The following is a 144,179-nucleotide window of genomic DNA, read 5'->3' as shown; positions in this document are numbered from 1 at the left end:
GGTCTATGCTTCTACTAAAACAATTTAATATCAGGACGGACTTTCCCTTTAATAGGTCTATGATTATTATATAGATTTGTACATAATTCGAATGATATGTGAGTAATATCAAAAAGTAAAATTAAGTATCAGTTAATAGAAACATTGCAGTTTCTAAGAAGAAAGAACTTGCGCAGGATCAAAAGTGTTCTGCGATATTTTATGGCAGCTTGAGCATTTCAAAACAAAAACTGGGAACAAATATTACGGGAAAATGTTCCAATTAATCTAATGTGTGTATAGATAGAATGACATACTATACCAACGATCCTGATACACGTTACAGTATACTTGCTCTACACTTCGTGATTTATATCTTTCAGGAAAAAAATTACGTTAATGCTAAGGCGATTTAAAATAGGCATGATAACCAATAAGATGAGTTACTGGAAGTTTACTTGACTTGATATATATATATATATTTTAAATTTACAGCTACTTTTCATTTTTCAAAAAAAATCAGATTAAGAGTATGAAACGTTCGACATTAGCCACATTCAATAAATAAATATTAAATTACGATATAGCACCAGTATAAAAATAAGTTTTCATCTACCCCTACACAATAAAAAAAAGTATACAAAATTGCAAACATTGGATCGCCTGATTGCAAAGCATTTGGATGTTCAGCTAAGTTGGTCCAGTTCCAGGTTCATTTCTGGGTTCATTTCCGGGTTCATTTCCGGGTTCATTTCCGGGTTCATTTCCGGGACCTCGTCGTATTTTCCATTACCCGTTACGACGTCATTATATGATGGGGGCGGGACGATGTCGTTCTCTTGGGAGGTTGGATTGACCACGCCCATATCACTGTCAGTCGATGGTTGTGCAGGGTAAGGGGCCGTGTAGTTTACCGGAAACGTGGCTCCCGGTTTGGAGTAGGGAATTGATGACGCGGCTGGTGGGTTGTTAGCGGATAGCATAGAGGGAGGACACCACGGTGCGCTTAGTAAGCTTTTAAAGAACAAAGAAAGAAAGTAAAATACACTTTTCTGTTCACACATAATTAGTTCTTAAAAGGAATTTATAAAAAACATGTTCAAAATTATATTCATAACAATGTAATTTTGATCGAGTCATTGGGTTTATAATAGAATTACTAGACACTTTGTGTTTCAGTAATAAAATCAGAGGTAGCTAAGGGTACGGTTCTGTCAAAGCAACTCAAAAGCCTTCCCCTCCACTATCAACATGTGTCAATTTCCATGAATATATGTAGCTTACCTATTTTTTTCATCACAAAGTGTTAAAAGAGCACGCTTAAAGATAAAACGTACGTCTATTATATACATTCAAAATGATAAAATATTACCGTGCCCCGGTAAACGACTATAATCCAATGTCACCCCCCCCCCCCCCCCCCCCCCCATCCCCTCCCTTCTTTCCAAAGTTCGTCACAAATCGTGCCCATTTTTTTTGTTTATCATTTATTTAAAGTTCCTATCAATTAGTATGTTTTTACTTCAAAAGACATTGGTAATTATGAGGACTCAGAAAGAGCAGACTTACTTCCGTGCAGCTATAGAATAAAGCTGGGTGGGATCTTCAGGATACCCTGGCTGTGTTCCTATGGCAACTACTCCAGACTGCATCGCACGTATCCAATTGCCGGGTGTCATCTCATAAGGTTGTGAAGATGTTATGCTTCTTCCTTCTAAAGTCACAGTGGATGCTGGTAAATTTAGGTTCATGTTCGCTGCCTCTACCCATCCCTCCGGCACCGAAGGTAATTCCGGCTGCTTGTGACTCCAGCGGATGACGGCGATGATGACGACGATGACGACGATGAAAATGATGATGAGAAAAACAATGCCCGCAATACCAACGGCACTAGCTGACCCCATTCCGGCGACGGCCATCATTATCCCCGCCAGAAAAACGACAAAGAGTAGAAAGGCGAGACATTTGGGTCTACCGTGCTCCGACCTAAAAGAAAAAATTCGGGAGTGGATCAATGACAGTTTAGGGGAGAATCAAATGAAGAATACAAAAGAGTACAATGGTGATTATCAGAGATGTGATTGAGCAAAAAGAAATTCGGAAATCTGCAAATCAGAAAATTTACCTGGATAGGTTACCACTGATTATGCACTCACATTTTTCATATTTGTATAGATTACTTTATAGTGGAGACATGTATTCTATTCTTTCACCGTAATATCAAGAGGATTAATGTCGTTAAATCTCATTATGAAATAAAATAAAATAACAATAAAAATAAATAAATCAAATTAGTGGAGTGCCGTTGACGAAGAAATGATTTTCTCTTAACGAGCCAAAGGGCTTTTGATCAATTACGCCTACAACTTAATAGTTATTATTTAAACTAGAAATGCAATCGTGTCACAACGATGTGCGTGCAATGACGCCATGTTTCTACGTGTCAAACGAAAGAGCTTCTCTCGCCCTATCCAGAGCAATTTGTACGAAGTCTGTAGCTTCTGTGATATTGGAGATAGGTAGGGCGAAAGAAAGGCCTCAGCAGTGACCTTGATGGGATGGTAGTGACTATGCCTACGAAGTTTGAAAGAAATTGGGATAGGGGAAAGGACGTAGAAAGGGCTCGCAAGCACTGCGTGCAAAAACCAATGGGATTTGGTGCATGTTCGTCATTGCAATACAGATCGTTCTGGGGGTCAAAAGCGTGAACCCGATATGCCCCCATAGACTATGCGTGTAATGCATGAGCGGAAAACGTACAGGATCTGTATTATGACCGGAGTTAAATTGTTTTTTCTCTCTCTATTTGGTATCATTAGAAAGAGAATTTCATGATTGTTATTGTAAACCACACTCTTTTTTCTATGATAATCCTATCGAAACACGTGATGTATATAGGACAAAATGGCGTCTTAAATGGCCCCATTGACCAATTTTAAAAATCCGGCCATGAGGTGCCCTGCGTATTGGAACTCGGCATGTCACTGCAATTTTTCAAGGAAAAATAGGACGTTTAAGGGGCAAAAAGCAGTCTGAAAAAATGACGTCATAGCCGATACGTGTTAGATTCGGTCGGAAAATCGGCGGAATTCGTGTAGTGACCTTTGTTCAAATGCGATTTATTCACAATTTTCTGTGTGAACATGTACTAAACTTGGTATCATTCGAGGGCACTTCATTGCGGTCAGTTTGACACCATTGTTATGTTCGCGCAATGTATTGCACGCATTAAACGCGCTATTACGTAATGCATAGTAAATTCATCATTTTGGCGATAACTTTGCGCTGACACGTTTGAATTTTACCAAACTTGGCAGACAGTTGTCACGTATATGGATACTTAATAAGTTTCATTGATGTAGGTATAAAGATCGCCAATTTAGAGCAAGTTGAAGTTATTTCTCAATTTTCTTGAAAATGGCAAATTTGGAGGGCATTTTTCGCAAAGTCGGTCAGTGTTAGGGTATATAATTTTGTGTATGACTGGAAAGGGCATATGTTCAAGTATCTAAATCCATAAAAGGGTACGGGTCTGCCAAGCCATGATGGAGATACGGCCACAGAAAGAAAGCCAATTCCCAGAACTTTAATGGGGCAGAATGTGAACGAAAACAAGGCAATGACGAAGGTCGTCATTGCAATTATAGCTCTATCACATCAGTTACGCTTACAACTTAACTTTTTGCCTTATTCTACCACTTCCTATTATCTTCAAACCAACTTGATATCCCTCTGAGCTTCCTCTTTAAATTTGTCTTGAAGTGAGGAGAAATTGGGGTTCCGAAACAGCAGCCTGCCTTTAACAGTCTAAAGCTGCTTTATGTACAAGAGAGGAACACTTTTCTCATGATAATTAAAGATAAAGTTGAGTTCTGGTCATGCGATTGCATTGTAAAAGCAAAGGTGTGGAATGGATCAGAAAAAAAGTTGATCGTGTAGCATGTAAGTATTGGTGTGTACTTTAAGGTTCTGGATTCATCAAAATCATAATAAATTTGTCCCAGTCTTGGTAAAGTAACAAGCAGTGTACACAGAAAGATGTATACGGGACTACACAAATGGTGTCGAGCCTATACTTACCTTGATTTCCTCATCTTTCTATGCTCATTACTCAGCCAGTATACATTTTCTACCAAAATTGTTTGGCAAATGACATTTATTTGTAATCTTTAACATTCAGTGTACGTTTCGTTTGATTTTGTGAAAATTCATTTTCCTATTTTTTTAACCCAAACTCAAGTTTATCTTAAAGCTTGCCACGGTATACGTGTGGGACTTGATTCGAGAACAGATTAGATTATATAGCTTTGCAATTGTTAACCTGATATAACCTTGCACATAATTATTGTTTAATTTTCTCACGATATGATTCTCGAAAACTAATATTATAGCAAACAGCTACGATGTTGTTGTATTACATAAATATAAAAGTCATTGTGTTGTAAGTGATATGCGTGTATAAATAAAGTTATCATAAAACATGTACAAGAGACTTTTGAGCAATGTCTTCAGGATGTCTGAAAGCAGACAGTCCTATCTGTATTTCAGACTTTTTATAAATTCCACATCAAGAACATGAAATCACCTTGATAATAAAAGATATGAATAATTTGAATCAACAATTTATGACTGTTAAAAATAAGTTTTACAAAGTATTTTCAAGGATGTTAATGGCTTCCCATAGTCCAAATTAGAGATAAGGTCAACTTAGGATCTTTGTGAAACACCCCAGGAGTCATGTACGTAATCAACTCGTCAGTGCAAAATACCAATGCGTGTACATGTATATTATACTATACATGTTTATAAGATGATGACGTGAATCCTGATCAAATGATTGGATGGTAGCGCACACGTGACCAGGCATTTATTTAAGCTCACACGTAATTTTAATAATGACCGGTCATTAGTAAAATAATGTTATAAAACATCACAAATAATACACAGCAGTGAGGGCATTAGGAAGAATTGCCCACACAAGGTACCTTTGGAACCGTCTAACACGCCCGAGGCGACAGCCGAGGGTGTTTGGACTGTTTTGAAGGTACCGCCGAGTGTGGATAATTTTACTAATACCCTCACTGCTGTGTATTATTTGTATATTATACAGCGACACTTGAATAGTAACAACTCGATATACGGACTTACATACTATATGTTCCAAATACAGCTACTGATCTAGGTAATCTGACAACACGTTACCTAATCCATGATACAGGCGAGCTATCAGTTCAATATAACCCCTTTCACCAGTGACACATTGATATCTGATATTGTACTGATACTATATTATTATATACTGCATTTTAATCTTTACTGTAGATGGTGCCCGAGCACACATATCCTTGACTTTGTTTTTCGAACACATGCATGCACATTTCCTGGTATTATGCAGGTCCGGGTATAGGGTCTATTGTATGGCAATGATTCCGTTACGCATTGCTGTCCAGCGCGCGTCATCACACCACAAACCCCTCTGCTGGAGGGAGCCAGGATTTCCGGCAAAAGTTTGAACATCCCCAAGAGAACAATTAACAACAACAAACAAAAGAAGACGATTAGCACATTTCCCCAGTCATATGTAGGTCACCTACGATTAAAGCCCTCTTAATGTGTTCGGAGCCCCAACAATTTGATGGCAACATTTCACTTAATTTGTATCATAACGTGAAAGAGGATGTCATTTAAAGCTTATCTGCACTAGTTTATAGGAGGATTTAGACTACCCTGCAAGGTAACTGGACAGCTGGTTATCTCATCAACTCAGCACTCAATTAACATAAGAAATAGAGGATCATGGGGGACCAATGGTCACCGATTAAACATTGTTTTCTACATAGAGGGAGCAAGTAGCCACAAGTAGGACAGTGTGACTTTAAGACACATTTCTGCAAGGATTTTCAAAACAAACGTGTTTGAAGTCGAATATTAAATGAAAGAACACAAACTTTAGGTTTTCTGCGCACAACAGAAAACCCACATTATGTATTCTTTTAATCAATATATCAAATTTGTCTTCAAATTTATTGGGGGATCTGTGCAGATTTGTGTCTTCAATGACATCCTCTTTCACATGATGATACAATTTAAGTGAAATTTTGCCATCAAATGTTTGGCGAATTTGGGGCACCCAATACTTTAGAGGGGCTACATTACCCCACTAATAAGGTTAATCTACATGAACGTCCAACACATAGGGTTAGAGTCGGTAATAGAGTTAGGGTTAGGGTTACCTAGGAAACTTGAGTCTTTAGAGTTAGCTTCATTGGGGAAGCGTTGGTTAGCCTACAAACGTGCGGTCAATTGTTTGGGTGGGGTATTTTAAAGTTGCTCCACGAACGATTTTCTGATTTTAAAAAAAGGTTCTTAATAATTATGGTAAGGTGGGTGTGGGGGGGGGGGGGTCGGGGATCTGTCTTCACACGCTAATGTGGCCAGTCCGTAGCTGTTTCTTAGGATGACTAATTTCAAAATAAAGTTGTTAAACAAAAACTTGTAAAAAGCATTCTTTTGTGAGACTGACGGCCTCGGGCAACCGACAATCCACCAGACCAATATTGCCGGTCTCAAAGGCCTTTAGCCACACTAGCCGACAGTCGAAAAGATCGACATTTGTCCACATCCCGGCCTTAAAGGTAATGCAAAGTTTTGGGAAATTTTGAAAATTGAATAGATAGCGATTCTTTAAAATGATGATATATTTGGATGCCCCTGTGGATGTATTATAAGCAATACAAATATTAGCCCCTAAGACAATTCTGCTTTCGAGAAATTGAATAATCAAAAATTTACCGGTGTTCCCGATAAATTTCAAACATTTCAAATAGATTACCAGTGCCTTGTCGGCATTTCACTTCTCTACATAAATGATTGAAAGATTCAAGGGGTGTCAGTTTCTGCTAGATCATTTTGATCTGAGGAAAACATGTGCCGTTGATTTCAAATGAGTTTTACATTTATTGTAGGTTTTTGTTGAAGTGATTCGCCTATCTTACTATGTATGTAGCAGTTGGTGTTGTGGTCAAGATACAGACGATGACAATGACCATTTATTCTCGTACACGCGCACATGAACACGCGCGTCTATTATTACGTAATAAAACAGTATAATATATATATATATATATATATATCGTGCCATACCCTCGATCTTTGCCTCCATTAGATCCTTCTTATTATTATTTCATTCTCTCTCTTTCTGTGCGCTATTTGTGCGTTTGTGTAAATCCTCTCTTCACTTAGGTCTCTCTCTCCCTCTCTTTCGTTTTTTACCATCTCCCTCTCTTTCTCTTTCTATCTCAGGCTCTCTCTTTCCTCTTTCGACCCGCCTACTTTCTCTAACTTCACCATTATCATCTCTCTCTCTCTCTCACACTTTCTCTCTCACTCACTCTCTCTCTCTCTCTCTCTCTCTCTTTTCTCTCTCTCTCTCTGTCTAACTTGTCAGTTTCACTTCACGCGCATCTCTTGTTTCTTTCTAGCTCAGTCTCTATCCTTTTTTTGTATTGAACTGTGGGATTTCCGCTTCATAGTCTCCCACAATCTCCTATTTTGTCTTTTGAATAGCAATCGTCCTTAGTCGTAAACAATCACTTCTACAACGTTCTTCTATTTTGTCTTTTTAATAGAAATCGTCCTTAGTCGTAAACAATCACTTCTACAACGTTCATCTATTTTGTCTTTTGAATAGCAATCGTCCTTAGTCGTAAACAATGACTTCTGCAACGTTCTTCTATTTTGTCTTTTGAATAGCAATCGTCCTTAGTCGTAAACAATCACTTCTACAACGTTCATCTATTTTGTCTTTTGAATAGCAATCGTCCTTAGTCGTAAACAATCACTTCTACAACGTTCATCTATTTTGTCTTTTGAATAGCAATCGTCCTTAGTCGTAAACAATCACTTCTACAACGTTCTTCTATTTTGTCTTTTTAATAGCAATCGTCCTTAGTCGTAAACAATGACTTCTACAACGTTCTTCTATTTTGTCTTTGAATAGCAATCGTCCTTAGTCGTAAACAATCACTTCTACAACGTTCTTCTATTTTGTCTTGTTAATAGCAATCGTCCTTAGTCGTAAACAATGACTTCTACAACGTTCTTCTATTTTGTCTTTTTAATAGCAATCGTCCTTAGTCGTAAACAATGACTTCTACAACGTTCTTCTATTTTGTCTTTTTAATAGCAATCGTCCTTAGTCGTAAACAATCACTTCTACAACGTTCTTCTATTTTGTCTTTTGAATAGCAATCGTCCTTAGTCGTAAACAATCACTTCTACAACGTTCTCCTATTTTGTCTTTTGAATAGCAATCGTCCTTAGTCGTAAACAATCACTTCTACAACGTTCTTCTATTTTTTCCAAAAGCTGAATTTATTGAATTTTAGAAAACATAAAGAGTGCATGGCCAGAATAATCCGTTGGTGCATGTTAATTAAAATGTTAATACTCTTCTGCAATTATCTACTTTCTTTATATTCTGTTTTTATATCATTAGTGTTGTTATCATTAATATTATTATTATTGATTATAATCACCATTTTTATATTTATTATCATTATTATAATTATTATTATTATTATTATTATTATTATTATTATTATAATCCTCATAATAATTATTATTAATATTATTATCATTATTATTATTATTATCATTATTATTATTATTAAAATCCTCAATTTAATTATCCTCATCATCTAATTCTACTATTATTACCAATATCATTTTTCATTATCATTATTTTTATTGTTATTATCATTATCATCATAATTATTGTTATCAAGGAGGAGTAACTTTTAATTACGTTTACACTCTTCCTGTAAAAATTAATTATATTATTTCCTCAAATAAATGGTTATTTTCTTGATGAACGGAATGCCTGTGCATGAAAGTATATTTGTTTTGACATAAAATTAGTATCTTGCATATAATATCCTGTTGTCGATATTTTTTCTAATAAAATCAAATTGTCATGATAACAATAATTATAAATCGTCTATAATCATACAGGCTATATACATGCTTAAAGCTTATATAAAACATTTTTACTGAATATTTCCAATCCTAAAACGCATAAATGAGTGTAAATTTATTATTTTCATAATTAATTCATATTCTAGTTTCATTCTTATTTAGCAATATCGCATCTTATATTACAAGCTTTCTACTTGATAAAGCGCGTTATTTGATCAGATTGTACAAATTATCATTGTTAAAACATGAACACAAATGTACAATAATCGGCAATCACGTCAAACGATAATAATTTATTGCATCATCTTTAGATATTGTAACACACTATTCCACACAATCGTCAATACGTAGTTGCATATTAAATATTAAAAGAAGGTATTTAAACTCTATATTATACAAAATAAACTTTTCACATATGGTATTAACCTGTCGACTCCCTCTCTCTATATGTCTCTACCTCCCTCTATCTAATATTAGTACATGTTCATGACTATTTTGGACGGAAAAAGCATTCATCTTGTGTACGAAATTAGAATTTACAAATCCTCGTATGCCTCAGTCACATCATCAAACCTACTCAAAACCGACAGATTTTGGGCCGTAACAGGTGTTTCTTACATCCTTTTGAAATTAACATAACATTTTGTCATTAGTAGGATAGTTTAAGTGATTATTTTATTCGTTTGTGCGATGATTTTGCTTGATGTTTGCCTTATTATTACGAGAACTTGCAATCACATTAACTTACTCAAGTTAAATGTGAATACAATTGTAATATAGGCCTACATTGCATTCTCTAGATGCTTAACTTAGAAGTTACAGCTAAAATTAATATATGAAATATTGAAACTTGTTGCAACAACGAAAACGTAGGTAAACAGCTTAATACACAACTCAAATGAAAGTGTGTTTTTCCATAATATAATACTCTAGAGCAAATGATTTCCCTTTCGATTTTGACATATTCTATAAGAACTGTTAAGACACAATTATTAAAGAACATATACATTGTAGGTGCATGATATTAGTCTGGTACAGTGCAGTCATATTTACAGATTGATTAGCAAAAACAAAACAGGTCTTGAATTTTCAAATACATTTATACAAGTTGTCATGGACTGTGTTCAAAGAATGCACATCGTCTTATTTCAAAGTCTAAATACAATGTTTGCAAGTATCAAGTTGTTTGGGGGGATGTTGTAAATGACACCTTGGAAATGATAAGACAAACCGCTATTCTCCAACATACGCCTACAGTATATGAAAAGAATCGTATTTTATTATCTTCTTGATTTATTGTGATACTTGCTTGAATCACATTAAGGCATTGACCAAGATTTCATCACACATTCAAATGCACACGATAAAACCTGTTATCAGAAACTATTCCTCTCAAACATATTTATAGATTGAAGAAAAAACAGGAGGCACACTGATTCAGTTGCTTTTCCCCTCCAAGTCACAGATGACGCCAAATATACCCTGTAGTAGTAGTAGTAGTAGTAGCAGTAAGTAGTAGTAGTAGTAGTAGTAGTAGCAGTAGAAGCAGTAGTAGTAGTAGTAGTAGTAGTAGTAGTAGTAGTAGTAGTATAGTAGTAGTAATAATAATAATGATAATAATAATAATTACACTAATAATAATAATAGTATTAATAATATTATAAGAATAATAATTATAATAATAATAACAGATCCCTACACTAAAATAATAAAGAAACCTACCCTTACCCCACCCCCTCATAAAAACGCAATCTCACATAACACAAACAATATACCCCAGTTTGGTTAGCGAATGTGAACAAAACGTTCTCTTTTTTTTCTCCCTTTCTTTTCTTGTCTAAGTTGTGATTTTGCATCCAGCCTTACCCCCCCCCCCCCCCCCCCCCCCCCCCCCCCCCCCTCGTCGGAGATTTACGGGAACATACACTCACTACGTCAAAAGGCAACGTCTCCAGACGAAGGACAATGTGTACATATAATGACCATTTAATTTAACTTTGTAGGGCCTCACATTTAAGATATTGATGAATCTATCTCCATTTCTTTTCCCTTACTTGTGTGAATGCCAATAAAAAAATCCTGCTGTCTGACAATTTTCAAGATCTGAGGACTGAGGGCGCTCTAACATTTGTTAGTTTAAATGTAATGAGCATCGAATTTTCATTTACAGTTTTTCTATTGTTGGATCTACATGTCTACATGATATTTGATGCTAGAACCCCTCCCTCCCCCCCCCCTCCCCATCCCCTGCAGAATAAAAACACACTCCAGTATAAGGCCTACCCCTCCAAATTTACCAGAAAATGATTTTGGTTTCACCCCCGCCCCCCCTCCCCTCGCCTATCCGATACCTGCATTCAAGCTGTTCCCACTACGCCTCCGCCTCTGTGGCTTCACCCCATGGTTGGGATGGACATCGATACCGCCATCGCGGACATTACAACGTAGAGTAGTTTGGTGGTTGACCAGCCGTCGATGACCAGCCCTGCCACCAGGGCATTGCTGCCGTTGTGATTAAAGGCCCGGTCTCACCGCCAGAACTTTGCTGGAGCGTTCCTGGAGCGGTGAAAAAAATTCATCACCGCTCGTAACCGTTCACCACCGTTTAAAAGAAGTTGGCCCCCTTTAAGGCAACGCCGTATACGCTCGGCCACCGCTGATGGTCCCTCCTACCGCTCCGAAAGTTTTGAGCTGCACAAAATATTGCGAGCGGTGAGGAGCGGGCAATTTTCCGCTCCGGCAAAGTTCACCACCGCTCTAACAACGCCCAGTCAAAGTTTGGCACCGCTAGACGCAAGTTCGTGGACGCTTTGGTCCGCTAGGCCAACGCAGAAATCTTGAACGCTAGACCACCGCTGCTTCGCCAGCTTTGCCCGGGCGGTGATTAAACGTTGCACAAACTTTGGTGGAGCGGTTGTAAGCGTTTTACGAGCGGACACGGGATTGCTGGAACGGTGTCGGGCGTTGAAGCAGCGATCCATTGCGGTGATGAAATTTGGTTTGGCGTTGGTATGGAGGTGTCGGAGCGGGACCAACGCTCGCTACCGTTAACCAACGGTAAAGCAACGCCGGCTTCAGCGGTGCACCGCTAAGGCAACGCCCGTGTTTTAGATTTGTTTCCCATTTTGTGCGCGGTGACGAGCGTTGTCGAAATTCGGCCCCCTCTCCCTACCGTTCAAGGAACGCTCCAGCAAAGTTCTAGCGGTGAGACCGGGCCTTAAAGTCGTTGCAGCTGTTGCCGACACAGCACCATTCACAGGCACGCTTGGATGCGGCCTCGTTGCATCGGAAATCCATTGGGTCAGCGAGGTCCGATGGACAGGCGTCAGTCATGTTACATAACCGTGAGATCGCTGTGATGTTTTTGTCCTTTCCAGCATTGACTTTGTACACCTGTAGGCATATAAACACAGAAACATACACTGTCGCTCATAAAGGTGGAATATTTTAGTTTTACCCCAATTTATGGATTATTAAAAAAATTATTTAAAAATAATAGATCTAGAAAATAGGATACATTCTCAGATTTTATTGAATAATAATTTGCCAATGTGTGTTTTGCGGAACTGCTAAAGCATGTATATGCTACTATGCTTATTAAATAGGGGACCTACGCCCTCAAGTCATAAATGACAGTAATGAGGATTAATGCCCCACAAAAGGGCACTAATATAGCACATCGACCCGGTTTTGATCCTGGGGCCTCACAGTTACGAGGCCATTGCTTTGTCACTGAACCATGAATGTACGCAGCGGGGGCTAGGGTAGGGGCAGTTTCCATAAATAAAATAAAAAACAGAAAATGCAATAAATTTTCAATAATTTATTGCATTTTACCCTGGTCCCCAACATAAAAAAATCCTCTGGACTTCCATGCATTATGGCTCGAGGCATAGGCAAACAGAAGATTGTTTTATCCCGGGAAAAATGCAATAAATTATTGAAAAAAAAGTCGTTCGCTTTATGAAACACCCCCAGGTATGTTTGGAGGACCTGTACAAGATATACACTTTTTCTTCAGAGTTATTACCTTAAAAATTGCAAAAAAAAACTATTTCCAGTCGAGCCAGAACTTGATTTGTCAGAAGTGGAATTGCCAGAAGTGGAAACGCTATCTGTCATTATGCATGGTCGTCCAGAGGATTTGTTTATGTTGGGGGCCTGGGCAAAATGCAATAAATTATTGAAAATTTATTGCATTTTCTGTTGTTTTTTTAATTTATGGAAACTGCCCCCTACCCTAGCCCCCGCTGCGTACAGTCATGGTTCAGTGACAAAGCAATGGCCTCGTAACTGTGAGGCCTCAGGATCAACACCGTGTCGATGTGCTATATTAGTGCCCTTTTGTGGGGCATTAATCCTCATTACTGTCATTTATGATTTAAGGGCATAGGTCCCCTAGTTGATAAGCATAGTAGCATATACATGCTTTAGCAGTCACGCAAAACACACATCGGCAAATTATTATTCAATAAAATCTGAGAATGTTTACTATTATCTAGATCTATTATTTTTAAATTATTTTTTAAATAATTCCATAAATTGGGTTAAAAAAAAATATTCCACCTTTATGAATGACAGTGTATTTCGGCATCAGCTAACATTAGATTCATTATTATTATTAAATTATCATTATTTGCTAGGCTTCATTCAATCAAAGAGGAGACAATGAGAGGGGGAGAAAGAATTGCAGAGATCGAATGACGGCAACAAAAGAGAGAGAGGGAGAGAGAGAGAGAGAGATGGAAAGAGGCAGACAGACATATCATAGACATATTACAGATCACTGAGATGACAGAGTATAGTATGGTGCAATTTACATGAATTAGGTACTGATAAAACATTGGTACCCTGCCCATTCCTCGCTCCCCCTCCCCCTCTTTCTTTCTCTCTCTCTCTCTCTCTCTCTCTCTCTCTCTCTCTCTCTCTTCATCTCTTCCTTTCCTTATAAACTATTTACATCTATTTCTTACAAAATACAAAAAACACTTGCGATACAGACCATTCGTTTTCACTTGTACATATATATTTCTCCAATAACAATTGACACGGCTGTCTAATTAGAATGTTTTTAATCTCATCCATAGCAAAATATGAGCATTTTTTCATTATAGTGGAACTGAATGCATACAGTCCGATGCCGTAAAAAAAATTATTTCAAATTTGTCGTTTTGTGTTTTACATTTTGTTTTAGATCTTGTGACAAATGAACTATATGAAAGTGCGTAATGCTTATTCTTTTCACGTTATTAACATAACGTAAGTTAAGTGTTTATGCAACCATTAAGACAGACAATATCAACCCTAAATGCAATACATTAAATCATTAATACAACTTTTCTTAATTACTCCTGCAAATATCAAATATAAATCAATATGTTAAAGGGGAAGTTCACTCTGGTATTCAATTGGTTTTTATGGAAGCAGAATTTCAATTTTTCTCTGTAAATAAAACCTTAATATTTCATAAACTTTCATTTTGTGCACATGCACACACATAAACACACACACACATGAACACACGCACACACAATATATATATATATATATATATATATATATATATATATACACTTGCACAACACACTCACCAACTCATACACAAAGATCGTTTGAACACTTTTTCATTTTAAGTTTTACCTTAAGATTTTTGTTATGTTCTTGTTTTTTTTTTTAGGCCGCCATCCTTGTCAAGCTTTGCTTATGATTGCGGTCTCCTGCACTTTTCCAACAGAATAGTTCGGATAATAATTTAAATTTATGATAATATGTTATGGAAATAATAAGTTTCGTTATTATATGTACATATATTATGTAAAAAAACATTTTGACATGAAGAAATTATTGTTTGTTTATGTTGTATTATACCTTACATGTATGTTATGTTCTTTGTTATTCAGTTATATTTTATTTGGAAAAAATGCAGAAATAAAAATCAAATCAAATCATTTAAGCAAATGGGAGGAGAGCTTCCAAGATACGTCACATGGTTGCCAATTCGTGTTCGATTGATCGCAACTACAAATATTCATAACTTTCTTGTTTTTAATCGGCATTTTTCTCAAACGTTCACTGACTTCTTCCTCTAAGGTCTATGCTTCTACTAAAACAATTTAATATCAGGACGGACTTTCCCTTTAATAGGTCTATGAGTATTATAAAGATTTGTACATAATTCGAATGATATGTGAGTAATATCAAAAAGTAAAATTAAGTATCAGTTAATAGAAACATTGCAGTTTCTAAGAAGAAAGAACTTGCGCTGGATGAAGAGTGTTCTGCGATATTTGATGGCAGCTTCAGCATTTCAAAACAAAAATTGGGAACAAATATTACTGGAATATGTTACAATTAATCTACTGTGTGTATAGTTAGAATGACATAATACCAATGATCCTGATACACGTTACAGTACTTACTCTACACTTCGTGATCTATATCTTTCAGGAAAACATTTACGTTAACGCTAAGGCGATTTAAATTAGGCATGATAACCAATAAGACGAGTCAGTGGAAGTTTACTTGACTTGATATATATATATCTTTTTTTAAATTACAGCTACTTTTCATTTATTTTCTATTAAAGGATATCCAAAAGGTATCCAAAATAATGTTAAAAAGGTACAATAAATAGGAGCTGGGCAAGACGTACAAATATACATTTATAAAGGTACAAATTATTGAAAACAAATAGACGCAAAAAATAGTTTCTGGTTTAGGTTTCTGCGAAAAAAGTTTTCAGATTAAGAGTATGAAACGTTCGACATTAGCCACATTCAAAAAATAAATATTAAAATACGATATGGCACCAGTATAAAAATAAGTTTTCATTTACCCCTACACAATAAAAAAAAGTATACAAAATGGCAAACATTGGATCGCCTGATTGCAAAGCATTAGGATGTTCAGCTAAGTTGGTCCCGTTCCGGGTTCATTTTCTGGACCTCGTCGTATTTTACATTACCCGTCATGACGTCATTATACGACGGGGGCGGGACGATGTCGTTCTCTTGGGAGGTTGGATTGACCACGCCCACATCACTGTCAGTCGATAGTTGTACAGGGTAAGGAGTCGTGTAGTTTACCGGCAACGTGGCTCCCGGTTGGGAGTAGGGAATTGATGTCGCGTCTGGTGGGTTAGTAGCGGATAGCATAAAGGGAGGATACCACGGTGCGCCTAGTAAGCTTTTAAAGAACAAAGAAAGAAACTAAAATACACTTTTCTGTTCACACATAATTAGTTCTTAAAAGGAATTATAAAAAAACATGTTCAAAATTATATTCATAACAATGTTGGTCGAGTCATTGGGTTTGTAATAGAATTACTAGACAGTTTGTGTTTCAGAAATATAATCCGAGGGAGCTAAGGGTACGGTTCTGTCAAAGCAACCCCAAAACCTTTCCGCTCCACTATCAACATTTGTCAGTTTTCATGAATACATGTAGCTTATCTATAATTTTTCATCACGAAGTGTTAAAAGAGCACGCTTAAAGCTAAAACTTACGTCTATTATATACATTTCAAAATGATAAAATATTACCGTGCCCGGTAGACGACTATAATCCAGTGTCAACCCCCCCCCCCCACCCCCCCCCCCCCACCCCCCCCCCCTTCTTTCCAAAGTTCGTCACAAATCGTCCCCACTTTTTTTGTTTATCATTTATTTAAAGTTCCTATCAATTAGTATGTTTTTACTTCAAAAGACATTGGCTAAGTATGAGGACTCAGAAAGAGCAGACTTACTTCCGTGCAACTAGAGAATAAGGCGGGGCGGGGTCTTCAGGATACCCTGGCTGTGTTCCCATGGCAACTCCTCCAGACTGCAGCGCACGTTCTAAATTGACAGAGGATGTCATTTCATAAGCTTGCAAAGCTGTTGTGCTTCTTCCTTCTAAAGTCACAGTGGATACTGTCGTATGTGGGTTCGTATTCCCTGCCTCTACCCCTCCCGCTGGCTGCGAAGATAATTTCTGTTTTTGACACCGGCGGATGACGGCGACGATGACGACGATGACGAGGATGAAAGTGATGATGAGAATAGCAATGCCCCCAATACCAACGGCACTAGCTGACCACTTTCCGAGGATGGCCATTGTCACCCCCACCGTAAAACCGACAGCGAGTAGATAGATGACGCAGATGAGACATGGGAGTCTACCGTGCTCCGCCCTAAAAGAAAAAATTCGGAGTGGATCAATGACAGTTTAGGGGGGAATCAAATGAAGAATACAAAAGAGTACAATGGTGATTATCAGAGATGTGATTGAGCAAAAAGAAATTCGGAAATCTGCAAATCAGAAAATTTACCTGGATAGGTTACCACTGATTCACTCACATTTTTCATATTTGTATAGATTACTTTATAGTGGATACATGTATTTACCAACACCCTTCATCAAATAGATCTATTCTTTCACCATAATATCAAGAGGATTAATGTCGTTAAATCTCATTATGCAATGAAATAAAATAACAATAAAAATAAAAATAAATAAATCAAATTAGTGGAGTGCCGTTGACGAGGAAATGATTTTCTCTTAACGAGCCAAAGGGCTTTTGATTAATTACGCCTACAACTTAATATTTATTCTTTAACTTATAGCTCTATCACATCAGTTATGCTCACAACTTAACTTTTTGCCTTATTCTACCACTTTCTATTATCTTCAAACCAACTTGATATCCCTCTGAGCTTCCTCTTTAAATTTGTCTTGAAGTGAGGAGAAAATGGGGTTCCGAAACAGCAGCCTGCCTTTAACACTCTAAAGCTGCTTTATGTACAAGAGAGGAACGCTTTTCTCATGATAATTAAAGATAAAGTTGAGTTCTGGTCATGCGATTGCATTGTAAAAGCAAAGGTGTGAAATGGATCAGAAAAAAGTTGATCGTGTAGCATGTAAGTATTGGTGTGTACTGTAAGGTTCTGGAGTCATCAAAATCATAATAAATTTGTCCCAGTCTTGGTAAAGTAACAAGCAGTGTACACAGAAAGATGTATACGGGACTACACAAATGGTGTCGAGCCTATACTTACCTTGATTTCCTCATCTGTCTATGCTCATTACTCAGCCAGTGTACATTTTCTACCAAAATTGTTGGCAAATGACATTTATTTGTAATCTTTAACATTCAGTGTAAGTTTCGTTTGATTCTGTGAGAATTCATTTTCTTTTTTTTAACCAGAACTCAAGTTTATCTTTTAGCTTGCCACGGTATACGTGTGGGACTTGATTCGAGAACAGAGGCATTTGAAATCATCGCTTGCATAATTATGAAGTTATTTTTGTCCTGGCTTGACAACTTTTTAGTTCATTAGATTATATAGCTTTGCAATTGTTAACCAGGGCCCTGTCTTACAAAGAGTTGATATCAATCGCAACTTATTTGCGATCGATATCAATCGCAAATATGTACATAAGAGATAGGAGACTGGAAACTTGAGATTGATTGGAGGACTTGCGATTGATTTGGATCAATCGTAACTCTTTGTAAGACGGGGCCCTGATATAGCCTTGCACATATTGTTTAATTTTCTCACGATATGATTCTCGAAAACTAATATTATAGCAAACAGCTACGATGTTGTTGTATTACATAAATATAAAAGTCATTGTGTTGTAAGAGATATGCGTGTATAAATAAAGTTATCATAAAACATGTAAAAGAGACTTTTGAGCAATGTCTTCAGGATGTCTGAAAGCAGACAGTCCTATCTGTATTTCACACTTTTTATAAATTCCACATCAAGAACATGAAATCTCCTTGATAATAGAAGATATGAATAATTTGAATCAAAATTTTATGACTGTTAAAAATAAGTTTTACAAAGTATTTTCAAGGATGTTAATGGCTTCCCATGGTCCACATTAGAGATAAGGTCAACTTAGGATCTTTGTGAAACACCCCAGGAGTCATGTACGTAATCTACTCGTCAAAGCAAAATACCAATGCGTGTACATGTATATTATATTCCACATACTAATAATCTTGCTCTACGATTGGTCAAAAGTAAATCACGTGATGAAAGATAGTTCGTTACACTGTGTAGATAGTACTACTATCTACACAGTGCAACGCACTTTCACTGAAGATAGAGGTACTATCAACACAGGGCAACGCACTTTCACTGAAGATTATCCAAAAGCGCACTAAAACAGGCGTAATTAAGCGCGCATTACCAATGAGCGCAATTAAGGCAAACACATGCGCGCACCGTACCCTTAAGGGGTTGGGTTCAACTTTTAACTTTTTTGGTGTGAATTTGGGCCTGGTGTCTTTCATGTAGATGCATACACGTACTTTTTTGTTGTAGTTAAATTGTTTTAGATGTGGAATATAAAGCAAATAATCACCTGTTGGCTTCAGGCGATGGCAAACTAGCACTTCCTCGTCGATCAGAATGTATACGCTATCTTTCCTCAGCTTCGCTTCGGAAAGATAGCTACATCCAGATCGCCTCGGAAGTGATAGTTTGTCCCATCACCTTCACCAACGGTAGTTATTTGCTTACTATACATGTTTATAAGATGATAACGTGAATCCTGATCAAATGATTGGTTGGTAGCGCACACGTGACCAGGCATTTATTTAAGCTCACACGTATTTTTGATAATGACCGGTCATTATCAAATGCTAATGACCGGTCATTAGTAAAATAATGTTATAAAACATCGTTTTATAAAACAAATAATACACAGCAGTGAGGGCATTAGGAAGAATTGCCCACACAAGGTACCTTTGTAACCGTCTAACACGCCCGAGGCGACAGCCGAGGGTGTTTGGGCCGTTTTAAAGGTACCGCCGAGTGTGGATAATTTTACAAATACCCTCACTGCTGTGTATTATTTGTATAATATACAGCGACACTTGAATAGTATACAACTCGATATACGGACTTACATACTATGTGTTCCAAATACAGCTGCTGATCTAGGTAATCTGATAACACGTTACTTCATCCATGATACAGGCGAGCTATCAGTTCAATATAGCTCCTTTCACCAGTGACACATTGATATCTGATATTATACTGATACTATATTATATACTGCATTTTAATCTATACTGTAGATGGTGCCCCAGCACACATATCCTTGACTTTGTTTTTCGAATACATGCATGCACATTTCCTGGTATTATGCAGGTCCGGGTATTGATTTGATATATAACCCAAACACGTTATATATGACCATATAGGGTCTATTGTATGGCAATGATTCCGTTACGCATTGCTGTCCAGCGCGCGTCATCACACCACACACTTCTCTGCTGGAGGGAGCCAGGATTTCCGGCAAAAGTTTGAACATCCCCAAGAGAACAATTAACAACAACAAACAAAAGAAGACGATTAGCACATTTCCCCCAGTCATATTAAGGTCGCCTCCGAGGCTTAAAGCCCCTCTAAAGTGTTGGGAGTCCTAACAATTTGACGGCTACATTTCACTTAAATTGTATCATAACGTGAAAGAGGATGTCATTTGAGACACATTTCTGCAAGGATTTTCAAAACAAACGTGTTTGAAGTCGAATATTGATGAAGGAAACAAAGTTTAGGATTTCTGCGTACAACAGAAAACCCACATTATGTATTTTTTTAATCAATATATCAAATTTATCTTCAAATTTATTGGGGGATCTGTGCAGATTTGTGTCTTCAATGACATCCTTTTTCACATTATGATACAATTCATGTGAAATTCTGCCTTCAATTTTTTTGGCGAATTTGGGGCACCCAACACTTTAGAGGGGCTACATTACCCCCACAAATAAGGTTAATATTCATGAACGTCCAACACCTATGGTTAGAGTTGGTAATAGGGTTAGGGTTAGGGTTACCTAGGAAACTTGAGTCTTTAGAGTTAGCTTCATTGGTGAAGCGTTGGTTTAATAGCCTACAAACGTGCGATCAATTTTCGGGGTGGGGTATTTTAAAGTTGCTCCACGAACGATTTTCTGATTTAAAAAAAAAGGTTCTTAATAATCATGGTAAGGTGGGGGCGTTTGGGATCGGGTCTTCACACGCTAATGTGACCAGTCCGTAGCTGTTACTTAGGATGACTAATTTCAAAATAAAGTTGTTAAAGATAAAGACCAGTTATGGTCATGCGATTGCATTGTGAAAGAAACGTCGTGGAATCGATCAGAAAAGGTTAATCATCTGTCATATAAGTATAGGTGTGTACTGCAAGGTTCTGGAATCATCAAAATGATAAGAAATTAGGCCCAGTCTTCGTAACGTTACAAGCACTGTACACAGAAAGATGTATATGTGACTACGCACCCGTGCGCGACACGTGCGTTTATCTCTCACACACCAATAGATAAACTAATTTACCAAATATATCAATTAGAAGGCGGTTTCCCGGCAAAATTGTTATCATTATGTATTAGTCGAAACATATACTCTTTCACATAATTGGCAATAAGAACTTCCGTTTCTCTTTTTTGAAATTGGGGAGTTTCCAATACTGGTCTTTACCTTTAAAAAAAACTTTTAAAAAGCATTCTTTTGTGAGACTGACGGCCTCGGGCAACCGACAATCCACCAGACCAACATTGCCGGTCTCAAAGGCCTTTAGCCACACAAGCCGACAGGCGAAAAGATCGACATTTGCCCACATCCCGGCCTTAAAGGTAATGCAAAGTTTTGGGAAATTTTGAAAATTGAATAGATAGCGATTCTTTAAAATGTTGATATATTTGGATGCCCCTGTGGATGTATTATAAGCAATACAAATATTAGCCCCTAAGACAATTCTGCTTTCGAAAAATTGAATAATCAAAAATTTACCGGTGTTCCCGGTAAATTTCAAACATTTCAAATAGATTACCAGTGCCTTGTCGGCATTTCACTTCTCTACATAAATGATTGAAAGATTCAAGGGTGTCAGTTTCTGCTAGATCATTTTGATCTGAGGAAAACATGTGCCGTTGATTTCAAATGAGTTTTACATTTATTGTAGGTTTTTGTTGAAGTGATTCGCCTATCTTACTATGTATGTAGCAGTTGGTGTTGTAGTCAAGATACAGACGATGACAATGACCATTTATTCAAATGAACACGCGCGTCTATTATTACGTAATAAAACAGTATAATATATATATCGTGCCATACCCTCGATCTTTGCCTCGATTAGATCCTTCTTATTATTATTTGATTCTCTCTCTTTCTGTGCGCTATTTGTGCGTTTGTGTAAATCCTCTCTTCACTTAGGTCTCTCTCTCCCTCTCTTTCGTTTTTTACCACCTCCCTCTCTTTCTCTTTCTATCTCAGGCTCTCTCTTTCCTCTTTCGACCCGCCTACTTTCTCTAACTTCACCATTATCATCTCTCTCTCTCTCTCTCACACACTTTCTCTCTCACTCTCTCTCTCTCTCTCTCTCTCTCTCTCTCTTTTCTCTCTCTCTCTCTGTCTAACTTGTCAGTTTCACTTCACGCGCATCTCTTGTTTCTTTCTAGCTCAGTCTCTATCCTTTTTTCTGTATTGAACTGTGGGATTTCCGCTTTATAGTCTCCCTCAATCTCCTATTTTGTCTTTTTAATAGCAATCGTCCTTAGTCGTAAACAAGACTTCTACAACTTTCTTCTATTTTTTCCAAAAGCTGAATTTATTGAATTTTAGAAAACATAAAGAGTGCATGGCCAGAATAATCCGTTGGTGCATGTTAATTAAAATGTTAATACTCTTCTGCAATTATCTACTTTCTTTATATTCTGTTTTTATATCATTAGTGTTGTTATCATTAATATTATTATTATTGATTATAATCACCAGTGTTATTTTTATTATCATTATCATAATTATTATTATTATTGTTATTATTAATATTATTATCATTATTATTATTATCATTATTATAATCCTCATTATAATTATTATTAATATTATTATCATTATTATTATTATTATTATTATTAAAATCCTCAATTTAATTATCCTCATCATCTAATTCTACTATTATTACCAATATCATTTTTCATTATCATTATTGTTATTGTTATTATCATTATCATCATAATTATTGTTATCAAGGAGGAGTAACTTTTAATTACGTTTACACTCTTCCTGTAAAAATTAATTATATTATTTCCTCAAATAAATGGTTATTTTCTTGATGAACGGAATGTGCATGAAAGTATATTTGTTTTGACATAAAATTAGTATCTTCCATATAATATCCTGTTGTCGATATTTTTTCTTATAAAATCAAATTGTCATGATAACAATAATTATAAATCGTCTATAATCATACAGGCTATATACATGCTTAAAGCTTATTTAAAACATTTTTACTGAATCTTTCCAATCCTAAAACGCATAAATGAGTGTAAATTTATTATTTTCATAATTAATTCATATTCTAGTTTAATTCTTATTTAGCGATATTACATCTTATATTACAAGCTTTCTACTTGATAAAGTGCGTTATTTGATCAGATTGTACAAATTATCATTGTTAAAACATGAACACAAATGTACAATAATCGGCAATCACGTCAAACGATAATAATTTATTGCATCATCTTTAGATATTGTAACACACTATTCCACACAATCGTCAAGACGTATATAAACAGCAGTTGCATAAATATTAAAAGAAGATAAACAAAATAAATTTTTCACATATGGTATTAACCTGTCGACTCCCTCTCTCTATATGTCTCTACCTCCCTCTATCTAATATTAGTACATGTTCATGACTATTTTGGACGGAAAAAGCATTCATCTTGTGTACGAAATTAGAATTTACAAATCGTCGTATACCTCAGTCACATCATCAAACCTACTCAAAACCGACAGATTTTGGGCCGTAACAGGTGTTTCTTACATCCTTTTGAAATTAACATAACATTTTGTCATTAGTAGGATAGTTTAAGTGATTATTTTATTCGTTTCTGCGATGATTTTGCTTGATGTTTGCCTTATTATTACGAGAACTTGCAATCACATTAACTTACTCAAGTTAAATGTGAATACAATTGTAATATAGGCCTACATTGCATTCTCTAGATGCTTAACTTAGAAGTTACAGCTAACATTAATATATGAAATATTGAAACTTGTTGCAACAACGAAAACGTAGGTAAACAGCTTAATACACAACTCAAATGAAAGTGTGTTTTTCCATAATATAATACTCTAGAGCAAATGATTTCCCTTTCGATTTTGACATATTCTATAAGAACTGTTAAGACACAATTATTAAAGAACATATACATTGTAGGTGCATGATATTAGTCTGGTACAGTGCAGTCATATTTACAGATTGATTAGCAAAAACAAAACAGGTCTTGAATTTTCAAATACATTTATACAAGTTGTCATGGACTGTGTTCAAAGAATGCACATCGTCTTATTTCAAAGTCTAAATACAATGTTTGCAAGTATCAAGTTGTTTGGGGGGATGTTGTAAATGACACCTTGGAAATGATAAGACAAACCGCTATTCTCCAACATACGCCTACAGTATATGAAAAGAATCGTATTTTATTATCTTCTTGATTTATTGTGATACTTGCTTAAATCACATTAAGGCATTGACCAAGATTTCATCACACATTCAAATGCACACGATAAAACCTGTTATCAGAAACTATTCCTCTCAAACATATTTATAGATTGAAGAAAAAACAGGAGGCACACTGATTCAGTTGCTTTTCCCCTCCAAGTCACAGATGACGCCAAATATACCCTGTAGTAGTAGTAGTAGTAGTAGCAGTAAGTAGTAGTAGTAGTAGTAGTAGCAGTAGAAGCAGTAGTAGTAGTAGTAGTAGTAGTAGTAGTAGTAGTATAGTAGTAGTAATAATAATAATGATAATAATAATAATTACACTAATAATAATAATAGTATTAATAATATTATAAGAATAATAATTATAATAATAATAACAGATCCCTACACTAAAATAATAAAGAAACCTACCCTTACCCCACCCCCTCATAAAAACGCAATCTCACATAACACAAACAATATACCCCAGTTTGGTTAGCGAATGTGAACAAAACGTTCTCTTTTTTTTCTCCCTTTCTTTTCTTGTCTAAGTTGTGATTTTGCACCCAGCCTTACCCCCCCCCCACCCCCCCCCCCCCCCCCCCTCGTCGGAGATTTACGGGAACATACACTCACTACGTCAAAAGGCAACGTCTCCAGACGAAGGACAATGTGTACATATAATGACCATTTAATTTAACTTTGTAGGGCCTCACATTTAAGATATTGATGAATCTATCTCCATTTCTTTTCCCTTACTTGTGTGAATGCCAATAAAAAAATCCTGCTGTCTGACAATTTTCAAGATCTGAGGACTGAGGGCGCTCTAACATTTGTTACTTTAAATGTAATGAGCATCGAATTTTCATTTACAGTTTTTCTATTGTTGGATCTACATGTCTACATGATATTTGATGCTAGAACCCCTCCCTCCCCCCCCCTCCCCATCCCCTGCAGAATAAAAACACACTCCAGTATAAGGCCTACCCCTCCAAATTTACCAGAAAATGATTTTGGTTTCACCCCCCCCCCCTCCCCTCGCCTATCCGATACCTGCATTCAAGCTGTTCCCACTACGCCTCCGCCTCTGTGGCTTCACCCCATGGTTGGGATGGACATCGATACCGCCATCGCGGACATTACAACGTAGAGTAGTTTGGTGGTTGACCAGCCGTCGATGACCAGCCCTGCCACCAGGGCATTGCTGCCGTTGTGATTAAAGGCCCGGTCTCACCGCCAGAACTTTGCTGGAGCGTTCCTGGAGCGGTGAAAAAAATTCATCACCGCTCGTAACCGTTCACCACCGTTTAAAAGAAGTTGGCCCCCTTTAAGGCAACGCCGTATACGCTCGGCCACCGCTGATGGTCCCTCCTACCGCTCCGAAAGTTTTGAGCTGCACAAAATATTGCGAGCGGTGAGGAGCGGGCAATTTTCCGCTCCGGCAAAGTTCACCACCGCTCTAACAACGCCCAGTCAAAGTTTGGCACCGCTAGACGCAAGTTCGTGGACGCTTTGGTCCGCTAGGCCAACGCAGAAATCTTGAACGCTAGACCACCGCTGCTTCGCCAGCTTTGCCCGGGCGGTGATTAAACGTTGCACAAACTTTGGTGAAGCGGTTGTAAGCGTTTTACGAGCGGACACGGGATTGCTGGAACGGTGTCGGGCGTTGAAGCAGCGATCCATTGCGGTGATGAACTTTGGTTTGGCGTTGGTATGGAGGTGTCGGAGCGGGACCAACGCTCGCTACCGTTAACCAACGGTAAAGCAACGCCGGCTTCAGCGGTGCACCGCTAAGGCAACGCCCGTGTTTTAGATTTGTTTCCCATTTTGTGCGCGGTGACGAGCGTTGTCGAAATTCGGCCCCCTCTCCCTACCGTTCAAGGAACGCTCCAGCAAAGTTCTAGCGGTGAGACCGGGCCTTAAAGTCGTTGCAGCTGTTGCCGACACAGCACCATTCACAGGCACGCTTGGATGCGGCCTCGTTGCATCGGAAATCCATTGGGTCAGCGAGGTCCGATGGACAGGCGTCAGTCATGTTACATAACCGTGAGATCGCTGTGATGTTTTTGTCCTTTCCAGCATCGACTTTGTACACCTGTAGGCACATAAACACAGAAACATACACTGTCGCTCATAAAGGTGGAATATTTTAGTTTTACCCCAATTTATGGATTATTTTAAAAATTATTTAAAAATAATAGATCTAGAAAATAGGATACATTCTCAGATTGTATTGAATAATAATTTGCCAATGTGTGTTTTGCGGGACTGCTAAAGCATGTATATGCTACTATGCTTATTAAATAGGGGACCTACGCCCTCAAGTCATAAATGACAGTAATGAGGATTAATGCCCCACAAAAGGGCACTAATATAGCACATCGACCCGGTTTTGATCCTGGGGCCTCACAGTTACGAGGCCATTGCTTTGTCACTGAACCATGATTGTACGCAGCGGGGGCTAGGGTAGGGGGCAGTTTCCATAAATAAAATAAAAAACAGAAAATGCAATAAATTTTCAATAATTTATTGCATTTTACCCTGGTCCCCAACATAAACAAATCCTCTGGACTTCCATGCATTATGGCTCGAGGCATAGGCACACAGAAGATTGTTTTATCCCGGGAAAAATGCAATAAATTATTGAAAAAAAAGTCGTTCGCTTTATGAAACACCCCCAGGTATGTTTGGAGGACCTGTACAAGATATACACTTTTTCTTCAGAGTTATTACCTTAAAAATTGCAAAATTATGCATGGTCGTCCAGAGGATTTTTTTATGTTGGGGACCAGGGTAAAATGCAATAAATTATTGAAAATTTATTGCATTTTCTGTTGTTTTTTTAATTTATGGAAACTGCCCCTACCCTAGCCCCCGCTGCGTACAGTCATGGTTCAGTGACAAAGCAATGGCCTCGTAACTGTGAGGCCTCAGGATCAACACCGTGTCGATGTGCTATATTAGTGCCCTTTTGTGGGGCATTAATCCTCATTACTGTCATTTATGATTTAAGGGCATAGGTCCCCTAGTTGATAAGCATAGTAGCATATACATGCTTTAGCAGTCACGCAAAACACACATCGGCAAATTATTATTCAATAAAATCTGAGAATGTTTACTATTATCTAGATCTATTATTTTTAAATTATTTTTTAAATAATTCCATAAATTGGGTTAAAAAAAATATTCCACCATTATGAACGACAGTGTATTTCGGCATCAGCTAACATTAGATTCATTATTATTATTAAATTATCATTATTTGCTAGGCTTCATTCAATCAAAGAGGAGACAATGAGAGGGGGAGAAAGAATTGCAGAGATCGAATGACGGCAAAAAAAGAGAGAGAGGGAGAGAGAGAGAGAGATAGAAAGACGCAGACAGACATATCATAGACATATTACAGATCACTGAGATGACAGAGTATAGTATGGTGCAATTTACATGAATTAGGTACTGATAAAACATTGGTACCCTGCCCATTCCTCGCTCCCCCTCCCCCTCTTTCTTTCTCTCTCCCCCTCTCTCTTTCTCTCTCTCTCTCTCTCTTCATCTCTTCCTTTCCTTATTTTACATCTATTTCTTACAAAATACAAAAAACACTTGCGATACAGACCATTCGTTTTCACTTGTACATATATATTTCTCCAATAACAATTGACACGGCTGTCTAATTAGAATGTTTTTAATCTCATCCATAGCAAAATATGAGCATTTTTTCATTATAGTGGAACTGAATGCATACAGTCCGATGCCGTAAAAAAAATTATTTCAAATTTGTCGTTTTGTGTTTTACATTTTGTTTTAGATCTTGTGACAAATGAACTATATGAAAGTGCATAATGCTTATTCTTTTCACGTTATTAACATAACGTAAATTAAGTGTTTATGCAACCATTAAGACAGACAATATCAACCCTAAATGCAATACATTAAATCATTAATACAACTTTTCTTAATTACTCCTGCAAATATCAAATATAAATCAATATGTTAAAGGGGAAGTTCACTCTGGTATTCAATTGGCTTTTATGGAAGCAGAATTTTCAATTCTTCTCTGTACATAAAACCTTAATATTTCATAAACTTTCATTTTGTGCACATGCACACACATACACACACACACACATGAACACACGCACACACAATATATATATATATATATATATATATATATATATATATATATGTATATACACTTGCACAACACACTCACCAACTCATACACAAAGATCGTTTGAACACTTTTTCATTTTAAGTTTTACCTTAAGATTTTTTTTATGTTCTTGTTTTTTTTTTTAGGCCGCCATCCTTGTCAAGCTTTGCTTATGATTGCGGTCTCCTGCACTTTTCCAACAGAATAGTTCGGATAATAATTTAAATTTATGATAATATGTTATGAAAATAATAAGTTTCGTTATTATATGTACATATATTATGTAAAAAAACATTTTGACATGAAGAAATTATTGTTTGTTTATGTTGTATTATACCTTACATGTATATTATGTTCTTTGTTATTCAGTTATATTTTATTTGGAAAAAATGCAGAAATAAAAATCAAATCAAATCATTTAAGCAAATGGGAGGAGAGCTTGCAAGATACGTCACATGGTTGCCAATTCGTGTTCGATTGATCGCAACTACAAATATTCATAACTTTCTTGTTTTTAATCGGCATTTTTCTCAAACGTTCACTGACCTCTTCCTCTAAGGTCTATGCTTCTACTAAAACAATTTAATATCAGGACGGACTTTCCCTTTAATAGGCCTATGAGTATTATAAAGATTTGTACATAATTCGAATGATATGTGAGTAATATCAGAAAGTAAAACTAAGTATCAGTTAAAGGCAGGCTTTACTACTTCAGCCAGAAGGGATTAGACCACACAGCGTGCCAGCGAGGTCACCGTGACAGGTGGCTATCTCATTAACTCAGCTCTCATTTAACATAAGAAAAAGAGGATCATGGGGGACCAACAGGCACCGATTTGGGAAGTTTTCTATATAGAGGGAGCAAGTAGCTACAAGTAGTACAGTGTGGCTTTAATAGAAACATTGCAGTTTCTAAGAAGAAAGAACTTGCGCTGGATGAAGAGTGTTCTGCGATATTTGATGGCAGCTTCAGCATTTCAAAACAAAAATTGGGAACAAATATTACTGGAATATGTTACAATTAATCTACTGTGTGTATAGTTAGAATGACATAATACCAATGATCCTGATACACGTTACAGTACTTACTCTACACTTCGTGATCTATATCTTTCAGGAAAACATTTACGTTAACGCTAAGGCGTTTTAAATTAGGCACGATAACCAATAAGACGAGTCAGTGATAGTTTACTTGACTTGATATATATATCTTTTTTAAATTACAGCTACTTTTCATTTATTCTCTATTAAAGGATATCCAAAAGGTATCCAAAATAATGTTAAAAAGGTACAATAAATAGGAGCTGGGCAAGACGTACAAATATACATTTATAAAGGTACAAATTATTGAAAACAAATAGACGCAAAAAATAGTTTCTGGTTTAGGTTTCTGCGAAAAAAGTTTTCAGATTAAGAGTATGAAACGTTCGACATTAGCCACATTCAAAAAATAAATATTAAAATACGATATGGCACCAGTATAAAAAATAAGTTTTCATTTACCCCTACACAATACAAAAAAGTATACAAAATGGCAAACATTGGATCGCCTGATTGCAAAGCATTAGGATGTTCAGCTAAGTTGGTCCCGTTCCGGGTTCATTTCCTGGACCTCGTCGTATTTTACATTACCCGTCATGACGTCATTATACGACGGGGGCGGGACGATGTCGTTCTCTTGGGAGGTTGGATTGGCAACGGCCACGTCACTGTCAGTCGATAGTTGTGCAGGGTAAGGGGCCGTGTAGTTTACCGGCGACGCGGCTCCTGGTTGGGAGTAGGGAATTGATGCCGCGGCTGGTGGGTTGTTAGCGGATAGCATAACGGGAGGACACCATGGTGCGCTTAGTAAGCTTTTAAAGAACAAATAAAGAAAGTAAAATACACTTTTTTGTTCACACATAATTAGTTCTTAAAAGGAATTATAAAAAAACATATTCAAAATTATATTCATAACAATGTAATTTTGATCGAGTCATTGGGTTTATAATAGAATTACTAGACACTTTGTGTTTCAGTAATAAAATCAGAGGTAGCTAAGGGTACGGTTCTGTCAAAGCAACTCAAAAGCCTTCCCCTCAAGTATCAACATGTGTCAATTTTCATGAATATACGTAGCTCACCTATTTTTTTCATCACAAAGTGTTAAAAGAGCACGCTTAAAGATAAAACTTACGTCTATTATATACATTTCAAAATGATAAAATATTACCGTGCCCCGGTAAACGACTATAATCCAATGTCACCCCCCCCCCCCTCCCCATCCCCTCCCTTCTTTCCAAAGTTCGTCACAAATCTTGCCCACTTGTTTTGTTTATCATTTATTTAAAGTTCCTATCAATTAGTATGTTTTTACTTCAAAAGACATTGGTAAGTATGAGGACTCAGAAAGAGCAGACTTACTTCGGTGCAGCTAGAGAATAAAACTGGATGGGGTCTTCGGGATACCCTGGCTGTGTTCCTATGGCAACTACTCCATACTGCATCGCACGTATCCAATTGCAGAGTGTTATCTCATAAGGTTGTGGAGCTGTTGTGCTTCTTCCTTCTAAAGTGTCTTCGGGATACCCTGGTTGTGTTCCTATGACAACTACTCCATACTGCATCGCACGTATCCAATTGCAGAATGTTATTTCATAAGGTTGTGAAGATGTTGTGCTTCTTCCTTCTAAAGTGTCTTCGGGATACCCTGGTTGTGTTCCTATGGCAACTACTCCAGACTGCATCGCACGTATTCTATCGCAGAGTGTCATCTCATAAGGTTGTGGAGCGGTTGTGCTTCTTTCTTCTAAAGTCACAGTGGATATTGGCATATTTAGGTTCATGTTCTCTGCCTCCACCTCTACCACTGGCTGTGGAGACAATTGCAGCATGTGACTCCCGCGGATGACGGCGATGATGACGACGATGACGACGATGAAAATGATGATGAGAATAGCAATGCCCGCAATACCAACGGCAATCTCTGACGAGAATCCGATGACGGCCATTGTCATCCCCGCCGGAAAACCAAAAACGAGTAGAAAGAAGAAACATTTGAGTCTACAGTGCTCCGCCCTAAAAGAAAAAAAATTCGGGAGTGGATCAATGACAGTTTAGGGGGGAATCAAATGAAGAATACAAAAGAGTACAATGGTGATTATCAGAGATGTGATTGAGCAAAAAGACATTCGGAAATCTGCAAATCAGAAAATTTACTTGGATAGGTTACCACTGATTCACTCACATTTTTCATATTTGTATAGATTACTTTATAGTGGATACATGTATTTACCAACACCCTTCATCAAAATAGATCTATTCTTTCATCATAAGTCGTTAAATCTCATTATGAAAATAAAATAAAATAACAATAAAAAATAAAAATAAATAAATCAAATTAGTGGAGTGCCGTTGACGAAAAAAAATGATTTCCTCTTAACGAGCCAAAGGGCTTTTGATCAATTACGCCTACAACTTAATAGTAATTCTTTAAATTATAGCTCTATCACATCAGTTACGCCTACAACTTAACTTTTTGCCTTATTCTACCACTTTCTATTATTTTCAAACCAACTTGATATCCCTCTGAGCTTCCTCTTTAAATTTGTCTTGAAGTGAGGAGAAAATGGGGTTCCGAAACAGCAGCCTGCCTTTAACAGTCTAAAGCTGCTTCATGTACAAGAGAGGAACACTTTTATCATGATAATTAAAGATAAAGTTGAGTTCTTGTCATGCGATTGCATTGTAAAAGCAAAGGTGTGGAATGGATCAGATAAAAGTTGATCGTGTAGCATGTAAGTATTGGTGTGTACTGTAAGGTTCTGGAGTCATCAACATCATAATACATTTGTCCCAGTCTTGGTAAAGTAACAAGCAGTGTACACAGAAAGATGTATACGGGACTACACAAATGGTGTCGAGCCTATACTTACCTTGATTTCCTTATCTTTCTATGCTCATTACTCAGCCTGTATACATTTTCTATTAAAATTGTTTGGCAAATGACATTTATTTGTAATCTTGAACATTCAGTGTAAGTTTCGTTTGATTCTGTGGGAATTCATTTTCTATTTTTTAACCAGAACTCAAGTTTATCTTTAAGCTTGCCACGGTATACGTGTGGGACTTGATTCGAGAACAGAGGTATTTGAAATCATCGCTTGCATAATTATGAAGTTGTTTTTTTCCTGGCTTGACAACTTTTTAGTTCATTAGATTATAATAGCTTTGCAATTGTTTACTTGATATAGCCTTGCACATATTGTTTAATTTTCTCACGATATGATTCTCGAAAACTAATATTATAGCAAACAGCTACGATGTTGTTGTATTACATAAATATAAAAGTCATTGTGTTGTAAGTGATATGCGTGTTTAAATAAAGTTATCATAAAACATGTAAAAGAGACTTTTGAGCAATGTCTTCAGGATGTCTGAAAGCAGACAGTCCTATCTGTATTTCAGACTTGTTATAAATTCCACATCAGGAACATGAAATCTCCTTGATAATAGAAGATATGAATAATTTGAATCAACATTTTATGACTGTTAAAAATAAGTTTTACAAAGTATTTTCAAGGATGTTAATGGCTTCCCATAGTCCAAATTAGAGGTAAGGTCAACTTAGGATCTTTGTGTAACACCCCAGGAGTCATGTACGTAATCTACTCGTCAGTGCAAAATACCAATGCGTGTACATGTATATTATATTCCACATACTAATAATCTTGCTCTACGATTGGTCAAAAGTAAATCACGTGATGAAAGATAGTTCATTACACTTTGTAGATAGTACTACTATCTACACAGTGCTACGCACTTTCACTGAAGATAGAGGTACTATCTACACAGGGCAACGCACTTTCACTGAAGATTATCCAAAAGCGCACTAAAACAGGCGTCATTAAGCGCGCATTACCAATGAGCCCAATTAAAGCAAACACATGCGCGCACCGTACCCATAAGGGGTTGGGTTCAACTTTTAACTTTTTTGGTGTGAATTTGGGCCTGGTGTCTTTCATGTAGATGCATACACGTACTTTTTTTTGTAGTTAAATTGTTTTAGATGTGGAATATAAAGCAAATAATCACCTTTTGGTTTCAGGCGATGGCAAACTAGCACTTCCTCGTCGATCAGAATGTATACGCTATCTTTCCTCAGCTTCGCTTCGGAAAGAAAGCTACATCCAGATCGCCTCGGAAGTGATAGTTTGTCCCATCACCTTCACCAACGGTAGTTATTTGCTTACTATACATGTTTATAAGATGATGACGTGAATCCTGATCAAATGATTGGTTGGTAGCGCACACGTGACCAGGCATTTATTTAAGCTCACACGTATTTTTGATAATGACCGGTCATTATCAAATGCTAATGACCGGTCATTAGTAAAATAATGTTATAAAACATCATTTTATAAAACAAATAATACACGGCAGTGAGGGCATTAGGAAGAATTGCCCACACAAGGTACCTTTGTAACCGTCTTTGGACTGTTTTGAAGGTACCGCCGAGTGTGGATAATTTTACTAATACCCTCACTGCTGTGTATTATTTGTATAATATACAGCGACACTTGAATAGTATACAACTCGATATACGGACTTACATACTATGTGTTCCAAATATAGCTGCTGATCTAGGTAATCTGATAACACGTTACTTCATCCATGATACAGGCGAGCTATCAGTTCAATTTAGCCCCTTTCACCAGTGACACATTGATATCTGATATTATACTGATACTATATTATTATATACTGCATTTTAATCTATACTGTAGATGGTACCCCAGCACACATATCCTTGACTTTGTCATCACACCACAAACCCCTCTGCTGGAGGAAGCCAGGATTTCCGGCAAAAGTTTGAACATCCCCAAGAGAACAATTAACAATAACAAACAAAAGAAGACGATTAGCACATTTCCCCAGTCATATTTAGGTCACCTACGATTAAAGCCCTCTAATGTGTTGGGAGCCCCAACAATTTGATGGCAACATGGTATCATAACGTGAAAGAGGATGTCATTTAAAGCTTATCTGCACTAGTTTATAGGAGGAATTAGACTACCCTGCAAGGTCACTGGACAGCTGGTTATCTCATCAACTCAGCACTCAATTAACATAAGAAATAGAGGATCATGGGGGATCAATGGTCACCGATTAAACATTGTTTTCTACATAGAGGGAGCAAGTAGCCACAAGTAGGACAGTGTGACTTTAAGACACATTTCTGCAAGGATTTTCAAAACAAACGTGTTTGAAGTCGAATATTAAATGAAAGAACACAAACTTTAGGTTTTCTGCGCACAACAGAAAACCCACATTATGTATTCTTTTAAATAATATATCAAATTTGTCTTCAAATTTATTGGGGGATCTGTGCAGATTTGTGTCTTCAATGACATCCTCTTTCACATTATGATACAATTTAAGTGAAATTTTGCCATCAAATTTTTGGCGAATTTGGTGCACCCAATACTTTAAAGGGGCTACATTACCCCACTAATAGAATAAATCTACATGAACATCCAACACCTAGGATTAGAGTCGGTAATAGGGTTAGGGTTAGTGTTCCCTAAGAATCTTGAGTTTTTAGAGTTAGCTTCATAGGTGAAGCGTTGGTTAGCCTACAAACGTGCGGTCAATTTGTGTGGTGGGGTATTTTAAAGTTGCTCCACGAACGATTTTCTGATTTAAAAAAAAAGGTTCTTAATAATTATGGTAAGGTGGGGGCGTTCGGGGATCGTGTCTTCATACGCTAATGCGACCAGTCCGTAGCTATTACTTAGGATGACTAATTTCAAAATAAAGTTGTTAAAAAAAACTTTAAAAAATTATTCTATTTTTAGACTGACGGCCTCGGGCAACCGACAACCCACCAGACCAACATTGCCGGTCTCAAAGGCCTTTAGCCACACTAGCCGACAGGCAAAAAGATCGACATTTGTCCATATCCCGGCCTTAAAGGTAATGCAAAGTTTTGGGAAATTTTGAAAATTGGATAGATAGCAATTCTTTAAAATGTTGATATACTTGGATGCCCCTGTGGATGTATTATAAGCAATACAAATATTAGCCCCTAAGACACTTCTGATTTCGAGAAATTAAATAATCACAAATTTACCGGTGTTCCCGCTAAATTTCAAACATTCAAAATAGATTACCAGTGCCTTGTCGGTATTTCACTTCTCTACATAAATAATTGAAAGATTCAAGGGGTGTCAGTTTCTGCTAGATCATTTTGATCTAAGGAAAACATGTGCCGTTGATTTTAAATGAGTTTTACATTTTGTGTAGGTTTTTATTGAAGTGATTCGCCTATCTAACTATGTATGTATGTAGCAGTTGGTGTTTTAGACGATGTCAATGACAATGACAATGACAATGAAAATGACAATGACAATTTATTCTCGTATACACACGCACATGAACACGTGCATCTATTATTACGTAATAAAACAATTTATACAACACCTACGTGGATCCTTGTCATTTGAGTGGAGGATTGTTGGTCACATGATATTCAATATATGTTATATTGCACGGGCGTGCATTTTTGGTTATATGCAGACTGCGTACCTCTCTGCCGTGCGCGTATCCCTGTGTGTATCTGACGCGAAGGTAATCTGAATGTACATGTATGTAATCGAGAAGGCTCGACTCCAACTTTAATCAATATAAGGAGTAAAGCATAATATGTTGATTAACGTTCTATTAGATCTTCGTTGATGTTGTATAAAACAAATAATGAATGTTTTTCATTCGTTCAATAGTGCAAATATTTTCATTCGTTGAAAGATTAACGTTAATTCTATTCAACTCGGCTGACGCCTCTTTGAATAGAATGTTAATCTTTCAACTCATGAAAATATTCGCACTATTGAACTCATAACCATTCATTATTTGTATAATATTATATATAACGTGCCATACCCTCGATCTTTACCTCGATTAGATCCTTCTTCTTATTATTCATTCTCTCTCTTTCTGTGCGCTATTTGTGCGTTTGTGTAAATCCTCTCTTCACTTAGGTCTCTCTCTCCCTCTCTTTCGTTTTTTTCACCACCTCCCTCTCTCTCTTTCTATCTCAGGCTCTCTCTCTCTCTTCCCTTTCGACCCGCCTACTTTCTCTAACTTCACCACTATCATCTATCTCTCTCTCTTTTTCTCTCTCACTTTCTCTTTCTTTCTTTCTTTCTCTCTCTCTCTCTCTCTCTCTGTCTAACTTGTCAGTTTCACTTCACGCGTATCTCTTGTTTCTCTTTAGCTCAGTCTCCATCCTTTTTTCTGTATTAAACTGTGGGATTCCGCTTTAAAGTCTCCCTCAATCTCACATTTTGTCTTTTGAATAGCAATCGTCCCTAGTTGTAAACAATGACTTCTACAACGTTCTTCTATTTTTTCAAAAAGCTAAATTTATTGAATTTTAGAAAACATAAAGAGTGCATGGCCAGAATAATCCGTTGGTGCATGTTAATTAAAATGTTAATACTCTTCTGCAATTATCTACTTTCGTTATATTCTGTTTTTATATCATTAGTGTTGTTATCATTAGTATCATTATTATTGATTATAATCACCATTGTTATATTTATTATTATTATTATAATTATTATTATTAGTATTATTATTATTATTATTATTATTATTATTATTATTATTATTATTATTATTATAATCCTCATAATAAGTATTATTAATATTATTATCATTATCATTATTATTATTATTATTATGATCCCCATTATAATTATCCTCATCATCTAATTCTACTATTATTACCAATATAATTTTTCATTATCATTATTATTATTATTATTATTATTATTATGATCCTCATTATAATTATCCTCATCATCTAATTCTACTATTATTACAAATATCATTTTTCATTATCATTATTATTATTGTTATTATCATTATCATCATAATTATTATTATCAAGGAGGAGTAACTTTAATTACGTTTACACTCTTCTTGTAAAAATTAATTATATTATATCCTCAAATAAATGGTTATTTTCTTGATGAACGGAATGTGCACGAAAGTATATTTGTTTTGACATAAAATTAGTATCTTGCATATAATATCCTGTTGTCGATATTTGTTCTAATAAAATCAAATTGTCATGATAACAATAATTATAAATCGTCTATAATCATACAGGCAATATACATGCTTAAAGCTTATTTAAAACATTTTTACTGAATATTTCCAATCCTAAAACGCATAAATGAGTGTAAATTTATTATTTTCATAATTAATTCATATTCTAGTTTAATTCTTATTTAGCGATATTGCATCTTATATTACAAGCTTTCTACTTGATAAAGTGCGTTATTTGATCAGATTGTACAAATTATCATTGTTAAAACATGAACACAAATGTACAATAATCGGCAATCACGTCAAACGATAATAATTTATTGCATCATCTTTAGATATTGTAACACACTATTCCACACAATCGTCAAGACGTATATAAACAGCAGTTGCATAAATATTAAAAGAAGATAAACAAAATAAATTTTTCACATATGGTATTAACCTGTCGACTCCCTCTCTCTATATGTCTCTACCTCCCTCTATCTAATATTAGTACATGTTCATGACTATTTTGGACGGAAAAGCATTCATCTTGTGTACGAATTATAGTTTATAAATCGTCGTATACCTCAGTCTCATCATCAAACCTATTCAAAACCTGACCAACCGATTTTGGGCCGTAACCTCTGTTTCTTACATCCTTCTGAAATTACCATAACATTCTGTCATGAGTTGGAAAGTGTAAATGATTATTTTGTTAGTTTCTGTGATAATTTTGTTCGATATTTGTTGTTTGCCTTATTCTGAGAATTTGCAATCACATTAACATACTCAAGTTAAATGTGAATACAAATGCAATCTATAGGCCTACATTGCATTTTCCAGATGCTTAACTTAGAAGTTACAGCTAAAATTGATATATGAATTATTGAAAATTGTTGCAACAACGGAAATGTACGTAACCAGCTTAATACACAACCCAAATGAAAGTATTTTTTTTATTATAATAATCTAGAGCAATTTAATTTCCCTTCGATTCTGACAAATTCTATGAGAATTCTAAAGACAAAATTATCAAGAACATAAAGGTGCATGATATTAGTCAGAAACGTACAGTGCAGTCATATTTACAAAATGATTAGCAAAAGAAAACAGGTCTTGAATTTTCAAAGATATTTATACGATTTGTCATGGACTGTGTTCAAAGAATGCACATCGTCTTATTTCAAAGTCTAAATACAATGTGTGCAAGTATCGAATTGTTGGGGGAGGGGTGAAATGTTGCCGACGACACCTTAGAAATGATAAGACAATCCCCTATTCTCCAACACACGCTTACAGTATATGCAACGAATCGTACTTTATAATAATAATAATAACGTTTTATTTACCCAAGGTAGCCATTTCAATTATGAACTGCTCTTCCAGCAGGCCCTGCAGAACATAATATGTTATTACTACCCTTCTCCAATCTAATAATGCTGAGCGTCTAGCTGAGTGTCCCCGAATGGAATCATCATGAGGAAACAAGAAACTCACCCGATGTGAAAACTTTTAAAATCAAATTGGACTCATTAGACATTAAAAACCTTGTAGCTGAAGCACACTTCAATATTTAGGCGTGTTTAGCGTTTTGACCCAAACCCAACATACGCGACAACCAGATGCTGGTGATTGTACGTCACGGACAGATGCAGAAGGTCCCATTGCTATGTGTCTTTCGTATGACTCGGCCGGGGTTCGAACCCACGACCTCCTGTTCATGAGGCGGCGGGCGCTCTAACCACTGAGCCACCATGCCACTTTATTATCTTCTTGATTTATTGTGATACTTGCTTAAATCACATTAAGGCATTGACCAAGATTTCATCATACATTCAAATACACACAATAAAACCTGTTATCAGAAACAATTCCTCTCAAACATATTTATAAATTGAAGAAAAAAGGGGGGCACAGGGATTCAGTTTATTTTCCCCACCAAGCCACAGATGACGCCAAATATGCCCAGTAGTAGTGGTAGTGGTAGTAGTAGTAGTAGTAGTAGTAGTAGTAGTAGTAGTAGTAGTGGTGGGAATATAGTAGTAGTAATAATAATAATAGTGACAATAATAATAATAATAATAATAATATCATAAGAATAATAATTATAGTAATAATAATAAATCCCTACACTAAAATATCCTTTCTTGTGATTCTAAAAATCCCCCCTAGATATCAGTGGCGGATTTAGGAGGGAAACTAACCCTTGCCCCACCCCCTTATTAAAAACGCAATCTCACATAACACAAACAATATACCTCAGTTTGGTTATCACACCCCTTAATATTTTATGATTCGAAAGGCACTGCGCATGTGAAAACATGTTTCTCTTTTTTATCTCTTTATTTTCTTGTCTAAGTTGTGATATTGCATCCAGTCTTACCCCTCCCCCCCCCCCCCAATCCCTTGGCAGAGATTTACGGGAACATACACTCACTACGTCAAAGGCAACGTCTCCAGTCGAAGGTGTGCTGTTAGAAGGACGATGTTTACATAATTAATGATCATTTAATCGACCTCGTAGGGCCTTACGTTTTAAGTATTGATGAATCTATCTCCATTGTCAAGATCTGTGGGCGCTCTAATTGTCTGTTACAAAATAAAGAGCGTTGAATTTTTTTGTTTTTCTATGGATGGATCGATATCAGAAACTTGATTTGTCTACATGATATTTTGCTGTGGTAAGAACCCCCACCCCCTGCAGAATAAAAATACACTCCAGTAAAGGCCTACCCCTCCAAATTTACCAGAAAATGATTTTGGTTTCACCCCCCCCCCCCCCCCCTCGCCTATCCGATACCTCCATTCGAACCGTTCCCACTACGCCTCAGCCTCTGTGGCTTTACCCCATGGTTGGGATGGACATCGATACCGCCATCGCGGACATGACAACGTAGAGTAGTTTGTTGGTTGACCAGCCGTCGATGACCAGCCCTGCCACCAGGGCGTTGCCGCCGTTGCGATTAAAGTTGTTGCAGCTGTTACCGACACAGCACCATTCACAGGCACGGATGGAGGCGGCCTCGTTGCATCGGAAATCCATTGGGTCAGCGAGGTCCGATGGACAGGCGTCAGTCATGTTACATAGCCGTGAGATCGCTGTGATGTTTGTGTCCTTTCCACCATCAACTTTGTTCACCTGTAGTCATATAAACACAGAAACATATATTAAAAAATAAAAAAAAAACAGGTGAGGAGAGTTTATGAACAGATGAATATTCCTCTTGAGCTAACTGACCTATACACTTAAAATGGTTTATATGTGCAGGGTAGGATATGCTGATCGAGAGATAATACAAATCTAGATAATACAAAAAACAAGCTCATACATTTTAAATAATACGACAAAAAATTACAGAATAGAAACAATTTAGCATTAAATACCTCAAACTCCCTCTCAACTTCAATACCCCTTTTCTCCCCCTAAAAAATCTCCCCTCTCCATAAAACCCCCTCCCTACCCCCTCCCCCCCCCAAAAAAAAACCTTATGTATATTTTGTTTGGTTCTTAATAAAAAATTATTTAAATCTCATTAAACAATTCCGTTCAGAACAAACAAAAAAGCAAAAATCTAGCACACGCACACACACACACACACGCACACACACACACACACGCGCGCGCGTGCGGACAAAAGCACGTGTATACTTACCCTGCAAGATCGGCATGTATCCACCCTTACGATACCGGTCATAGAGCTGACAGGTTCATCACTGTTACAGGTACTATCCATGTCTCCTGTACAAACCAGGCATTGCACATTCTGACAACAACAACATGAATAATAACAAGAATTAATTTGGAAGTTCACCCCGGTATTAAGTGAGGAATAAATGTTTTCAAAATTCTTTTTAAGGTAAGGACCAGTTTTGGAAATGCCCCCCCCCCCCCTCAAAAAATGAAATGGAAGCTCTTATTACCAATCATGTGAAAGAAATGTTTTTACAAATACGTGATGATACAAAATTTGCCAAGAAACCGCCTACTAATATATATATTTGGTAAATTATTAAATCTATATGGACCGGATAGATATCGCGCACGTGTCACGTAGTCAGGCCTACATCTTGTGTACAGTGCTTGTAACTTTACCAATACTGGGCCAAATTTCTTATCATTTTGATGATTCCAGAACCTTTCAGTACACACCAATACTTATATGCTAGATGATCAACTTTCTCTGATCGATTCCACAACGTTTCTTTCACAATGCAATCGCATGACCAGAACGGGTCTTTATCTTCAATATGATTGAGCTCAAAATTTCATTGATCTTATTTTCTCATTATTCCGTTTTTTTCTTCAAAAACCGGAATTCTCTTTTGTTGATCGTTAGCCCCGCAAAATCGATATCTGTATTACAGAGAACTAAATTTGAACGTATCCTCCAGAATCATAATTTCAAGATATGTGCATGAATTTTCCCTATGAAATTACCGATGAACGTCTATTCAATCGAATGGCACTACAAACAAGTTGATGATATTTTACGCTGGAGTGAGCACTGGATTTTTTTCGAAAACCTCGCGGAAAATGATTTGCACAAAAAATGATGCTTTCTAGCCTTAGAACAAAGTGCAAATCAAGCAATTTTCGTGTGTGTCCTGTTAACTATCAATAATTTATCAAATTATTTGATCTTAAACCATATAGCTATGTATTACCCCAGTGGAATATACAGAAATTGATAAAGGAGGAGTGGCGGAATAAAATTTCTGAGTCGTAGCGTGGTTGGTTGTAGGTGTTAAATGATGGTGTAAGTCGTAGCGTGGTTGGTTGTAGGTGTTACACGATGGTGTAAGTCGTAGCGTGGTTGGTTGTAGGTGTTACATGATGGTGAAAGTCGTAGCGTGGTTGGTTGTAGGTGTTACATGATGGTGAAAGTCGTAGCGTGGTTGGTTGTTGGTGTTACACGATGGTGTAAGTCGTAGCGTGGTTGGTTGTAGGTGTAACAATTAGATTATTGTCAGCATAGAGTCAGGAGGGCGTTAACTAATATCGTTTAACGTAGAGTTAACATTCTTTTTGTTTTCGCTCTCAACAGCTTATAATCATTTAATAACAATTTTCATCTATATGTTTCTGCAGCTTACCCCTCCACCACTGGTAATCCCTGCAGCTTCAGTTACCATGCTGGTTGTCACTGGAATCAAACAATGGAAGAGTAAGAGACAGACAAAGAGGGGGATTCAAGAAGAAAAAAAGTATGTACAATGTATATTTTATTTGATGTTTAAAAGAAGTTGGGTTTTATGTTCCCATCTTCCGAATCCCATTTTTCAAAATTTCCCAACAACTTTTGCACTTTGTGGGATGGAATCAATCAAGAAATATTTTTTTCTTCTTCTAAGCACTCTTAATCCAAAACATTTCGTAGTGTACAATTCGTAATGAATGAAAATTTCCTCCCCAATCTCAATTTGATAATAAATTTATTCCATGTTTTAAGTTGACAAGCACAATGGTTTAGAATTTCAACCATCTATTTTCGTATCGTTTCCCATTTGCACATAAAGTCATTTAAATTTGTGTTTGTTTTCTGTATAAACCGATTAATGATTCAATTAAATAAACATAATCACATGCATTGTTATTGGGGTTTTTTCTCAAAAGAAATCATATTATCTGATTCATGAATGAACAAAGTGGTTATAAGTGCCGTACTTATAGCATCGAATATAACATGCAGAGGCATATCCAAAAAGCATGACCCATGTGACAACCACCCCCAACCGCCGAAAAAAAAATCTTTAGTTACCCTGGGGGTGTTTCATAATGCTGTTCGTAAAGTAACGCATGACTTTACGAACGACTCGTATATGAAAAGCCAAATGGGATGCTCAATCATTATTAAATACATCAACTAAAGTAAAACTGAGCAGATGTAGATTAACATTCTCATGATAGCTAACATTTTTAATGCAAAGTATATTTTTTGCCATAATTTAATTGAGGTTATTGAAAATATCAGAAAAACCTTTGGGCATCCTATCTGGCACTTCATATACAAGTCGTTCGCTTTATGAAACACCCCCAGGTATGTTTGGAGGACCTGTACAAGATATACATTTTTTCTTCAGAGTTATTACCTTACAAATTGCAAAAAAAAACTTACTATTTCCAGTCGAGCCAGAACTTGAATTGCCAGAAGTGGAATGGCCAGAAGTGGAAACGCCATCTGTCGTCATTTCTGGAAATATATCACGTAATCATAATGTGGGTTTTAAAGAGATGTTTTTTTTTTTAATTTCTCATACGGATGCAAAAAGAATTTTTGAGCTTTCTCATTTTGTTTTGTATCAGTTTGGAAAAAATTTATAGAAGAAATTTCCCCCAAAAATGAAATACTCTGCAATTGCACGAAAACTACCCACAACGTTTGAAACAAACGTCCATGGTGAATGCTTGTGTTTATTTGATTTTTAGGAAGTAATTAAAAGAAAGTAAAATCCTCAGCAGCTGCAGAATTAAAGTCGTCATCGTTATTGTCATTATCATCAACATCATCATCATATTCACCACAATCAAAGTCGTCATCATCATTACTATCACCATCAACATCATCGACATCATCGACATCATCAAGGTCGCTTTCAGTAACACTTCAACCATCACCTTCGTCATCTCCATCATCATTATATTTATCATCGTAATCAATTTTTGTCATCTTCATCATCTTTACTATCATCATCATGATCATCCCTACCATTATCATTATCATTATCATCATCCTCATCATCATCATCATCATCGCCATCATCATCATCATCATCACCATCATCATCATCATCATCATCCTCACAACCAACGTCTTCAACGACTGTGCAGTTCCTCATTCATCAATACTAGACGCATGCGAGGCGTCAGTTTGCTGACGTAGGAATGCGTTATTACATGCGTCAATTAGTGCGTACGTACGCTGGTGATTCAAGGCATTTTTTACCCTCGCTTTTCGTAAGATGTCAACGGTGCGTCAAAGACCAAGCCAGTGTCTGACGCAGTTCTCCGCAGTGAATGGCGCTTTACATACAACGGGATAAAATAAGCCTACCTGTGTCCACCAATAAGTGAAAAATATAATATTATAATGTAAACATAAATACATTGTTATTTGCAAACGTATAAGTTGTTGCTATTCTTTATTCTCAGTTTTTGTCATCTTACAACAAATATTGATCGACCTAATAATGTCAATGATGGTTGGTAATAATAAATTCAAATTCAATTTCGAATTCAATTCAAATGTCATACCTGTTGCGATAGTTGGAGCTGGCGTGGGGGTGGTTGCTTCTCCGTCGGCTTTGACAAGGAATGCTCCTCCTGGACATTTCATGAAGAAATTAATGTCATAATTACGTATTTCCAATGCGTCATGAAGAGTTCATATTGAATGGACTATGCAAGAATCGTTTCAGGAAATTTACCCTTAAGACAATCACCCCCGGAAAATTAACCCCAAGGACAATACCCCCCCCCCCCCAAACAAACAAAAACTCCCCCCCCCCCCACCTCCGAGGACAATAACATCCCGGAATATTACCCCCTAAGATAATTCCCCCTTTAAAAATTGCCAAAGGACGAGATATCATTTACAACTCCATCCTCCCCCACCCACACACACACACACACACACACACACACGGGGGGGGGGGGGGTTCGGCGTAGAGGGTATTTTCCGGAGGGTAATTTTTCTCCGGGGGTAATTGTCCTACGGGGTTATCTACCGGGGGTAATTGTCCTATGGGGTAATTTACTCGGTGCAACTGTCCATGGGGGTAATTTCCTGAGGGTTATTGTCCTCGGAGGCTAGTTGATATGGGGGGGGGGGGGGTTATTATCCAGGGTCAATTGAAAAACTAATTGAGCGAACATAAGCCAATGTGTAATGCGAGGAGTAAGAGGACAGAAAAGGTTTTATTTGAAATAGTTTCACGAAAGAAAGGTTGCAATCATTCTCGATTTGAATAATAATCAAATATACATTGTCTTGACTTAGTTCTGTTAGCAACTATGTACAAGAGGTGACTCCAATAGTACCATTTGAGTCACCGAAGCCCATTCTTGTAACCAGCACCTCGAAAGGAAGGCAGGGTATATTTGTTTTATATCAAATGATAAACATAAAACTTGAAATATATATTTCTCATAAATATTTTTTTTGACAAATTGCCCAGCCGTAAATTGTTCTTTTAGTTTAGGTACTATTTACGGCTTGGGTAAATAGTTGGTTTATTTTTGATCATGTGACACGCTTTTAACCAATAAAAAAAAAAATATTTTTGATGCAGGATAAAATAAGTAAAACTGTTATTTTATTTGATATTTGAATGTCTGTTTCCATTACTTAGTATTATTATACAAGGGTTTGGGAACAAATAAGACGTAGACTCATTGTTATTGTAATTATTGTTAGAATTGAAATTATCATTGTTATTATTAATATTATTATTATTAATATTATTATTACCATTATTATTATTGATATCTTCATCATCATTACATCATTATTATTATTTCTAATTGTATTATAGTGTCTTCCTTTTGTACTGAACCATCGTCTGCAAATTAAAAAACCTTATTTCCTATTTTCTTTTGCTTCGGGGATGAAGGGGGTGTGATTTCTAACTGTCGCAGGTTAATGTGATTGAACCCCCCCCCCCCCCCCCCAAAAAAAAAAAAAAAAAAAAAAAATCCTTCTCTCTCTCTCTCTCTCTCTCTCTCTCTCTTTCTCTCTCTCTCTCTCTCTCTTCCCCATCTCACGACGGTTCTCCTCCAGTGTTTTATTATGTACTCACCCAACACACAGAAAAGTGTTACAGCCAGGTAGAACATGTTGGCCCCCATTCTGATTTATTGCTGACCTAGGAATGAAAGAAACAAAAATTGAGACAGTTTTAGCAGTTGTAGTATAGGGCGATTAGTTTTTTTTTAGCCGAAGAATAACTGGAAGAAAAAAGCCGAGGCCATCAGCATTTGATTTGTTATGTCTTTTTAATATTTTACGCTCTTACTTTAAATGTGAAAAACTCATTTGACAAAAACATGTTGCTAGGATAGCGAATTATTATCATCACCATTATTTGTATCATTATTATCATAATTAGTATCATTATTACCATTCTGATGGCATATAGTATAGAAATTGCAATTTATGCCTCGTTATTTCCACGTCCACCTTGTCGGCACTAATTAACACGGCGCGTCATCCCATTGCAGACTAAACTGAAGTTAAGATAATTGCCTTGTCGTAATTCTATCATTAGGTGAGATTAAAACTACGAACCTTTCCTTGGGGATAAATTAAAAGTGAACACTTGACATTTACTTTATGGTATTGTCATAGTAACTGATGATACACAAACATTGTTACACAGCGTTGATATTTTGACCGAAATTCAATTCCATCGTCCCGTGAAATTTGCTGTAAAAGAGGGAAAGGGCTCCTTTTTTTTTTTGGGGGGGGGGGAGGATCACTGAATCATTTTCGCAGAGAGGGATGGTACTTCACTATCTCGGAGGTCGGATGTAGGAACGCTCCCAATCATGAAATACTTGTCAGAAGCCGTTAAAAAAGGTCTAATATGGTCCGTTGGTCCTGTAGAGCCTACGAAGGTTAAATTAATCCACCACAAAATAATGTCCAATTAATAAACAATAACAGATAATCGCCCCCGGAAAAGATAAAATCACCACAAATGTACCAACATTGCAACCATAAATGCAAAAAACAAAATTCGCCTACAAATCTTTTTAACAAAAAAAATTAAAACATATCAACCAAAAAAGTAAAATCTCAATGCTTGCAAAGAACATGAAATGTCAAACCTTCCCAAACACAGAAAAATAGCAAATTAGAAGAAATTTGTAGAATTTCGTAAGAGAATGGGCTTATGTTGTGTGCTATTCTTAAATGTAATTCAAATTTTAGGTAATATTTCAAAAGGATTGGATTATGATTTAAAGATTGGGCTCTAAAACGCCAAGGATTTCGAGAAATTAAAGTATCAAATTTATCGGTGCCCAGATAAATTTCGAATAGCGCCTATACGGCAATACAATGGTAGCTGCGACCATGAAAATCTCGGAATATGCACTTCTGGGGGTGTTTCATGAAACAATTAGTCGGTGGTTTTCACCGACTTATATCATTTTCATGGGCCATTTTATTGTCACCGACTATATTACAGGCCTCTGATTAGTCAAATTTAGTCAGTGCTGGCAGTTGTTGGCAGGCAAATGTTGATGAAAAGCCCCCAAGATAATTTCCAAATCGGTCGATTTTAGTCAAGAAACATTGTTTTGAAGCTAAAGTAATATCATTCTTGAGAGGGAGCTATACAAGATAAAGAGTTTATTATTCACGATTTAGACTCGACTTCAACCACGACAATGGTCTTTGAATATTGTATTAAAGATCGCATATGCTTCCAATAAGTTTAATTCGTGACCCCAAACCAAAACTTTGTATCACCTTTAAGAATATGATCACATGCCATGCGTTCATAAATAGGATTGGTAATTCTTCATATTCTTTACCTTCTCCTCTACCTACTTTACTTCACTAATTTTCGTGAAGCAACTTTATTAAAATAAAAGGATTCGCCTATTTTTACATTTGCATTGATTCATATTCTGATCATTCTATTTCATAAAAATCAAAGATAATGTGTGACTTCTCACCCTAAAACATATCATCGTTTTCATATTTGGTAACAGTTGTAGGCCTATCCCATCAGTCTTTCAGACATTTAATTTGTCTCGAATATTTTGTGCAAGTTGAAATAAATTTTCTTCGACTCCATGTATGAGCCTTCCTTGTTATTCTTGTGACAAAAATGATATTTGTCAGTTTGTAAGGTACTATGTCCCAATTGCAGGCGAACAAAATGAAAAGATTCAATTATGACGGCATTTGAAAGATAATGCTAATTTAGAACTTCACTCAAAACAAAAGGGCTTGAAAATGTCTTTTAGGGTAAAAAGACCGACCGCTAATTGTTGTATTGAATTTAGCGATCGCGGTCGTTTAATTAAATATTCTGATTTTCAGACCCTTGTACCGAATGATCGTACATTTTGTGCTACGCTAAGATTCAATCAGTTTAATATTATGTTTTTCATGTAAACAAATGCTCATGGACCCTTTACAGCTCATTTTATGTATGTTATTACCAAAGAAAAAAAAATAAGTCAGACAGTCACTCAATAGTGTCTGACAATGAAGTCTAAAAAGTAAACGTGACATATTCATAATTCCTGCAAAGTTCTACAGAATTTGAAGTTGGCTGCAAAGGTGATACACTACCTTTAAAGGTAATACAAAGTTTTGGGAAATTTGAAAATTGGGTGGAAAGTGATTCTTTACAATTTTGATATATTTGGATGCCCCTGTAGATGTTTTATAAGCACAAGAAAAATTGAATATAAAAATTCATGACCCCATCCCAAAACTTTGTATTACCTTTAAGTAAGTTTATCATCAGAAATTGCGTCGTTTTCTTTTATCAATGACTCTTTCACACATACAAAGGTATATAAACTTCTAAACAAAAAGTTAAACAACCCAAGTTTTAGCGTTGATATCTCTCTTGTAGTATATTATCATACCAGACGTTGGTATCATTGAGAGGCCTGTTTCTTTCCCTTTAAAAATGAGGACCCATTTGTAACGATTATGTAATCATGGACTATGCAGTACATTTGCACCTGAATATGAGGCAAAGTCAAGAAGAAATGTTGCAAAATGCGTCGTTATATTTTCCAAAACACAATTCATCCTCCAAACAAATTACAAATTCACTATTGACGATAACAATGCATTTTGCAACATTTTTCTTTTGACTAGGCCCCATGTTTAGGGGTTCTGCACATGATTACATAATCATTCCAAATGGGGCATTATTGTAAATGAAGACCAACGTCAAGCTAAATAATTTACTAACGAGACTATATCAAAGCTAGAACTTGAATTGCATAACTTTTTATGAGGGGTTAATCTTCCTTGACAAAGCTTACAGCCGAAAATTCGTACATCATCTTTCTCTCAAAGTTATTTATTGCCTTCTTCTTAAATTTCTATCACCCGACCTAGGATTATTTGTATTCATTTTTTTAGATAATCACATTCTTGAAGTTTTGAATAATCAAAATATTTGTTTAGTAATGTAACTTATTGACTCCTTCACTGTCCTTATGAAAATAAATGATAACATTCTTGACAAAATAGCAGATGAGCTAAACACTTACTTAGTCTTGGAATGGTGAAAAATGAATATCCAAAGATTAAATCAATTTCGTGAAGATCCGCCACAGTATTATTAGAGTCCTGAAAAAGTGTACAGGGGTGTCTACAAATGATAACGGATGAATGAAATGGCTCGGCGTTTGCGCGCTCTCTTTGCGAGTGATAAAAACTTTGGGGGTGGCGTCGTGACAGGAATGCGCATGCGTAGCATTGTTTCCTATGTTGCCAAGCAACTCAGCCAAGGAATATATTGCTGTAGCCAAAGTGCTGACAGAGTTTAGATTGGGCTTTGTCATAATATTAATCATTATATGCTTTTTTGTATTCATGTTGTTAGCAACGGACTAAGAAGATTATCACTGGGTTCTCCCAGGAGTATTATCATGATGACATTTTGCTATATTGTGCATCTCGCGTTCGATCGTTCCTTTTCATCGTCCCATTTAATTAATAAGTTGATTTTGTCACTATGACTACCATAGCCAAATACCATTCCATATTTTATTCCAACCTCAATTGAAAAGTGCTCTGCCATATTACTAGTCTCTCGGTTTTCCCGCTTATCTAATAAACTAATAACTGACAAAATATCTTTGAATCCATTCTGTATTGCACTTACAGGGAAATTCCCTATCTCTCTCCACAGGTAATATTAATATGTGTGTCTCATTTGTATCTCAAATTTACAACTTCCTGTTCTGTTTCATCCTCTCTGTCTTTTCCATTTAATTCTCTCTCTCTCTCTCTCTCTCTACCTACCTCTCTCTCTCTCTCTCTCTCTCTCTCTTTCTATCTCTCTTTTTTTCATATCTCTCGTTCTACCTCTCTCACTCTCTCTTTTCCTTTCTCTTTCTCTCTCTCTCTCTCTCTCTCTACCTCTCTCTCTCTCTTTCTATCTCTCTTTTTTCATATCTCTCGTTCTACCTCTCTCACTCTCTCTTTTCCTTTCTCTTTCTCTCTCTCTCTCTCTCTCTGTCTCGCTTTCTCTCTCTCTTTCTCTCTTTTCCTTCTATTCTATATCTGTTTCTTTAAAAAAAAAAAACACTTGCGATATATTGACCATTTGTTTTCATCGTTTACATAATGTCTCCTATAAAAATGTGCACGGCTGACTAATTAAAATGTTTTAAGATCATCATAGCAAAATATGGGCGTTTTATCATTATAGTCGAACTCAATGCATATAGCCCGGTGCCGAAAAAAACTCCTTTTAAATGTTTCAGTTTATGTTTCACTTTTTGTTTTAAATCTCGTGACAAAATAATGAAAGTGCGTGATACTTATTCTTTTCATTTTATCAACACAACCTAAGTGAAGTGTTTATGCAATTATTAAGACGGACAATATCGACCCTAAATGCAATACATTATATCATTAATACAATCATAAAGAGCGCCACTGTTAACAATACACGTCACTATAACCTAACATGGACACGCAATGCACGATAATTATTAATAGTCACCCATGTTTTATTGAATAACACTTATTCTCGTCTTTACATTTCTGATAAATGCAGTTCTGTATAGAGTATATCTGCGAGTTAGAAGCATAATGTTGATCCAATTATTCCGATAGTAAAACTATAGTACTCTTTGCATCGTTCACATTTAGTGAATTACACTGCCTTCAAAGGAAATTTGAAATAATTATATATACAAAAATTAGATAAAGCATTAAAATAGTCAATATAATCTTATTAAATTTTCTACTAATAATATTTACAGAGTAGTTTATCATCTCATCAAAAATTCTTTGATTGTTATGATGGAACAAACTGCGACAAGATTAAATCTACAATTCCTCGAGTATCGGATTCATGACAATTTCTACATCACATCACTATATACATCAACAAATCGCCAGCAATTGTGTCGATAACTCTAACTATAGTTCATCAATTAACCAAAAAAATAATAGAGCATTACTATTCTATTAATACACCTTACATCATCAATATTACTGGAAGTACTATGAGTTATTGACATTAATGAGTTAGCATTCTTTAAATGAAATATTTCAAATCGTTGGAAAATAGTTGAAAATCTTGGCTTTGCAATTGAACGTGTTAATGAAATGTACAAGTAATCAGATACATTTCACATCAAAATATGTACGAAGGATCAAAAGAAAAAAAAAATACAAAACAGTATATCACATGAGCATAATGACTTCCTGGCTTTAAACTAGATTCCCTGGAACAGACGCCGCAATTTTGAACAGTACACATCGTCAGTGCCCATTTGTATTGCATCATAATTTGCTGACACCAGATTTGATTGAATTGCCAATAAATGTGTCTGTGTGTGCAAAGGTCTCTCAAGTAGCGAACCCATCATCCCATCAAGAAATACTCCAACTTGTCTTCATATCTCAAAGATGAGGGAGATTTGATATTACAATGAGAATTCCTTTAGCAGTAGACTATGGCACAGTACATTACACAAGACATGTCATTAGTAAAATTCTACTCACGGAGACTGACAACACGTAAGCTTGTTATTGGGTTAACACCCGAATAGTGTCAAATTCCCCATGAAAACCCATTGTTATAAGCCTTTAAATTTAGTTTTGACAGGAGAATTGCTATTCAAGACATGAAGACCTTAATTTAACCAAAACATAGCACAAAAAACACCTCGAAATTTATTGGATTTCCTTGCCTCCGGTTTTCATATTTCATTGCTACTTACTCAATTGTTGTCAGATTTTATTGCATTATGTACAATTTCGTTTGATTCTGTGAAAGTGCTTATATTCTTTCATTACAAACAAACAGCTAAAGGTTACATCCCTCCTTCCCTGTCTCCCTCTCCCTCTCTCCCTCAGTAGTACATGTATGGCCCTATACGAATAACGTATAATCTTTACGACTAATACACTCAAAGGGTTTTACACAAAATTAATCGTTGTTGTCAGTAGACCATGATGAAAATTAATCACCTTCCAATCGACTACAATAGAAGTAATAATAGTATTTCTATCCAGACGGATGTACAAGTATATAGAGACCGTACCAGCCGGTTCACTCTCCCACACAGAAGACTAATCAAAATTAATATCATTTACATTATAAATACATATACCAATTTGTTTGTGTTGATATTATAGACTCTTTCTTCTGAGTATATGATGACAACTTCGTCTTTTCTTTATTTATCTTTTGTCCCCGTTAATAACCTAACCGTCTCTCCCACTTAGAAATAAACACCCTAAGGTTATTTCTTCGTTGTATTCAAACATAATATTATAGTTTGGGGTATTTCTTAAATTCATTTTTGTTCACTATACGACACAAATTCAATGATCAAATTATATTGTCACCAATGAAAAAAAAATCACTGGTGCATATTTTCTTTAAAGATGTAATAAGAATATTATGGATTTTCTTGTTAACATTACATTCAAGATTATTCTAAAAATTAAAAAGAAAGGAGTTACACATGAAAAAGGCAAACCAAAGCCGCTCCATTACCAAGTTACAACAGCAATTAGATATCACAGAATAACATGACATAATTAGCTTTTATCAGCAATGATATAGATTATCAATAAGTACAAGACAGATTGAGTAAATGATTATTCTTTTATCTCAAAATATGACATTGCAGACAAGTATACGGTAGAATTTAGTCTCCCATTGCACCTTGACTTCCAGGCAATTATACATTTATTTAGCGCTTACATCAATTATGAAGATTGGATTGCTTCTCAATTTGACGGGATACTTATTAATACAATGTCACTGATTAGGTGATGATAATTATACAGAAGCCTAATGGATCATCGGAGCTTCCCTTACACTAGATTCATCCATCCGAACAGCTAAAGGATGTAAAGATAGTCCCTTTGTCTGTCCTTGATGAGTTTTATAATGAATGACCTTCGCGAGCTTTTATCATCCATACTTTATTGCATTCATACAAACAACGACACTGGCAAGGGTTAACCCCTTCCATGCCATGGGAAGTCTTTCCTCTTCTCCAAGGGCATCATCCAGAACTGTTAAGACTGCTTACTCCTTGGTAATACGGATGAACAGTCATCTGCAGCCATCCTTGAGGATTCAAAACCGGGATGTATTCACGTAGACGGAATCAAGTTCTGCATATCGGAGCAAGGACGGACCCGACCGACTCCTCCCTATTGCTTCCTTGGCTTTCTGCGATTCCTGACCTGAGGTCAACACTGGTTTCTTGGGAGCTACCTTTGGAGGTCTTCCCGTCGTCGTCGAACGAGAGTCTTTAACTTCTACGAAATCGTAGACCTCTTCGTCTTCATGGGGCTGGACGGGAAGGGACAGTTTTCTACTGTTGTTCGGAAGCGATGCTGTCGAGCGCCTCTGGTTTTCGTAGTAACTGTCTTGATCCATACTATCTTGACGAGGCTCGGCATAACCGCGTTTCGTGATAACGGGTTTCAGCATCTTTCTCCTGTTCTCTGGCGTAACAACAACATCGTATGGATTACTAAGTTCGTTTGCTGAATCACGTGCCATGTCGTGGTTGCTACCTACAGGGCCATAACTGTCACTGAATAGAGGGGAGCGTGGAGCAAGTCCAGGCACGTCATCTCCTAGTACGTATGTACATGTCATTTTTTCATCGGCCACACTCTGTAACTTCTTGGTAATTGCAGGGGATAGGTCTCCCGGGAGAACATACATACCCTGTGTAGCAAATGCATGCTTTGCCTCACTTCCCCGTCTTGATGTTGGCTCTGATCTGGTCTCACCAACATGGTCATACAAATTTGAATTACCACTTGAGAGTCCAGACAAATTAGATCGGAAATCTACAGTGCAATCCTCGATGGATGATTTGGGACTTTCTTCCAGTGAAGGGAACTTTTTAATAGGTTTCCTTGGTGACGCACCTTCCCTCTCACAGATGCGTCGATCAACATTAGTCGGTGGGGAGGTCTGTCCCTTGGACATGTCAAGGTATTGTGCCGTTACCGCAGGAGGTGCGACCAGATGATTGGCCGCAGAGGGCGGTGCGCATGTGTTTGATGAACCCTCGACAGGCTGCGGATTTCTCCTGGTTTTTGGAAAAGGTTTAGGCTTAGGAAGGGGTTTCCTTTGTCCAACCATAGATTCACCCATCCGATGATTATTATTGTCCTTCGAAACTGTTTTCTTTTGGGATGGTTCGGGTGAAGTTCGGGGCTCGTCTGCAAAAGCGGTATACTCGTTTTCGGTGACAGCGGCTGGTCCAATTGGGCGTCGGCCTTTTACAGGACTAGTTTGAAGATGTTTCGCCGATGAGGGCATTAGATCCGACATATTGACGCATTCAAATCCTTTAGCATCCTTTTGAAATTTGTGAGGTTTCAGTGGACCTGCCTCAGGGTCGATAGCTTCGTAGGAACTCTCCTGCGTAGTGTCTGCAAGGTCCATGATGTCATAGCCAGGATTTGAAGTGGCTGTCAGTTTTCCCTTGTGACCTTTGACCTTCTGTTTGATTTTTGGTCGATCTCCATGACCTACAGCTCCGTTGGGCACTGTTCCGTTCGTTTGGATACCTGCTATACAAAAAGATAGAGAGAGGGGGAGAAATAGCGAGTGAGCTGAGCTGATATTGGACAAAAAGGAAGAATAATGAGAAAATAAGAGAGAACAAAGCGTGACCGGTAATGATAGGTAAATAGATAGAAGGAGTAGGTGTAGTATTAGTAATAGTAGTGGTGGTAGTAGTAGTAGTAGTAGTAGTCAGGCGCGTACGCAGGGGGGGGGGGGGGGGGCTTTGGTATTTGTTATGTGTGTATTTTGGAGGAAACCCCTCCCCCCTTTGGTAAATAAAAGTGTCCTTTTACCCCCCCCCCCCGCTTATTCAGCGGCTGGCTGAGTCGTTGCGAAATTTTCGGCCCGATTTAAAAATGTTAACCCCCCCCCCCTTTGAAAAAATCCTGCGTACGCGCCTGGTAGTAGTAGTAGTATATAGTACTAATATTATTAGCAGTGTTAGCATTATTATTAGTAGTAGAAGTAGCAGTGATAGTAGTGGTAGAAGTTGTAGCAGTGATAATGCGGAGGGGGAGGAGGAGGAAGAAAAGTAACAGGAGCAGGAGGAGCAGGAGGAGAAGAACAATAGTTTACGGTATATGATGTAGTTACACACACACTTACTTTTGTTAAAGTCATAATTATTTAAAGTGTTCATTATGGTTGAAGGGAAGTAATGATTGTCAAACAAAAATATCCTGTCTGTATTTACCTTCACTATCCCTCCTTGTTGGTGACTCATTTTCCATCCTGTAAAAATATAATAAAAAATGAATGGATTATAAAATACACTCTATATGTTAACTACGATTCTAAGACACCTACCCCTGGAGAACCACCTCTAGGATAACCATCCTCTAGGACGACTACCCCCTACGACAACTACCCCGGATAACTACCCATTACGACAACTAACCCCAGGCAACTACCCCCTACGACAGCCTTACTCTAGGACAACTATCCTAGGGCCTAGTTGTCATGGGGTTAGTTGTCAACGTGTGAACTCGCAACATAACCCATGGAACCAATTCAATTAAAAAACTTCAATGTGTGTTCTTTAAATATTTGTTAGATTTCCTCATACGAAGATAAGAAAACATGGTTGCTTCCGTGGGCAGTTCCTGCCTTTCACTTCTCTGTAGTCATTCCTCAACTCACTTTGTCTAAATGAAAAGTGATTGTATATTCAGATATGAAAAATAATGTGCAAATTATGTGTAGTAAGGGAAGGACCTAAGACCGAAAGACGTAAAGAAGACTCTATAGACCTATATAGAGACATGATCGAATCGAAAGTTGGACATCGTTAACAAGGCGAGTGAAATTAGTCGTACATAGGACCTAAAAGAAGACCCTGATCGCACCCAATTTATGACAATCAATATTATTCTAGGTCACTAATTTCGTCACTTTGGCAGTTTAATGACGTAAGCACTTGTAACTGCCTTCCTGTTCACGAAGAGCCATTGTATAACTAGGATTCGTATCGAATAGTTATCATTAATTGCAGATGATAAACTATACCCGTGCTTACAGCGAAAGTATGGTCTCAATTAAAAAGGTTTTGCCTAATATTGGGGAAAAACAATGAAAGCGCAAAGCAGTATACGAGAAATTAAAAGTGAAACGCAAATAAACAAAGAATACACGGGTTTACCGAAAATGATTGAATTCGGGTAAAAAATAGTGTGATGGTGTTAGCTCAGTTATTTTGAAAGATTCACATAATTTTTTTCAAAATCTTTCATGAAAAAAGATAATATCTCTTTAAAAGAATATTTTCTGTAATATCATTATTATTCCAATCACCATACATAACGTAAAAGATACCGATGTTTACAGCTTTGATTGAATCAATATACCTCTAATTATTTCGAAAATCAACGGCAGCTCTATAAAAAAAAAGAATTTAACTCATTTTAACACAGCAAGCTAGAATTAATTCAGTGCAATATAAAAACAAACAATACCCCATTTGTCATACTTCCTCAATTTATCCACCCTCAATAGTATTCAATAACAAGGTTGTTCCGTTGAAAAGTGGGAATATGCATAAAATGTTCACCAATGTGTTCCTGTTTGACGGATCACTTTATCACGTGAATTCAATAAATTAAAAGTGAAATTTTCCAAAATGTAGAAGAGGATGTGATTCAGGGACGGGTTCAAGATTGTCAGAGGGGAAGGGAAGCAAATCAAACTGACTTGAAAATTATATCAGCGAATAGTAGTTTAGTCCTCCTATACCTGCTTGGTTAGGGGTCGAGGGAGAAATAAAAAAAATCCAAAGTGAACATTTTTATTCTACTTTAATCAGGAACAAAGGAATACGTTAAGCCCAAAAGATGATATTGAAAACTGTCTTTCAAGTACCGCAGACAGTACTTTGGTAAGCAAAAAACATCTAAATTGCAAACAAAATGAAAATGATTGACTAAAGGAAGGGGTACTTTTCACGCAACAAATTCGGGCTCGTAAAACACACAAAATCGGCCCGTATTGACTTTACTCACCGGACTTAGGGGGGGGGGGGGGTGCTTTTGAATGGAGGGAACATGCACACCCGTACCCTAAAGAACACTGAGTGGAGGGGGGGGGGGCTAGGCTTTCGGACGAGAATCCGATCGACCGAATACTGGACTATTATGAATCATTCTAATCATAAAGGGTATCAGTTTATGATGAATTTTAAAAAATCATGGAAATACTAGAACATAATCATTGCTTGGACAATTTGGAGATATAAAATGATGCAATCTCACCTTCCGACTGGCTTCTTCTTCGGACAGAATTTCCTGACGCCGCAGACGACCCCACCGATCGACATCGCCAAGAACACGACCACGGCGACCGCGGATATGCCCATCATCATCGGCCGACTCGACAGCAAGCTGGCCGATTTCCCTTGCCCACCGATGTAAACAGGCGAGGTTTCGATGTGGTTGTCCGGCGAGGCGGTGGTTGAGGTTCGGGTACGAGAGTGACGCTGAGTGTCACCGTTGTTGTTGCTGTTATGACTACTTGTAAATCGAGATGTTGTTGATGGTGATGTTGTCGTTGTTGTAGCGGTGGTGGGGATTTTCGTTGTGGTTGGCCGGGCAGTCGTTGTTACAGCTTCCGTTGTTGGTGCTATTAGTGATCAATGATGAAGCATGGTAAATATGAAATGAAATAAAATATATACAAAATATCAATTTATCAAACTAGAGAGACAGTGAAAATTCTATTCAAACTATGGGTTGAATATGATCTAAGATAATGTATGGGGTTGTGTTGTCATGAAAAAGTCTGGATATTTCTCGGCTGCGCGGATAAGTAAAGGGTTCAAGGGAAATTTTCTTTTTCTGTTTGTTTGTTCATTTTTAATAGTTTTCGTTTTTTTTTAAATATTTGTTTAAGTGGCTGATGTAATTCCTGGCAATTATAACTAGAAAATAGCCTTGCAAAAGAAATAAGGCCGTTTTTATTGGATGATGTTAAAAAATCCTCTGGTATTAAATCCAGAATTTTCAAAATGGGACGGGAGTTTCCCAACATAATTTCCCCATGGAACATGTCTTTCGTCTCAAATCGGTGTTAGTGCATTCACCCAAAAGGATTCACACTTACTTTAGAAGCATAATACAGACAAAAAGGTAAATTGTTCAAAATTCTTACGTTGAGTTGGTAAACAATTCGTTCCTTCTGTTATCCACCCTGGACAGCACTCATAGTCCGACACATAGCCGATCCTGCTGGGTCTCCTAGAACCAACTGAGTACACCGTCCTATTCATAAAACAAACACAAACGAGATCGTTATATTACATTAATTAAATAAGGTTTAGGTGAAAAACAAAAATAATACAGTCATAGAGCTAGTAATCCAGATTTCTGGTTCCCATATAACATACCTTGAACTGATCTTTTTAATTCAATAATTCCTATAAAAGCGCTTTGAAAGTTCTGGAGCACCAGCTGATGATTAGTTCTCCGTGTTGTTAGCTTCACTGACAATTCAAGACTGTTTCACCAAATAATCATTCTACCTCACTTGTTTTTAATTCTTTATAATCAGTCGTAATGGAAAAACTTTGAATTCAAGGGCGATGATGATTGAATTCTAAACCAGTGTCAATTAATTGCCATAATGCATACTAATAGAATAAACACCTGTGTAATTAAACCTTGCCCTACTGCCCGACATTCTTTAAAACAATCAATAAAATCCCCAATATTATTTCATGCCTAGAATTTCGCTGAATCCTACCTATTTGATGAGGAAATCGATGAAAGTTTGAGGTGAAATAAGTAGTAATAATAATAACATCGGAAATCTGTTTCTTCAACATATGAATTACTCATTATGCGTCACAGACATTTCAGCCATCGATTTGCAGAAAAAGAAAACGTCATCCACCTACATAGCACATCTTTGTTATCATTACAATCATAATTACTGGTCATATATTTATGTAGTGTGTAGCCAGTCACGGATGGGAGGTGGGGGGGGGGGGGGACTGGTCATGGTCTGTGCAAGTAAGCAGTGGGTGGGTGGGGGGGGGGGGGGGGGTTAGGGGGGGGGGAGGAGGGGGGGGACTGGTCATGGTCTGTGCAAGTAAGCAGTGGGTGGGGGGGGGGGGTTATATTCCAATTATTCTCCTTTCTCTTTCATGCTCCCTCTTTATGTCCTTCACATTTGTTTTTAATTTTTCTTTTCTTTTCTTTTTTCTTTATTTTATTCGATATTAAGCCATTGCTCCCCCAAAAAAGGATAACGAACTGTGCAAAAAAACAGGGAAGACCTAAGTTCAAAGAAGGCACCACTATGCGTGAGACATCCATCCTTTGGAGTGCCAAATATTATTTTTCATTGAGTTATAAAGCAAAATTAACTGTAATCATTTACTCAGTGGTTTTATTTCAACCATCCTAATATATATATATATTAAACAAAATAGTACAGAATTTGCTAAATGAATAAACTGATATAGTATAATAAAATATTAATTGACTGCATTATCTGAAACGTATGATGATAAAACTATTTCCTCCTTTTACTTTGTATCATTATTTTTATTTGTACGGGTTAGGGGATTTTTTTAAATTTCAAACTTGTAAACATGTTTGACCTAAATATGGTAATATTTCAGTTTAACCTGTCGAGTCATGATTCCCATCCGCACTATTTCCGATATGCCCTATGGCTTTTATTCTCTCTTTCATTTTCAAACATTTGCTTTTATTTTTTTTTTTTTTTTTTATTTCGGGGATTCTTCTGGGTGTTTTGTTTTTGCACTCACTTACGTATTTTCCTTATTTTCAAGGATAATGATGATAAGGAAATTATATCGTATAGAAAGTGTATTGATTATATTAATATACTTTTTTATTTTTAATATTTATTTGTATTGATTGAATGACTGATTGCATGATGGGTTAACAAGTTGATTGATTGATTTGATTGGGATTGGTTTTACATTGATGGTTTAGTTGGTTAATTGACTAATTTCTCAAATGGGTGATCGACTGGCTGAACAATATGATGAATTAATTGCTTAATACAACAATTATTGATTGATTGATTGGTTGGTTGGTTGGTTAACTTGGTTGGTTTTGATTGACCTGAATCAGTTGATGCATTGACTAACTGGTTCATTGTAGAATTGATTACTTAATTAATTGATTAATTGTTTATGTAAACATTTATCGTTGACTACAATACTGATAAATATTTTATGTGCATTAACTTCTCTGACTGAGTAACCGATTTAACCAGCTGTATAGCTTGTTGCGTGTAATCCCAAGTGAATTTAATGTGTAAATCATAAAGGGCCTAATTTTGGTCTGACAGGTCGATCGATGAATAATTGTTTCAGTAGGAGGACAGTGTGGGTGGATAATTTATAATCAATAGATCTATCTGTGTGACACAGGGAATTCTGTTTGATTAAGTGATTGGCTATACGTGGGAGATCAATCTTTGTTTGATAATGCAGGTGATTCATCAGTTTTTCTTAAGTAAAAGGGGTTGGACTAGACTCTGATGTCTGATATAATTCTTCACAGTCAGATATGCGATCAATCAGTGAATACGTAGGTGTGGAATGAATATGGCTATGACGCATTTAAACACAGTGACACAAAGTATATCAATAATCTGTACACGTTGGGCATGTTTTTCATTGTCTGAATGATTAATGGTTCGAACTTGCGACCGTCTGGCCAAACGCCCCCTGTACACGAAGCGTCAATTATCATGCGTCACTACCTGCGCTAATCCCGCACATCAATGAGCGATTGCGACAATAAATCCAAACGCAACGTTTGCAGTGTTCGTTTTGCATTCAATCGTTTTATATAATGATGAATGATTTCATGTCTTTCAGTGATAAATAACTTGTATTTTGGGGTTGATTGGTGCCCTTTTAATGTTGGGTCAGGTGTGGCAAGCGTAGATCAATGTCTTGTCAAAGGGCGTTAGAGGTGTGGAATTTGTTATAATAATAATAATAATAAAAATAATAATAATAATAATAATAATAGCCTAATAGTCTACTCCAAATTTTATTAAACCGAAACGGAAATTCTTTTTGCCCAATTGATCGTGAGCCCGGCAGCCACTGAGCAGCGCCAGATCGACGTTGCTCTATCCCTTATTGTTGAACGCCAAACAAGGTAGCAACAACTACCATCTTTTAACGTCTTTTGGTATGACGCGGCCGGGGTTCGAACCCACGACCTCCCGGTTGTGAGGCGTACGCTCTACTGACTGAGCCAACACTCCCATTTGTTGGATGATAAAGCCGAGATGATTTTAATCATAACCATTATTGAGGGGAATAATCGGCCAAACGTGGACATCAGTATTGAGGGGAATAATCGTCCAAACGGGGACATCAGTATTGAAGGGAATAATCATCCAAACGGGGACATCAGTATTGAAGGGAATAATCATCCAAACGGGGACATCAGTATTGAAGGGAATAATCATCCAAACGGGGACATCAGTATTGAAGGGAATAATCATCCAAATGGGGACATCAGTATTGAAGGGAATAATCGTCCAAACGGGGACATCAGTATTGATAACTTACCTGTAACGGGTACACCTTGCAAGGTAAAAAAAGCCACATTTCTCGTAGTATACTTCCCTTGATGATTTTGTGAATGTCTCCGTGTAAAAGACAACACGACTAAAGAGAGAGAGAGAGAAACAAAATAAGACGATTAAAAGTTTCTAACTATTTAGTTTTGACCATCTTAATATGTATTAGCAGTAGTAGTCGTACAGTCGTAGTAGTAGTTGTAGCATCAGCAACTGCAGCAGCAGCAGTAGAAGTAAGGCCACATAACAAAAATGAAGTGTTTCCCGTCTCCGCCCGCCTTCTCTCCTTTTTCTTTTTCTTTTTTACTGTTTACTATTTACTATTAAGAAGCAAAAAAAAAAAAGCCAGAAAAAAAGCCTGTGATATACAGTTTGTTTAAATAGCTTCTAAAGTGATAAAAATTATTTGTTTTGTCATACATTACATCACTGTACTCACCAAGCACAATATATGTGAATAAATAGGCTTGCGGCCAGCTAACATTAGCATGGCAGCCATCTTGGAAAAAATGCAGAAAATTGCAAAATAGTCAAAAGTATTGCCCTGCCTCCTCCCTTTTTAAAAGTCCGGATGAGAAACACGTTATTTTTGTTTTTGGGCCTAAGAAGTAGTACACGTAGTAGCCATTGTGGTAGTAATAGCAGTAGTAGTGATAGCAGTAGTAGAAGTAGTAGTAGTAGTAGTAGTAGTAGTAGTAGTAGTAGTGGTGGTAGTGATAGTAGTAGTAGTAGTAGTAGTAGCAATTGTGGTAGTAGTAGTGGTAGCAGTAGTAGAAGTAGTAATAGTAGAAGTAGAAGCAGTTGTATAGCAATAACCTTTTTCTAAAATGTATGTAATACTGAGAACTTAAGATACAGAGGTACCGCTATAATGTATCCTTCAGGGCTTGTGTTGAATGGAATTACTTTGTTTTTACACAGAGATATGAACATTGACACTCAGTGTAACTTTATACCATGGAGTTAATAGCTACACAAACTTTTTACACAGAGATATGAACATTGACACTCAGTGTAACTTTATACCATGGAGTTAATAGCTACACAAACCTTTCTTTTTACTGTAAATGTATGTATTTCGTTGACTATAGGGCCCCGCTTAGAAGCTTAGCTTCTAAAGGGGTCCTAAAACCATTCAGTTTATGATGTTATTAAGTTAGAAAATGTTGGTTGATGTACTATTACCAGTCTCTTTTTTATGTAACAGATTATATCATGCTTTGTGTGGTTTTGAATAAAATAAACTGAACTGAATTCATCGATTAATATCAATCTATTTCAAAAAGAAATTGTATTCACATTGGCATTCCAAAAATTATTTCACAGCATATATACCAGTGTTTATCTTCATGGGGTAGTAATCTTAAGATAGCACATCAATATGTACCCGACTTGTTTAAATAATAAAAAGATCATTTATTTTCAAATTGGCAATCTTTATTGCTGATATAAACAATTAGAGGAAGGAAACAAGAGACATTCTTGACCGCCATTTTGTCGTCTGATTGTATTTATGGGGAAATGAGACACAGCTAATGCTTCCCGCTCAATTTCGGAAATTCTAAAATCCTAGAACAACAAAGTTATGTCGTTGTCTGATCGTCATCAAACGTTACGCATGATGAAATGCACGTGGACCATTTCCCCCTATATAATGATGGCCATTTTATCTTCATAACATCCAATTGATTAAGAGATATCTTTTGGGCCTATGCGACTGTATAACCTTCGCGTTTATGCTAATTTTATGTTTGATGAGGACATACAGTACAAGAGACCTTTCTGGCACTTAACGCATCGTTATTATCTTTGATTTTCCTCGATTGACCAACATTTATAGAACCATACATTATACCCAAAACGTAAAAGTGCCACACTCAAAGCCAATTTTAGACATTTCCTGTATTTGGTGTTTACATTGATCAACGAGAGGCTTCATGTGAGTGATGTTTCCTAGGGGATATACTATGCACTTCAATATCTCCTTCAACTTATAAACAAGTGATTTTATTATGACATTAGTAAGAGAATAAGAATGAAAAAATGTCAACATCGTCAAAGGTATACTCGAAATCCTTGAAATTATATCCGAGTCCGGATGTTCTCAACCTCAACATAAGCAGCATGAGTACAACTGGTTCATATTCGTCTAGTACTTAAAGTCCTCCATCTAGGCTTTTGATTCTATAGTATTTCGAAAGATATTCATATGATAAAACTACACTTGATTTATAAAGCACTCAATGCCATACACCATCTTTAAGAACAAAATGTGATTATCCCGGTAATCGGATAAAATACTCCCTAGGGAGTATTTCTATCTTTTGGTACTTTTGTACCATGTTAAAGTTTGTCTTCTTTTAACTGTTGTTGTTGTTTTTATTGCTCTACTATACCTTACTTGCTTCCTGATATATTGTTTTTGACAATTCCAATTGTCAAGTCTTTGTCAAGTGCCATTTTACAAATTATTTCATTCTCCTATTACAGATAACATAAATTATTGCTAAGTAAGACAAGCCATAATTTTTTCTATTTAATTTTTAGTTAAATATTTTGCCACATTATTTTTGAATAGGTTTTGTAAAAATTTGCTTTAAAAATATCGGCCTCCAGATTCAGAATGTTTAAACACAATCCCTTTATAAAAATATTGCATATCTATCCCAAGAAATTATTATATAAGGCGACTACAAAGTTCGATCATTAACCTAGTTTTATTCCAGCTGCCATAAGGCACTCAAAGCTTCCAAGAAATGAATTTCTACCAGGTACCCATTTACTATACACCTGGGCGGAGAGAGGTAAACGTGGATTAATGCCTAGCCAAAGGCCATTATTGCCGTGAAGCATACGATCCATAGTCCGGTGACATGTCCACTAGACTTATCAATCAAGTAAAGTCTAAACGTTTATTTCTTATTTTCAATCTTATTTTCGATGCAACGTGTTAACCCCCTGTCCTTAGAAACTGTGTCACACAAAACAAATACGATTCCTAGACTCACTGTCACTGCCACATCCACCGAAAGAAACCTTGAAGGTTATTACTCAAATTTCTTTTTCTTTAAAACACAACTTTAAATTGGTCTTCAAATGACTCACACCTTGGAAACATGGTGCTTGGGAAGGCTCTGTCATATGGTTTAATATTCAATGTATGCCCAAATCTTGAGTTATTTTCCCACGATATGACTTACTAGCGGGTGTCTGATTATGTTTACGGAAGAAACGTGGAACAGAAGCGGTAAGCGCCAGGAAAATCGGAAAAATCACGGTGCCAATAATCTTGTGGCATAATGTGATAACATTGCACAATATAGGACGAAACGCAGAAAAACCGAACAAAGTGTGAGAAGTAAAAGTAGGAGTAGTGGTAGCAGTAGTATAAGAATAAGAAGTAGCAGCAGCAGCAGTAGTAGTAGTAGTAGTAGTAGTAGTAGTAGTAGTAGTAGTAGTAAAAGTAGTATTAGTAGTAGAAGTAGTGGTAGTTGTAGCAGTTATTGATGTTTTTGTAGTTATCATCAGTGGAAATAAAGCAGTATGCTTCCAAAATACAACAATAATAGTGATCATCATAATATAATAATGATGAGGAGGATGAGGATAGTTATAATGAAAATAATAATAATAGTAATAATAATAATAATAATAATAATAATAATAATAATAATAATAATAATAATAATAATAATAATAATAATAATAATAATAATAATAACGATCATAATACTAACACCACCACTACTACTACTACTACTATTACTTCTACTACTACTACTACTACTACTACTACTACTACTCTACTTATGATAATAATAATTTTAATAACAATTACAAAGATAATAATAATAATGACAATTATATATTTTAACAATAATCTACTTTTAAGCGCTAGCAGGATTATTAAGGCTTCTCTTACTGCACTTTTGCAAGGTATATATCATATTACATGAGGTGTGGTCTTACCTGACTTTCTTTGTACATCTTCCATCTTGTGCTATGCTTGATGCCAGACTACTCAAACAGACCAACAGCAAGAGGTTCAGCGACCAAGAATCCATCCTAAGAAAAATAAAAAAAGAGACAAGATTTAACCGATATCTTGGAAATAAAGTGGAGTACTGGTTATTTGTTGGCGATCGCCTTGTGACAGAAACTGCATGGAAGCAAGTTGGGAAGGTTCATAATGAATTACATAATAATTGATGTATACTGTGAGGTTTTTTATCATTAAGATGCTAATAAATCGACCGTCTATCTTGCTATAAATAACATGCACTGTACATATAAATTGGTATATGGGACTACACATACATGTGGCGTAAACTGACGAGTTGGTCCAGACTTTTCAGTTTTTCTCATCATATAATTATGACGAATTTGAGGGCATGTGAGGACCAAACAACTCTTCGAATAGAACTGAATGCCGTAATTTCCCTTTACAGATCCAAATGTAGGTCATGGTAAAATGAATATGTGCAGTCGTCATCATTAATGAATTCAATGATGTACTATTTATGTGGTTTAACGAAAATCGAACTACTCATCAACTTCTCTTTAGCTGACAAATTAGTGGTTTTAAAAGTCATTGCCATATCAAAAGAAAACGTTTTGGGCGTAATTAGTTAAGTGCAGTCAAAACAGGATTATATCCTATTTGCTTTGATCATTGCCATACAGAAATAGAACGTTTAAAGGGGCACCAACTATTCTTCATTCAAATGGTTCAACTCACACTTGGAATAATGTATGTGTTAAACAAAGAAATAAAAATATTCCCTGAAATCATTCTTATTGTAGAAATCAAAAATCAATTCAGCGACACATATCATTCATCAAATTGGCAACGATATTCAGTCCATTTATTTTCAAATATATTTCGAATGTACACTGTTAAAAAAAACAGTAGATTTTACAGAGAAAAAAATACAGAACCATTCTTTAAAGTGTTGTAACAGCAAATTTTCTGTAATTTAACAGGACAAATGTCTAGAAAAAATGAAGATTTTGTTTTTTTACAGGCAATTTGCGTGATTTCAGATCCCATATACAGATTTTTTACAATTCTACGGAATGTTCTTTTTTTATTAAGAAAACTTCATTTTTTAACGGATAATAAAAAAGAAATTACAGAAAACAAAAATACAGAACCATTCTGTAAATTGATGTAACTGGAATTTTCTGCAATTTAACAGGACAGATTTCTATAAGAAGGGGAGATGTTTTTTTTTAATAGGAATTCTGTATGCTTTCAGATCCAATATGCAGATTTATTATGATTCTACAGAGCGTTTTTTTTTTCAAAGTAAACCTCATGTTTTAATGAATAAAAAGAAAGAATCTACAGAAATTAAAATACAGATTCATTCTGTAAAAATGTAAACTAGAAACTTTCTGCAATTTAACAGATCTCTAAAAAGAAGATCCCATGTAAATAAATGGAGTGTCTTTTTATTCAAAGTAAACCTCATGTTTTAATGAATAAAAAAAATACAGGAAACAATAGTACAAAAACCACTCTGATAATTAATGTTACTTGACATTTTCTGCTGTGAAAAGGACGGATCTCTCTCCCTCTCTAAAAAAAGGATTGTTTTTTTCTTTATGGAAATTCGTAGGCCTATGTTTTTAAGCAGATTTTGCTTTTAATTCTACAAAGTGTCGATTTATTCAAAGCAATCTCATTTAGTTTAATGAATAAAAAAGACAGAATTTATAGAGGAAAATACCGTAAACAATTCTGTAAAATTAATAGCTGAATTTCACTGCAATTTGACAGAAATCTAAAAAAGAAGTTGATGAGGGTTTTTTTTCAAGGACATTCAGATCCCCTATAGATATTTAATGTTCTACAAAATACCCTTTTCAATTTAAAAAAAAAAAGACCTTAACTGCCTTTTAATGCCTTAAACTCAACAACGTAAAATAATTTGCGGTAAAAATACAAAACCTTTCTGTTAATTGACTCAAGCTGCCGAATTCGGGCACATTTAAAAGGGAAAGAAGATTTCGTTTTTACCGGAAATTAGTCTGCTTTTATCAGAGGTTATGCTTTATATAGGCCTAAATTTTAGTAGGCTAGGCATAATTATATATATACTTCAAAGTTCATGTAGACCTCTCAGAAATCTTTTTTTTTTTATGCCATAAAAACAACACGAACTCCCACGAACTGAAACTGTAACTATACCGGTACCGTAATTTTTCTGCATCTTCTTAATCTTCTTCTTTTTCTTCTTTTCTATTCTTTTTTTCTTTTTTCTAACAGGAAGTTTTAATAGTGCTTTCATATCTTATTCAGATTTCTGTTTTTTTATTTTATTTTTTCTTTCTTTTCTTTTTTCTTGCCGCCAACTTTTTTGTTACCGTTAGCGATAGCGTGTAACATGCATGCGTGCACTTCGTTCGCGCCCATATATGCATGCATGGCGATCGATCAGATCAGAACGAACCGGCCGGGCGCGCCGGGCCAGCGCCAGCTATAGCTTGCTAGCTGCTTGCACTCGCACGCGCGCGCCATGCATTAATTGTGCATGTTTACCATGATGTGTACGTACGTACATGTACAGTGCAGCATAGAAGTTATCTAGTTAGCACTATGAACATGACAGACAATGAAAGCGGACAAAATATACAGTTCCTCAGGAAAACAAAGGAACATCCCTTCACTGCTATTATGTAAAAATGTGTAGAACAGGTGAATATGCATGTGACACCTGTTCTACACATTTTTACATAATAGCAGTGAAGGGCTGTCCCTTTGTCTACCTGAGGAACTGTATATTTTGTCCGCTTTTATTGTCTGTCATGTTCATAGTGTAGTCTGATCTATGTACATAATGCATGCAGTACATACCTGCGAAGTTCGTTCGTGAGCTGAGCCTGGGCCTGCCTGTGATTTGAATTGGATTGGGTAAGTCGATTGTCAATTAAAGTCTCTTTTTCGTTAGGTATTATAACAAGAATTTCAATGTAGTGTTTATAGTATTAAGAATTGAGTTTGTTGGTGATCACCACGATGAGATTTAAGTCGGATAGAACTCGAGAATTTATGCTTAAACTCTAGTAAAGTAAGCTAGACCGATTAAATCTGTCTCTGTTTGGGGTAGACCGAAGGCTCCGGCCGTGTGTGTCGCTCTCAGTCATTAACATACGGACATTCTCTTTTTACCCTCTGAGTGGAGAGAGGGTAAAAAGAGAATGTCCGTATGTTAATGACTGAGAGCGACACACACGGCCGGAGCCTTCGGTCTATGTTTGGGGGACCTAGTATTTACAGTACGGTCATTAACGGGGAGGGCCGCCCGATTAATGACCGTACTGTAAATACTAGGCCCCCCAAAACAGAGACAGATTTAATCGGTCTAAAACTCTAGTAGTAGGGTGTCTGATCGCGCACCCGATGTTGTGTGCTAAAATTCTTCCCATAGAGATTACACGCATCCCTATGCAGCCTACGTGCATTGCGCGACCATGCAAAAAAAGTCAATTTTTTTTTTTCAAATCGAGATTCAAACCTTTATCTGTTGTGATCCTGAAGGTGATAATCAATGAATGAGGTGTCATATGAAAGAGCAGGTGAATTCCAATATTTCCAAAGGGGCGTAGCCCCCGAAATTTTAAAAATATCTTGGTCAAAACAGCAATTTAAACATTGTGTCCTGGCTAACTCTGAGGTTTGTCACTTTTGAGATATGACGCCCCGATCGATAAGTAGTCCCAGTCCTAAGGAACAATTCTATGTGATTATATTTTCGCTAGCCCCCAGGGATCACAACTGATAACAGTTTAAAAATACCCTTCTCGCTATTTGGTGGATCAGCTAATTAGGGGGCGTGCGCTCCGCTCAGTCCAAACCATGGTTACATCGCGTAACATCTCCGCGCACGAACGAAACCAGTGACTGAAATTATGGTTGGCAATTCCCTCGATAAACCCGGAAGTGAATACACGTTATAGTCAATGGCAATATCGCGGAGACATCTCTGCGATATTGCCATTGACTATAACGTGCATTCACTTCCGGGTTTATTGTGCGACGAACGCCAACCATACTAGTCAATGGCACATGTCGCGGAGACAGCGTAGCTCAAGCTGCAAGTCGCGGATTGGCTTAGCAGCTGGTATTTGTTTTTTTTGTTTTGGCAAGAAGAGGTGTTTTAATCACCAGCTTATGGTTAGAGCACTACTTGTGTTTTGATTTCATACAGATTATTGCAAGTTGCTAGCTTAGTATCAGTCCATAACGGAATTGGAAACAAAATCGCTCCTCACATCATTTCATTTTCAGCCATATCCAACCAATAAAACAAACATAAGCAGAAACAGACCCCCCCCCCCCCCTGCAGGAATCCCGCAAGCAGCTTTTTATTGCCAATCCTCATATTTTATCATAGTCAAAACGATGGGGAATGTGGGAAAGCCACTATAAAAAGATGCATTTATAGCAGGATTCCTGCTATAAGACAAGGTACAGACTTTTGACAAGTTGTTTAAGTCATTATTTTCCAAGTCGACATATTTTCTTTCGTTTCAATATTCAAATTTCGAGAAGTTAAGCGTAGTTAGAAGTATGAAGATTAATTTGCAAGATAACATCTCTGTTTGTATGTATTTTCAGGGAACTCATTGGCATCAGTCCTGGGGGTCCAGTAAAGAGTGGAGGAAAGAAGAAGAAGAAATCGGCCGTGTCTCCAAAGATAATTGCCCTCCTTCGTGGAATCGTAGAGTTCGAATCTGACTGGAAAACAGAGTAGCAGACATCCAGCTCTCATTTTTTATGCTTCTGTCAATTTGTTTTGAGATGTGCTTTATTATGCACGATTTTTATTGTGACGAATACATGGATGAGACAATGTGATGTAAGAAACCTGTAAATTTCTATTATTTGTGCCTCATCTTGAAAGCCTTTTCTCAACATCCCCAACATAATGCAAATAAAATATATATAAGTATTAGTATAGTATAGGATGTATGCATCCAGATGTGAAAGGCTTTGATTTTTGGAAAGAGCCAAGATAGTCCTTGCCAAGGAACAAAGTGAGTTTTTTAGATTTTGTTGGTAATGTAAGAAAACCTCAGCAGGTCCTATTTATAATTTTATACCTATATAATTTGTATATTTGTTCTTTTGAAGGTTGTTTATAGTGTTTTCTTGATGATATATGCTACAGTATGCAAACATTATACCATGTTGGTGTTTACCCTGGTCAACTTTATATACAGGGTGTCCCATGAACAATGCCTGACACACTTCTGATAGCACACAGATCAACTTATTAATACCATTGGTAAGAGCAACATTTCCTTAAGGCCCTGTCACATTAGGCTTGCATGTGACTTGCAAGGAAATTTGTTTTGCTACCCAGGGGTCTGCGATACTGCGATACAACAATATTACATTTTGAAATAGTTGAGAAGAGGATCGGTTGAAAAATACAAATTTTTGAGGTGCTGAGTATGTACTAATTTGTGTTTTCAAAGGTTGGCAGCTATGCTATGTACATCATCTTCATCTTTTATTGGAAACATGTACATATTTTTCATTGAGGCAAGTGGGTATTTTGAGAACAAAAATAGACATTTGTATGCTGTTTAGGAAAATAATGTACATTATGCCATCTTCAATCATGAGAACTGATGGCCATATTAATTTGATATTCTTGGCCCGAACTCACAAAGGAGGCTTAAAGGAGAATAAAAGTTAGACAGTCACATGATTTCAGTGAATGGAGAAGAACAACAAGACTTAACAGTAAAAGTTTGAGCAAATTTGGATAATCCGTTTTCGAGTTATGTATTTTTGAAGTTTTAGAAAATCCTTATTATGGACTTCCTTAAGTTGGCAACTTCGCCAGAATTTGTGATGTCATTGTGCTCAACTCTCCATTGGTTATGTACAGAGAGTTTCACTTTTTTCTAATTTTCATCAAAAATAATATTTCCGCCAGTGTATTTTGTTTTTGTATGACATGGCTACATCAATTCTGCAGTATGTCTGAAAGAATCAATACAATTGCCCTTTTAATATTTTATAAAAATAAAATGTTGTGAAACTCTCTGTACATAACCAATGGAGAGTTGAGCACAATGACATCACAAATTCTAGCGGAATTGCCAACTTAAGGAAGTCCATAATAAGGATTTTTTAAAACTTCAAAAATCCATAACCCAAAAAAGGATTATCCAAATTTGCTCAAACTTTTACTGTTAAGTCTCATTGGTATTCTCCATTCACTGAAATCATGTAAATGTCTGACTTTCATTCTCCTTTAAACTCTGTGGGGGGTTAAATCATGGTCTATGTAGATTTTGTGTATAATTTGCGCTTAATTTAGCGTGTATGCTGAGAAAGGTCCAATATGAAGGCACGCTGTATGGCAAAGGGCGCTCAATTCATGCTTGTTGCTATGATTTTAAACCATAGCTTTAAACCATGGCAAAAATCATGAATTTCTAGTACTTTGCCAAAAGCGTGCATTTATACTGGATCTTTGTCAGCTAATCATACACAAAATCTGCATAAACCATGGTCTAAACTTAAACTTCCTTTGTGAATTCCGACCATTGAGTGTGTGACCCTCAAATCGAGCAGAATTGCATCAAAATATCATCAGGTTAGATTTAGTGTGCATTTTGTTTACATTTTCTATGTTACAATGGACATGTTTGAAATAGACCCCCCCCCCCCCCCGGCACAGTTTTAGCATTGTTATAGCACATCTGAAAGAGCACCTCAAAGTGGTCTTAGGGATCCCGTTAGAATTTGGTTTAGATGGTTGATTGGAAGGCTTCTCTTCTACCCAACCAGAAGAGCGACATGTTATGATCCTTGGACTGTGATTTGTATTTTTCTGCACTTCACACTATTTGCAATATGATATCTGATCATGCCAATCATTTATTTTTTTAGAAATGTGTTAAATTATGTTTTGTATGTGTTTAAATATGCCAATCACATACAAGTCATGTGTTGCAGTAGGTTCTATGCCTCCAGATTTTAAAGGTTTTCATTATTGGTTTGAGCCAAAATAATCTTTGTAAAGGAATGAAGAATGCAGGTGCCCTTTTCTTTAGGCATCTATACAGGGTGAGTCAGAAAAAAAAAAGTCCACTTTCAAAAATCTATATAATCTCTAATGTATGTTATTCTTCAAAGACTGTGGTATGTCCTAAAAGAGTATCTTCCTCTTTTATTTGGTATAAATTTTATCAGGTTTATAGCATGAATGTCATGCTTGTCTATACAGGAGGCCCTTTTTTTTTTGAGAGAGAGAGGAAATAAAATTTCACCTGCGCCAGAAGTGGTGGCATGTCGATCATGAATTAGCAATAAATGATATACCTCGGTTAAACATGACTCTTTACGATTTCATATCATGGGGGGGGGGCACCCCGTAGGCTATATAGTTTTTTGTTACATTTTATATCTTTGTTACTCACTGAAGTTTGCTTTTATTGTTTTCTTGTTGATTAAGCTCCTTGCAGATCAGTATTTACATGTTTGTAATTGGTAATGATAAATGAACCCTTTTAAAACTACAAAATGTTGCAGTTGTTTGTTAGGCCATATAGTTTTTGTTACATTTGATATATTTGCTACTTACTGAAGTTTGCTTTTATTGTTTTACTGTTGATTAAGCTCCTTGCAGATCAGTATTTACATGTTTGTAATTGGTAATGATAAATAAACCCTTGAAAAACTACAAAATGTTGCAGTTGTTTGTTTGACTGACTTGTGTATCTGTAAAATTAAAGCAGGTGCCTGCAGCAGTCACAAGATTTATTTTTTTAGTGTGTGTTTTGATGGTAACTTGTACATACACACTCTAGCATTAAGGTCTTACAGATTTTTCATGAACATGTTTGTAGGATTTCTATAGGATATAATTTAAATAATTTCATGAGAAATTTCATTTATTACACACAAATGTTATAAAACAGATTGGCTGTAAATTATGAATCATGCTATAAAATTACAGAATTTCTCGAGACTTCTGCAAGCACCCTGCCCTTTTTATTATTTTTTCATTCCGTTATAATTTTTCTATTTTTTATTTTTGTTTATTTTTTATTCATTTTTTTTTTACATGCCGATTTTCTGTTTCAAAACAGATGGACTGTAGATTTTGAAGAGAAATATGTAGTCAAATTAAAGCACTCCTGTAAACCTTGATTCAGGCACTCCTCTGTCTTTATTTTAAAGATAAATTTCATGTATCACAGATGGCTTGTTATTAAAAAGATGAGCTGTAAATTTTGATAGTAGATCTGCTGCAAAATTACAGGAGTTCCTTGTAGTTCGGCAAGTTATCTTTCTGTTTTTTTAAGAATAAATTTCATTTATCATATGCAGATTTGCGGCTAAAAAACAGATGAATTGTAAATTGTGAAAAGAAAAATGTGGCAAAGCTAAAGGATTCCTGTAAACCCTGAATCAGACACTTTTCTGTCTTTTTTTTTTACAAAAATGAAATGTTATAATCACTTACAGATTGTATGTTATTAAACAGATCAGCTTTAAATTATGGTTACAAATATGGTGTAAAAAAAACTGGAGTTCTCTAGAGTTCTGGAAAAATATATATATAAAAAACAGAAAATTTGTATTTATCACCTCCATATTTGCTGTTAAAAAACTGATGACTTGTGAATTGTGATAACAAAGTTCTGTAAAATTACAGGAGTTCTCGAGACTCTGCTGCAGGCACTTTTCTGTATTTTTATGGAGAATTTTTTTAACAGTGTAGCTTTCACAGTATACCGGGTTCAGTTGCCGTGTTCTCTCAATTGAATCAAGCCATGATGAATTAGAAAAGGGGGGACCACTGTCTCATCCAGTATTACAAATTCCGATTGTATAATCAATGCGTTACCCTATATAACTATAATTATTATGCTGATTGAAAATCTGATAGTCAATCACTAAAAACGTAAAAGCCTAGAAGGGAATTTATCTTTTTGTGTTCGTGTATAGCTTACTTTTTGTTATCCTTAAAAAAAGAACGTATTAATTTCTATTTCAGGCTTTGATTATAAACTTATTTCATACCATTGAAAAAAAAACACTGTCATGCCGTGTTTATTTTGCCCTTAATCAGCTAATGGATATTTTCATTTGAAGAGCAGCATATCAATGGTATGAAATAAGTTTATAACAAAGCCTGAAATAGAAATCAGCATGATAATTATAGTTGTATAGGGTAACGCATTGGTTATAAAATCGGAATTTGTAATACTGGATGAGACAGTGGTCCCCTTTTTTCAATTTATCATGGCTTGATTCAATTGAGAGGACACGGCAATGTTTTAGCCTAATTATATTGGATGAAGTTGAGGTGATAAAAAAACGATTGCATGGTTACCATCAATACTTTATTAACCCGTTGATTACTGAATGTTCTCATTGTCATATGTTTAATACAGGGGCCACCATGTTCCAGTAGGCAATATAGAAAGGTGTTTGAAATTTATCTGAACCGACGGAAAAGTGCAACCACTTTTATTTTTTACCCAGGAAAAGCACATTGATATGCTGCTCTTTAAATGAAAATATCCATCAGCTGATTAAGGGGAAAATTAACACGGTATGACATTGTGCTTTTCCTGGGTAAAAAAAAATAATAGTGGTTGCACTTTTCCGTCGGTTCAAATAAATTTCAAACACCTTTTTGTTTTCTTTATACAATAAAATAGTTCAAGGATACTTTGTTACTATCATCGATAAACATTGGTTTGACTAATCCATTGCCTACTGCAACCTGGTGGCACTGTATTAAACCCATGAGAATGAGAGATTCTAGAAGTCAACGAGTTAATAATTAATGGTGACCATGCAACCGTTTTTATCATCCCAACTTCACCCAAACCAATTAGGCTAACACTGACAAAAATATGCTAATGTCATGTTGGTGATGACGGGAAACTAGTTGAAAAACAGAACTTTCTCTTGATTGCCTTATATATACTAATATCTAAATATATTTTTCTGAGAAATTGGTCGTCGTTATACTGCATTTTCATGGACAAAATTCATTTGCGTAGATGGTTGTTTCACTGACACTGGTGTAATAGCTGAAGTACTAATATCATTTAAACATGTAGCCTCGTTGTTTCTAACCTTGCTTTAACAACATAACATGATGTTTCACGGCTATGTATATGGGGTGATTGGCACATTGCCCATCCCCTATCATATTTAGTCTCATGTTGGCAAAACAGAAATGTTTTTTATATCATGTTTACGGTTTGTCAGGTAAATTGTCTATTACACTCTCCCTGATTGCACCAATAATATGTAACATGAACGGAAATATTTATAAAAAAATCAACCTCAGCCATTTCAATAGGATTGTGCACCATCATGTGCTTCACCTTTAGAAATGTTCAAACATAACAAAGATATATTGCGTAATCAGAACAAGAGTTCTATAGGAAATACGTCGGTATTGATATTGTATTTGGGTTGAATTCTCGAAGGTCTTTGCAAAAATTTTTGGAAATGCAAGTCCACATAGAGCAAATGGAAATAAGTTAGGTTTCAATTGTAAGTTCATATTGCTGACGTGAGTCAGAGAGGTGTTAATTAGGTTATAATTAACACCTCTTTGGATCTCAACAGGACTAGGGTGATAATCTGTGCATGCTCTTATTATCATGTCTGTATCTTTTGTATGTACTGCTAAGGGTTATATGTATATATTTCATTGTTTCAAATACATTTGTTGTACTTCTTGTATCAGCACTCTGATCAGTATTTTGTAAAAGTGCTTAATCATTATCGTCAATTATTATTATTATGATGTAGTTTTCATGTGGAAGCATTGTGCGAGTATGGAACGTCACATGTTCTGATTTGTTTCCAAAAGTTGAAATAAATCAACTATCACTCCTCCCCCCCCCCCCCATCGAATAATCTGAAAGTATTCCTGTCGCTGATGGTACTTTTAGCGATTGATACAAGCACCTCCCCCCCCCCCCTCCCCTGTTAACGCGATACTGAAGTATTCAACGAAAGTTTTCATATGAGTCAAAACTATCAAGCCCAATGCGAAGTGCTGCATCAATAAAACAATTGATACGAGTTATGTACGAACAAAGAGTTTGATAATACGAAATCTCAACTGTTTGTGGTGGAATGGTTTCTCAAAAAATGAAATTTAATGTAGCATTTACAAATTACATTTATTTCCGTCTGCATAAATGCATATGTGTATATGATAATCGGTTTGCGTAACGCTTTTCATTACTTTCTTTCAACCATTTCATTAGTTTAATTTTAATAGTCACCTTTAACGCGCTTTAAAGTTAGCCTACAAAATATCCACGTATCGAGATCTAAAGTACTGAAGGAAATCATGGTTTTCAGGAGGAAAGATCACATGTTCAGAGGCATGATCATCATTTTCGACCAACCTAGGGAAGTCTTCAAAATCCTGGCCCGGGATCTAAACATGCTCGAAACTGTGTTTACCAGTATTAGATTGGCACGGGTCGCTTGGTATAAAACATAAGTCTCTGTTTGTCATACGCCGACTAATTTTCATTCTAAATTTATTTGCTAAATCATGCATGAACGATAGTTTTGTGTTTCGAACCTTTTTTGTAAATAAGACCAACAAGCGCTGGATTAAAAGTAATTTCAATGCACTTTAATATCGAATAATAAGATTTGTGAATGAAATATTCAAATCTCGACATCACATGAGAGTACTCCATAAGTAAAATCAGCGTATTATTATAACAAAAAAATTGATGCATTAGTGAATTAGATTTCTCATGACACTTGTACAACTCGAGAAGTGAAAAGTTTCATATTTTGGAGATTATTGTTATTCTTTTCCTTTTCTTAATATCTTGAAACACTACATAAGGTTTGTGCTTGCGCACTGTCTTGCAGGGAAATGATAAAACAGCAAATCTTCGACTTACCCAATCTGAACCAATGGCTAATCCAATGTAAAAACGTTCGATTTCAAGAGCACAAGAAATGTAGATATCCGAATTGCGTCCATACACTGTCTCTGCTCATCACAATGAACTGTCAATTGTCAAACTGATAGTCTAATCATGGACCTATGGTCTAATCCAACTTATCGAAGAGATATCTCCGTAAAAAACAACAAGTCACCTGCGTAGCGGAAGCTCGCCCAATACTTTCCAGTCGTTGTATTGTTGAAAACTCTTCTGAGGGCGGAAACTTCTAACAGTTGCGAATGTGGTATAGGATATGCCAAGAAAAATTGGGATAGGATTGGAGGGAAAGTTTTGATATGAGTAAGTTGGATTTGTATGTAGACCTATTTTAAGAGCCGGGCCTTGTCCTATAAAGAGTTGCGATAGACCAGTTTTGTTTGCATGTTCTTTACCTATATACCGCAAACGTTCAACTCCTGTTTAGTACAGAGTTGCAATTGGTTTAAACTAATCGCAACTGCTCCTAGGCCGAAAAAACACAGAACTGCAATTTATGTGTACGACTGTGACATTATGAAATTTTACCAACCCAAAGACCCAACTCGACATCGAAACCTGGTCCTTCATGGGAAGACTATAGACCTGACTACTAGACCAACTCGGATCTTCTGTATCATGCTTCGGTTCATTTGTATCGCCTTTTATTGCTGTAAAGGGTGATCTATCATTTTGAAATCTGTTTCTGTTTCTGTTTCATTAACATCTTAGTGTATATTCCCATGTTTGGGTAGCCTAAAAGACTAAAGTTCTCGTCTCTTATATTTTCCTTTCTATTTTCCTGTCCCATTTCCTTTTGTTTGTTTATTTTTCAGTATATGGACGCTTTCTTTACTCACTTATGAAATTGCAATCCGTACATTAGACTGTCATTTATCGTTTTCCACTATCTCTTACCAATATCTCCCACCTTTATATCTTTTTACCTTTATCTATCTTATTTATCTCTTACCTTCATTTATCTTCATACTATTTCCTTGCTCTCTAAAATGTGTTCCTCTTTTCCGTCTTCCATCTTCCCTCTCTCTCTCTCTCTCTCTCTCTCTCTCTCTCTCTCTCTCTCTTTATTTCACTCTCTCTTCTCATTCTTTCTCTCATTCGTTCGCATAGTACGTTTTTTTTTTTTTTTTTTTGTAGAAAGCGATAAATATGGCATTATCCTCTTCCCATGCACGGCCTATATACTCTACATGTATGAGGCGTAAACATTACAAGTAGAATCATCACGGTTTTGTGCGTTGTGTGTGGGTTTATATACAAAAAAATGATGCTCGCATGTGTTAGATGTTTCAATCCTTGTAGATTATTCTTTAAAATTTTGGAAGAAACGTCGACTATGATATTAAAGTATGTTTTGATAGAATTGGGGCAACATCTTATTTTTCTTCTTTTCAACTTCCCCAGTCGGAATCAATTGTCGAATCAATAGCTGATACAATTGATAAAGAAATATTAATGAAAATAACAAAATTCAATACTCTTACTTTTCTCGGGCAATGCGTACCGGGATTAGGTAATATATAGTCCCTGCCATAATAAAGTCATTCTACACACTTCCCCACCACAATGGACTTTCGAGACTTTCATCCTCTCGTATTTATGAATACATATATTCAAGGTGTACTGGTATCACGAGAACCCATCTACTTTCCATATAGATTACAATGCAATAACTGGTGGGCTACGAAGCATTATGATCATAAAAATTAAAACTTTGGCACAAACCTGTCATATTCTGCCGTTTAATAATCAACGAGAAAAGGTCAGGCGGTTGTATTGTTAGACTGACCGAGGTCATTTGTAACAGCTAAGTGCATTGACATAATTATTTTTTTCCGAAGAAGCCATGCTATCGAAATTCATATCAAAGTGCATTGGTGATGGGTACCACACTACTTGACATGTATCTTGTAGCCCCTGTTAATATTATATGCATTTTAAAAGTTGAATATGTGATGATTTAATATAAGTAACCTTGTACTAGATCTCCAGGGGAATGGTTTATCAATATATAAGGGATACGACTTTCTGAAAATGATAGGTACTTTCTTTTTTTCAGCGAATGTCCATTTTGAAATGTTGATGACTTTCCAATGTTTATAAGTAAGACTTCAAGCGTAATTCATTATCTTTTATCATAAGGCCCTATTCCGAAAAAAGCGAATTGACACTCGTTACAGTAAAATGGTGTAAGATAAATTATTATCATGATCATAGAAGTAGTGGCAATTTCATATTTTCTTAAACACAGTCAATACAACATATCAACCCCTTCTCCTATCTTCCTCTCTCTCTTTCTCTCTTTCTTGCTCTCCCTCATTCCTCCTCTCTCTTTCCCGTCAACACTTAAAGGTAATACAAAGTTTTGGGAAATTTTGAAAATTGGGTGGATAGTGATTCTTTACAATTTTGATATATTTGGATGCCCCTGCGGATTTTTTATAAGCACTAGAAAATTTAGTCCCTAAAACACTTCTGCTTTCGAGAAATATTGACTATAACAATTTCAAATAGCGCCTACGGCCGTACAATGGTAGCTGCGACCATGAAAATCTCACAATATGTAGTTGTGTTATAAAATTTCCAACGTGAATAGCTAAACGGTAGATTTTAGTGAAGAAGCATTGTTTTATAGCTTAATTAATATCTTGACCTTGAGAGGGAGCTAATCAACATAAAGTTTATTATTTACCATGTCATAACTTTAGACTCGATTTCAACTGCGACAACGATCACTGAATAGAGTAGGATCGCATATGCTTCCAATATGTTCTTTTGAACCAAATTCATGACCCCATACCAAAACTTTATAATACCTTTAACAACGGTATGCATGGTATTGGTAAGGGGAGTCTTCTCCCCGCCAAAATATCTTCGCTGTCTGTATAAATTTTAATGTAATTGATGGATATGGAATACTAATCATGGTAATTGATACTGCCATTATTACTTTTTGTATAAGATAAGAGGGTGCAGTTGATTATGCCTGCGGGAAATTCAACGCATTGTCTACCTAATTACTTAGATCAGCACGGCATCAAATTTATAAATTGGCATCCTAATATTAATAGAGAGAGGTGCAAAATAATAATTGGTATCATCAAGATCGTGATAAAACGTAAGCATCGAATATTTCTACACGTTATATCATATTGACATATGGATATGATAATTTTCAGATATCTTTCGGCATTTTGTTTCATCATTGATCGATCATTCTTTAGGACGACACTTTGTAAACCATCCCCTAAAATGCGCATATACATTGGATCTGAATTTATTATCTCTTATACGCAGTTCCTCGACAGGTGTAGGTTATATCTTTTGTTCTCATTTGATGGTTTGTGTTTTGCAATTTTTACTTCATTGTTGTTGTTGTCTTGTCTTGTTTTGTCCTGTCTTGTCTTGTCTTGTGTTTGTTTACCAACCTTGGCTATATTTGGGAAATCACTGTTGAAAAACCTGACTATGACCCAGGGGTCAAAGTCAATGCTGTAATACCGAAGAACTGACCGCTAGACCTTAACTCACATCTGCTTATCAAACATGTCATTGACCGTTCATGCATGCATAAAAATTACCCTACACTATGAACTCATAGAATTCTGGTCTGTAAATAAAAGGTTCTTACAGATATGACGCGGTGAATCGTCGCAAAAAGCAGCCGCGGATTTGTGTTTTGTAAGTGTAAATGAATGAACCAGCTTCATAGGCATGTTGTGCACACGAGGCGTCGTTTGTCTGACGTAGGACTGCGGCAGCGACTGGCGCGGCCTTTAAAGCACCATGTATGAGTGGTAACGTAAAACCAAGTGAATCCGAAATGAACAGTGCAAACATCACATGCATTTGCATCAATAGCCTTCACGGGCTTTATTAGCGTAGGTAATGACGCAAGAAAAATGACGTCACATGTGCAGTATGGGTAAATGTAACAGAGGTCCAACTTTGCCCCGAACTGTACACAACCCAAAACCTATATTTGAACCTCAAAGAGTGCAAATTAGAACCTTAGACGAAATATTTTTGTCATAGGAGGGTTGAACTCTCAAGAGGTGCGACATGAGCACCTACAGGGGCGTGGTGCTTCTGTCGTACCGTGTCGATGTATTGTGGTGTATAGTGGTTCATTCACTTGACTCTCACTCCCAGGGTAAATGGTTCGAATCCCAGCCTGGCACTAAACATGTCCTATTTGGCAAGTCATTTAATCACATGTGCCACTCTCGTCCAGGCGTTAAGAGGGAACACGAAAGAATGCAACATTTATTTTAGTTTGTTCACTATTGAGAGCGACTGTAAAATGGCGCTAGGTGGGAATGCTCCACATGGAGCGGAAAATGTGTGCGGGCAAGTCTGAACACGCTGACCGGGTAAATCATATATCTGTAAAGCGATTATAGAATCATGGTCGATGTATAAACCCAGAATATTATTATTACCGATTATCGGATGGTAAAAAAAAAGTATTTGGGTAACATCGCTAATCATTGAAGAAAAAAAACTCGGCTGTTCTGTGTACTTTTAATGCAAATTTAACGTTTGTAGACAATTACCTACCATCAATGTTAACCCAATTGAATCAGCAGGAAACGTGGTTTCACGTGCTTAACAAACTTTTGAACATTTACATGACTTGTTATGTCACCGGATAACATAAAAAAGGGATATGCGGAAAAGATTATATTGACCTTTCACAAAACGAAATTCAGATTTAAAGGACGTAAAATCATCTGGAAAACAAATGAATATCATTAATTATAGTATTTCATAATGAATGCGATTCTATCTTTGAAAGCAATGTGAACATTAAATTTTACAACTCAGTTGTTCACAACTGCGCTTCAAAAACAGCGATTCCCTTGATGATCGTGCTTTTGTTAGGCCTATATTTTATTGCTATGATTATATGAGCCAGGCCCCTTAATCCCAGATATTTTGTTGTTGACATTCGTAGTCTAAATTATAGTTACCCTTCTGAATATGCAATGCGCAAACTTGATTGATCATTCTGTATATTAGTATATGTCCCTACCATCGCTGGTCACGATTTTGCAATTTAAACCTCCTCTTGTTATACAATGCCCAGTAAAAAATACACTTTTTAATTCTACAAGCTTAAATCCATCATGTCTGTTATGTCTATTGTGTATGGCTAGTACAGGGATACATATGATACATTGGTGGATTACCATTAAACACAGGAAAGGAGGGACTAGGGATGAACTTTCTGTCCCGGCAACCCTTTCCTATTTATCATCTTTTATTGGCAGCTTTCAGGCAGAGAAACCGCCGAGTTGTGACCATGATTCGGAAACAGGTGACCTGTTACTTCCACTTTGATGTCATTTGGGTTTCACGCGGTGACGTGGAGCTAGAGTGTGTCCATACCAAATTCAATGATCGCCGTCCATACGTGTAAGATCTCTCGGAACGTTGAACATTCCATCGGGATACTTTTTATCGTATATACAGCTCCATCTTATACCATTGGAAATGTCCATACATCTCTACGTGCTGAGAAATCCAGAGTAATGTCCACCCTGTATTGATTAAGCCAGAACGAATCAACAGATCAGGGTATAACACAAACTGGTATAGACACACCCTAATCAATTGCCCTACCAGTAGTGACAACGTCTGTACATGTAGAGTAAACGCATGATCGAGTCTCAGTCTGGTTTAATGTTGGTTTTCCGACCCATTGTTTTCTAATATGTATCATGTTATTCTTTCTTCCTCTCCTTTTTTGTAAATCCATGCATTTTGGAGACATGCCATAAGAATGAGTCACGAGATATAAATTTCATTTTCCACTTACGCCTACGATAATACTGATTTTCCACAGTTTATCAATACATGGTATTTATATGGCACTGTATACAGATCGACCGTTGTAACTTTTAGTCTAATTGACAAAGTATTTTAAAGATACTATGTCCCTTTTGCAGCCAACATCAAATTTTGTAGAACTTTGCAGGAATGACGAATATGTCATGTGTGTCCTATCTGTAAAATTTAAACGTTAGCAGTGTACTAATATTCAAATTATGCAAGGATAACCGTTTACTTGATAGACTTCACTGTCAGACACTATTGAGTGACTAACTGGCTTTTTCTTCTTTCGTAGTATACATAAAATGAGCTGTAAATGGTATATAAGCATTTGTCTACATCAATAGAAACTAACTTATTGTAATGGCCAAAACTAAACTGATTGAATATTTGCGCATCATAAAACGTACGACCATTCGGTACAATCGTCTGAATATCAGACTATTACTTACTGGCTCTATAGCTCTTAAGTCGATTCGACAACTAATAGTCGTTACTGTCCCACTTAAAGACATTTTCAAGCCCTCCTTTTTCGGGAAGTTCTAAACTAGTATTATCTTTCAAATGCCGTTGGAATGACACCTTTTCATTTATTTGGCCTGCAATCGGGACATAGTACCTTTACCCGATGAATAAATCAATCAATTAATCGTTCAGACAATGTATTCAACCATGCGGGTAGTCAAGCCAACAAATTACTCAGCCACCACCATACCACCTTTTATGAAGAGGCACGTCAAGTAAAGTGCTTATTAATAACATGTTTTCTATCCACACTTGAAAATATGATACGAATAGAATTGTATGGGATTAACTATAAAGCATGCTTTCATTTCAGCTAAATCATGGAAGGCAATTTCTGGGAACCGTATACCACTAAATGAATGGGATTTTTTTTAAGGGGGGGGGGGGTCTGTTTGCTCGGTTTCATTTTTTAAATTAAAAACAGCATTGCAAAGGGGGTGCTTATGCTGTATTATTAAGAAAAGTACAAATAAATGTTTTGGTTCGGAAACACTTTTTTGGCAAAGAGTTATGTCATCATATATAGTCACAGACCATATTGTGCGTGGTGGTAGGCAGTGCCGATCACCGCACCGACATCCTTCCCGAGTACCGTCATCAGGCCATGACCGTCATCAAGCCATGACCGTCATCATACACAATGGGTCTAGGTCGTCAATCGCTAAACCAAATATTCTCGCTCCCAAATGACTTCGAAACTTCGAAATTACTCTAATGGCAAATATCAATTCAAATTTACATGACTTTCATATTCACGATTTCTGAAATATATTCATAATCATCATTATCCTCATCACCCTCATCACCATAGACATGATCATCATCATATTCTTTATCAACATCCGCATCGTCATCATCATCATCATTTTCTTCATCATAATTATCATTTTCTTCATCAGTAGCATTATTATTGTCAACATGGGTGTATATGGGAGACGACCGTATATAAGACAAGAATAAATTGAATTCTCGCTCATACGGCTTCATCAGAAATTGATGAATTTATTCAATTTATTCAATCAACAGCATCATAGAAATCCAGTGCGCCAAATGCAAAGCCGCAGCGTTAAAAAGCAACGAGCTTAGTAAATTTTAAGCACGAAACGCAAAAGTGCAAAAAAAAGAAGAAGAGAGTGGGAGAGAGAGAGAGTTAATGAGAGACAGAGAGGATACAGGCGCGTAGCCAGGGGGTGGTGGGGGCGGTCGCCCCCCATAATTTTTTTAAAAGACGCCGAGAGAGAGAAAGTGAAAAGGAAGAGGACGTATAGGAAGAAAAAGGATTAAGAGTCGAGAACGGTACAACGAATCGTCTTCTTTCTCTAATAATTTAATGAAACGTCAAAGCTTCCACGCTTCGCGCGGGAAGGGGGGGGGGGGGGGAACTGAATTCAGACAAGGATTAAGAGTCGAGAATGGTACAACGAATCGTCTTCTTTTTTAAATAATTTAATAAAACGTCAGAGCGGGAAGGGGAAGGGGGAACTGAATTCATAACAAGGATTAAGAGTCGAGAATGGAACAATTAATCGTCTTCTTTCTCTAATAATTTAAGGAAACATCAAAGCTTCCGCGCTTCGCGCGGGAGGGGGAGGGGGAACTGAATTCATAACAAGGATTAAGAGTCGAGAATAGTACAATTAATCGTCTTCTTTCTCTGATAATTTAATGAAACATCAAAGCTTCCGCGCTTCGCGCGGTAAGGGGGGGGGGGGACTGAATTGAGACAATGATTAAGGGTCGATAATGGTACAACGAATCGTCTTCTTTCTTTAATCATTTAATTCAACGTCAGAGCTTCCGCGCTTCGCGTGGAAAGGGGGGAAACTCCCCCTCCCTGCCTCCACCCCCTAAGAGGTGCTCACTACCGCCACCCCTAAATTAAAATCCTGCCTATATGCTTGAGAAGATAATAATCCAGGTAGCAAGCCCATGGACCCACATGGGTCCCATATTCTCTAAAATGTTATCTTTATTGAGGGTGACTTAAAAAATTTAATAACTTGTAAGGGAGGGGGTGCAACCTGCCACACGCCTCTACCTCTTTGTTGCTTTGATCCATTGCCGAAAATATTTTGGCACATATCATCCCCCCAACCGAGGATACAAATCGACACCCTTGATTGTCAACTTGACAGTGATTATTACTTTTAATCAGAGTGATTGGGACAAAAAGCTGTCTAAATGTTTCCTGCCTTTTTTTTTGTCTGTATGTTTCTTTCTTTCCTTGTTGTTGATGTTCGCCCTCATCGCCCTCGTATGCGTAGGAATGTATTGATTTGATGAATATGAGTCTGTCATACTTATAATTAATATTCATTGTTCATGTCATCATCGGCTAAAGAGGGCGGTATGTATTTTTTAAAAACAGTATGCGTTTGAGTAGTGCTGTGCAGTAACAAGTACAATCACTTTTTTGTTTCTGCTGATGAGGAATGCAAGCTTTCTAGGAATAAAGACACAAAACAATCATATTGTGTACGAGTTAGTAGTCTGGATTTTTAATTTACTGTAGATATTCAAGGAGTATAAATATATCTTCAACTTTATAAATATGTCCTTCTATTTATCAAACAGTGGAAGACAGATTTTAGTTACACGTCATGTGATATGATCTGACGAGAATTTATTATAAGCGCTCTTAGTATTCAGCATATTTACAACGAATATCATTCAGCGCATGTAATAATGCGCGGCGTTTAAATCATACATGCCATGTCAGTTTAAATACATCGCTCTTCGTATTTTCTCCAATATAGTCATTCAGCTCTTTGAAAAGAGCGTCATATAAAATTTTAGAAAGATAACTAATACCACCAAAATGAAAAGGATGAATATCTTACAATATCGTGTATACACGCATTTTTCAGGAAACATGAAATGCATTATAATATCTTATTTTAAACATTTTATTCAGTTCCTAACTAAACACGATCTTTGCAATCGCAACAACTTTCGAGAAATTAAACTTACAATGTCAATAGACTTGCGCGTCACCTACTGAAATGTGCGGACATGGCAATGACATATTACGTAATCTGAACATGATTTCTATGGGATGTAGAATGGATTTACTGGAAATAGTTGCGATCATGTTAAAAATGTTTTCATATGCCTTGTCGTTGGCTCTCCCGTACAGAACGCACGACAAGGAGGACTACCTTTAGCAAAAACGCGACAACACCCACTGACAACAAAATGGCGGCAAGTATAAAATTCGCATCAACGCTGAAATCGAAATCATCCTGTCTCTTGTCGAGGATGGCCGACACCGCCCAGATGACCACGGGGAAGGACATGACGTTGTACCGGAGATAGCGGTCCCACAGGAAGAGATCGATGAAGGCGTACACGATGATGAGGAGCAGGACGATGACCAGTGCGATGGTGGAACCCGTGTCGATACTCAGGCCGAAGTCGTAGATGAACACCATAGCGATGTTGATGTGCGTGGCCAGCGCGGTCCAGGTACCGAAGATGGCGAGGCCGTTGAGCACCAAGATGCGGTATATCCAGAGGTCGACACGGCTGATGTAGGACAGAAGAAATCAGAATATTAAAATCGATGTTACTGGTTGATAGCAACATTTTAAACTTCGCTTTCAAAAATTTCATAATAAGTTATTCTATTTTGACTCCAATCCAATTTTATCAACAATTCAAACGTTAAATTCATACGAGATATATGAAATATTATCACCTTGTAAAATGCTTTCTGTTGTGGACGAGACAGCGAGTAAGGAACGCAATGCATGACCACACGGACACTGGGATGATGGCGATCACGATGAGAGACCCCCAGATGATCAGATTCGTCCAGACGAAATACCAGGCGATGATGGCGAGCAGGCTGACCGTGTACCCGACGACGAAATGGACGCTGATGACCGGTGGGTTGAGGTAGACGGGACCGTGCTCGTTCCGTCGACAGAGGTTGACGAGGGCGTAGATGAGCCAGAGCATCTGCCACATAAAGATGAGGATCCAGATGGAGAAGGCCCAGCCGGCGGGGGTGATCTCGGTCGGGTGAATGCCAGAGGCGTTCCCGACAGATGTCGGCAACCAGCCTGCGAGGGAAAGAAAAGAAAGACAATGTTAGGGATCCAAGCGACTATCAGCATAATAAATATTTTCGATATACTCCTAATTCCTTTATAGTTTCTTTACTTTACACTACTTAATCAACCCGATTTGGACCGAACGTTGTTTTGCTTCTACACTTAAGTTTAAATCGACCTTTTTTCATATCACACATAAGTCTGAAGGTTTTGTTTAAATGTATACCTTACGCAGTTTACGATTAACGAATGTTCAGGAATATCGTTTTGTTTTTTTAGTGATTCCATATCTAGGTCCTTTAATCGAACCCTCACCGCGTCCTCATTTGTTCCCTTTTAATATGATCAAGGCTCAAATTAATTTTTTGTCCACGGGGGCTCTTCCAAAAAAAAAAGAGCCCCCGTGAGCCCTCTCACGGGGGCTCTTTTAGTACCGACGGGGGCTCTTTTTTTAATACAAATTTGCATTGAATTGGTACCCATGAAACTCCTAAAATCCTTGGTATTTTATCATTATCATTTATTTAAGTCGGCATTTTCCCTCTTAGAAATTTACTTGTTACATAGATCTAGCTGTTATTGACTTTTATCTCCGTAATGACATTCTCTCCATTTCTTCCCGCTCTGCACATAATGTCCTCCTCATTATTCGGAGCAACCTTATTTACATTCTTTCTTTACTTTTAGTTTTTACCATATCCTTCCAAAACACAGGGGCGGATCTAGCTTTTGCTAAGGGTGGGGGGGGGGGGGGTAACCCAAATACGATGTGGAGCATCGTCCACGAGCCGCGTAGCGGCGAGGCAATTTTTGTTGTTGCTATTTTGAACCCCCGTAAGTGATGTTTTCCTGGCATCTACTAACATGCGGAGCATTGTCGACGAGCCGCGAAGCGGCGAGGCGATTTTTTGGCGCTATTTTGAACCCGGCCCCCCACTCAATGTTATTTAGGGTACGCATATGCTCGTTCCCTCTTTTTGAAAGCACCCCCTATCTGAGGACTGCCAATATTTCCGAACCCCCCTTTCGCGGGCTTTTCCTGCCTTGGAGACCCCCCCCCCTAAATCAGAAAAAATGCTCAATGTACCCCCCTAAATTCGGAATAATTTCTCAGGAGTCCAAAGAGATGAGAGAAAAAAGAAAAAAAAAACACCCCCTTTTTAAAGAAATCTCCGGGTGAAAAGTCAAATACACCCCCTTTTTTACAATTCTCGGGCCGGACTTTGTCGCACGAAAACTACCCCTTTACCGGACATTTTGGCAACACGCATGCGATCATTCCGACCTCTGAGTGGGGGGGGGGGGGGGGAGGGGGGCCGGGATTTTGAACCCCCGTTCGCGATGTTTTTTCTGGCATCTACTGACATCTACTAATACTGTGTAGGTCTGGACACAATGACACATGATAGCATTTTTCTATGCACATCACATTTTCACTTGGCAGCCCAAGGGGGGGGGGGGGTGGTTAAACCCCCTAAACCGCCTAGATCCGCCCCTGCAACATATTTGGTGATCTTCTTCTCAATATTGATTTACTGGTCGAGTTACATTATTTGCTGATCTTTTAGAATAACCAGAATTCAGAGGATTCACACTTTTCACAACGAAAAACTTCTCCATGTTTTAGTCCTTGCGCGATCGTCTCCAGCTCCAGCAGATATTGGGCGTCAGCGTGCACAAAGGTACTAACGGCGCAGTATAGCCACTGCTGACGGTCGCACTACAGCTGCACTGCGAGCTCTGTTGTTTGTTTCGGTAATACTCATAGAGATGGGAGAGAAAGCGCCATCTAATTAGTTCCATTTAATTGGTTTGAAAATTGATACTCAATATTGTGTTAAAGTTATATCAGAAAAGATAATCTTTATTTTATAATTCCACGGGGGCGATTTTTAATTTTGCAATCGCCCCCGTGAACCATCTGACGGGGGCGATTGTGGAGCTCACGGGGGCGAATCGCCCACCGCCCCCGTGTATTTTGAGCGTTGAATATGATATTCTTTTTAATACTTGACTTTAACTAAAGGCTTAATTATGTTGGGAATATCTAGGCCAATTCTTTTTTAAACGACCATCCCTAATCACAATCATAGTGCTTTATTCAGGAACAACGCCTCCTTTAATTGTATTTTAGTTCTGTTGCTCGCAATCATATAGAGGGGAATGCTGCTCTGAATTCATCGAATCAAATTAAACCGAAATGATTAGACAGGTTCACTAACATTATTTGAATTTATGGATGTTTCTTTCCTGGGACCTAGTGACGAGTTATTCAATAAACCTTTTGTTAACTACATTACTTGTAATCCAGTTGGCATAAATTACTTGTTGATATGTTTGACAAACCTCGGGCAAGCTTCAGGTTTTCATGAATAACCTTCGTTTAAAAAGTATGCATAACATTTGAATATGTTCGTTAACCGGTCTATTGATTTAAACTGAACTGGATTAAATCATCAAGGCTACAAACTAGCAGTAAGTTCAGACTTCACCTACCCCATCGTTCAGAGGTTGGGATGACTAGAGACCCGCAGTAGATGATGACCATTAATACGGTAAGGCCCATGAGGAGTTTGTCGTGTTCATCTTTCCCTTTGTAGCTCGGTGGGGACCCCTCTTCCAACGCCATGTCATTCTTTTTGGAAGGCATATTGCATGGAAGTCAGTCTGATTATACAACGGTGCTGGAATACTCTTGCGATGATGAAGACGATGTTGATGACTATGTCGACGATGACGAAAATATCAGACGGTGTGATCACGGTCTGAAGGGGAATAAATCGCAAGGCCAGGGGTGTCTTCAATTGTTTATCACTAGCACAGAAACTTTTCCTGAATATTGCATAGAGGGTTAAACAGAAATGATGTAATTTACTAGTCTTTGTACAATGGTTTTGCTGACAAATTTATTTATCCTCTCAATGTGAGGAAAAACATCAACGTTGGATGTCATCCAACGTTGATGATGTTTCCATTTTACTTGACTTCTAAGAAACATTACAATGCGTATAGTTGAATAATGGGGGACCTACGGCTTTAAGTCATATATGAAGGACTTGCTAAATATTGAGAATCATTGCATTAATCGAAGGACACTGGTGCATGGGTCTCGAACCTAGGACCTTCTGGTGGACAAGCCCACAATCTTACCGACTTTAAAATTGAAATCTTTCAGGCTTAGTTTGTGTACAAAATAAGAAATAACTTTGGTATAAATCTCACAAAGATATTAAGTGACAAAGTGTATTAAAAAAAGTTTTACAATCCGAGGGTAAATTGTCAAAAGTTAGTAGCGTTTGGGACACATCGCATGATGGCATATCACAATCTATGCTTCCATAAAAATCATGTAAATAGTACAGTTTTTTCTTTACAACAAGCTTAATGTAGACTAGGCCCACCGACTCAAATCGAATGTAATCTGTGAAGAAATAATAAAAAGCTACATTTTCCTTAATGTGGGCCTCTACAATGAATAATCATAATGGCAAGATACGTGAGCTAGATATACCGTCAACGTCTCGCATTAACCTTATTTGATACACCTGATTAATTATATAATCTGTTGACTCAATTTGCTATTGGAGGCCCCCAGTCTTGACGGATGTGAGTATTGCAGCATTCTTATAGGAGAATCAGTAAATTTGTGTATAATCTATCGTGCATCGCCAAATGTAAATTTTATTTTTTAGATGCATGTGCGTTATTTTCTGAAGAATTATAGCATCGATCCTAAGCCTATTGATAATCCAGGCATGAAATATATATCGAGTGCCTGAATTAAATTGTGGAGCGCCAGGAGTGTCAAGTTTGACAGACATGAGCATTATTAAGTATAAGACCCCCCCCCCCTTTTTTTTTTCCCTCTCTCTCTCTCTCTCTCTCTCTCTCTCTCTCTCTGGGCCCGCCACTGCATATTCAATGTTCAATCGCCGCAGTGGACGCGCCTGACCCCCAATGACCCCGGAACAATGAACTTGACCCGACATCCAGCGGTGAGTACTATGTACATAACCATGGCAATGCGTTTGGATATTGGTAGCTTTAGTAGCCTACAATATAGGCCCAAAACGACTGACGTGTTTATGGACCTGATATAGATCTATAAGTATAAAGTAGCAACCAGAAGGGATGGGTACAGATTACTCGGGTTACTTTTCTAATGTTTGGAATTTTGAAATAAGTAGGCACAACAAGTACACTTGAATAAGAGCGACTTAAAGTCAAATGTATGTTGTCCTATATGTTAATGACTTCTTATACGATTCTAGTATTTTTCTGACAATAAATTGAAAGCTATCCCTACTAGAAGTGGCCATCACAGCAGACCAGCTTCACAACATATGACAGTAATCCGTTTTCCAGATTCCATTATTCTTAGTTATGCATGGGACGAACGAGAATACAAGAGAGAGAGAGAGAGAGAGAGTGGGAGAGGTCGAGGGAGAGAGAGGGAGAGAGACAGAGAGACAGAGAGAGACAGAGACAGAGACGGACAGAGAGAGAGAGAGAGAGAGAGAGGGGGGGGAGGGGGAGGGGGGCAGAAATGGCCCGGGCAGGGCGATCAAGATCTCCGTGTCTACGAGTAGATGAATCTCCTTTCCCAACTATTCGCTATTTACCTATCGAATTCAAAGCAAATTGTTCAATATGAAAGGTCAAATATATTACAATTCACAATATGATTCTACATCTCATGAACACTGAAATTATACTGGATGGTATTAAACAGGTATATGATAAACACGTTGCCACGATCATAGGCTCATAGATAATAACACAAATAATGAAAACTTACCACGATATCAGGACATCGTCCTGGACTTGGCAAAGTTTGCCTTAGATATGAAGTGACTTTAGACTATGCACTCTCTAGCTAGGAGATCTTTTATATAAGCAATGCAGGATACCTTGGGCTAATACTGCAGTTGTATATGGAGCTTCGTGTGAATAGAAAGTGTTGTCCTCCTCTGGCTCAGCTGTAGTCTTTTGTGATGTCAAATTGTCATTGTTCCCGGGGTCTCCTTCGATCGAACAAACCTGTTGAATAACTTGCATAAGCAGAGATGTATTTATATACTGTACTGTACTAACGCATCAGTGCCTCCGTGATACATATATAGTCGCTCTTCAAGAGATATTGTGATAAAAACATGAAATTAATGTATCATATCAATATGGTATAAATTATCGACTAATTAAATCAATAGTAAAGAGAAGAAAAAGAAGAAGAAGAAAAAGAAAGAAGAAGAAGAATAAGAAGAAGAAGAAGAAGAAGAAGAAGAAGAAGAAGAAGAAGAAGAAGAAGAAGAAGAAGAAGAAGAAGAAGAAGAAGAAAAAAAGAAAAAGAAAAAAGTATTAGCAGCAGTAGTGGTAGAGGTAGTAGTTGTAGTTACTTTTGTTACCGTGTGTTGTTGATATTATTGCTGCTGTTATTGTTTTATATATTCACCTCAGTATCTATGAAAGTCATCGATGGTGTAAACTGATGAATTGAAAAAGTTTTGTCTGGGCACAAGACTTCAAAATAAACAAAGTTTCCAGCACCATAAACTTGGCACGGCTGCAGTTCACCGCTTGCATACAATAATCATGGTTGCATAACGTAAAATATGACCTCCTGATTTGTTTGTATTCAAAAGATAGCAAATACTTAGCGTTATTATAGCCGTCTCTCTCTCTCTCTCTCTTTATCTCTCTCTCTCCCTTTTCTTCTTCTCTTTCTTTCTCTCTTTCTCTCCCTCTCTCTCCATCTCTCCCCTCTGTCTCTCTCTCTCTCTCTTCCTCTCTTCCTCTCTCTCGCACTCTTTCTCCTTCTCTTTCATCTGCATGCAAATAATATGATAAAATGGAAAAATAAAATAAAAATGAAGCCGTAAAGGAAAGTTAAATTCACAAATAACTTTTACTGAATGAAGTGCATTCATTGATCACATTGGTGAGATAAGGCACACATATTAACAGTACTTTACATCGTCCTAAGAATATTATTTGCCTCAAGAAGAATAAGGAGAAGGAGAAGTAGTGGCAGAGGTAGTAGTAGCAGCAGTAGTAGTAGTAGTAGTAGTAGTAGTAGTAGTAGTAGTAGTAGTAGTAGTAGTAGTAGTAGAAGTATAAGTAGTAGTAGTAGTAGGTGTAGAAGTAGTAGGAGTAGAAGTAGTAGTAGTAGTAGTAGTAGTAGTAGTAGTAGTAGTAGTTGTAGTAGTAGTAGTAGTAGTAGTAGTAGTAGTAGTAGTAGTAGTAGTAGTAGAAGTAGTAATATTAGTAGTAGTAATTGTTGTTGCTGAATGTTGTTGATACTGTTGATGTCGTTATTGTTTTATATTTTTACCTCAGTTTTGGGTAAAAGGTACATAACGTAAACTTATATATAATTGAAAAAGTTTTGACTGGGCACAAGACTAATAGATAAATAAAGTTTTCAACACCATGCCAAGTTCAAGGCTGTAGTTCGACGCTTACATAAAATATCGTGGTTTCATAATGTAAAATATGACGTCATTTAGTGATTGAACGCCAGAACATTATGCCAAATGTTCAAAACAATAATACATGACAGTTTTTTTTATTGAAAAGATTGCACAAACTTGGTGTATAACCATAATATCTCTCTCTCTCTCTCTCTCTCTCTCTCCCTTTCTCTCTCTCTCCCTCTCTCTCCCTCCCTCTCCCCCTCTCTCTCTCTCTCTCTCTCTCTCTCTCGCACTCTCTTTCTCCGTCATCTGCATGCAAATAGTATGATAAATGGGAAAGTGAAAATGAAATAAAAATCAAGCCGTAAGAAAATTTTAATTCACAAATAACTTTTACTAAATAAAGTGCATTTATTTATCACATTGGTGAGATAAGGCACACATATTAACATTCCTTTACAACATCGTAAGAATATTATTTCATCTTTAACATCTAGGCAAAATGGCTTGCAAGTAGTTCTGTTAAAGCAAAATAGGCACACACACGAATTAATGTTTAACAAAATATTAAGATCTCACACTTTTCTATAAAAACAAGTTACCGTCATTCTAATGTGACTTTCATTCTTAATTTAGAGCCTCCTCGATTAACCTTAATGAAGGATTGAAGTAATTTTGGCATGAAAACATTTTTCTAAATTAAATTGCTCGAACCAATTCATTCCTACTCAACGGGACACAAATTTTCGGTAGAACGCCAGCTACGTTACCAATCAGTACAATTACAATTACACCAGTTCAATTTTCTTTGATCAGCTATGATTAATTTTGTTCAAGCTCAAATTTGTTCCAGTTGCAAAGTTTTGAAGTTATGTTACATTTCAAGACATGCTTTAACTTAGGCACAATTATAATAAAATTTACTGCAAATCATCTTTCAATTTTTCATGACATAGCTATATGACGGACGGACATGTAATCATAATAACAATAATGCTAAAAACATATTTCTGGAGAAAAAAATAGGAATAATACTTGAACTGTATTGCACATAGTAAACTATTCATGTGTTCAATATTATTTTCTTTTGATTCAGTAACTGCAGCATCTAACGATCAGGTAGTCCCCATCATTATTGTTCCTGTTTGGAGTGGTCTATATACTCGTATTTTGAACTAGAACATCAAAATTAAAGTTTACATCAAAATAATATCGCCCATCGAAGGGGAAGGGGAAAAGTATTTAAAAACCAGTTACCATGGTTACTGAACAATATGGCGCAGTTAAAGTTAATAACCCAAATTACATTTGTTTATCTAAATTTTAATTCCAATTTATTAAAAGACCTTTGGCCACCGTTTGTTTTCTTACATTATAATTTATCACTGCTAAATAAAAAAAATTGATACAAGAAATTGTAACATTTATATGGAAAATTAAAAAATATATTTTGCATATTATATTTTTTGTAATCAATAACAAAGGTACAGCTTCAATCATGCAAGTGTATGAAAATAAAACTATGAATTACTATCAAGTGAGTGTCTATCACATGCTTAAACTTTATTTAGGCTATATTTAAGACAAGTGTAGCACTTTTAATCTGCATATTTAATACAGGAGCTTTCTTACTGCCAATCCGATACTATACATTACACGCAAACCCGATTTTAGCTATTTTATAGTAATACTTTAATAATAATAATAATAATATTTAGCCTTTATATAGCGCTTAATACATCTACGATGTCTCGAAGCGCTTTACAGATTTACTATTACCCCGGTCGTTGGATTCAATACTTGCCCGAACAAACTGTGTGCACAATCTCCACTCCATGGGGAGCATTCCAGCCAGGCGTTACTTGACGCTCAAAAACTGTTTGACCAACAATGACTGTCGCATCCTATCGAGTACCCATTTAACACATGGGTGGAGAGTAGCAAGTGCTGGTTAATATTTTGCCAAAGGATATTAGTGAAGTGTCGGGATTCGAACCCTCGACCTTCGCATCTCCCGTCAAGTGCCTTAAACCACTCGGCCATGGCACTGCCTTAAGAGTCACCCATACATAATTAATAAACAGATTCACGTATTCGAAGGCATTGAAATCATAATTACATAAATCTGATTGCAACTATACTGTACACACACGTATATCTCATACAAAACCCTTGCCACCGAATCGACAATCGTCATTTCAACAAAGATCTACGAATTTTCATAATAAAAGCACACCTCCTAATGCATTTTTCTAACTTGTGAAGACTATTTTGTAATGTATGTTCATTATCGACTGAATGTCAAGGACTACATAACATTTGGAATACATGTCCATACATTATAAAGGTAATGGTCTGGGCCATTGAAATTGACCTTTGACATTTTTCGAAATTTGTTGCACTCATGTAAAAGGTATTTTCTCAATAAATTGACGGTGGCAAAAAAGGTGGCAAAAAAGGTGGCGAAAAGGACAGCGGTGACGACGAGGGGTGATGAGGACGAGGACGATGACGGCAATGGTATTATGCTCACCGACGACGATGCTGATGTTGACTCCCACTTTACCACAAAAACGGTAAATTAGCCTCATATAGTCACATTCCAAACATTAACGATTTAAAAAAAAAAAATCATCTGGAGTACTTGAAATCAACTATCTTCGGTAGAAGCAACTTGTGTGCTTCGAAACTAAACATTAATTTATTCAATGACGATGCTGCAAAACTAAATACATTAAATAAAAGCTTTGATACATTGACAACATCATCTGAGCTCGTCTTAAGAGGCATAACGTCCATCTTTTCGATCACTAAAGGCTCAATGAAACCGTGGTCGAGTCTTTTAAGAATGTTATCACACACTAAGACGATGTCTTTGGGCACACACATAAGAACCACATCCCACTATAAGAGGCGCGTGATGAAATGACGTCATTATGGCCGACTTTGGCAAGTTCGTTCGAAACTCTGGCTGTATAGGTTTCCGTCGATTAAGCAGTTTTACTTCTTCTTTTTACCTGTAGGCAAAGATTAAAATGAAAATAGAATGGTCGTAATAATTCTAAAGAAACATCAACAACAAAAAATACACGATAAATAATTCACAACATGGATTGAAGGAAGTGTAAATTTTCATAAGTAAACTATTTTCCGTCACCCGGCGTTGAAGTAGAAGTTTTCAAGCAAACTGGACCTGCTGACAAGGATAGGGTGGTGCCAAATAATCCCCTATCCATATTTTCCAATATAGCTGTGATTACATTTCTTGATCTTAGTACACAGTTTAGAATTTAAAATGGAACGTTCAGTAAAATTTCGAATATAGCTTTATCGAAGCGGGAAGTCATATTTTCTTGTCCTCGTAATCTCATAATAACAATTTTTTTTTGACAATTCCATTTTTTCGGACTGATTATGGTACAAAAGGAGGATTTATCTTGGCCTGTTATATACATATGTAAATGGGCATATAAGTCAGATGGACCGCCACCACATGATGTATATGAGAATATCTAAATTAGCTGAATGTGTTTGATATGTTAAAAAACTAAATTAATAATATTGAAATATGAATTATGATCAAAGTAGTAATTTACTTATAAATAGTATTCATGATTATTAGTTATTATGATGAAATTGTCTCGTATATAGTATAACATGTCCACATGGTTCATGAATGGCAAGTTAATACTGTAAAAATGAACTTTGGTCATTATTGTCATGTGTTGATTAATAATCATGAGCCTATTGTGATTATCATTTAAAGGGACAACTAGAATATAAACAAATGAAATACAATCAATGAACATGATGCCAAAATCCTTATAGCTTTCAAACAATAATAATGACGTGACCTCCAAACATCCATGTCAGAAGAACCATTGTGATAGCTCTTTTTTTGTTGAGTCTCTTGTTTTGTAAATGAAATGTATTTGCGAATGTTTTGTTCACCGAGTATATTATTCAATTAAATTACTTCTTAATGAAACGGTGAGCATGAGCATGACCAAATCGTATAGAACTCAACAAATATGCAAGCATCACAAATTGTCCATCTTACCTATATCTACCCAATCAACAATCTATTAAGGACAGAGGGGGGAGGGGGGGGGGGAGTAAACAAAATCAAATTGATTAGATAACATGATGAATTTCCAATATATCCTGCATGGCGCGGGTTGCGTTGCCGGCCTTTTTCATTTCCGAAAGCGAGGTATCTAACGAATGTTTAATCTTGTAAACTTAAATGGCTGCATTCGAAATGCATCTGACAATTACATTTCGACATTGATAACAATTTAATGTTGATTACAGAGTCTCTGTCATTGGGAATATTGCTATCATAATCGTGACTGTTTTTCTCGACTCCAAAGCATCATACTGTAGTTGTCATCATACTTTATGAACACATTGCTACATCGATTTCTTACCTTTCCCTTTCTTCTTGCCTTTCTTTTTCTTGCCGCCCTTTCCTTGTAATTTCCGAATGTATGCTATACAGAAAGACAAAAAATAAAATGTCCAATCCAGTACACTGTTCCACACAAAACAAATTTTAATTAATAACAATCAACTGCTACAAATCATACTTTAATCAAACTTGTCTCAATTTCATTGGAATGTTTAAGGTGTCATTGGAATGTTTAAGGTTTAATTGGGAAATCAAAGACATCTTGGTTTTAAAATCAATTGAATTTTTCTTTTTAAATTGTATTAATAATAATAATAATAATAGCTCATTCTTATATAGCGCTTTTCAGGACCGCAGGCTCTCTCAAAGCGCTTTATAGATGAGTATATTATATTATTTTATTCGTATTCAGGGTCAATGCAGTATCTAGACCCAATAGCACAAAGAACAGAAATTGAGGTTCAGCTATGGATTTATTCTTATACTTGCTTAACAGGTATGATCACTCAGAATGATGGCTTTAAATTATAGTTCCACTTCATAAAATGCATGCATGCTTCTATTCCTTTCCATCACGACAAGCCTCCCTATAGATGTTGGAACTTTTCCGTTTCTTAACAATATAGTTTTCCATCTCTCAAGCAAAAATAAATACATATAAATTAAGAAAACATGAATATATGTCATATATTGCTCATACCTATTGCCCATTTCATTCCGCAGTAGTCTAGCGCATCGATTAGTCTCTTCTCTGTAGCCGCAACTCCAGACGTTTCTTCCCAAATGAGGAGGCTGTACAGCGCTTGCTCTCGGACCTTCTCGTACTTGGTCTCGATCTTGACGACGAAACCGCCTGTTCCCAACTCTAACGCTACCCTCTTCCAATGGTGTCCAAGTTTCTTGGCTACCGGATCCAAAATGTTTATAAGTCCTGAAAGAAAAAAAGAGAACAAATTAGAACTAATTTCTTGATAGGACGTACCCGCCTAATAAAAAGGTTCTTTCAACCAAGATTCATTGCTGGAGAATTTATACCTTTGACGATGATTTGGATCTATGTGAAAATATGTGTTGATTGCTTATAGACCATTGCCAGATTGTATTGGGTAAAGCAGGCCCGTGACACTCCCCCCCCCCCCCCTCCAACCCGCTTTAATCTCTATCTGACATTTAGTCTTCAATAAGAACGTTCTTTTTTTAATTTCGGGGGGGGGGAGGGGGAACTTGTTAAATATTGTTTGCAAGAATGCCCCTCCCTTTCATAATCCCGGATGTATCCCTGGAATGGGGAATCGGCTTTCTCAAATGTTGCTTTCTCTTTTTTTTTCCGTGGGAGAGCCGAGTTGAAGAACTGGTATACCACAAGGATGACGATCTATTTTCATAATATCCAGCCATGTCGACAAGAGTTTCAGCATTTTAAGATTTTGGAGTAAAAAGGGGAATCCGGGCTGACAGCGATTCCTACTACAATTAAATTGATGGTGTTAATTAATAAGTAGGGGTTGACCACACCATCCCCCTCCCTTTATTTTCCTCTCGTGACGCCAGAACCTTCTCTCTTCTCTCTCTCTCTCTCTCAGTAGTCGTTTTTATCGATTTTTTTTTTTATTCTTCTGATTTATATCACATTTGCCAATTGAGACGTTAGACTATCAAGAAACTTACTTGAGAAGTGTTTTTGCTCTAGAAGATCTGCCAAGAGACTGAACTCTTGCTTTCGAATGCCTTCGACAAACACCTCAAACTCCCGAACCCCTCTCGTTCCGAGCTCGGCTACGATTTGACGGTTCGTCTCGGCGTTCTGCCCCTTCCCCATCCGTCTGATAAGACGAGCCTTGTCGCTGTCAATGACCACCTTCTCGAGGAGGTGCTTGACCATGTCATAGGCCATCAACGTGTTGGCCAGTGGCTGGGCGTACAGGACTAAGATCTGGCGGCATTCTTGGGTCGCTGTTGAGAAAATAAGAAGAGATACCGGTAGTTATAGTTTAGTCGAAATGTAAGAATAAATTATTGGATTCGTTTTCTATATTAATCCTGAATTGAGCAAGACAAATGCGACTGTGTCTCTTATTATGCCACCGCCCTAAATTCAGGATAGGAGATGGATGAAATTATTCAAGACATATCACGATAAAAACAAAAAGTCTAGAATCAAATGTCAACTGACCACTTTGATCTTGACCTACTTACCCCATTATTCCCCAAAATGTAATTGGATCATCTTCCTATAGTTTTACTGTCACCATGTTGAGATATGACAATAGCAAGGCAAAAAAAAACTTAATTTAAAAAATCTCCCTCTCTGACCTTTGACCTACATGTACATACCTTAAATCTCAAGATTATCCTCCTATGGATATGGGGATACATATTATCAACAAGTTCGAGCCTCATCTCTACTGTCTCTTGAAATATCTTGATAACGACGTCAATACATGGACTTTCATAAGTCCATGAAACTAGGTCGAAGGTCAAACGTCACAGAAGACAACTATTGTCTTCTGTGACCTTCGACCTAGTTTCTCCAAAATCTAATCAGATTGTCTTCCTATGGTGATACATACTATCATCAAGTTTGAAGTTCATAACTTAATAACATAACATAGTGGATTCCAACATGACAGATACCCAAATACTAAGGGGAAGATTTTCACCCCACAAAATGTTTGTAATATTGATACCTTCCACCCATCCGTCAACCTCCTCTTTGCTATAACCATCAAAGCGAGCCCTCCCAACGATGGCTAACATCTGACTACGCATGTCATCTGTTTTCTCCTCCTCTTTGTCATCTTTGTTCTTGCTTTCGGCAGCCTTTTCCTTCTTTTTCTTACGTTTTCCCATTTTGGAGACTAATATCTATCAATTCTTGTCAATGGCAGCTCGCTCGCTCTTTATTAACGTAAATGTATTTGTAAGCTTAAACAGACTTGTGCGTGATCGGACACAAGTCATGTTGCTAGTGGTAACGGGCTGCGGGAAGGTAGGCAGTTTGCGCATAAAGGTAAAGCGCGCTATATTGCGTCAACAATAGGCGCATTGTGACGGCATTTTCATATTGTCTTACTTTCATGGAATCTTATTTTCATGAAGGCATGAACATTGATTTGCAAAATTATGTAAGTGCATGTATTCTTCAAGAAATAAACAGAGATGAATTATTTCACTCCTACTGGTACCTCGCTTTATGTTTGGTTTTGTTCTCCACTGCCTTTACTGATCCATATACATGTATATCATTTCCAAAGGCCTCACTAAAATCTCAGGCAGGGAGAAGAGAGAGAGAGAGGTAAAAAGATTAATTTTAAGGAGAAAAAAACTTCCCGGCCCTTGGTAACTCCGGGAAAAAAAATAATAAAGGGGGAAATTATCACCCCCAAACTGTTTGTTAAATAGATACCTTTCGACCGTTCGTCAACCTCCCCTTCCTCTTCCGGAGAACCTCGAGAGCAAACCCTCTCGATGATGCCTAACATCTGACTGCGCATGTCATCCATTTTCTTCTCCTTTTTGCCGCCATCTTTGTTCTTGCTTTTGGCTGCCTGTCCCTTCTTTTTCTTACGTTTTCCCATTTTTTAGACTAATTTTTATCAATTCTTTTCAACGGCAGCTAATTGCTCTTCATTAATAAAATTGTATTTATTTGTGAGATTAATCAGATTTGTGCGTGATCGGACACATGTCATGTTGCTAGTGGTAACGGGTTGCGGGGAGGGTAGGCAGTTTGCGCATAAAGGCAAAGCGCGCTATTGCGTCAACAATAGGCGCGTTGTGACGGCATTTTTATGTGGCTTGCTTTTATGGAATGTTACTTTCCTGCAACTAAACTTTAGACTTACTTCTTATATTCTGTGAGTAATTCAAAACGTTCAACACAATATTTAGTTGTGTTCCTAATCCTATACATTGCTGTACATGTACATGTAGGTAACATTGCCGCCTTTATTTATTCACATCTCTACACTATTTTCTTTGCATGTACATTTTTGCAAGGCCCGTACATGTATTGTGAACTGTCAATATGCCAAAGCACGAAAGTAGTCTATGTACATTCTTTCCACACAAAGTTTGAGATAGAGCCCTGATTTTCACTCAGAGAGGGGTCAACGCATCGGATGAATTTAAGAAAATGCTGCATCACTACTCTATGCCCCCCCCCCCCCCCCACCGTTGACTTGCCGCCCCGAGACCATCAGCACATTGTGTATCCTTTCCTTGTTACGTTACATCATCGATCTGTCGAGGGTAACCCTACTTTATACACCATTGCACTAGCTGGCGACGGCTCCTTCAATAGTTTTATAATCAAAGCTTCTTTATATCATGTTGTTAATTCTATACCTACATGTTCCTGTCTCTTCCCTTATGTCCATCTCGTTGTCTATTGGAGAACTTGTATTTTAGGGAACTAAGATTGTGCAAGGCCTTTATTTATGTAGTTCTCCCATTCATTTTCAGCTCCTTTTTTTGCCCCAAATCTAGAGCATCCAGGTATAGCCTCATCGGTAGATTGACAATGAAGAGGCCCCTATTATCTATACGTTTATCCTTATCCGATTATTCCCCTCGCGCCTTCTTCACAGCATGATTTAGGGCTTAAGGAATCTTGTTGACGGATTAAAATTACTCAAAAGCATCGTCATTTCAATTCAAAGATATTCAACCGTTTCTCAAGAACGATTAAAAAACATTTAATGGGATTTAAATATTTCGCTCATCCTTTACTATCCCTCTTGACAGTTTCTAGCTGATAAAATCGCTTAGGAGACAAAGAATGGTTAAACATACATGTAGGATCGTAAATATCCTGTGAACCAACTCAGTACACAATGCTAACGCGATTAATTGGTTTTGTAGCTATGGTTCAAGGGTTTAATGCAGAGAGAGAGAGAGAGAGAGAGAGAGAGAAGTCGATGCAATTTTCAGGATAAGAGAATAGTCGAGTAAAATGAACTTATTATACAACAAAAAACAAAACCAAAACAACGATAGGAAGGTGGGTCAAGGGTAAAGCCCCGTTTGTTCAGACTTTTGAAAGTTTTTCCCTAATTACTGTCAAGACTATGGCAAAAATCCATAGGAATAAAATGACTTTCAATAATATAAAAAATCCAGCAACATCCACGTTACTATTTCATTATTGTATGAATGTACTTATTTTGTTATTGTCTCGTCCTTCATCAACCGGTCATCAACTCTAATTTGGACTTTATTTTGCTTTGGAAGCACCGTTTCCGTCTTAAACAGATTAATTGAATATACATACACCTGTACATTTATTGGCATGTGGGATATATTCTTTTCTTGTATAGGATAACTCTTATATGTATTTAGTAATATTTATGAATTTATACCCGTTCATCACCAGTTACTACGTGAATTGATTTATCATTTGCATATTATAACATCATAGTGATTTATTTCCAAGTATGTACATTTTGTTTTATTTGTACGCTTTATCATTGGAAATCTTTCTCAACTTAACCACTGGCTGCGACAAAAAGATTTTAAAACCCTTCAATTCATTCAATTCAACGACAGTGATTCACCGTTCATAATATCAAATTTAGTCGGACCGAAACTCGCATATATTTTAGTGAATAAGAGTTCGTGTGTTGTTAGAGATTTTTGTTCTCAATAATGGTCGTATTATACATCGCGTTGGTGGTCTTCTGGAAAGCAATCGAGATAGTCTTGTATTATTCATGGCACGCGTGAGTGCTCATAGAAGTATTCTCGGAGTGGAGAATTATACATGTAGTCTGTCAAAGGATTTGGTAACGTACTTAGAAGGGAAAAACTGATTTTTCCAAACTTATGTCACAGTACATTAAATAGCATGACATAGGGATATTCATAAACTTGAAAATACAACAACAACAAAAATATAGGCACGTATCTTGAAGAAATGTGTATTGTATTTCAAAAGTTTAAATGTGCTATAACTCATTCAAACAACATACATTGTAAACAGCGATATTGCATTTGCAATAATACTTGTAATGCCAAGGTATAAACACATACAATGTTGATAACATTAGATTTGCTAATATGCAGGTAATCCTCTATCATAATTATGTCTGCCTTGCAACCAATGACTTGGTAGCATGAATTACAGATAAATAATCAGGATTTATGGCTTTAATTAATTAGTTTGTGCTCTTTTATTTCCCTATTAAAAAGCTTATCATCATAAGCATTCCAAAGTCGGGAATCAATACATAGGAGGTGAGTAAGGTACTGTTATCAAGAAGTCGAATGCTAATGATTTATTTGCTCCGTATATCTCGATGACGCCTCAAAACAAATATTAAGTTGACTCGCGAATGTAGACGTATAGGTGTGAGCCAAGTATCTGTTCTTTTATTCGCAATATACACTTCAAACACACTTGCAGTGAGAAAAATCAGGTCTGTTCGTTATTTCCACTAATATGGTTTATATTACCTGGTTAATCATTACATCCTTGATCAAAGATGTTATCGATGTTAATGACTTATTTATTGACTTGTTACCATTGTCACGATTGCCATGGACGTCTTTTAAAGACAACTGGCATTATTTGCACATGATAGGCAGAATCTGAGGCGGACTTCTGCCCGACAAAATATCAATACCATACACATTTTGAGGGGAAAAAAGGAGTGTATACTACACGCACATAATGATTTATTGTGACATAAATTATCGACATGATCAAAATGATAAGGCGCCATGCCAACCCGGGTTTTGATTCGGTTGGATGATCCAATGTGAATAGTTGGCAGAATGATTGAATACTATTGTATTGTTATGCTGTGATGAAGATATATGGGATTTTACATTTCACAAAGTGTTATGGATAATGGTAGAAGCATTTGGAGTGCCACATATATATTTTAACAATAGTAGCTTGCAGTGGCTGTATGGTAGTGACTACAATGCCTATAACAATGACGTATGTTCATGGAGGCTGCACAAAATCTAACAAGATAAATATAACGATGTACAACAGGAAGCTTCCAAGCTCCAGGTAAAAAGTAAGATGAGTACCATTGGGCAGTGTAAAAAAGTTGCCCCCTCCCCCATAAATTAACGGCATGAGTGAGTCGGAGGAGGTGGAGGAGAAGGAGGATTACATGATACAAGTATCATCACCGTGATGATGATGATGGAGTAAATCATTGTTTGACCTATTAACAGCATGACTGATGAAGTCATAACTTCTTGTGGACCCCTTTGAAAATCAGCTGTGCTGAAAGGGCCATCCACCCTATGAGAGGAAATTAATAAACAAAGATGATAACGAGGATGATGATGGTGCCAATGATGAAGAGGATGATGAGACATTTGTCAATGGTGTTGATGATGATGTGGAAGAGGTTGAAGATGATGATAACCTACACCATCATCCTCTGCATCAACGTGACAACGATGAGTAATAGTGGGACCTGATGAGGATGTTGATGAAAATGTTGAATTGTTGATGATGATAATTATGATATATAGGCATATATTATGATGAATATACCCGACATTACCATTACCATCACGACGATTGAACGTGATACGAAGAATAATGTGTCTGCGGTTAGTGACAGTGGGAATGAATCAATTACCCAACTGCATGACCTTGAACTGACAAAACAGATCTCCTAACTCCCTAATAGTAAAGGTGCCAATTATAATAATAAATCTATAATCGCTTTCACATTAATGTTGAAGAAAAAATACAATTTAAAAAAAAAATGATTTGAAGAATTCCCAATATTTTACTCACCAGGGCTAACATTTTCTTGATTAGGTGTGGAAGGCGGTTCGCCTTTCTTCTTCTCCTTCCCGTCGTCATCTTTCTTCGTTTTCGACTTTGGTTTCGCGACCGGCATTATGTTAATAAAGTCTGCACTATACTCTCAACTTCTCTTATAAATTCGGCTGTGAGGGTTTTACATCATACTCTACAGTTACCTAGATGGTTCGCGACAGTATCATCTTCGGTTCACTTTCGGCATGGCTAATATCCAAAGAACCTGACCGATACACTTCAAAGAAGAGATAACACGAACTCCAGAGTATATCTTCAATGCAACCGCAAGTTACCATTTACTGGTATAAATCCAATAACGCAACCTTCTAGACGATCGATCCTATTGAGTGTATAATGACAACGGGTACTTATCGGCGATTTCCAGAGAGAGCCATAGACACGAAGAACCAGTAACTTCACCGTTTACTTCCACGTCAGATCGTCACCAAAAACGAGAACATACACCACAAACTTGCCACAACTTCACTGACAGAAGATATTACCAAGTTGTTGATCTACCGACAAAACATAACAAGCAACATGGACTGGCTTAGTTTACATGTGCGACTGAACACGGGTGCTGGTGAAATCTGTAGTGCATACAGTCGATGTATACAACTAGTACTGTGTATGGTTTAGCTGGTCCCTTAGCTACCAGACGCTTTGCGAACTTTATTTGCATTCAGAGATCAATAACAAGGGAGGTCCAAACCCAGCCCCGTTGACCTCACGCACGCATTCACAAACCACGGCAAGTCGATACGACCCCGCGCGCACGCACGAAAGAACAATACGTGCGATTCTCCCGCAAGTGTTGTGTTCGATTTCTATTTTGGTGTTATTTTGTTTTGGGGTGCGTTCTCATCGTTTTTTTTAAGGTGCGTTCTCAATTTTTTGAAAGAGTGCGTTCTTATTGTTTGATCTGTGTTGACCCAGTTTCTTTCCCTTTTTTGTTGTTTGTGTAACTTAAAAATTGTATATTTCGCTTTCATGCTAATAGAAATATAAACTAGGATTTGCATTTACGTCCAGGTTAGTTTTTGATAATTATTAAGCAGATATGAAGTGGGGTATATTTTGTCTTCATTAAATATGTAAACATTTTTGCACATTTGAAAAAATAAAAAAATCTAGAACAAAAATTATCTTTTACACCTGACGCCAACCTTAATCAAAATGCCATTGTGTTACTTCTGTTGGATCGAGTAGGGGGTTGTCCCTGCCTGAGCTCCAGCTTCCAGGTTTGTTTGGAGTTGCGAGCAAGTGAGGCGATAGAGCAGACAAATCGACTCTTGTGTCAGCCAAGGTGAATGCAGCAGTTGGTTTAAATGTAAATTTACGAAGAGATACCTTACCTAGGTATAGCTACTGCCCGCGGCGGTTGGCCACATACAGCCCCGTATCCTGTTTGCTCTTTATCGGTTTTTTGTTCTCTTTCTCTCTCTCTCCCATTCTCTCTTTCTTTCTTTTTTCTCTATTTCTCCCTGTCGTTCTCTCTCTCTCTCTCTCTCTCTCTCTCTCTTTCTCTTAAAGTCTGTCTGTCTCTCTTTGTCTATCTCTATTTCTTTTTCAAAAATTAAGATTTTATTTGAACCGGAATTGCTCTATATGGTTGGTCCAGCCATTTTTAATCATAAAATGTTTAATGCATTCCGAGCACCAACACTGAGTATGAAAGCGAGACCTAACGAAAATAATACCAGTCCCATCCTTTTGGATTCAATTCCTTTAATGTGTCCTGCACAGAAAAACTATTTCAAAGACTAAAAGCATCGCTGGCCCGACCTCCTATCCTATTATCGACTTGAGGGCAAACTATCGATCCATCTCCTTCTAATCCATTGTTACAAACGAGTCTGACAATTCGACGAGAATCAATACCACCGTGTATACCCATTCTACTTATTGTTTGCATGCGATCCCCGAAAAGAATAACATTTATCATCAAAAAGTTCCCGCAGAGACCTTCGTATACCGTAATGTGTAGTTTCATCAGGGAGTTCCTGGTTTAATCACTAAAAGGAATACTTGACTTGTGATTTGAGAAGCTTATAAGCTTACATTTTGTGTTTCCTTTACCCGAGTTCATCTCCTTTTATTCGCTTTCACCCTTGATGGTGACCATGAACAAGAGCGTAGAGATTCTTTAATCGTGTGCGCTTGAGTGTGTGTGAGGAAGGGGAGGGGTTACCGATATACGAGGTTTATTTAATGGTTGTTACTGGATTTTATTTTATTCTTTCACCATCAGCAATACATGTCATTATTATCATTATTATTATCATTGTTATTATTATTATTGTTATATTTGAATGTATTATCATTATTATCATCATCTTTACCAACATCATCATCATCATCATCATCATCATCATCATTGTTAAGGGGCAGAAACTTTTGAGAAGGTTTACGCTCTTCCTGAAAAAAGCCCAAAAGGTTTTGTAATTCTATTTTTATTTATCATGATGTTTGAATTCGATCATCATTTTATCCACTCTGAGAAGTTGTTGCAATTGGTTTGCTAAGGAAAGTAATTCCCATTTCATATCAAGACAGGAGTTTAAACGAAGGGGTCCTTCAAACGAAGGGGGGGGGGGGGGCGTGCACCAGCACCAACTTTTACCGCGGTTCTGAAGCACGAATCTATTGAATTGGTTTAGCTACAGCGTCTTCAATTTCAGTTGTAAATTTTCGGTAACCAATAAAATAGAAAAAGTAATACTTGCAATAAATTGAACTAACTTGTATTGGGATGTAATTTTATTAGAGAATTATATGAATGTTTACAATCAGACAATGGTTTGAAGAAATAAAGTTAATATAGATATGAATTATAATTTCAAGCGCTTTTCTTATTCTGCTATTAATTTAATTATCCAGCAAATACGCAAAAGCTTTGAGAAATAGATTTGCATACAAAGTGTGGTCGTAATCATGCCCATCGACATTATATACAAATTCACAAGTAAATTTCGTGGTCTTTAGTGCCGCATTGGCCACACCCGACCAAGTTGAACTTACTGGGTACCTGAAATACTAGAACACCATAAGGACTTAAAAACAGAGATGTTGTATTGCTCTTTAGGTGCCAGCACCGGGGTCGGTCAGTAGGTTTTTTTCTTTTTCTTAATTAATTAAAAGCTTATTTCCCTCTTTAGGCTAATATTTTTCAATTTTGAATGCTTTTGTACATATTTGTTGTCATACATTGAGCATTTTGTTTCTAAAATAAAATAAAAGGCCGACCGTATATTTTTGAATTTTGGGGGTCGGTCGCAAAGGGTAATAAAACATTTTTTTTAGGCCTAATGGCAGCCATGCTAAAGACGGCGAATTATTGTGAAGCGTCAGGAATATCAATTCTGACAGACATGAGCACTACATGAGAGCCCACTAATAATTGTGTCTCCACGAACTGATACTCGACATACCTTCAGAATGTATATTGTTGAACGCCCTCTTGTGACATAGACATTATATTTTTTAATTTGACAACGCACAGGGTAAAAAGGGAAAACCCCTTACAGCACTCTCAACGAGATGCTATTTACACTCAATTCATCCACAAACGTACAATATTTAAAAAAATCGGTATCATTATCGTTTTTAGAATCAGCAGAATTATCACCATCATAATCATCATCTTCATCATCATCATCATTAATTTCATCACTATCATCATTATCACCACTTTCATTATGATCATCATCATTTTCATTATCATTTTCATCATCATCACATGATCGTGAATTTTGAAAAATAGTGTAGGATATTGCATGCAATCTTGTAAATGTACATGTATAATTATCACCTCATCCTATTTCCCTATGCCCTTGCGCCTCAGTACCCTTCCCCCATAACACTGCAAATGAAAAAATACAATAAAGCATTGTTCTTAATTATTGTCACCATCATGTCCATGGCTAGTCAAATGTCAAAATTCACAACAATCCAGAGACTAGCAGACGAAAATGAGTGCATATTTGTAAATACATTATTCGCGTTTTGTTAATCTATATTTCAATCCAAGGACCCGGAAATAATTAACCTTCACCAGTGTTCATTATTATCACTCTCGATCACGAAGTTCATCATCAACCAACCGACCCTGCAAGAATTGATTGGATTTTATTATTGCTGTTGCTATAGTTTTGCCCCTATTGTGTTGATGGTGCGATTGCACATATTTATCATTGTTATCTGATAATCCTTAGAGTATTGACTGTCTATACATGAAATATTTTCTTCTTCTTTTTGTTTTCTTTTGGAATATACATGGGTTTTCTTTCGTTATGAATATTGAATACAAAAGAAAATTTCTATATACGACATATCTGTGATCCAATACATTTTCACATTTTATTACCTTTCATTAATTTTTTACCAATTTTCAATTTTTCAATCTTTTAAATGAACCATACACATTAAAAAAGAGCATTGAAATTTACCAAAGGCGCGGTTTTCATATCTTCATGGCAACAACAAGCAGCTCGTCTATCCACGGCAAGAATAATAATCAACCAATTTGATAACGTGTTCCCGTATCCCATGGTATCCACAGAAACAAAACACCCACCTTAAATAATTAGGTTAATGTCATGTTCGCTGGCTCATGAGATTCAACGTCATACTGCATCCATCCGCCCCCCCCCCGCCCCCGCCTCCAACTCCACCTCGATATATACTATTTATTAGACTATAAACATCGCAACACACACAATCGATATATCTGATTGTTTGCCTATTTCTGGGCTGCACGGGAAAACTAAAGAACTGTGACAATAAAATTAATATTATTGATCATCTTCATCGTAAAATTGGTGACACAATGCGATCCGAAATGTTCAAGGTCTTACTGCATTTTGCAACTATGCCTAAATGATAGCTTTACGTAACTTCATATTTCTTGAACACTAAACAATAATGAGCAAACTAAAGAACTGTGACAATAAAATTAATATTATTGATCATCTTCATCGTAAAATTGGTGACACAATGCGATCCGAAATGTTCAAGGTCTTACTGCATTTTGCAACTATGCCTAAATGATAGCTTTACGTAACTTCATATTTCTTGAACACTAAACAATAATGAGCATGTTTGCATGGTGGGGGTACAGTTCACCACAGAAAGCTCTAAGTCCATCAACTAGAAATGCAAATGGTAAAAGTCATTGTACATCATATTCAGCGTTAATTCATAATTCATATTTTCTTACCCCCCCCCCCACCTCCCCCCCCCCCCCAAACACACCCATAAGTGTTGGGCAAAAGTAATTGGGGCAGGTAAAATTCAAGTGAATACGGACATTTTTATTATAGCTACTTTATGCTTGTTTGTATACAAAATTTATGTCCAGTTTTTATACTTCAAAATTGTACTCGATTTTTCGTCTGGTCATGTATTGCCGGTTTCAAGAGTGGCAATAAATATTGCCAAAGGACGTTAAAACTTGATTGACAAACATTGATAATGTCATACTTACTTCCCCAATAATCCGGTTTACATGGTCTCCTTGGCGACAAGACCTTAACTTTGACCTTCTTCCATCCAGCCTTCTCGGCCTCGGGTTGCTCCTCCAACTCTCCTCCCATCAGGGATCGCATCATCTTTATCTCACCATCTCCGCTCTCCATAGTTATCAATCCACTAAGCTGGTCTAAATCTCCATCAGAATGTCACTTATCGGAGAATTCTGTCTGGCGTTAGGCTTTTAGTAAGATTTGTCATTACAAACTACGGGTTCTGTGAATAATCTTACTGCAATGTTGTTATCAATCAATTTTGATATCCGTCGATATTCCTCCCTCTATAAGATGCGTTGATTCTGCGTAATAATAGTTCGTTGAAACTATATTTTTGTAGATAACCTTACCGCAGTATATCGTTATCAAACGATGATTATAATCATGGGTTGGTTATATTTCTCCGTTGTGTTTTTATTCACTCCTTTCTGACCGCAAAGCCGAAGGAAGATTAATTTCATGCATTAAAGATAAACCTGATGGTATTTGCAGTGTTTAGATTAAACAACGACGAAGTTGTTCTAATAATTCAGTTCTTTGAGTCACCAAGGCTGATTGTCATTTCGAAAATATTATGCAGATATTATAAGCATGATAACGTTTCGTTATCTTTCCTATCGCTCTTTTAGATAAGGGATTCGTTTAGGATCCGCCTCTCATACAACATAAAAGTCAGGTATCCACGATATGCCAACGCTTTAAGGGGAGACCTGTCAATTAAAAGTTATGTTGAAACAAACGAATAGCCGAGACACGTTGAGTCTGCTCGAAGGTTCCCTATCACCAAGACAATCGCTATAAATATTTTTTAATGATGATGATGATTGAAAGGTCTTGATGACGATATTGTGGTGTTGAACATGTACACGAATATGCAAAGGAATCTAGAAAGGGGTTTGAATTATGAAAAATTCCACACCTGCATGGTATCCTGGCAATTCATTTTATAGCAATCATGCGATGGTGCAAATGTGAGGGTTTGGAATGCCCGATTGGATGAAGGTGAGCTGCTCTCCGTCGTTGTTAAAATTGATGAGACGGTTGATGGCGACTAAAGCAAAAGTACCACGAGGATGTACACACACTATGATGATGAATACGAACAGACAGAAAGAGCGCAATCATGATGATCTTAAACTATCTCGATGATTATGATGTTGGCACTGATGTTGATCGCTGTGTAACTATCATGAAGTTAACTAGACAAATCTCTCAGCAAATCGTCATGATGTACGCTTTTTTATACGTAGTCAATTAAACTCTAATTCATTTCGTTGCCATAGTGATTTGATAGTCAATATCTATAGCTTGAGATATTATTCTATAGATGTTCCTAAATGAAATGAACAATCAATCCAAGTGGAGTTAGAAGACTAAAGAGGAAATAGCTGCTGCGATTACTGACTCAATAGTCGAGTGAGGCTTTCTGGGGTCTTTGTAAATGATACAACGAGGTTTCCATGGAAACAACCCATCAAAATGAATATTCATCTCGCACCAGTAAGCGAAACAAGAAATGCGCTGTCAACCTTCAGAGATATTAAATGATGAAATAAACCAATTATGAAATTACTTCACTGGAAGATGGATCGAGTATTGTTATCGAGCTATTAAAAGCAGATGTCTATTGTTGTCAATCTCCCACGAGCTATACCTCAGCGATGCTTTCATCATTATGCAATATTTTCCTCCGTTAGCACATAGAGCGACACTGCAATTTCTTCATGTTAAAAGCGAGAAAGAAATTCCTTTACACATCCAGATGCAGTGTCATTTATATGCCATATCAAACAGATTAACACTGCTATTAAGTGGCTACCTTCGGAATTCATGTGGGGGCGTTTAATTATCTTTTAGAGCCAGGAAGGGCCTTGACTTTCATATCTATTACATATGTCGGAGTTTTATCAATTTCTGTGTTGCACCACTAAGGATGACAGTAATATATGAAACTGTCACTTCCATTAATTAGCAATTTAGCACTGCCATTGAAATGAAAGCGTATGTTTACAAGCCCTTCAATTGATTAATTTTAATGCTTTAAATATTTGAATAATTTATTTGAACTGACTTCAATTCATTCGGCACCTCATTCTCTCACACTCTCTGTCTCTCTCTCTCTCTCTTTCTCTCTCTCTCTCTCTCTCTCTCTCTCTCTTTCTCTCTGTTCCTCTATGTCCGACATAACCCCTGCATGATCATATAATGCCCTTTTTTTCTTTACTTCATCTCTTCTCGCCCCCTTCTTTCCCCATCCCCCCTCTCTCTCTCTCTCTCTCTCTCTCTCTCTTTCTCTCTGTTCCTCTATGTCCGACATAACCCCTGCATGATCATATAATGCCATTTTTTTTCTTTACTTCATCTCTTCTCGCCCCTTCTTCCCCCTCCCCCTCTCTCCCCCTCTCCCTCTCTCTCTCTCTCTCTCTCTCTCTCTCTCTCTCTCTTTCTCTCTGTTCCTCTATGTCCGACATAACCCCTGCATGATCATATAATGCCCTTTTTTTCTTTACTTTATCTCTTCTCGCCCCCCTTTTCCCCTCCCCCCTCTCTCTCTCTCTCTCTCTCTCTCTCTCTCTCTCTCTCTCTCTCTCTCTTTCTCTCTCTCTCTCTCTCTCTCACACACACACACACACTCTCTCTCTCATCAATTTGATTTCAAAGAGTCAAAATAAATGTTGTATCCTAAATGCTTTGTGGGATTTTGTTGCTCATGATTGATGAGAGTAATGTCAAAGTATGGTATAATGATAGGCCTAGTACATGTATATAGCGATCACTTATTCGTAGGAATGTATCTATTCTTCTTCTTTTTCTTCTTCTTTTTCTTCTTCATCCAGAAAGATAAATAAAACTTGAAACTTGAACTCTTCTTGTTCTTCTTTTTCTTCTTCTTGTTCTTCTTCTTTCCCTTCATTAATATTCTCTCCTCCCCTCCCCTTCTTCTTCTTCTTCTTCTTCTTCTTCTTCTTCTTCTTCTTCTTCTTCTTCTTCTTCTTCGTCTTCTCCTTCTTCTTGGTCTTCTACTCCATTCCTTTGCATATTGCTTGTTTTTAAACTGAATGAGACAGACTAAACTTAACTTCCTGGATGAAACCCATCTCACCCAAAAGGCAAGCAAATTTGAGATATGTAATTACGATAGAGGGCGCTATGCTAGAAATAAAAATAGAATTATCTCATTTTCAGTGTCAAACATGGCATCCCAGTTGGAAGGATTTGTGAATTCTGTGGTTTCCCTGTCAACTGACGGTAAGTTTTTAAAGTGTATTATGAAAAAGTACTTCTTTTATCGCTAGCGTTAATAAGTTTGATGTTTTTATCAAGCTCTAGAAGCTTCAAAGAATATGATATTGGATTAGAATGATTGCATTGTCCCATACACTGAAATCGGTGTTGGATTGGAGCAAACGATTGGGTTTCCAATTGAGCAATTCCCATGGCCATTCACCACTTAGCCTTGCGGCGGTTCCGGCTAATCGCAACCGTACCTAGGTGATAATATAAAATATGATATTGATATCACGTAGCCTTAATTGGTATCCATACCTTTGCATGAAGAATGCAGGTAGACAAAACCTCAAATCGACTAATTCGTCCAAAATTAATTAGAGTCTACCGCTTTCCGCATCGGTCGATTCCGCCAAACATTGTCTAGATTTTCTAGGCCTAGAGAGTGGAGTAAAGGAGGGGGTTTTCGGCCACTTAAGACAAAATCCTATATTTTGGACCCTTTACTTCCTTTTTATTATCATTTCTTGTTCTAATCATGAAGCAAATATTATTTAAACAAAAAAAGAATCCCAGAAAATAATCACGAAGTGCCATGACAATATTCATTTCAATTTTCACTGTTTCGGAGGCAGTTATCGGCATAGTGAACCACTTTTCGGCCGCATGTAAAAAGTCAATAGGAAGCACGCGCTCCCGCTGTGCATTTCCGCGCTGATCTATAGCATTAGCGGGCGGAGCAGGTATCCCACGCCGGAGCTCCCCGGAGCTCGCCAGGCCGAAAACTAGTACTGCGATGATCGGAAATTGGAATCTGAATTAGACAGAGATATCGGGTGTGCGTTGCGGTGTGCGGCTGCTTTGACTTAATACATGCGGCGAGATACTTTTGAGCTTGCGACTAACAAAAAATCAGGCTCTAAATCTGAAAAATAATTGAAATAAAGCTCATTTTATGGTACCCATATGTCTTACAGACACGCATAATTCGTAAGATACTTGATTTTTCAGATTCGGGTTGCGGGACCGCCGATTACATCGCTCAGATGTGATATTTTAGGATATATTTTCCATTGCAAGTGTGGTTCTTCAGTGACTCTGGCATGGTATGGTATGGGTGGGATATGTCATATGCTGTTATGCGATGTAAAGGGTTTTTACCATGCATACGACGGATCGGCCGAAAACTGGTGATGGTCGATTACCCCCTCCTTTACTCTAGACTGGTAGTGGCTAGTGGGCTCTTCTTCTCATAAAAAACACTTTGAAATCAGTCAGGAAATAAATATAAAATGTGAGATTTTGCTACCAGAGTGATGGCAATTTGCTTACCTTCCATCATTCCATTTGATCCTGATAATAATTAGTGAAGGTGTGATTTACATTAGAAAAAACTGACCTAGTTTTACAACAGTTTACGATGTTAATGTTTAGTCTCTTCTTTCGCCTTAGTCAATGATATCATCATGTTTGTTGTTTCTTTGTTGTATCAGGTAATTATGCTCAGCTTTGTGAGGAGGTCACCAAGTGTTTGGAGTTATTGAGGAAGAATGCAGCGTATCTTGATACAGTGTTAGAGACCCTGGATCCACAGCTTCATTCTATCGGAGTCCTAGCCATCCTGTAAGTGTAATTTCATCAGCTGAAAGAACAAAGCCCCTCATAACTGATTCTGGCAACAATTTTTCACCTTCCTGTTTGATAATAGGCAGCCTTTTCTCACAGTTACTCTATGATATACATGTAGGAGATTAGACTTTAGAAGTAATGGTTGTAAGGAGATTAGACTTTAGAAATAATGGTTGTAAGGATTGCTTCATTGATTTTCCTTTCCTTCATGACATTTCAATGTTACTTTTCATCAAAATCAGAATCCTCAGGATATTGCATATTTTCTGTTGAGAGCCATAAGGGTGTTAGCATTGTGTTAAAGAAAATAAGTTGTCATCCCTCTTTTTCTCAACAGACGATATATAATTACTCACCAGTGTAGAGGTGTTTAAGTATAATACTGTTGTTTAAATGCCTTCCTGGTAAAATGCATCATACTTGATAGACAAATTCTGAACTCTGTCTTTTCCCAAATTCACCTCATTATGTATTGATGACCAAATATCTTTGACTTGCCCAACAATATTTCCATATACTTTCCTGAATTATGAATTAATATTTTGTTTCATGTATTCCCTTCACAGTAATGTTAAATTTCAAGTAGCCTCGTCTCCGTCAGCGACAGAGTTTGAAACACTCTTCTCTCAGACCCAACTCTTCTTCTCAACATGCAATGGAGAGCAAGTCAGGTTCACTACAGAAAGCTGTAAGTCCATCCACATTGGAAACGCAAATTGTAAATGTAGAGCTCTGTGAAGTTGTATATGTTCACAAGGCTGTTTGGAGTAAAGTCGATTTAAAGGCAAGGATGGATCCAGGATTGCAGAATTTTTTTTTTTTTTTTTTTTTTTGGGGGGGGGGGGGGGATTCCAAGACATTGATTCTTTTCCTCAAAAGTGGGGCCTTGGTTGTTTTGGCTACTTCTGGATCTGGATCCACCTTTTCCAGAGTTGCTGATCAATCTATGTGGCACAATGAGAGAAAATGACAATCAGTGATATGTCTGTACAGTGATTGTATAACCTGGAGACCTTGTCTTTCAGTTATTAAAAATAACTTTAAAACTAAAAATTTTGCAATATTTTAACTTGATTTAAAGGTACTATGTCCCATTTGCAGGCCATAAAAATGAAAAGGTTAAATTCCAATGGCATTTGAAAGATAATACTAATTTAGAACTTCCCTAAAGCAGGTGGGGCTTGGAAATGTCTTCAAGTGGGAAAATAACGACTATTAGTTATCAAATCGATTTAGGAGCTATAGAGCCAATAAGTAATAGTCTTGATTTTCAGAACATTGTACCGAATGGTCATTCGTGTAATGCTGCGCAAAGATTCAATCAGTTTAATTTGGGCCATCATTAGAAGTGGGTTATTGATGTATACAAATGCTCATGTACCCTTTACAGCTCATGTACCCTTTACAGCTCATTTTATGTATGTTATTACCAAAAAAAAAAAAAAGCCAGTTAGTCACTCAATAGTGTCTGACATTGAAGTCTAGCAAGTAAACGGGTTTCCTTGCATAATTTGAATATTAGGACACTGCTAACATTTAAATTTCACAGGACATACATGACATATTCATAATTCCTGCAAAGTTCTACAGAATTTGAGGTTGGCTGCAAAAGGGACGTAGTACCTTTAATTGCTTTAAAAATGCTTACAACAACCAATTTTATTTTAATTTATTTTAAATTTGTTTTGGAGTGAGAAACTATGTACAAATTGCAAGAAATAATTAAGTCTCCACAATTCTGTTATTTTAGTTATTTTAATCATTTAGTGCTATAAAACTCTTTCAAACCTTGCCTAATTTTTATAAATAGCTGAATTTTCACTGCTGCCATGTATTTTCCTTTCACTTGCATATTTTACACCTCCGTTTTTTTAGATGCATCTCTTGCGCACCATCTGACCAAGGGTTTAATCCAGAGGAACCAAGCCATCAGGGGTATAACCATCCTGCGTAGCGCCATCTCACGGATCCAAATACATCCTGGTCAGCTGACGTCATTACATGCAGACCTGTGTCAGGTATGTCCAGAATGGCAATTTTCCTTGTCAGGCACGGTGCCTGTGTGTTTTAGATTAGCAAGTGTGCACTTGTAAAAATGACGCCTGGCTGGAATGCTCCCTTAGGAGTAGAAAATGTGCATACACTGTGTGCGGGTAAGCCTGAATCCAATGACCGGGGTAATAATATTTATATCTGTAATGCGCTTTGAGAGGGCCTGTGGTCCTGAAAAGCGCTATATAAGAACAAGCTATTATTATTATTATTATTATGTGTTCTGACGTAATGTAACTTGGCAAAATGTAGTGACACAAAAAAAGATGTGTCTAGATACAAATCTTCTGAGTCTTCTGAATTAAGGCTGCGACGGGTAGTCGAATGCTCGAGTACCCGCACGGTTGACAACTACTCGGGTACGATTTCTTGTACCCGAATATTCGGCCGCAAAAAAAAAAAAATTAAAAAAAAAAAAAAAAAAAAAAAAAAATGTCCAGGCCCACGCTTACCCGTGCCAGGGAGAGCAGCGTCCGCTGGCATGGTACCGTCGGTAAAAATGTTTCCCAACTCAAGCACTGTCAAACTCACCTTTCAGAAACTGGGACCAAATGTCCAGATTTCTGTTTGGACTTGGAGGAAAATGGATTATTCTGCCATCTTTGGTTTTTAAAACAGCATTGTTTACTGTTATTATTCTTATTAAATCGGCACCTTCAACTGCAACTCAAAGTAAAGTTGCATGCGTTTTCAGCGAGGGACCTGAGAAACTGCCGAGAGGTATGGTAGTGGCAAAAAAAGAAAAAAAAGAAAAAAATCCAAAAATTAAAAAATTAAAAAAAAATCAAAAAAATTCAAAAAAAATTCAAAAAAATTCAAAAAAATTCAAAAAAATTCAAAAAAATAATAAAAAAATATGGCGTCCGAATACTCGAGTATTCGCCTGTGAGCCTGGGAGTGTACTCGGGTACCTCATTACACTGTTGTGCACAGCCCTATTCTGAATTTGGAGTCAGCAGGGCGGTATTCCGCATGTCGCTAACAAAGGACGCAATTGTAGGTGAAGTTGGTGAATTTTAAAGTTGTTTTTTTACATACACTGTTTATCCGAATGAAATTTTAAGTTACATAAATAAAGTCTCATCAAATCAGTTTTTGTATTTATTAGCTCTCTGTTGCAACATTATCATTATAGCTCTGAGTGAACAAAGTTATTATTTTCAACTGTTATATTTTGCTTTGTGGACACTTATTCTAGGGCTCCGCTGTACGTTTTGCTAAGCTAAGCTAACATACAAACATCTGAGTAGACAGAGAGCCCCTGAAACTGTCGTCCCAAAAGACTGACATGTTGGTCTCGGGGGAAATATCAGTCTTGTGGACCCTCAGATGATTTATCAGAAGACCCACAAGACCAACATTGGGTCTTATGGGCTGTAAAGTAACAAAGTCTTTTACCCAAAGGGAACTGAAAGACTTTGGGCAACAGGGCTTTGATTCAATTATTGCATTCTTACCAAATTTTGTGCAGTGTGCTTTTTTAATTGATTTGATAAATATGATAATAATTTAAACAAAATGTTAAATGTGTATTGAATGTCACTTCGGGTGAACATACAAATTTAAAGAGCATTTTGCACTTCATCCTTTCCTAATCCATACACATATTTGTTTTTCTGGATTTTTGCAATCATATGATTGTGTTCCTTGTGTTACATGTACCTGCTTTTTTCTGCATTTTTCTGATTTGGTTTATCATTTAGTAGCTAGTGATTCGTGTAATATGACTATGTCTCTATCACTTATTTCCATCAGCTCTGCTTGAAATCCAAATGTATGAAACCGGCATTACCAGTTCTTGATTCAGACATTACAGAAATAAGCAAAGAGGTGAGTACACAGAGACACAGAGCTAATGCTCTCATTGCTCCCAGGATGATAATCTTGGTATGAATCATTTGATTTAGTTTACATTTTGAACCTCTCATTATTAGAAGTTTTCAGACAGTTGAATTTGAAATATTTAAGATCGCAGAAAGGTTGTGTCAATGCTTTATGGTGATTAAAAGGCAACCATGTTAATCAAAGTTTGATGTTGTTGTTACAAATGTTTTGTCACATGAGAGTTGCATTGGTCTACAACCAATACATACAACCAAGAGAGATAGAGAGAGAAAAATAGAGAAAGAAGGGGGGGGGGAGGGGGAATCAATGAAAAAGAGATATATTCTTGAAGAAAAAATACATTGTAGGTGAAAGGAGACTTAGGAGAGGTGTGTCTTGTACCACTTTCTTGATGTTGGTTAGAAAACTTTGAAACTTCAGGGAAAATACTTAATTCAAATTTGTGTCATGATATGTAAGTGTTGCAAAGTTGTTTTACGTCTTCCTGTGTACTAGGGCGGTCATTTTGACTCTACACATTTCTTGTGCTATTACTACTATGGAGGGATGATCTACACAGCCCTCAAGAAATGGGATAGAGCTGGATATTTCTTTGAAGTGGTAAGCAAGAATTTAGATAAAATTATTTTATATTATATTAATAAATAGATAATGAAATAAAAAAAACAATTTAGATTTAAATATTAAACAAAACGAATGCATCCAACGAAAGCAGACTGTTTAATGCCATGCCCAATGTAAAGTAAAATCTATCTTGGTGTTATTTAAAAGTGAATTTGATGTTAAAAATTAGGATTTGGTTTCTGTATTATTAATTGGTAATATGGTATTACTAGTTTATTAAATACTTACTGCATATCCTTTATTTTGGATTTGTTCTTACTGAAATTTACATGTATCCAGGGTCATTTATGATGAGGTGTTATATTGTTCAGTTGATATCTAAATATGGAAAGCAGTATCTTACACGATTGTGTAAAATGGATATGAAGTGAATGTCTTAGACCCTGCAGCTATAAATGTATCAAGGAGTTTATTAAATTCTCAGCTAGTCTAATATTGTGGGTTTTATTGTTTATCCATATATATTACAATTGATCGATCATGATTGAAGTTCTTCTTTCTTTTCCTGTCCCCCCCCCCGGCCCCCCTCTCTCTCTCTCTCTCTCTCTCTCTCTGTTTCTCTGTCTTTCTCTTTATTTCCTCCCCCCCCCCTCTCTCTCTTCTCTCCCTCTCCTTTCGTATTTATGTTTCTTTGTTTGTGTCTCTTTCTTTTTTACCCATCCCCATACATTGATATTTATGTTGTTTTTTTTCTCCAGGCAATCACAACACCATCCATGGCAGTGAGTCACATCATGTTAGAGGCGTACAAGAAGTTCATCCTAGTGTGTCTGATTCAACATGGCAAGGTCCCTAACCTACCCAAGTACACATCCCAAGTAGTCAGCAGATTTATCAAGGTTGGTATTTGGTTTAGGGGTTTTAGCTTGGTGAATTACATTTTAAAAAGGATCAGAATAATCCTGTAATCGTTTGCAATATTACCCCATTGCCCCCCCCCCCCTTCCTTTTTTCATGGGTGATTGTTGTATTCCTCATGCAATCATTATGTACAGACTTCTGTATGAGTATGTGGGTAAATACTTAAAAGTGGGGGAGAAAGGGCACAAAACGTGAAAAAATACATTCGCATGTACAATGTACATACACAACAAATGGCAAGCATAACATTAAAATAAACTATCAGTCTACAATAAATTTGAAGCAAACAATTTATCTTTTATTCTCAAAAAGTAACCTCTTTTACAGTTGTACAAACAATGCCGTAAGCCATTCAGTATTGTTACATGTACTTGTTAGCTACATACAATGACACACTGCTGGTACTACTAATTGTACAATATGTGCCAAACATTCCAGATGCTTTTTAATACCTTTTTTTTTTTTTTTTGTAAGATGATGAATTCAAAAGTCAATACGAGAAAACAGAGTGGAAATGGATGAGAAAGAAAATGGTAGCACCCCTCCATTTCTCCTAAGCACAATTATACCAAGAACAGTTTTGAAAAGCCAAAATAATTCTTTAGTTGGGAAATAGATATATTTCAAATCTTATGGTACATACTTTTGAAAAACTTTGAATTCTATAACATGAAGAATACTGTACATTGTAATTAAACAAATTCTGAACAAAGACAAAGGAATGGTATCAACAATGTATGTCTGGAAACTAATCACCAGCTTTGAATTTAAAGTATCATTAAAAGCTGCAGATATCATTTCATAACAAAAGGCAAACAAAATAGATAATAAAAAAAACTGTTGTACATTTGAATTCTAAAACATTGAACACAAAACTAAAAACAACATTTCAATGCAAAAACCTAAGGAAATAAACCTCTCTAATTGATTTTGTCTTGGTAAAAATTTGAAACCACGATTATCAGATACAGTTTGCAAATAACGAACATATACCATTCTCCAATGTAGTAATTCGTGATCTTGTCTACCAGTAAGCACTTTCAGATTACGCAGTTAGGTATGTACTAACTTTACAAATTAGATCAAACAAACAATGCAATCTATAAAGTACATCTGTATACAAAATAGAACACTCAAACAATTAGTGTAAAAAAAAGAGTGCTTTTGTCATTACTTAATAGAATAATCAAACATTGTAAAGAAGTAATTGTTGGTAATTGCTGACAATACTAAATAATACAAACAAACAAAACATTTTAATACATAAGTGCTGTTGGTAACTGCATGATTTTGACAAAACAGAACACAATACATTTGCACACAGTTTATATCGATAGGTAATCTGCCACCCCCTTTGTTGGTATTTATTGACATAATGCTGTACAAATTGGCATGATACAAAAATGTCTTTAAATATATTATTGCTGGTAATTGCTTATAGATACATCAGTCACGCTGTCAAACTGATACTCAACTGATTAAAAACTGACCATTTAGAAATATTTGTTTTAAAGGTAATACAAAGTTTTGGGAAATTTTGAAAATTGGGTGGATAGTGATTCTTTAAAATTTTGATATATTTGGATGCCTCTGTGGATGTATTATAAGCACTAGAAAATTTAGCCACTAAAACACTTCTGCTTTCGAGAAAAATCGAATATAAAAATTTATCAGTGCTCCCGATAAATTTGTATGAATTTCAAATAGCGCATACGGTCGTACAAAGGTAGCTGCGACTATGAAAATCTCAGAATATGTAGTTGTGATATATAATTTCCAAACGGGAATAGCAATCGGTCGATTTTAGTCAAGAAACATTGTTATATAGCTTTAATTGATATCTTGACCTTGAGAGGGAGCTATTCACCACTAAAACACTTCTGCTTTCAAGAAAAATCGAATATAACAATTTAGCAGTGCTCCCAATAAATTTTTATAAATTTCAAATACCGGTAGCGCCGACGGTAGTACAATGGTAGCTGCGACCATGAAAATCTCAGAATATGTAGTTGTGATATATAATTTCCGAACGGGAATAGCAATCGGTCGATTTTAGTCAAGAAACATTGTTACATAGCTTAATTGATATCTTGACCTTGAGAGGGAGCTATACACCATAAAGAGTTTATTATTTACAATTTCATAACTTTAGACTCGATTTCAACCGCGACAACGATTACTGAATATTGTAAGATTGCATGCTTCCAATATAATCATTTGAACCAAATTCATGACCCTATACAAAACTTTGTATTATCTTTAATCTTTGGTATATCAGTTGTCTTTAATATGTCAATCTTGTTAGGGTGATAGTGGTATTGTTAACAAAAGAAGAAAACATTGCATTTCATAAAATGTATTTTAACTGCTCACTTCCCAAAGCAAACACACTTCTTTTTCTTCATACCTGTACATACTGATTATACATAAATTTAGAAGACAACTGGTCTCTTACAAATATACACATCTAACGTTCATTACATGTCATGTAGTTTTTTTTTCAAAAGAAACTGTCAAGAACTTTTTCCTGAATGGTTGATTACAGAGTAAATAGTACCGGGTAAGTACATATTTAATGAAGTTTTCAAATAATAAAATTTGTAACAAAATGATCAAATGTTGCTGATAATCACACAAAGAAACGCTCCGAACACAGTTTTGGGTACCCGGAACTGCACAAACATGTGGCATCAGCGTTTGGTCCTACATTGCAAATTGTCAAGTATTTCTTCTTATACAATTGTATGTGATTCATGAAAGTATTTTTTCACAGGACTGGTTTTTCTTCTTCCTAATTGAGATTTAAAAGAAAGAGAAAGCTCACAATTATTTTTCTTCATCTATAACCAGATTGAACTCTTAATGATCCATTGACTACTGAATCTTCACATTCCTATAGGCTTAATACAGGAACCACCCGGTTCTCGTTGAATTTGTTGTTTATATTGATATTGAACGCTGTAGCATACATTGGTGTACATTTGGATTGGGTATATGTTCATAAAATTTACTTTGATCCTGACTTGATGTGGGATTACATTTACTTCTAAGGGAAATTCGTTTTTTTTTTTCTGATCTGAGCCTGAGCATTAATACAATTAAAATAATGACGAAACCAGCTATTAGGATAATAGAACCAAGGGCGTAAACCACATATTTCCATGGCACTGAATCATTGTGCGAATTGATCTTGATAGTTGTTGCTGTTATGGATACTGGTTTTGAGGGAGTGAAAAAAGTCTCACTGGTCTTTGTTTGATCCTGCGATAATGTCGTTCGACCACATGGATCTATGACTGAGCTCAGGTTTATATCATTGGTTAGGTCCAATTGACAATCATTACAATCACACAAATCTTTAGTGTGCTCCCAGGTAGAAGTACAACAAAACACTGGGTGCTTTTTCTTAACAAGTATGGTTTGCTTTAAATGTTTGTAGGTTTCAGTAGGGTCTGTAATTGGGGGCATTCTTTCTCCGTTCTGAAAGCAATCAATTTGGCCTGATAAACTCCCAACTGGAGCCATGCAATTCAGTGCTACCCAATTCTCGACCTTGTTCTCTTTACCCATTGTACAAGATGCCTTACCAGGCAGAAAATCAACATCCAATCCGATTCTTTTAAAATAGCCTTCATATATATCTTCCTCGCTATAGGCAAAGAATATGTATGTTCCTGCATCAATTCTCATTACAGGGTTGATTCTAACATGTAGTGAACAATGATCATATTCACTTTTATTCCTGAAAATGAATCTGTGTACTTGTACAGATGGTAAAATGATAGATTCTGTATCTGCTAATGTGTAAAAAGGCATTCTGTTTCCATACTGTAATGTAACTCCTGTACTGTTACATGGATATGGAAAATGAAGATGTACACTACCACCTTCTATAATAGTCTTCCATTCATCTTCCGATTTACACATGTCACACATTGCAAATGCAATGAATATAAAAAGGACTGGAAAACTCATTTTTACTGATTGCTTCTCAAGACCAAAATAACATCAAAGTTTGTACAGATTTTAGAAATTAAGACGAAGTTGATGATGACGAACTGTATCAAAGAAAGTTCATTCAATCTAAATTTCTAAAATGGCGTTCTCTATTTAGTGTCAAAGACTTCTAAGGCTGCCAGTTATTTAGAAAGATTCTGGAAGTCAGTCAGATCCAATTGAAAGCATTGTCGCTCTTCATTGACTTTCTCTGTTGAGGTCCAAGCAACTGTATGTTCAAAGTAGTAATACGCTTCTGCGTAGGGTGTCTTCAGTGCATGGTTCATGTACATGTACATTTATGAGCTGACTCTCGCTGTATGCCTTTCAACGTTTATCACGGTGACGTCCAGTTGACTTCCCAACTATGTTTCTAACTGTATTAAGCAGCATCCGCAGTGAGTTAGACGTAGATGGTTGAATGTGATGGGTTGCTCTGTTTCAAGTAAAATCCTTACTTTGATTCTCTCTGCTGTTCCAGTTTGATTTTTGAGCTGCAAGCCTGTAGGAATTTAATTATGAAGGATGTGTTTGATGTCTTAATACTGAACATTTTTAAAAGGAATCCCATCTTTTAATTTTTTTTTTAAATACACAATATCTTATACTTAATGCCAATGAAATATAATATATGAAAGAATAATTAATCTAATGATATCTTGATAAGGTTTGTGAACATTATTGCCTTCAAATTTTCAGCAGAATTCTCGCTGATTCAATCCCTTGCAAAAGTCAGGTTGAGGGATGTCTTTGTCACGTAATAGCTTGATTGCTTTTCACAACTGTATGTCAGTGTAAGGCAAATCTTATCATGGTTGAGCATACACCTTATTCCCTAACTGGACTTGGGGGGGGGGGGGGTAGAAGCCATCCATGAGAAAGTAAATGTTTGTGCCTTGAACTTGCATGATTTTATAGGGGAGAAAATGGCGCCTAAGTGACTGCACGGTTGAGTGATCACACTGAGAGGGGGAGGTTTTCTATTCTTGAGGGAAATTAGTGATGAAAAATTGATGGTGTTTGGATGGTGCGTTTTTGAGAAAATCTGACCCCAAAAAACTACAGAAAAATTCTGATGAAATCACAAAGTGATCTGCAGGATCTGCTGCAGACGATCTAAAAATATGGTAAGAATTTGAGCAGATGGTCGCCTACATGTAGGCTGTGTGACAAATTCCATCTCCTCAACATCATGCCTGGTGTGTACTTCATGGGAGTAAACCAAATATATCTAAATACAATTTCTGCATATTGTAGTCTGTATAAAATAAGAGTACACCATCTAAAAATAAGAGATTTCAAGGCTAATACTGGGCATTTAAAAAATTAAAACAATGCCCAAAACAATGGTGTATAATAATGCTTGAAACCAAAAACCAAATCAAAGTATCACAGAAAAACAAACATAATATGATTTGTTAATTCATATGATATCAATTTCATTGCCAGCTACATGTATAGTATCTTTTCATGAATTCTATAAAGTCAACTGGGTTTCATTTATTTTTTAAATACCTAGTATTAGACTTGAAATCTCTTATATTTAGATAATGTACCCTGATATTTTATACAGACTACAATATGAAGAAATTGTATATAGATTTAACACTTTTTATGCAATATTTTTGCACTATAATCATTCTGTGCAAAAGTTTAAAGAAATGAAAATGATATTTACATGTAGGTACATACATGTATGTCGAGCATTTTTAATCCAATCTGCATTCTTAACAGAAAATAATTGTGATAAAAATAGATATTGCAACAATTTACTTGTACACTTCTAATGTTCTAAAAAATTAATTCTCTCAGAAGAACTAACTAAGTAATACAAATCCCTGTGCAGACTAAAGATGATAAACTTAATGTAATTGTAACTCACAATCATGCAGACACCATGTTGATTGGAAACGTTGACAAAATGGCGGCATTTAAAGAATGCTGGGTAGAACCATCAATTGTAGAGGGTACACAAATAGTGGACGAGTATGCTGCATACACGGAGGATATCAATTTAATTCATTAATTAGTGTGCGAACTCCCCCTCTCCTGAATCGACTGTCCTTTTTATTATCAAGTACATCTTAAACCTGGACTTTCACCTGCAAACATGGATTTTGACCTTTATTTTACGCCCATGTACTTCAATGTACATGTGATCAAGGCTTGTGAATTTCCCTTTGGTAGGACAAAATACTTATAGCATCAGGTATCAATATGATTGAGCGGGTAAATGAATAGTACCGTCTTTGAGAGAGAATAATTATTAGACAACTTTGATAATATAGTATTGCAATGGCAGTTGATTGCAATTAATGGCAGTGACAACTGGTAAATCATTTACAAGTTTGTATTTTCCCTCTTTTTTGGGGGAGTGACTTCCTCATGTCGTTACTCAATTTTTTTATCCTTTGAATAAGTGTTTTTCTTATGGAAACAGAAAAAAAAACGGGGTAGTACATGGTATATTTTATAAAGAAAATACTGCTAATGAAAGTGCCTTCATCCAGGAATACAGTTTCTATGGGACAATTCATATCCAAAGGAACTGATTAATACTGTAGCAGGCTAATGATATTCCTCAGTTTCTAAGCTCATGACTCATTTTTATATTCATAGCAATTTTCATAACGTTAACATTAAACAGGGGATAGTTTTCTTATTGCTTGTCTGATTTTTTTCTAGAAAACATGTGTTTCAATCCATTTCACAATTTGTTTCTGTTTTTATTAAAAAACAAGTATGTATGAGGTAAGAGTTAAATAAAGTGCACTGTACATGAACAGTACATGTACAGTATGTGATCATGTACATGCATCCATGTAGGCATTCACCACACTTTTCTACTATAAATTCACTTTTCAAGAAGTGGTTTGAGGTTGGCTGTACTAGCTGTAATTCTGCCGAGCCTTGGTTTCTTTATATGAATGATTTCCATATATATGTAACAGTTACAGCCCTTTCACAATCATAATATTTCTATTAAAACCATAAGACAAATTAGGATAAGCTTCTCAAACACAACAGTCTGCAGTTCAAGTTTGAGCGTTGATTACTCTTGTTACTGTATTATCATGCTTGAATTCTGTATCAATCTAAAGCTGTTTTTCCCCTTTACAATGATGCCCCACTTAACCCTTACTGTACTGGGCTATTTTGAGCACCCTCTGACTGGGGGGGGGGGGGGGGGGCCTGGGAGGCCCCCCCCCCCCTGTGATCTCGGCGGTCGTATGTCCAATGAACCCGAAAATTTGCATATTTGTAGGTATTTACGTAAGGAACAAGATGGTATAATTAGTTTTTTCCTAATATGCCAATTTTTGTCGTTATAGCCTAATTAATTATGCAAAATGCTAATTTTATGCACTTTACAGAAAACTCTACATATTTGTCCGTAGACTTGTGAAGAATCTTGAAAATGTATTGAATAAATGTTTCCTTCATCTCAAATTCATGAGGTTTCATTATTTTTATGATATTTGAAAATACATAGGTTAATTTGCATAAATTATGAATACGCAAATTACGCATTCATGAATATCAAATCTGGAACTATATTTAGGGAACTAGAATCATTACAAAAATTGTCAGACTCCACTTTTTGAATGTTGAAACTCATTATTCATATGAAACTTCTTTTCTAACACAAAATAGTTATTTGATGTAATTAATAATGATAATTTATGCAAATTTGATGCGATTTTCAACCATTTATTTTCTTTTGTATTTTATTGTTTTTTATTTCTTATTATAACTATTGTTTTATTTATAATGTATTCTTTTGTTCTGGAATACATCAAGTTACTCTGAGAAACATATAAAATCAATTTGATATCAATTCATATCTTCACATTTCTGCTTGTACATGAATGCAATTATAGCATTTTTTTGATGACATGCGCATACTAATTGTTATGTAACACCTTACAGGTATATCCGATTTTGACGAAAATGGTATCAAAATGTGCGCAAGACTTGAGGGAAAAAAGTCATGAAGCGACAATTTAAAATTCCAAGCGGTTGTGGCGCAATCTCCGAAAATGTCGAGGGGGGGGGGGGCCTCCCAGGCCCCCCCCCCCCCAGTACAGTAAGGTTTAAAGGTATTACAAAGTTTTGGTATGGGGTCATGAATTTGGTTCAAATTAACATATTGGAAGCATATGCTTTCCTACAATATACATTGATCGTTGTCGCGGTTGAAATCGAGTCTAAAGTTATTAAATTATAAATAATAAACTCTTTATGTTGTATAGCTCCCTCTCAAGGTCAAAATATTAATTTAGCTATGAAACAATGTTTCTTGACTGAAATCGACCGATTAGCTATTCCCGTTTGGAAATTATATATCCCAACTACATATTCTGAGATTTTCATGGTCGCAGCTACGATTGTACGGCCATAGGCGCTATTTGAAATTTATCAAAATTTACCGGGAGCACCGGTAAATTTTTATATTCAATTTTTCTTGAAAACAGAAGTGTTTTAGGGGCTATTTTTGTTAGTGCTTATAATACATCCACAGGGGCATCCAAATATATCAAAATTGTAAAGATTCACTATCCACCCAATTTTCAAAATTTCCCAAAACTTTGTATTACCTTTAAAACTTTGGAATGTGCAATACACCTCAATATAGGTCAAATCAAAAAGTGAAATGTTGCAAATCGCATTGTTTTGATAAAAAAATATTGAAATTCAGTGTCGGAAGCGGAGTTCAATATACTAGCCTGCTATGTACAATCATTATATAATTCCTTTTTTTTTAAACGGCAGAGTACATGATTAAAGATAAGGTTGAGCATTGATAAGGGAGAAAATTAATCATACATCTTGATTACAAAGCATTTGACACAAAATACCATCTTTGAAGATATTATTAATGCAAATATAATTTTTTTGATTAGTTTAATGTATGTTTTTATCTTTGTTATACTGAATAAGATTGTGTTCTGGTTGGAGATGAAATGTTATCATTAGTGTCTTTGGTGTACCAGTTGAGGCAAGCTAATTTGGGGATCAAATGGGAAAGGTCAGTAATCAGTTGAACTGCATTGTGAAAAATGATTACAAATTAGACACTGTATTTTTTTGTCCGTCATGTACCTTTTGCCCTTTTTTTCAGCCACTGAGTCAGCTGTACCAGGAGATTGCCAACTCTTACTCTACAAACAACCCATCCGATGTGAGCAGTGTCCTAGAAAAACATTCTGATCAGCTCAATAGAGTAAGTAACATTCCTCTCAAGCCTCGTTTAGATATGACATGGCAACAGAAAAGAGACCCTTAAAAAAGTTGCTTCAAAATGTATCATGGTTTTACATAGTAGTCCTAAGTAAGCAAATATTAATCGACTACGAGGGTAATGGTATAGTATTAATGACTGCTTTGAGAGAAATAGTTGTTTTTATACGCTCAGGGAAGGTTAGAATTGTGCTATTGCCCGAGGCGTGCCGAGGGCAATAGCACAATTCTAACCTTCTCGAGAGCGTATAAAAACAACTATTTCTCGAATATTAAAGCAGTCATTAATACTTTTATATGCGGAAAAAAAAAGTCAACTTATGACACCACCTTGGCCTTAATCCAGTTTATCTGCACGGTTCTTTTTTATGAGTGTATCTTTGAGAGTAGACTGAAAATTAAAATATAAAAAATAAACAAATTTTTGTCGAAGATGGGATTCGATCCCTTGCGTACCAACGATGATGTGACTCAAATCACCGCCTTAGACCGCTCGGCCATCGCGCACTCATACCATACCCAGCAGTTTTCTCTGACGTATACATTAAAATGAATTGAAAACGGCTACGCGTGCTGGAGGCTTCGCGGCAGCTCCCTTAAATGGGCCCTTCTTTTACTTTTGCAATGCATTGGCACGAACTTACATCAAGATCTATCGGCAGATGTTGTTTTTGGAAGTTTATTTACGTCTTCATGTCAACAATGCAAGATAAAATTGTCGGTAAGATCGATCGAGATTCAATTGTATTACAATCACCGACCAATTCATCGCACACGTAAGGTATCCGCAATCGCTCAAACCATTTTTTAACATGTAAACCTATGGGTATTTCACAAAGACTGAACTATTTTCCCGGTAACCATGGTTACTGCAATTTTAGAACTATTTTTTAGAACTATTACATGGGTTTGGAATTTTACAGGGAATTTTACAGGAATAGTTAAAGTTTATGAATGCAATTTCGACCAATCAGATGGCTGGATTTCTTAAGTGAGGTATATACATGTAATACAAGCAATACAAACTATCATCGCCTCGGTGATCTCGGGGCCTCCATCATCCCTCGCCTTGCGGCTCGGGATGATAGTAGCCCCGAGATCACCTCGGCGATGATAGTTTGTATCCATGGCCCGAGTAAAAGAGGTTAATATTTGTTTTATATCCCACATCGGCAATAAGGTCTATAAGTGAATTTTACATAATAATAAGAACTGATTCTGCAGACAGTTTAGCTTCAGCTAGATTTTATACAAAGCGCGACATGCATACATGTAATACAGTCGATGCGCGCTCATTTGACATTGACATTGACATTTCGCGTAACCTACTTTGCTATGCTTATGCAATGGGCAAGGGGTGGGCAAGTGGGGCAGCAGCAAAAAATTACTTTACAAAAGTCCTATCGCAGGTAGATAGTACTTACCGGTATCTATCATTTATCATGTATCCTCGTTTAGACCAATCAGATCGCAAGATTCTTAGTATGCGGGATATAAAAGTTCACATCATATGGCTTATGATAAAATATTTCGTATCTTTTGGCAAGCAAGGCTGATGACAAATATTGTTAGCCTATGCATGAGGAGACAAGTCAACATCATGATGTCCTTGTTATCATCTTTATAGCTCAAAAAATATCTGAAGGGCCTTCTAGATGATAATGGAGTCTCAAAACAGTAAATGATACATTAGCCTTTTTCAATTGTTCACTTCATAAATCTTTGATATTTTCATGCCTCCGCTACAGAGTAGCCAGAGGCATTGTGTTTTCGGGTTGTCCGTCCGTCCGTACGTCCATACGTCTGTACGTCCCGTTCTCGTGATCACGTTTTCTCAAGAACCGATTGATGGATGATTGCCAAACTTGGGTCATGTAATATGTATCTTGCAGAGCCAATGAATTGATTAGATTTTAGGCTCATGAGGTCAAAGGTAAAAAATTGCGGGGCTCATTATGTATTAGAAATAGCTTGTGATCGCATTATCATGAGAACCGATAGACAGATTACCATCAAACTCAAGACATGTATATTTATCTTGTAGAGCCAATGAACTGATTAGTTTTTAGGGGTCATGAGGTCAATGGTCATGGGGCTCATTATGTATGCCTATAAATAGCTTGTGTACGCATTATTATTAGAACCGACAGATGGATTACAATCAAACTTGAATTTTAAAAATTGCTTCCATTTTGGTTTGTAAAATTGCTCTATGGCGGAGGCATCATTTTCAACTGCGTGCAGTCAAATTTCTATCTAGTTTCAGTATAAATTGATTTTTGTCAATTGCAAGTAGAAGAATGAATAACATGAAAGGAAAAGTACTGACTGATATGCATAATATCATATGCTTGGAGCCATAAAGGTGTTAAATCATACGCTTTTACATAGAGATAAAGCCCTTTACGGCTCCTTACTAATGATATTGTTTCATCGTGATGTGCCCTGCAGAAGGGCATGACTATATATATGAATATGTGCATTCCAGGAATATCCTTTTTGAAGTTTTCATTTTTTTATTTAAATCGCAAATACACATTTTATTTCAGTCTGTACATGTACATCATCCACCAATTAATCAAGGTTAAAAAAATCAAAAATCACAAAATGTGTTAATCACTGACAATTTCTTATTAGTATAGTAATACAATGTCAATCTCCTTCTCTTCTTGCTCAAAGGACCAGAACATGGGCCTTGGTAAGCAGGTGGTGTCGTCACTTTATCGGAAGAATATCCAGCGACTTACAAAAGTAAGGAATTACTTTGATTGTATGATGTTGTTTTTTCAGTTGTAGATTTGAATTGATTAGTTGAATTTCTGAAAATATTGTTAGTTTGTTTTTTTTGTTTTTTTTTATCTACAAGCATCTTATAAGAGAAATTGGATATACAAGACAGCTTTTAAATAGCCTATGTGCGTTGAGGGGGCCTCATGTGGCCACTGATCGTTTGTCAAATGTTGAGCAGGGGAAAATGAAATAGAAAAGGAATTAAAGAGAAAAACAATAACAATCAAGGAAAATGGGGAAGGCAACGTGAAGAGAAGATGATACAAGCCTTCCCTCTTCCTCCTGCCTCCCCCCCCCCCACCCTCCACACACACTCTTTTCCCTCACTTTATGGCTTTGTTCATCCATGTGGTAACCCAGTTCTCTTTAATTTTGAGATTACTCTTCATTAGACACCCGCAACAATGACCAATGAAAGAAAAGATTCATAACTTTAGCAATTTTCTTATAAAATCTAACACATGTACATGTATACATGATAGATGTTTGTGAACTTTGTAGGTTTAAAGCGCAAAATGCAGTCGAGTTGAATTGCCACACAAGAGGGCGACATACTAGTGCAGTAGATTTGAAGATTGAGTTGTACAGTAGGGGATGTTCATCGTCAGTATTGATCTTTCTCTTCAGACCTTCCTCACGTTATCTCTGAGTGATATTGCAAGAAGAGTTCATCTACATGCACCGCAAGAGGCTGAGCAGTATGTCAGAAATATGGTAAAGAGCTAAGTTTCTTATTTGGGGAAAATTGAATAGCCCGTACAGAGTGATCAAATGAAAATGGGGCCTACAAGGGTACATTTGCCCCTCTAAAAGAATTTGATCAGTAAACCACTCAGAAAAAAAAAAATTGAATTTTGCAGGAGGTATTATACCTCCCTGATGGTCACTGACAGGTGGTTATCTCATCAAATCAGCTCTCAATTAACATAAGAAAAAGGGGATCATGGGGGACCAACGGGGGTCACCGATTAGGCTGTTTGCTACATAGAGGGCGCAAGTAGCTATAAGTAGTGCAGTGGGCCTTTAAGGAAAATAGATTTGAAACAATCAGAGCTAGATAAACTGATAATTGGGATGGAACTGGATGTTAGATTGAAGTGTTAGGCGAGGCGTCAAAAATATCGATACCAGCAGGCTGCCGCCTCACGTATTGGCGCATCGAGGCTGCAATTACGGCCGAAGCCTGGCTGGGGCAATTATTTTTCTTTTATTAGCCCAGCCGGCTTGCGCCAGGCTGGGTTCTGAGGCTCGGTTTCCATTCGAAAGGCGGCAGCCGGCGCATGCTTTTGAATGCCATTTCCTACCGCCAGCGGTAGCCGGCTGAGCTAATTTAAAAAATGCAGCCAGGACGCACAAGTGCAGTTAGCTGCCGCTGGCTGGTATATTTATTTTTGACGCCTCGCCTTAATTTACAGTGGTAGTGTAATTTGGGGGTTGAAATTAATGGTGCTACAAGGAGATGTGTATGTACTTTGAATTGAAATATACACATTTTGTTTGATATATTTCAGATTGAAGATGGGGAGATCCATGCAACTATCAGCAAACAGAATGGAATGGTCCATTTCCATGACAACCCAGAAAAATATGACAACCCTGCAGTCCTCAGACACGTCGAACAGCAGGTTAGTCAAATTTCCTCCACCTGTTTTGAAAGCAACATTTATAGCCATAGGCTTATATTGGAGTTTTTTCTTTATAAAGTCCTCAAAGTAAGTTCTGCTTACAAGTTTGAGCATTACTGTTATTATGCTTGACGTTGGTATCATTGAAAAGCCTGTTTATTCCCCTTTTTTGCATGAACTCCTCAAAATAAATGAAATGTTGCAAAATGCATTATTTCTGCCAACCGTGACCAACTCAACATCATTCAAAACACAATCCATCCTCCAATCAAATGAATAATTTCACTGTTGACAACAACAATGTATTTTGAAACAGTTCACATTTGACTTCGCCCCATAATCAGGTGTATCACACATTCCATGATTACATAATCATTACAAATAGGGCACCGTTTTAAAGGGGAATAAACAGGCTTTTCAAATATACCAACATCAAATATGATAATATATTGACGAGAGATATCAACGCTCAAACTCATATGATTTTCCTTTTTTCATCTGTAGTTGCCACTACTTGCCTTTAAATACTTTTTTTTTGGGGGGGGGGGTGCTGAGACCTTAGCAGTGGGGCAGTTCGTGTTTGAGTGTTTTTCCATGTCCATGAAAATACGTTTTATATTTTGTCATTTGTTGATTTTGAATTACCATTTTTTCCTCACAGATGCAGCATTGTATCAGTCTGGATGAGAAGCTAAAGAGCATGGATCAAGAGATAGCTGTTAATCCACAATATGTTCAAAAGGTGAGATAGGAAATAACTATTTCTTTTAATGGGAAGTCCAAGAAATTTGGCATCTTGTATTGCATAAGTTATCAAGTAGTCTGGATATACATGCATGATTCACTTCAAAAGTATCATTATCCTAGAGGTTATTCTTCTGATCCAAGCAATAGTATACAATGTAGGTCTGCCAATGATGCACAAATGAGAGATACTGAAACATGTGCTGTGATCATAACGTAAAAAACAAAATATATTGGACTTGCCCCCATACACGTATGAGTGTTCATTATTCCACTCTCAGTTCCACTACAAACAGAACAAATGAATCGTATACTTGCAGGGAAATACAACAAGATCTTTTGAAAATGAATGAAGGATGAACTACAGGAAAGATGGTATTTCCACTGGCCATAGGCATAACACTCGCGATCCCATTCAGAATATCCTGATAGACCAAAAGGCCATGAGACTGACAGCTCGCAAGCTGTTGGTCTGGTGGACGGTCGGTCTCATAGACTGTCAGTCTTATGAATCCTTTGATAGCTCTCAGAAAACAGATGAGCTGGTCAGAGGGCGGTATGATAAAGCCGATCCTTGGAAGGGTACAAGTAGTCATTTTATTCTTTTACTCCACTTCTATATCTAGTAATTGTTCATGTACAGGCATTTCCACAAATCAGGGAATGCATCAATTCATTCATAGGCACTAAATTCTAAAGGTTGACCATGAAGCTTAAGCTCAAAACTGATGAGAGTGTCAATATTTTGTATTTTATGATATCACCTGCTATTTACTCCTCAAACCTTTTTTTCTTCATTCTTGTCTTTTACTCCACTTGTATATCTTGTAAATTTTCACGTACATGCATTTCCTCAAATCAGACAAACCACTGAATCTTTCATAAACAAGTTACATTTTAGAGGTTGACCATAAGGCTTAGACTCCAAACTGATGAGAGTGTGACTAGTCTTCATTCCTCAAAATGTCCATGCTTTAATTATCTCATTCATTTAAATTTTTATTTAATGTCTGATGTCTTTGTTTCTTCCGCCCTCTACAGAGCATGGGAGTACGAGAAGACGACGAAGTGGGCGGAGTCTTCGGAGGGAAATAGGACACACTGTATAGCTGAATGTACATAATCATGGTGGATTTATGAACTGCAGGAAACAGGAAAACAAAAGAATGACAACATCTATTTATATATTCCAATCCCCTTTTTCAAAATTGAACCCTGCATGGTACTGTTTTTTTTTTCGTTTTTCCAAAAGTACCAAGTCATTTAACATTTACTGTACAGAGAAGACAAAGTTGCATTCATGAATTTCATATAAAGTGTGGAGAGAAAAAAGGAAAAGATACTCATGTACATTTAGTTACTAACTGCATTACACAGAGCTTTTTTAGGGTCTTAGAGACTTGCCAATGGTTTGGCATGTTTGTTTGAGTATCGTGACAAAATTTGGGCTTCAATATCATATGAAGATGTATTTCTCCAAGGTGTGTAACAGAAATAGGTATTATAATGTGTAACCTGAATCCTTTGCAATCCTGTTGACTGTTATTCTTTAATTCTTCCCCCAAATCCTTCTTTCTATTTATTCTCTCTCATCTCCATACATTTTGAAAGCAGTGGTAATATACAGATCTGTATATGTAGATGGTCTTCATTTCACTATAAATCTTCTTTTTTGTTTGTTTAATTGATAACGGCATATAAACTTGTTTTTAGGACAGAAATTATGTACATGTATGTGCAAATTAAAAAAGTTTATGTTAATTGCTTGTCCAACCTGTATGTTACTGCAGTTTTTTTTAAAGATTAATATCTTCCAATTGATCGTCACAAATTATATCTCATTTTGATTTCAGAAAATCAAAATTCAGATAGTGTATCTGAATTAATATTTTTTTCTTTTTTTAAAAATATTTGCCACATATTGTTTTGAATATAAAAAGGAACATTCAAGCCTAGGCCACTACCTGTATACACAGGACAGTGCAAGGCCGAAAGTGATTGAGATGAAATCCATAAGTCAGAAAGCATGAGCTAATTCGTTAGTGCAGTCGCTGAGAATCAAATTGTGCACATCCTATCGTCACTTTTAATGTTCATGATTTGCCATTCAATTCCAGAACTTATTGGAACGCATATGTACATGTATCTTTAAAGCTCTGTGCATTGTGAATGATAAGGTTAATGATATTGTATATTTGGAGGGCATTAACTTATATATTTTTAAGTGACTTAACACTCTTCTGGATCTCAACAGGCAATGTGCAGGACGTATATATTTCCAGCAATTTATTTTGAGTTGCAGTTCCAGAGTCAAGTTTCATGAATTTGGTACTGATAACTATCAAAAATAGTTGGTAAGCTATTGAAATCAATGCATTTGATGTATTTGTTGGAAAGTTCTGAAACGTGAGGGGAAAGAAGAGACTTTTCTGATTCAATTCAAGAAGCAAAGTGGGAAATGACAATAAAGAGGTGGGAAAATATCGTTAAAAGTTGAAAAATCCAGGTCCTTTCAAGAGAGGGAGAAACTTATTATATATGATACTTATTACAGTCTATAATCTATAGATGCCTGTTTGTAGGGAAATGTGAACGTTATCTTCCTGTAGCCTCTTGTCTTATGTCCTTTGGTATGTTAACCTTCAGTTTACAAGTATTTGAATGAGTCGCATCTTGTTTCCTGATTATCAAAGCTACTTTATTCAACTGCAATTATAATGTACAGATGATGAATATGAAGAAGGGACAGAATTCAAGGATAATAAATGTATGTCACTTTTGTGTGGACACATTTGTGTAAAAAAACTGGGTTATTGTTTTATTTGATATTCGATATAGGCCTACATGAATTAGAAGATTGTGTAATTTAAAATCTTTCATTATTCTGTTGAAGTGAATCATGATATGTTTTTATTGAGAGAGAGAATTAATGAGAAAGAGAGACTAAGGAAAAGAGTAGAGTGACCAAGAAATAGATAGAGGTAAGGAGAAAGTGTGTGGGGATAATATATGGTTTATGTGTCTGTTGTTGTCATGCATGCCACTGAGCTTAGCTAGGAGTATTCCTTTTTAGAATCCCACCTTTATTATTGCCATAATTATTAAAGAAAGAAGGCGCAGGCCAGGACCATTAAAACAAATAAATAACAAGTTAAGTCTTAACGATTTAGTGGAAGAAGAGGGAGGGTGCAAACTGAAACATTTGTAATAATAGCTCTCTTCAAACAATGAATTGACTTTTTTTTGCAGTGGGCACAATTATTGGGACATTTTTGTACTTAAGTCATACAAGATTGGGTTAGTTTTCGGGGAGGGGCACATACCTTGCCATATTGGAGAATAATGTCGTTTAATAGATATATTTTAGTACCCAGTCAAAAGCATTTATATTTTTGTTGGCAGTGAGTCACATCATGTAAGAGGCGTACAAAAACTTCATCCTAGTCTGTCTTATTTATCATGGCAAGTTTCCTAACCTTCACAAGTACACATCTCAAGTAGTCAACACTAGATTATATAGTCAAGGTTCGTATCTGGTTGAGGGGTTTAGACTTAGCTTTAGTTTAATTACACTTTAATGGGATCAGGATCAGGGGCGTCGCTAAAGGGGGGTGTGGGCAGTGGCCGATCCAGGGGGACCCCCTCTTACCTATTTTTTTTTAGATGCCCCCAAGATGCAATTTTTCTAATTTTCGAGGGCCAAAAAAAAAAAAATTGTGCTCAACAATATTTTTAAATTTTTTATTTCACATGTCTTTCAAGCATACCTTTAACTACAATTATGTGTAGTTTCATTGTTATGGGCATGTGGGGAATATATGTTAAATTATTAATTAGAATATTGTCTTTTCAGCCATGTGTGACATGGCCCGCTGATCGCCCATTGACTGTTATTCTGCGTGGTGAAAATGCACTTCAATGTATAAAACTCCCCTACAAAAATGCAATATCCTTATATGTTTCACTCATTGAATCGATTTGGTATTTACACGCAAGGTAGCCACAACTGTACTGGGATCACCAAACTTTCTTTATTTCTAAAATTCAGTCCCTGTGGAATGTTATGGCCTGTTGAATTGAATGGTTTCTCGGAAAATCGTCATAAATCCTCAAATCTGACACTTTTTTAAAAGAAACTACACTGTGATGTAGCTGAAAGTCTGCAGATTCTTATAATTTGTTCGGTTTTTCTGAATAATTTGTGAAACATATGAGAAAATAGCTGTGACGGTGATCCAAGTAATTTCCATCGCCATATTTTATAGGCACTGCAAAAATATTTGGAATTTAATGTTAATATCTGGTGTAAATATACGGAAGCCCATTAGTGCCACCTACGAAATAAATTTAAGAGAAATTATCTGGCGGCCGCCAGATAATTATCCGTGTCTTCCATAGAGATATATACTTAATAAGGCTAGAGTGCGGACTCGTCATACGCGCCCGTTCAAAGCTCTGTGCGCGCATGGAGCGCGGTCCGCCATTACTAAGGAGGGCACAACTTCGAGAAATACCCGGATGTTCCCTTCGAAACTGTGCTACTGATATGCAATGTGAAGCTTCATTTTTCGGGTTGATTTATCGGTTTTCGAGTATGAAACGTTATAATTGTGGTATTTTGCATAATGCATGAACCCTACTCATGCCTCAGTCATGGTATCTGGTGTAGGTCAAGATTAATTACGGATGTTATGGTGAGGTAAAAGGGACACAAAAAGCTATTTATATTTCAGTATATCTTCAATTTTTCTTCCTCTTTGTCAATATAAAACTGCGATATTATGACATTAAATATTACTTGGCTTTCAACCAATCAGAATCAAGCATTTGGGACTTGTATTTGATATTTATGTCATGATATTAAACAAAGTTTTATGCTACAGGGCCAATGCCGGGGGCCAATGTCTTTCTAATTCAGTTATTATGAGAGCCAGGGTTTATTGATTTAAAATGCTTTAAAGGTAATTCATTTTATGTTTATGACTATTATAAACAGATTGATACTTATAGATTTGGGATAGAGATGGGTATGTAGATAGCTAGACACATAAATAGATGGATAGATAGATATAATATAGAAGGATAGGTAGATAATGGAAATGCAGATAAAGGACGATATTGAAGATAGGAAGGGAAGGAAAGAATTATAGGCCTACACATTTATTTTAAAAAATTATGTTATTTACTCATCCAATCATTCATCCATCCATCCAAACATTCTTTTTCTTCTTCTCTCACTCATTTTATATCAAATTCACACCTAATGTCTTTCACCCATTCTCTATAAAATCTCTATTTTTGTCTGAAAGAGTAATTCAATTTTTTACAGTTCACTATAAATATATATGAATATTCTTTAAAAACAGCTGATCATTGATGTAATAATTATTTATTCACACCACTTTTTTTCTCTATAAATAATATTCTCCTTGATACAGTGTATTTCTTATTTTCTTCATCAACCAGTTTTAGAGAATAAACTTATAATTAAATTTGAAGAAAAAAATGAATAAATGAACCTTTTATTACCACACGGCACACGTGTGTTGATATTCTACAGCATAGGCATTTAAGTTTTGACATTTTATCGGACATATATACTGCAATAATACATCACAATTGAAAAGACAAACATTGCAAAAACAACACCTCAGATTTTAGCCCCAAATTTACTGTCACGGATCATAGGCAACACAACCACAACAAATTGATTCGCCACCAAAGACAAGCATTACACATCCCAAAACCACCACAATAACTCCCAAAACATAAATGTCAGGAGGCCAATGTCTATGTGTCAAGATGTCAGCGATAACGAACACTTTATTAACTAGTCTTGGCTCCAAGCGCACGCAGGCGCGTCACATTTACAAATAATACATCGAGTAATAAATGCAAACCAGAAATAGTAATTGAGCATATATATTCCAAGTCACCTGTATTACTATGAAGAACTATAATTGAAGAGACTTACATCTCAGGATACTGCACTACACTATTCAGTGAAACCTCATAGTAACATGGTCTTTTGACATCATTATTCATCAGGTGTAATAATAAATTTGAAACTGATTACCCTCAAATGTACACAGTAGATACAACAAGCCAAAGAGTGCACAATCTTATGGGTTTACATCTAGTGACATTATTTATTCCATATAATTTTTCTGTTATCAAATCTCTTCAAAAGCAGTTTTCCATTTTGGAACAAAATTCAAACCTATGTACAAAACGATCTATGGGTGTGTATATGGTGTGCATTACACAGGCTTTTCAATTGCCACACATCTGTGAATTCTTCTCGTTTATTAAAAATGGGCTCACTTGATGTGAATTTCTTGCTTTTCATCTTTAATGATGTAAATCACTTGGTTGAGAGCAATCCAGACAATTTAATAAAAAAGGTCTACATGTTTATCTCAGGTTATCCATACTGTACCTGCATAATCAAAGCAAATGTAGAGTGCAAATAATTTGCAAAAATTTGTCGCTGTTTTCACG

The 144,179-nt window shown here is 36.5% G+C and overlaps 7 protein-coding genes and 1 long non-coding RNA gene across 10 annotated transcripts; 2 read left to right on the top strand and 6 right to left on the bottom strand.

Annotated features, from left to right (window-relative positions):
- Window positions 1-7: 7 nt before the first annotated feature.
- LOC105436425 lies at window positions 8-5,302 on the bottom strand. 2 transcript variants are annotated; one of them, XM_030984841.1, is made up of 3 exons: window positions 5,128-5,302; window positions 1,549-1,965; window positions 8-993 (listed from the first exon to the last, which is right to left on the bottom strand). In XM_030984841.1, coding segments are annotated over exons 1-3 (747 nt in total). In that variant the 5' UTR covers window positions 5,130-5,302; the 3' UTR covers window positions 8-665. The 2 variants fall into 2 exon arrangements, with proteins under 2 accessions (XP_030840701.1, XP_011669974.2); XM_011671672.2 differs by having other exon boundaries at window positions 5,182-5,302.
- A 9,586-nt stretch (window positions 5,303-14,888) lies between these two features.
- LOC115923676 lies at window positions 14,889-20,071 on the bottom strand. The gene is made up of 3 exons (XM_030984840.1): window positions 19,856-20,071; window positions 16,700-17,125; window positions 14,889-16,140 (listed from the first exon to the last, which is right to left on the bottom strand). Coding segments are annotated over exons 1-3 (708 nt in total). The 5' UTR covers window positions 19,858-20,071; the 3' UTR covers window positions 14,889-15,860.
- Window positions 20,072-40,008: 19,937 nt separating this feature from the next.
- Window positions 40,009-50,064, bottom strand: LOC100891452. The gene is made up of 7 exons (XM_030985066.1): window positions 49,926-50,064; window positions 46,475-46,540; window positions 44,931-44,999; window positions 43,795-43,869; window positions 42,773-42,822; window positions 41,332-41,442; window positions 40,009-40,817 (listed from the first exon to the last, which is right to left on the bottom strand). The coding sequence occupies exons 2-7, from the start codon at window positions 46,521-46,523 to the stop codon at window positions 40,521-40,523; spliced, it is 651 nt and encodes a 216-aa protein (XP_030840926.1). The 5' UTR covers window positions 46,524-46,540; window positions 49,926-50,064; the 3' UTR covers window positions 40,009-40,520.
- A 1,313-nt stretch (window positions 50,065-51,377) lies between these two features.
- On the bottom strand, window positions 51,378-78,682 carry LOC100891004 (endochitinase A). Of its 2 annotated transcripts, none has more exons than XM_030984837.1 (7): window positions 78,446-78,682; window positions 66,482-66,577; window positions 62,502-62,600; window positions 59,084-59,193; window positions 58,189-58,555; window positions 56,139-56,176; window positions 51,378-55,449 (listed from the first exon to the last, which is right to left on the bottom strand). In XM_030984837.1, the coding sequence occupies exons 2-7, from the start codon at window positions 66,574-66,576 to the stop codon at window positions 53,990-53,992; spliced, it is 2,169 nt and encodes a 722-aa protein (XP_030840697.1). In that variant the 5' UTR covers window position 66,577; window positions 78,446-78,682; the 3' UTR covers window positions 51,378-53,989. The 2 variants fall into 2 exon arrangements, with proteins under 2 accessions (XP_030840697.1, XP_030840699.1); XM_030984839.1 differs by having other exon boundaries at window positions 51,378-55,446.
- LOC115923675 lies at window positions 69,246-74,225 on the top strand. The gene is made up of 2 exons (XR_004064046.1): window positions 69,246-69,428; window positions 71,136-74,225. It is a non-coding gene; the product is annotated as an uncharacterized LOC115923675 (long non-coding RNA).
- Window positions 78,683-87,323: 8,641 nt separating the features above from the next.
- On the bottom strand, window positions 87,324-91,575 carry LOC115923674. The gene is made up of 3 exons (XM_030984836.1): window positions 91,399-91,575; window positions 88,545-88,911; window positions 87,324-88,372 (listed from the first exon to the last, which is right to left on the bottom strand). Exons 1-3 carry the CDS (start codon window positions 91,550-91,552, stop codon window positions 87,952-87,954), a joined length of 942 nt encoding a protein of 313 aa, XP_030840696.1. The 5' UTR covers window positions 91,553-91,575; the 3' UTR covers window positions 87,324-87,951.
- Window positions 91,576-95,688: 4,113 nt separating this feature from the next.
- Window positions 95,689-108,200, bottom strand: LOC581850. Its single transcript, XM_795059.5, has 5 exons — window positions 107,492-108,200; window positions 101,395-101,679; window positions 100,427-100,657; window positions 99,746-99,808; window positions 95,689-98,332 (listed from the first exon to the last, which is right to left on the bottom strand). The coding sequence occupies exons 1-5, from the start codon at window positions 107,595-107,597 to the stop codon at window positions 98,316-98,318; spliced, it is 702 nt and encodes a 233-aa protein (XP_800152.3). The 5' UTR covers window positions 107,598-108,200; the 3' UTR covers window positions 95,689-98,315.
- A 7,996-nt stretch (window positions 108,201-116,196) lies between these two features.
- Window positions 116,197-138,997, top strand: LOC581892 (COP9 signalosome complex subunit 3). The gene is made up of 13 exons (XM_030984835.1): window positions 116,197-116,292; window positions 117,765-117,894; window positions 118,467-118,588; window positions 119,776-119,918; window positions 121,708-121,782; window positions 122,293-122,397; window positions 123,120-123,260; window positions 132,401-132,502; window positions 135,199-135,270; window positions 135,937-136,023; window positions 136,821-136,934; window positions 137,596-137,676; window positions 138,720-138,997. Exons 1-13 carry the CDS (start codon window positions 116,238-116,240, stop codon window positions 138,771-138,773), a joined length of 1,281 nt encoding a protein of 426 aa, XP_030840695.1. The 5' UTR covers window positions 116,197-116,237; the 3' UTR covers window positions 138,774-138,997.
- Window positions 138,998-144,179: the final 5,182 nt, after the last annotated feature.

The sequence above is a fragment of the Strongylocentrotus purpuratus genome, unplaced genomic scaffold, assembly GCF_000002235.5.
Source record: "Strongylocentrotus purpuratus isolate Spur 01 unplaced genomic scaffold, Spur_5.0 spur5_scaffold_14, whole genome shotgun sequence".
Lineage (NCBI taxonomy): Eukaryota > Metazoa > Echinodermata > Echinoidea > Camarodonta > Strongylocentrotidae > Strongylocentrotus > Strongylocentrotus purpuratus.
This window is presented reverse-complemented; position numbering and strand designations above follow the sequence as displayed.

Excerpts from the sequence above, each read along its gene's own strand:
- LOC105436425 (XM_030984841.1), bottom strand. Across the intron at positions 994-1,548 it reads TATTCTATAGCTGCACGGAA|CTTACTAAGCGCACCGTGGT; the intron begins GTAAGTCTGCTC and ends GTTCTTTAAAAG.
- LOC115923676 (XM_030984840.1), bottom strand. Across the intron at positions 16,141-16,699 it reads TATTCTCTAGTTGCACGGAA|CTTACTAGGCGCACCGTGGT; the intron begins GTAAGTCTGCTC and ends GTTCTTTAAAAG.
- LOC100891452 (XM_030985066.1), bottom strand. The coding sequence starts at position 46,523 with ATGGGGGCCAACATGTTCTACCTGGCTGTAACACTTTTCTGTGTGTTG. Across the intron at positions 42,823-43,794 it reads TTCTGGCTCGACTGGAAATA|TGACAACCAGCATGGTAACT; the intron begins GTAAGTTTTTTT and ends GTTTGATTCCAG. Across the intron at positions 41,443-42,772 it reads GGATTACCAGTGGTGGAGGG|AATGTGCAATGCCTGGTTTG; the intron begins GTAAGCTGCAGA and ends TGTTGTTGTCAG.
- LOC100891004 (XM_030984837.1), bottom strand. The coding sequence starts at position 66,576 with ATGGATTCTTGGTCGCTGAACCTCTTGCTGTTGGTCTGTTTGAGTAGT. Across the intron at positions 59,194-62,501 it reads GCAAGGTGTACCCGTTACAG|GACGGTGTACTCAGTTGGTT; the intron begins GTAAGTTATCAA and ends TTTTATGAATAG. Across the intron at positions 56,177-58,188 it reads AAGAAGAAGCCAGTCGGAAG|GATGGAAAATGAGTCACCAA; the intron begins GTGAGATTGCAT and ends ATATTTTTACAG.
- LOC115923674 (XM_030984836.1), bottom strand. The coding sequence starts at position 91,552 with ATGCCTTCCAAAAAGAATGACATGGCGTTGGAAGAGGGGTCCCCACCG. Across the intron at positions 88,912-91,398 it reads CCCAACCTCTGAACGATGGG|GCTGGTTGCCGACATCTGTC; the intron begins GTAGGTGAAGTC and ends TTTCCCTCGCAG. Across the intron at positions 88,373-88,544 it reads AACAGAAAGCATTTTACAAG|CCGTGTCGACCTCTGGATAT; the intron begins GTGATAATATTT and ends GTCCTACATCAG.
- LOC581850 (XM_795059.5), bottom strand. The coding sequence starts at position 107,597 with ATGCCGGTCGCGAAACCAAAGTCGAAAACGAAGAAAGATGACGACGGG. Across the intron at positions 101,680-107,491 it reads TCAAGAAAATGTTAGCCCTG|CGACCCAAGAATGCCGCCAG; the intron begins GTGAGTAAAATA and ends TTTTCTCAACAG. Across the intron at positions 100,658-101,394 it reads AGAGCAAAAACACTTCTCAA|GACTTATAAACATTTTGGAT; the intron begins GTAAGTTTCTTG and ends TTTTTCTTTCAG.
- LOC581892 (XM_030984835.1), top strand. The coding sequence starts at position 116,238 with ATGGCATCCCAGTTGGAAGGATTTGTGAATTCTGTGGTTTCCCTGTCA. Across the intron at positions 132,503-135,198 it reads ATTCTGATCAGCTCAATAGA|GACCAGAACATGGGCCTTGG; the intron begins GTAAGTAACATT and ends TCTTGCTCAAAG. Across the intron at positions 137,677-138,719 it reads ATCCACAATATGTTCAAAAG|AGCATGGGAGTACGAGAAGA; the intron begins GTGAGATAGGAA and ends CGCCCTCTACAG.